Below are 144,179 nucleotides of genomic sequence, written 5' to 3' on the forward strand. Positions count from 1 at the left end.
AAATAAATCAATGCCATTTCAGTCAATTTTCTAATAAATAGCTTTCTAACACTGAGATTCGTCCTTTTCTACTATTTTTATCAATATGACCAGATTAAAATCTTCACATAAAAGTAGATACTTTGGCAAAGAGAAGCTGGTACATGATTATGGAGCCTTCTTGAAGTCATTGCAGTTTTTGTTATAAAGAAATCTTTATAGTATTATTATAGAATAAATGTTTGTATCTTTGTCTATCACCTTCTACTTGAAAGTTCCACCCTAGTAGCAACTGATCGGTAAGCACTTAATGAAAACCCTGACATGATTTTATTTTTAATGCAAAAAAAAGCAGACAAATGTTGAAAAGATTCATCGTACAGCAGCAAACCAATTAATGCTGGGCTTATCAACAGTTTTTTCTTTATAACAAGCTGTACATATAATGTTTAAATTTGTAATTTTATTTTAATGTTGTACATGTCGGTCCAAAAATTATCAATAAATGCACCTTTCAATGATATAAATTTGGAAACACAGAAAAAAAAGAGCTTTCGTTGGATCCGGGTGTGCAGTTTACACTGGATACAATAAATATCCAGAAAAAGATGAGTGGACGTATTGCCCGGCATAAAGTCCCGCCGCCTGTTCAGATGGCATCTGGATATAAACTCTGTCGCCGTGCATCAGCTGAATAACGGCACTTCCAGAAGCTTGGTCCAGGAAGCCTTTCTTGTATTCATCATACGTGTACATCAAGGGCTCATTGTTTTTAAATAGTGCCACCCAGACGTTTCCCCCTTTGCAGTGTATGTGGTAAGCGAAGTAGTAGATCCCAGGGATTTCACAGGTAAAGATACCAGTCTGTGGATTGTAATTCTGCCTGCCGTTATAAAGGAGCTTGTCAAACATCACAGGAACCCTGACCCGCGGAAAAGGAGTGGTGAGCTGAGCCGTGAAAGCCGGCATTTCATAGGTGGCAGCAGCAGCGGCGGCGGCAGCGGCGGCACTGGTTTTGCTTTTCTTCCCCTTATAACTATATGGAGTCTTTATTCCATCAAGGCCTGGCCCTACCTCTGGCAAATACTGTCCCATTGCTGGTGGTGTAGGTTGCATTATTATTGGAGGGCCTGGAGGGCCTGGGGGACCAGGAGGTCCTTGGAGACCTGGCTGTCCGGGAGCACCAATTGATCCAGATTTCCCTGGTGGTCCAGGCATCCCTGAAACGCCAGGTTTCCCCATCCCTGGAAAACCTGGTGGGCCTGGCAAACCCCGTTCACCTTTAGTTCCAGGTAGTCCAGGAGGTCCAAGTGGGCCACTTGGTCCTGCAATACCTGGGATTCCAGTAGGGCCCTGATGGCCTTTAATTCCTGGCTTTCCAGGTTCTCCCTTGGGGCCCATCAGGCCATGAGCACCAGGCAAACCTGGCAAACCTTTGTGACCAGCTTCTCCTTTTGGTCCAATTGGACCGGGCAAGCCTCTTAGACCTGATGGGCCCAGCTCTCCTGGGAAACCAGGTTTACCTGGGAAACCTTGCAAACCAAGGTCACCTTTGGGACCAATAGGTCCTGGAGGTCCAACAGCTCCAAATTCTCCTTTTGGTCCTGGGAATCCCATCACACCTGGCCCCCCCATTAATCCAGGCTTGCCTGGTTGACCTGGTTCCCCTGGAGGCCCGGGTATGCCAGGGGTACCTACGTGACCTTTTTCACCCTTAGGTCCCAGTGGGCCCGGAGCACCACCCATGCCTCGATCACCTTTAAGACCAGGGAAACCTGGCTTTCCAATCCCAGGAGCCCCAGGTAAACCTGGTAAACCTGGCAGGCCTTGTTCCCCCTTCCCACCTGGCATGCCTGACTGTCCTGGGATTCCATCCCGTCCTGGCTTCCCTATACCTGGAAGACCAGGAGGACCTTGAATTCCAGGAGTCCCAGTTAAGCCATGGGGCCCTCGTTCCCCTGGGATTCCTGGCTTGCCTACAGCTCCCTGAGGACCTGGAAACCCTATCAATCCTGGTTTGCCTATTCCAGGAAGTCCAACAGGACCAGGAGGACCTGGTAAACCTGGTGGCCCTTTAAGCCCTGGTAACCCTGGAATCCCCACACCTTTATCTCCTTTTGGACCTTGTGGACCTTGCATCCCAGGTTGCCCTTTCATTCCTGGCTCGCTCTTTGCTCCTGGTTTTCCCGGCAATCCTCTGTCACCTGGTTTTCCTATTCCAGGCAGTCCTTGAGGTCCTGGTGGTCCTTGGGGTCCTGGAATTCCCATAGATCCGCTCTCCCCCTTTGGCCCCATTTCACCTCTCGATCCTGGAGACCCCGTTGCTCCTGGTTTTCCTGGCATTCCAGGCATGCCTGGTTTTCCAATTCCTGGGTATCCTTGTGGTCCTGGTTTTCCTTTCGCTCCTGGTACTCCATGTCCCGGAAGCCCTGGAGATCCTGGAGGCCCTCTTGGTCCAGGCTCTCCGGGAGGACCCTGTTCACCTCTCAAACTGGCTAATGGCAATTCTGCTTTTTGAAAGAGAGAAAGAGAAATAAAGAAAGGAACATTATCATTCACCTTGACAGCTCTAGATGTCGCCAATATGCTTCAAGAAGAATTGATGTATCAGCATCCTGGCTGGATTATTTTCACGGCACAGTTGATGTTCAAAAGGAAGGATGGGTTACCTCTTTTCAAAGAGTGTTAGCAATTTTGTGATCAGTGCTGCTCGCTCCATTTTTTTTGTTTGCTTTTCTAAATTGTTCCTGATGAATTAGACCAGGTGGGGCTTACCACTCCCACCACACCCAGTGTACTGCGGGTGTAGCTTTGTGTCTCCGGCATGCGCACATGCATCTGAGTGAGATTTTGCTTCTGCGCATGTACAGGAAGCACAATATTATGAGGGGATGCTCGTGCATGCAGGATTTTGGCAATTTGTTTTGCTGCCATGCATGCGCAGAAGCAAAAAAAAAATCACTAAAATCTCATGTGCGGGCGCGTCCCCTCACAAGTGTTGTGGTTCAGCCTGAGCCAGATCAAAGACCAGCTGCGTCTCTGCTGGCTCCATGCCCGGGGGAGTCTGAGAGTGGAGAGGAGAGTTGTTTGCAGTCAGACAGTGCAGACAGCAGTCACGAAAGTGAAGGTGATGCAAGGCCTGCGAGCCCTGGGGAAGGGCTATCTCAAGCAAGTAGCTGTGATTCCCTGGAGTCCCTGGATGATGACGCACAAGCTATCATTAGTATGCGGCAGAGACGCATAGCTCAAAGGAGAAATCAACTGCGTAGATATTATCAGTGTTGAATGAGGAACACCAGGGGGCTGGGTGTGGTCCTCATTAGCAGGGAAGGGTTTATAAGGCATGAGAACCATTCAGGAAGCGTGGAGTGTTATCAAAGGGGAGATGGTGTTATCTGCGTTTTCTCTCAGCGTTTTTGTTCCTGGCTCGTGGCCCAGCAGCCTTGAACATTGGTGGGAGGTGTGTGTCTGTTGGCTCAACAGCCTCGTCTGGCATTAAGGATCCTGTGTTTCTGTATGAACAATTGCCTTCGTGTATCTATTTGGAGTTCCAGTGTTTTCCTGATCTGTAACGACATTTTCTGTTGGCTTCTTTTCTCTTTACCATTATAAAACTGTGTTTGGATACAACCGGTGTGTCTGGCTTATCTTTTTGGGTTGGTCATAGCTTCCAGAGTGACCTAGACAGAACAACAAGATTTTGCTTCCTGAGCATGCGCAGAAGCAAAATATTGCTCTAACATGCACGCACGCCGGAGATGTGAAGCTGCATGCATAGCTCAATTTTCCCTACCAGTACGATGACGTAAACTGTACTGGTAGGAACTCACTACTGAATTAGACCCATTGTCAGGTCCAAAGTCATCATGTGAAGTCCAAGGTGGGCCTGACACAGCTTGGGAGTGAGTGAGAGAGAGAGAGAGATGCCACCACACATTCTTTTCTCCAGATGCCATAGTAACAAACACAGGAAGGAATCAGGAATCCTGCATAGGATTGATCATCATGACTGCACTTGTGGGTGTGGGGATGTCAGATGGGGTTTTGACCTGGATGTAATCTAAGGGACTCAGAGTTGGAATGATTCCGGTCGAATCCAGACATGGCCGTTAATAAATCCTACCCGGTGAGAAGCACAGGCTTTGGTGGGCCCCAGGGGAACAGCCTTCTCTGTGGCGGCCCCGGCCCTCGGGAACCAACTCCTCCCGGAGATTAGAACTGTCCCCACCCTTCCTGTCTTTCGTAAACTACTCAAGACTCACTTATACCGCCAGGCATGGGGAAGTTGAGACACCTTTCCCCCAGGCTTTTTAATACTTTGTTTTATGTTTGGTATGAATGTGCTGTTTGGTTTTTTAAATAATGATACGGTTTTATATATATTTTAATATTAGATTTGTTCCATTGCTATATTGTTTTTATTGCTGTTGTGAGCCGCCCCAAGTCTTCGGAGAGGGACGGCGTACAAATCTAATAAATAAAATAAAATAAATAAATAAATAAATTGGTTTTGGTTCACTAACATCAATTCCAACTCTGAGTCCCTTAGATTACATCCGGGTCAAAAACCCATCTCACATCCCTACACCCACAAGTGCAGTCATGAGGGCCAATCGTATGCAGGATTCCTGTTTCCTTCGTCTGTTTGTTACTATGGCAACTGGAGAAAAGAATGTGTGGTGGCATCTCTCTCTCTCTCTCACTCCCAAGCTGTGTCAGGCCCACCTTGGACTTCACATGATGACTTTGGGCCTGACAGGACATCCATATTCAAGTTTATATTTCTATGTGTTCTGATGCTGCAAAATCTGGAAAAGTAAAGAAAAATGACTTTGTTTGAAAAGATCACTTCGTAACTTCTCAGAATCTGCATGAGAAGGATATGAAAATGGGAGTGGACAATATACACTCTCTTGCCACTCTCTGTATTTCATTAAATTTGTACTGGAGCTTAAGTGAAAGTGACAATGTCTTCTATTGCACTAAAGACAACCTGCTTGCCAATGGCTTCTCACAGGATCACACTCGAGAATCTGCCTTCTGAGGCAGCCATCTCACTCTGCTTAAAGCAGGCATGAGAACATTTTGGTAACTAGGACAGAATAAACTTAACATTTGGAAAATGACCAATTTTGGTGGGCAACTAGAAAGAGGGAGTTGAAAAAAAGGGATGTTTAAACATCTGGGCTTGTTGCCAACTCTCTATAAACTTGAGTTCATACCAGCACAAGGGGTCTATTCTACACATTTGGGTAATGTTATTCAATTTATGAAGCTTGCCTTCTCTTCTGTCACTATAGTGCACTACACACCAAGACAATTAGACACAAGAATAGTTTTCCCCCCGAACGCCATCACTCTGCTAAATAAATAATCCCCTCAACACTATCAAACTATTTACTAAGTCTACACTACTATTACTACTATTTTTTCCCTCATCATTCAAATCACCCATCTCCTCCCACTTATGACTGTATGACTGTAACTTTTGCTTGTATCCTTAAGATTTTTATTAATATTGATTGTTTCTTTGTTGCTTATTTGACCCCTATGACAATCATTAAGTGTTTACCTCATGATTGTTGACAAATGTATCTTTTCTTTTATGTACACTGAGAGCCTATGCACCACAGGCAAATTCCTTGTGCGTCCAATCACATTTGGTCAATAAAGAATTCTATTCTATTCTATTTTTCTATTTTTCTATTTTTCTATATTTTTCTATTTTTCTATTCCATCCCATTCTGTATAATGCAACTTCTGGGCAAGGACCATAGAGGGTCATTTTCAACTCCAGCCTCAGCTATGGAACCTCATCAGAAGGCCTTGGTTCAGTCAACCTACTTCACATCTTGCCAATATTGTATTACCTTTCTGTTTCTTTGAAATCCTCTCCTTGCCAAGCATGGGGATCTGTGGAATTTCTTTTATATACTGAGGTATATATTCTTTTCCATATGATAGGTGTGGCCCCTCTTTTGCCATGTGCTGCATTGGCACTCCATCTTTACCCAATGGTATGTGAGGTACTTGTTGCCCAAGGGATTGGTACTGTGGCACTTGAGGAGGCATTGGCTTGATCCCATAATAAGCACCAGCTTGGATGGATCTCAGTAGCCCAAGGTAAATGATTAGCCAGGTAGGTACTATTAACAGAGCCATAATCTGCAAAAACAAATAAATCGTTCTAAAATTAGAAAAACAACAAGAACAAATGTGAGAAGCTTAATTTTGGGCAATGAAAATTATCCCTGGTAAGAAGGTATTTCATTTTGGTAATCTTTTTAGCTTTTCCGCACTAAAGCAAACAGCGCACGTTGTAGGTCTTATGGGTCCCTTTAACATTTCTGACATTTTAGCTTTGGAGACATAAAGATAACTACCAAATAGAACTGCTAAGTTATATTTATAATATTGCTTTGGGCAAAATTTTTCCATTAGATTGCAGAATATTAAAATGATGATTTTTCAGTGGAAATATAATTTGAGTTTGTAAGTGCTTTGTAAGTGCTTTTTAAGAGGTTTTGTTGAAAAAAGAATAAGGGGGAGGCTTTCAAGATTTTTGTAAAAATGTAGTCATTTTGAAGAAAGAGAAAGAAAATACAAATGCCTAGAAATGATAAAATACCGATATTTCATGGAAACGTTTGCACAGTAATATAACAAAACATTAAAAGAAATTGTGAACTAAGGTAAGATAAAAATTAAAAGAAAGTATGAATATACTGACAAATTTGAAATGGCAGTCCCCACTTGTTGAATATTTTAGGGGCTGGGTATATGGCAGGAAGAATCCCTGGTTGTTAAGGACCCCTGTGTTATTTCTGTCCTGGAGAATTCTTCAGAGGAACAACAGTTTCAAGGAATCATAAGATAGAGCGGATGAGTTCAGAACTTTCAGAAATGGTCATTCCAGATCTGATGCCCTACAAGATTGAGAGGCGATGTTTAAGTGAGGGGAAATAAAAACACATCATCGAGGACGGGAGTCACTGCTCACAGTCACTCATGCCCTCATCACCTCGAGGTTCGACTACTGTAATGCTCTCTACATGGGGCTACCTTTGAAAAGTGTTCGGAAACTTCAGATCGTGCAGAATGCAGCTGTGAGAGCAGTCATGGGCTTTCCTAAATATGCCCATGTTACACCAACACTCCGCAGTCTGCATTGGTTGCCGATCAGTTTCCGGTCACAATTCAAAATGTTGGTTATGACCTATAAAGCCCTTCATGGCACCGGACCAGATTATCTCAGGGACCGCCTTCTGCTGCACCAATCCCAGCGACCAGTTAGGTCCCACAGAGTGGGCTTTCTCCGGGTCCCGTCAACTAAACAATGTCGTTTGGCTGGACCCATGGGAAGAGCCTTCTCTGTGGTGGCCCTGGCCCTTTGGAACCAACTCTCCCCAGAGATTAGAATTGCCCCCACCCCCCTTGCCTTTCGTAAGCTTCTTAAAACCCACCTCTGCCGTCAGGCATGGGGGAACTGAGATATTCTTTCCCCCTAGGCCTTACAATTTACGCATGGTATGTTTGTATGTATGTTTGGTTTTATAATAAGGTTTTTTTTAGTTGTTTATTGGATTGTTACATGCTGTTTTTTATCACTGTTGTTAGCCGCCCCGAGTCTGTGGAGAGGGGCGGCATACAAATCAAATAAATAAATAAATAAACAAACAAACAAACAAACAAACCAATCAATCAATCAATCAATCAATCAATCAATCAATCAATCAATCAACCAACCAACCAATCTCAAACACACACTATCTTGTGAGGATGAGTTTTCTCCAATTTATACAAGAATGCCCACAATTGGAGCCTGGAGCCTAAATATAGTAGTACAAAATTTAGCACAAAAGGTCCAGTATATGTTAGAAAAATACCCCAATTCCCTTAAAGTCTGGTTTCCTGTATTAATATTTACAAATTAGGAATGCTCTTTTGATAGAGGACCAAATTTTTCAAAAAAGAAATCCTAAGATTGCTCAAGAAATCTAGCCAGTTTTACAAAGTCACTTTTATGCTATAGAAATACATATTTAATTTTATGGTTTCAGAAAGTGGCATACTATGGTCGTGAACAATTATAGAAATATTTGATTAACTTGCTTTTAAAAAGAGTTGTTCTTATCCTTCATTGGTCTATAAGAATTAGGTTCACTGTGACTTTAAATGGCAACCTTACAAGTTGCTCTCTTCATATTAAACCAATATAATTTAGACAACCAATAATGTGTAATGCTTTGTGTGTCAGTTTTCTTCACGTCTTATACGTATAAGTAGTACAAGGTCTGTCATCATGATATTTGAATGCCAATATTAGAATAATCAGATGGCTTTCTTGTCACAAAACAACACAAATTAGCCCGTGTAATAAATGCTCCTAATCCCCAGTCCCATTAATAGCACTTTTGCTTTTACTGCAAACAAATTGGTGGGTGTTTTGCACTGTTTTTTTTTCTGAAAGAGTTTGTGGGGAAAAAAACAATGTTGAGAGGAAACCTCTGAACATTAGGTATTCAGCATCATGGTTGTTTGTTCAATCTTTGAAAAGCTGGCCTGTTCCTAAGTAAGCATACCAGTCTAATAGGCATGTGACCCTGACATACATTACTAGAATAACTAAAGATGACAATAAGCTTTCAAATATACTTGGAAACTGCTCCAAACCCCCCCCCCCAAGCCAAACCACCAAAGAGACTATGCCAGAAATGAATCTCATAATATGCTTACTTTATTCCCTGTTTGAAACTAATGAAAAAAACCCCCCAGTGATGACCTATTTTTCCTGTTTGAAACTATTTTTTTTATTTTGAAAGCATTCAGAGATTTGCAGATCATCTGTTATAGTGGCAATAAATTAAAGTGTTTGGTCAACATTTTGGTCAACATCAAGAGCTAAGGTGGCACAGTGAGTAGAGTGCAGTACTGCTAGATCTGCATGTCAGCGGTTCAAATCTCATCAACGGCTCAAGGTTGATTCAGCCTTCCATCTTTCCAAGGTGGGTAAAATGAGGACTCAGATTATGGGGGCAATATGCTGGCTCTGTTAAAAAGTACTATTGCTAACACGTTGTAAGCCACCCTGAGTCTCAAGAGAAGGGCGGCATAAACAATTGAAAAATAAAATAAATAAATTTATGCATGGTATGTCTGTATGTATGATTGGTTTCTTAAATTGGGGTTTTTAAATTAACTTAAATATTAGATTTGTTTACATTGTATTATTATTGTTGTTAGCTGCCCCGAGCCTACGGAGAGGGGCGGCATACAAATCTGATATATAAAATGAATGAATGAATGAATGAATAAATAAATGTCCACTTATATTGCTCAAAGATGTTTCAGGAAACCTTTGGTCTTTTGCTCCTGCAGTATTTCAGCAAAAGACTCCCTTATTTTTATTCACCCCTAAACTTGTCTAAATCCTCAGTAAAATTTAAATAAACCCACTTTTGTCGTCAGGCATGGTGGAACTGAAACACCTCCCCCGGGCATGTACAATTTATGCATGGTATGTTTGTGTGTGGGTTTGTTAGTAAAATGGGGTTCTTTTTAAATATTTTAAATTATATTTGGATTTGTTATGAATTGTTGTATCTTGCTGTGAGCCGCCCTGAGTCTGCGGAGAGGGGCGGTATACAAATCTAAATAATAAATAAATAAATAACTTGTGTGTGTTTTAGAAAGACTTTTAGACTGTCTCCTAACTGGCAATATCATAATAAGCTTATTCATGAACAGCTTTCTATATGAAGAACCACCCTTTCCGGCAAGCAGGACTTTAAAACCAGGAATATTTGAGAAACCATTATTTGAAGCTTCATGTCTTTTTAATCTCTCCTAGTGTCTAACTCTTTCCTTAAAATATTCAGGGAAAGTGTACATGGAATTATTTAGTATGATAATAATTTCTATGGATTACGAACCTTTCACAATTCAGGGGCAGCCAAAAATAGAAATTTAGAAGCAATATTGGGAATTGTACACTAGATGGAGTATTTGTTTCAAGATTCTGAAATTCCATTATTTAATTAACATTCATTTCAAAAACAAGATGTGTTTAAAAATGTAAAAATGAAATTGTTATCAACAGCTTGACATTCCAATATCTTCCTTCAAGGTAAATTTCCTTTCCAAGAAAAATCCCATTTTCTCCAGCTTTCAAATTTCAGTATTTGATTATGTGAAATATTGTTCTGCAATTATTATAGTCTCTTAGCTTACAGCTGGATAAGCACAAAGCTTCAAACAAAATAGCTTTACTTCAAATAAATCATATTCTTCAATGAAATATAATGGGCAGGGTACTAAAACCTCAGGAATTTAAAATTCATTTTTGGCACATGTTTTCTTATAAAAGTGAAAGTTAAGAACAAGCAACTTGGGATTTGGAGGCCCACATATATCATATTAAAATAGCTGAGAAGCACATACTGTGCAAATCCATAATTACACCCAGCTTTCATTCTTTGGTTTTAGTCATCAGCTGACAACTATTTAAACTCAATTAAACTGAGAGTTGAATTATTAAGCAAAGGTGGTCAGAAATGGGTGTAAATTTAATCAGAAAATGTCATGAAAATACATTTGATATTTAAATTCCCTATTATTCCTTTATAAACAAGCCATTCTTTGTTACCCAAGTGGATGTAGTATAGTTTTAGCATGAAAGTAGATTGGCATGAAAAACTTATGTTTAAAATTTGCAATAGGACTGACCAGCATTTTGGAGTGTGTTGGGGAAGAAGACAGATAGCCTTTGCAAATCCTTAAAATAGAAGTAGTAGCTTTTCTCAATTTTGCATTGCTACCATGTGGTCTTAGGAAAATATGTTTGATTGAAAGATTTGCAGACAGTGCTACATTTGCAACATTAGACATATTGAAGCACATGTTTGCTTTCAATCCAAAAACCATAAATGCAGAGATCATTAAAAGGGCTATTCATTCATCTGTGCCTAATCTGAAACTCTTTCCAAAACAAATAGACTAATTTAAAGATAATTGGGGAAGTTCACATATTTTATTTTCTTACTCAATGTTTCATTCGCAGGAACTAGGTTGATTTGCATATTAAATATATTCAAATAAATAATTATTGTGAAATGAATGTACCCGAGGAGCAAAAAAGCAAATTCAGAAGATGTGTATACTTGGTAACTTCATGGCACTTAATCCGAATCATATAGTCCACTCTGTTAACTGTAAATAATTTCAAAGCATGTCCTAATACATATTAACATTTTTTGGGAAAATCTATATAAAGCTTATATTTTATTCTTCTCTTTGCACAAAATTCCTTGGGTACCTAGTCACACTTGACCAAATAAAGTATTCAATCCAATCCAATCTAATCTCTCCAACAGCATACTCTTTTTTGTCAATATCACAAACCAAACCAAACCAAACCAAACCAAACCAACAGGGAAATGAAATTCTCTTTTATTTGTAGAAAATCTGAAGTTTCCAGAGTTTAGTCCTTACTTGGAAAAACATTAAATCTTTTCGGGCTTCCCCTAAAAATCTCACCAGTGTTGGAAGTATATTGAAGATAATTTTCATATTCCATTTTGTATTCTATCAAGGAACTCGCCTCCACCCAAATTTATCATAGAAAGAAGTTTTTAAAAACAATGTGTGAGGCTAGATTAGAATTGTTTAATATTAATCATGTTTATGACTCTCTGCTGTAATCCTGTGGTTTTATGGCCTGGTACTTGGTCATAAAAGACTTCTTTCTTTTTTAAAAATATAATTTTCATTGAAATGTTTAAACAAGAAGATAAAAATTAATATAAAGTAAGGAAGACAAAAGAAAAAAAAGAAAAAGGGGGAAGCTTATTTCTCCTTTGAAAATACTTTCTTTTGTAGCTCTTTTTTAAAACTAGCAAAAATGTTATTGGTCTTTCATCTTCTCACTTTGATGCAATGTACACTGTGTTTTCTTACCCTCTGCCACCATGCTGCTTTATGGGCAATTTGTCTTCAAAAACTAAAACTGTCTTAAAGTTTGTATCTTGAGCCTGAGTCTCTGCCATTTACAGTATTTCACACACTGTACTTTGATTATCCTTTCAAAGTGGGAATGCAAAACAATAGCATCTCTTATTTTCTTTGCTTTGTATTAATTTTATAGCTCTTTAGAAACCCAGGATCCCAATCCAAGGGAGATGTTCAAACCATGAAAAATGTTTTTACAATATTTTTTCTTGAAAATGTCTCCTGCAGTTAGACCATTTTCATTGGAAGTGGGGGGGGGGGGTTTCCATTGCAAAGGCAGAATCTTTCTAAATTTTGCGGTGACCAGTGGTAAAACAATAAATAAATTGATTATCTATAAGCTCCTTCCAGTTCTCGAATAATCTATGTCTACCCAAATAAGAAATGAAATGTGATGATTTACTTTGCAGAAAACCACACAGAATAAGAGGTTGTGGTTTGCTATTTTAAAATGTCTTATTTCTCTCTCTCTTCTTCACTTTCTGCAGTCTGAGCTCTCCATATTCACAGAAAAACAACAGAATACCTTATTCTACCATAGAAACATAGAAACTTAGAAGATTGATGGCAGAAAAAGATCTCATGGTCCATCTAGTCTGCCTTTATACTATTTCCTGTATTTTATCTTAGGATGGATATACGTTTATCCCAGGCATCTTTAAATTTAGTTACTGTGGCTTTGCCAACCACGTCTGCTGGAAGTTTGTTCCAAGCAACTGCTACTCTTTCAGTGAAATAATATTTTCTCACGTTGCTTCTGATCTTCCCCCCAACTAACCTCAGATTGTGCCCCCCTGTTCTTGTGTTCACTTTCCTATTAAAAACACTTCCCTCCCGAACCTTATTTAAATGTTTCAATCATGTCCCCCCTTTCTTTTCTGTCCTTCAGACTATACAGCTTGAGTTCATTAAGTCTTTCCTGATAAGTTTTATGCTTAAGATTTTCCATCATTTTTGTAGCCCGTCTATGGATCCGTTCAATTTTATCAATATCTTTTTGTAGGTGAGGTCTCCAGAATTGAAAGACTTGAAATACTGCAATTAGAAAATTTGCAGCTACGTTGTCTTCGATCTGATCTAACTGTAGTTCATAAAATCCTATACCAAAATGTCCTTCCTATTAATGACTACTTCACCTTCAACCTCAGGAATACACTAGTACTTAATAGATTTAAACTAAATGTAAACCACTCTAAACTCAATTGCAGAAAACATGACTATAGTAATAGAGTGATCAATGCCTGGAATGCTCTTCCCCAAACCCCAATATCTTTAACCTTAGATAGTGTACAGTTGACCTCTCCCCATTTCTAAGAGGTCTGTAAGGGACATGCATAAGCGCACCATTGTGCCTACCATCCCTGTCCTACTGTCCTATTGTACTTTTTATCATTTCTTTTTAATTATGTTTATACAAACTACTATCCTATTCATGTTTGATAAACAAACAAAAACAAGGCTGTAGGTTAAGATGGTTGAGGAATAAAGGGAATTAAACCCATATGGCAAGCATTACATTATAGAAAGATGCTCTAAAGCAAAATTCTCTTGCTTGTATCTTAAATCCATGAAACTGAGGTCCATTAAACCAAAGGTTTAATATGCTGCTTGTATGAACATTTTTCATGTATTATTTCAGTTACATAAAAGTTTTCTTGTCCCTGTATCCTTCTTAATTTTAGAATAGCAATATCTTTTGCCCCAGGGATATACAGTATATGGCTACCAAACCCACTACCTGGAGCCTCTCAATGTTGCTAATAATTTGTTGTAGTTCATGTAAATAAAGGTGTAAATCACATAATACACGAGAAATAATAATCTTCTATATTAGGTTATTTCAATTAATTTCATTTAAATTGTAATTCAAGCAAATTCTGTTTCATCCTAGCCTCTTTCACTAAGTTTTCCTGATCCTGCAAATTTTGAAATTCCTAGGATATTGCTCCAAATGTGATGTTTGACTTGAAAAGGTTTTCTCAATCTTTCCTTAATGGCAAAGGAGGCTATGAATGAGTCAAACAGTATCATTCAGAGCGGATCTATAACTGATACTTACTTTCCAAAGAAAACCGGGTGGCGAGGTGGGGGGAAGGAGATGCACAGATGCTATTTATTTATTTATTTATTTATTTATTTATTTATTTATTTATTTATTTATTTATTGGATTTGTATGCCACCCCTCTCCAGAGACTCGGGGCGGCTAACAGTGACAATAAAACAGTGTACAATAGTAATTTGGTATTGATGATTAAAAATCAATTAATATAAAAACCAAACATACATACATACATACATACATACCATGCATAGAATTGTAAAGGCCTAGGGGGAAAGAGGATCTCAATTCCCCCATGCCTGGTGGCAGAGGTGGGTTTTAAGTTGTTTACGAAAGGCAAGGAGGGTGGGGGCCATTCTAATCTCTGGGGGGAGTTGGTTCCAGAGGGCTGGGGCCGCCACAGAGAAGGCTCTTCCCCTGGGTCCCGCCAGGCGACATTGCTTAGTTGATGGGACCCGGAGAAGATCCACTCTGTGGGACCTAACTGGTCGCTGGGATTCATGCAGCAGAAGGCGGTCCCTGAGATAATCTGCTCCGGTGCCATGAAGGGCTTTATAGGTCATAACCAACACTTTGAATTGTGATCGGAAACTGATCGGCAACCAATGCAGACTGCGGAGTGTTGGTGTAACATGGGCATATTTGGGAAAGCCCATGATTGCTCTCGCAGCTGCATTCTGCACGATCTGAAGTTTCTGAACATTTTTCAAAGGTAGCCCCATGTAGAGAGCGGTTCAGTAGTCAAGCCTCGAGGTGATGAGGGCATGAGTGACTGTGAGCAGTGACTCCCGGTCCAAGTAGGGTATACAACCCTACTACTGGACAGAAAGAAGAATAGTGAAAGTGTCCTACATATTTTAAGGCATTCACTGTCCAAAGTCCACAAGGAGTAGGGCGGCTTATAAATTTAATAAATTAAATTAAATTAATTCTGAGTGTTTTTCATTTTTAGAAGATAGAGTTATGAATACCATGTAACTTTACAACTCTATATTTGTTGTGGTTGGCTCTGCCCCAGCTCCTGCCCCAGGAAATGTGGAGGTGGATGCAGGGGAAACTTCAACATGTCATAGGCCTGTGTTATTGCTGACAGAGTCAGTTCAGAGTTTAGTTTCCTCGGACAAAGAAGAAGGTGGGAGTGACTTGGAAGAAGGGGGCTTGGCACACAGCCCAGGCAGTCAACTTCCCTTATCTTCCATTGATTCGAATGAAGACGTTTTGGACCCATGCAAGTGCAGAATTATGCGTAGAGGACACCAAGTAAGGACATATTACAGGAGATAAGAGCAGCCACCTGTGTTTGGGTGGGGCTCCAGTAATTAGGGCTGCTGCTATAAATAGCAGCGTGTGGGTTTGGCCGTTGTGAAAGAGTATCTGATTGCAGTTCATCAGGAATCCTGTGTTGCTGGTTTCTGGACTTTGTTTGTTGATTTTTCACGCCTTTGAAAACAAAGCAGAGCAACGTGTGTGTGTGTGTGTGTGTGTGTGTCTCACTTCGTTGGAAGAAGAAGGGGTGTGAAGTTTCTTCATAGCTGATAGCTAAGTACTTAATCACTGCTTAAGAGAAATTGTACAGACTACCGGGTTGTTTTGGAATGAGTGCTCTTTGCAATACAAAAAGAGTGCTTCGTTTATTTTGAATTTTGGGATAAAGAACATTGTTTTGAATTTTCAAACGTGTGTGTGTCTGAAATTTGTACCCTTGAATTTTCGGGAGGTTCCTACCAGAGAGCCCGGCAGAACAATATTACACTGCTGTTTCCAAGTGTGCTAAAGGAGCCTGTCACAAGTGTTGATGTGAGATCTGTCTACCAATCCAATAGACTTTTGCATGTGGAATGAAAAGCAATGTGATCCTGTCCTTTGTTTCAGGCATCAGCATGTCTTCAGCTCAATGTATAGTCTGAATATATATTTTTATAAGCAGTTGATCACAGTGTGTAGGACTAGTACCTAGGACTGAAAATGTCAAAGCAAACTTTTGTTCACATAATTCATTAAATTATGATAGCAGCCAGATTGTTCCATAACCGAAGAACAGGTTTGGCACTCTAAACAGCATCATTAGTCAAGTACCAACACTATAAATTGTTGAAATTCTTTTATCTGGAATTTCTCCTGCTGTTCTGATAAAGGGGCTTCCAAAATTCCAATGATACACGCAAAAATGAATTTTCTTTTCAAGCACTTTTGCTGTTTTGTAATTGAAAATAAAGTTGAAATGGAATCAGGCACAAATATTTTCCATATATTCTAAGTGGTTTAATAATTAAATGCTTCCTTTGCAAAAACAGTGTAAGTGGAATAAACCAGAATTTAGTCCATATTATAAATTAGCCATAATTACTAAGTACTGTATATTACATTTTGGGTGTTGTCAACAAGAGGTCTCTATTAGCCCAACTCTGCATCTTAAAGTAGATTATGCTGCTTTGAAATGAATTTTCTAATCTTAGGGTAAAGTGTTGGGGGTTTGGGGATGACCACTATGGAGTCCAGTAATGAGTTCCACATTTCGACAACTCGGTTACTGAAGTAATATTTTTTACAGTCAAATTTGGAGGGGTTAATATTAAGTTTAAATCTGTTGTGTGCTCTCGTGTTGTTGTGGTTGAAGCTGAAGTAGTCGCCGGCAGGCAGGACGTTGCAGCATATGATCTTGTGGGCAATACTTAGGTCTTGTTTAAGGTGTCTTAATTCTAGGCTTTCTAGGCCCAGGATTGAAAGTCTAGTCTCATAGAGTATTCTGTTTCGAGTGGAGGAGTGAAGGACTCTTCTGGTGAAGTATCTTTGGACATTTTCAAGGGTGTTAATATCTGAGATGTGATATGGGTTCCAAACGGATGAGCCGTATTCAAGAATGGTTCTGGTGAAAGTTTTGTAAGCCCTGGTAAATAGTGTGAGATTGCCAGAGCAGAAGCTACATAGGATCAGGTTTACAACTCTTGAATCCTTCTTGTCTATGTTGTTGCTGTGGGCTTTGGCACTTAAATCTTTTGTTATTAGTATACTGAGGTCTTTAACCAGTGGGGGATTATCTGTGATAATTTGATTCTTCAGTTATGCAGTTAACATGATATGATTATGCAGTTAACATGATAATCAGATGTGGAAGGCTGGGTAAACATGCACCAATGTTACATTGTAAAGTCCAATACAGTTGATAAGATTAAAGCAACCATCAGACAAGCAGTTAAAACACATATGAAAATTTAAGGAAGCAAATTGGAAACCGAAAAACATTACAGGTAATTGTCATACTGTATTGTCATAGATCAAGGAAATGGAGCACCTCCCTTAAGAGACCAGGTTGTAACGCCTTGGTCTCTTCAGCCTTGAAAGACGGCATTTAAGGGGTGACTTGATTGAAGAGTATAAAATCATGCATGGGATAGAAAAGGTGGATAGAGAAAAATTCTTTTCTCTATCACACAATACTAGGACCAGGGGGCACTCCCTAAAGCTTATAGGTAAGAAAGCGAGGACAAATAAAGGGAAATATTTCTTCACCCAGAGGGTCGTTGGTTTATGGAATTCACACCAAAGGGGTCATGATAGCTGTCAGCCTTGATAGCTTCAAGGCAGGATTAGACAGATTCATGGATGCCAAGTGTATCGGTGGTTATTGAAACAGATGTCCATGTGCCGCCTCTATGTTGGTTGAGGCAAGTAGGATTCCCTTGAGTACCATTTGTTGGGGGTGAAGGGAAAGGGAGGATTTTGCCTTCTCTTTCTACTCAAGATCCCCATGTACAATTGGTGGCCCACTGTGTGACACAGAATGCTGGACTCAATGGGCTTCAGCCTGATTCAGCATGTCTCTTCTTATTCATAATGGCTCACTGCAATTAGAGCACATGTTGCCTCTCTCCATTGAAGTCTCAGAAGAAACACTCCAGATGCAATAAATCAATACAAGTGGGGTTTTTTTGCATCTGAAGAATTCTATAATTCCTTCTCTAGGGCAGCCAAAGGCTGCAAGGAATCTGATATTATTTATTTACTTAATCAAATTTATAGGCCGCCCTTCTCCAGTGGACTCAGGGTGGCGTACAGAAATAAAAAACAAAATACATTATAAAATCCCACAACATTAAATCCCACAACAATCGTCCATTATTCATCCACACCACTGACGCAGAGCAAGGTGTTATCGCTCAACAACCCCACAACTGCCAGCAAAGCTGAGTTTTTAAAGCCTTTTGAAAGGCCAGGAGGGTGGGAGCAGTACGAATCTCTGGGGGGAGTTAATTTCAGAGGGCTAGGGCCACACTCCAAGCAAAAACTAGTCAATATTATAACAAAAATGTTCATTTCAGATTACAGTTCTCATAAAACACATTTTGGGGAGAGAATTGCTTCAGACAAAACGCTATTTATTGGGCAAGGGTTTTCAAGCCCATCCTTGCAAGCTATATAAATACATAAAGGGCTTGGTTTAAGGGAACACTGTTTTTGATTTGATTATGTTAAGAGCTGCCTTGAACATTTTATGAAAATAATACCATTATTTGTTTACCTGATGGATTTGGTTACATTTAAAGTTTTGCACATTTTTAAAATAAACACTACTAAATTACTAAAATAAACTATTTGATTACGTTCTGTGACATATAATCTTGTAAACTGTCTTTTTCAAGCCTAGTGCTAATCTTTTTAAACAACAAGCAATCTTGTTAAAAAGACGTAATCCATTTTGTCAGGTGTATGATTAATCCAAGCATAATTATGTATGATGAGAAAAATGAAACATAAAATGTAGTAGATATTTCTACTGATCTCATATTGGCACAGCCATTATGAACATCAGAAAGAACAAAACAACCAAAGTTAGATATTCCCTCTGTTGGGGACAACAATGTGACAAAAAATAATGCTTTATTATTTGTTTTGCTTTTTAAAATCAGGAAGTTTATTACAAAAAAAATAATCAGGCAACAGGGAAGAAGCAAGGATATCTAAAATTGGGTTGGACATTAAATCCGAAATTCATATTCAATCTAAAAATGGGACTTGCAGAATTTATTTGCTGGTGGCAAATATGACTGTTGTCACTGAACACTCAAAGACCAAGAAATAGTGGCTTCCCTTAAATTTGAAAGCCAAAGACTGTTGCTCCTGTCATATAGACCTGGCTGGAAAAGGATGAAGAAGTGCCATGTTTAGAGATATGTCCAGCTGACATTCATACAGTGTAGGGATGGTGGGGTGATGGTGGTCATCTTAAACTCATGGGAGATATCTGGGAGGTTATGCTCTTCAGATTGCTGGGCTGAAACATTATGTCTTGGGTTCTAAGAAGGGTCAGTTGAGGCTGTTGCTATTGTACCAGACTCTGCTGCCTTACAACCTAGTCTGACCTTCTTGGTCTCATTACCGGGTTGGCTGTGGAGGTCCCCAGGCTTATGTATTAATTGAATTCTATGCCACCCCTATTAAGTCGGAGGCACGGATAGATAATTAACGATGGTTTATTCAATTCGGACATGGAAACAACCAGTACAAGTAATACGCGAACTGAACGTAACCAAAGCTGGTGACAGCTCACTTATACTCCAGCCCATAATAACTCCACCAATTAACATGCAACATTGTTCCTGCCAAGATTTGTCTCTACCCAGTGACAGGAATGCCCAATGGCTGTTCCTCTACCAGTCACTGGGCAGAGACATAACAACCCCTCTCCTAGGACTTATGGTTTTGGGAGAGTAGCTGAGTGCTTTTTTGTCTTTTTGTGCCAGTTATGCCCTTTCCTGAACTGGAAGGCTCTGGTCACTGTCACTTATACCCCCGCGACCTCCTACTTGAACTATTGCAAAGGGCTCTACTGTATATGAGACTATTATCAAGGAGTATTTGGAACCTTCAGATGGTACACAAATGAAGCTGCGTGGATTGTAAATGGTGTTGGCTGTTCACCTTCAGGAACTGCCTTGGCGGAATGTGTTTCTGAACGCAATTGAAAGTGCTGCTTGTCACCTTCATGGTTTGCAACTGGTTTACCCTCTAGTTTTTCCAGTCATCCCATCCAATCTGGTCTGCAGGATGGGCATACTCTGGGTCCCACTAGGGAAGGAATGCTGGATGGTGGGGACAAGGAGTTGTGCCTTTTCTGCTTTAGCACCTCTCCTACCATCCTACAGTAGGATGGTCCTGACCCTGTTGGCCTTTTAGAAGGTCTTGAAGACCTGGTTGTATGCCCAGGCATTGGTACTGAATGTGTGAAGGACTCCACTTCCTGGTTATGCTGACACTGATGGATAATAATGCCTCTATTTTTATTTAATTTCTTTTTATATCATGTTTTAATTGCTTTTATGATTATTTGCCATCCAAAGTTACGGGCTTGAGATAAGTGACTATACATACTGATGAATGAATGAATGAATGAATGAATGAATGAATGAATCAATCAATCAATCAATCAATCAAGGAACAAACAAATGAATAAATATATGAATACATAAATATCTTTTTCACAAAAATTGAAATGGTTTTCTAGTTTATTGCTCCCCATCTCATTCTTTTGATTTATGTTTAAAATTGTTCTGAAAATCTAAATCCAAATTTAGTCCTCCTTTAAACACAAAAATCTGGTGCATTACTTTGGGCCAGGCGTAGGCAAACTTGGCTCTTCTCTGACATGTGGACTTCAACTCCCAGAATTCCTGAACTAGCATGATTGGCTCAGGAATTCTGAGAATTGAAGTCCACAAGTCATAGAACAGCGAACTTTAATTATCCCTGCTTTGGGCCAATCATTTTTTTTTAGTCCTGGCCAAGGAAGCTTTTTTTAAAAAAAATCTATGAACATGAACATGACTAGCATCGTGCATGATGATCCATAACATTCAGCAATGAAGCTTTTATTCTGTGGTGGGTTGAATGAAGCTATTAATAGTTACATATAGTTAACCACAATCAAAACCGTGTGGGTTCTAAGCTTATGAGTAGCTGAGTGCTTTTTGTCCTGTTCATACTTCCCAATTCTAGGACTTCTGAGGTTGAACAGATTTTAATTGTCAAAAAAAATTTCCTTCATTCCTTCCATAAAAGAATTGCCTGTCTACATACAGCAATAGCACACGCCCACACTCTTTCAGCACCCGAGGAGAAAAAGGTTCGCCATCACTGTCCTAGAGTCAACAGACACAGAAGTGTGTAATGTCAACCAAAATTTTCAATGGAATTAAAGTACTGATGCTGATCATAGATGTGAGGAGGTAGAATTGAAAATGGACCATGTGCATGAACTGCAGTTAAAGTTCTTGCCATAACAATCTTTCTAATTAGAGATTGATGGAATGACCTTTCTTTGGGAAAATGCAGAAAACAGAGACACAGGTTTGTTGGATTAACTGTAGGATGGTTTCCTTGTTACAAAACTACTGCACCAATAGGTGGAGGATTCTGCTGGCGCTCTTTCTATTTACTGAATTTCAGAAATTTGATCACTAGATGGTAGCCGTGGTCCACTCCAATTTCACATAAACAGTTTGCTTGAAATGACCTTTAAAATATTGTAATAGAGTTGCCTTGCTCAGTCTAGTACCCTCCAGATGTCTTCATCCAATTCCCATGATGGCTGAGAATTCTGGGAGTTGATGCTCAAAACATCTGGAAGATCCACTTTGGTAAGTCAAATAAATAATTGTTTGAGCCTCCCCTGGCTACATTGTACATCACAAGGTTGCTACACTGAAAACATAACGTGAATGCTATACACAGTGTTCCCTTTAAAAAAAGGGTTTTTTTCCCTTTTAAGTATTGTGTAACGCAGGAAGGACCCTGAAGGCAAAATCACAGGACCATTTTTTAAAGCAATGACTATTGAGTAGAGTAGTCATGACCTCATATTTTTGGCATGGGAATTATCTTTGTTAATGCTCCAAACAGACGTCAACTTTACAGCTGATCACATCCCAGAATACTGTTTTAGAAACATCTCAAGACATTTTTATGACCTTGTAGTTAAACAATTGTGCTACTTAAAATAAATTGAATGTAACAGCCCTCCTGTACTGAATCAATTCAGACTTACAGTCTTTCCATAAGCATGAATCAGGCTGCCCAGGGGAGAGTGCAACCGGAAAATAAAGCTTCATTCTTATTTTAAGTATTTTAAGACCTATGGGAATTTTAAAATCTATGCATTAGTCCTGTTTGAAGCCTGGGTGCTCAATTTTTTGTACCTATGGGCAAATTTGAAGATATTATTAGCATTTTTATGCACGTTAACAGAATAACAGAGCTGGAACTTGGAGGTAATCTATTCTAACCCCCTGCTCACACAGGAAACCTGTACTAGGAATAAGAACCGCAGAACCACCAACTTTTCTGATCTACAAGTCCAACCTCTTGCTTGAACAGGAGACTCTATACCCGTGATGGTGAACCTATGGCATGCGTGCCATAGGTGGCACGTGGAGCCATATTGGAGGGCATGCCGAGGTGGTACAGTGGGTAGAGTGCAGTACTGCAGGCCACTAAAGCTGACTGCTAGATCTGCAGGTCAGCGGTTCAAATCTCATCACCGGCTCAAGGTTGATTCAGCCTTACATTCTTCCGAGGTACAGGATTGTGGGGGCAATATGCTGGCCCTGTTAAAAAGTGCTATTGCTAACATGTTGTAAGCCACCCTGAGTCTAAGGAGAAGGGCAGCATAAAAAATTGAAAAATCAAATAAATAAATGTTAAATGTCCACTTATACTCCTGAAAGATGTTTCAGGAAACCTCTAGTCTTTTTCTCCTGCAGTATTTCAGCAAAAGACTCCGTTATTTTGAATAAATAAATAAATCTATGTTGGATCTCTCTCTGATAATTTCCCATCCATTATCAATTGTCCTACCCTCAGGTGTTTTGAAGAATAGGTCAACCCCCTCTTCTTTGTAATAGCCCCTCAAAATTGGAAGACCGCAATCGTGACATCTTTAATCCTTCTCGTTGTTAGACTAGGTACACCTAATTCCTGCAACTATTCATTATATGGTTTAGAGTTGGAACATCTCTTTTGTGATCAGAACTGGATGCAGTATTCCAAGTCTTAACATGGCACATATGATCAATCAAATAATGCCGGTTTTATCAAATGACAAGGTAGTAAGATTGCTCACTATTAACTTTTCTAGCTTCCTAGGAAACTGTCCACATTTTCAGCTGTCTTTTTTTATGGCAGTTAGACATACTTGCGGGACTATCTTCTACCGCAGAGCTCCAAGCGACTAATAAGGGCCCACAGAATTAGCCTTCTCCAGGTTCTGTTGACTTGGCAGTGTCAGTTGGTGCGGCCGCAAGGGAAGGCCTTCTCTGTGGCAGCACCAGCTTTCTGGAACCAACTACCTCCGGAGATTCATACTTCCTCCACCCTACTGGCCTTCCAAAAGTCTGGCTCTGCTGGCATGCCTGGGGCGATTGAGCAATTGATACATCTTCCAGCTTCTATTTTGCTGTATGCTGCCCGGAGTCCTTCGGGAGTTGGGAAGAATATAAATCAGATAGATAGATAGATGGATGGATGGATGGATGGATGGATGGAGGGAGGGATGGATGGAGGATGGAGGGATGGAGGGATGGATGGACAGACGGATGGATGGATGGACAGATAGATAGGTACTTCCAGATAAGGCTGCAGCATTTCCTTTTCTAAGATAGACGTCCAGAGGCATTACTGGTAGTACCTATGATTCTTAAGGCTAGTCCTCTGATTGCATCATGACAGCATTCCATTTTTCTTCAATGAAAATAATAATAAAAAAACAAAACAAAAGTGGGCAGGAATTGTTAATGCCAGTGAGCATCCATAGTGGCATTGCCATGCATAATAGCACAGGGTCAAGTAGTATGCAAAGAGAAATATCTTTCCCCAATATATTATGTTACCGTATTAAGAACCCATTCCCTTATTATCAACCACATTTAGTGGGAAACTAGGGTTACCAAATTAGGATTACAAAAATCCAAAAAACCATTAGCTGATAGCAAAGGATTACAATTTTTGTATTTTTCAGTTACTGCCCAGCTGTCTAGTTTTTTGCAGTCTAGATTTGGTAGCCCTAAGAAAGCTCACCTTCAGATTAAAAGTAAAAGTTTCCCGTGTCCATTTGTGCCTGACTTTATCTCTGTTACTTAGTCAAGGAAGATTATAGGCTTTATATTCCTTTTAGTTTGCCCCCCTCCCAAGGTGGGTTCCTCCTGGTTTGGACCAGATTGCCCAAACCCAAACATTAATGACCTGCTGGTGATGTAATTTTGGCCTGCGCCTGGGTTAATACTGACCTTTATTTCTTCATCGGAAGCACAACTGAGTAGCTCTTCAGCTGTGTTTTGGCCTTCTGAGCATGTGCAGAAGCGAAATTGAATGAAGGAACATTGCAATGCCATAGTAAATGGAACCCATTCCTGCCTCTGTCCTATTCTCTTGTCTTGGAAATCATACTTGCCAGCCTCATAAATTTTCTCTGAAATATGTACTTTTGCATTTTAAACACATTTAAATCTTTCAGCTGTGGCGAGGGGGGCGTTTGCTAGTTTCGCCTGGTGCACCAGTTGCGGCCCTATCTGCACCGGGACTCACTGCTCACAGTCACTCATGCCCTCATCACCTCGAGGCTCGACTACTGTAATGCTCTCCACATGGGGCTACCTTTGAAGAATGTTCGGAAACTTCAGATCGTGCAGAATGCAGCTGCGAGAGCAATCATGGGCTTCTCTAAGTATGCCCATGTTACTCCAACACTCCGCAGTCTGCACTGGTTGCCGATCAGTTTCCGGTCACAATTCAAAGTGTTGGTTATGACCTATAAAGCCCTACATGTTATCGGACCAGAATATCTCCATGACCGCCTTCTGCCGCACGAATCCCAGCAACCGGTTAGGTCCCACAGAGTGGGCCTTCTCCGGGTCCCGTCGACTGAACAATGTCGTCTGACGGGACCCAGGGGAAGAGCCTTCTCTATGGTGGCTCCGACCCTCTGGAACCAGCTCCCCCAGAGATTAGGATTGCCCCCACCCTCCTTGTCTTTCGTAAACTCCTTAAAACCCACCTCTGCCGTCAGGCATGGGGGTATTGAAACATCTCCCCCTTGCCCATGTAGTTTCTGTGTATGACTCGATTGTGTGCTTGTTTTTTATATATTGGGGTTTCGTTTGGATTTTTTAACCTAAAACTGTAATTTAGATTGCTAAATATTAGATTTGTTACTATGTATTGTTTTTCACCATTGTTGTGAGCCACCCCGAGTCTACGGAGAGGGGCGGCATATAAATCCAATAAATCTAAATCTAAATCACAACAACATTGCCATTATCCTGCATGTTAAATGCATTTGTTACTTTACATCTTTTTAAGAGTCGCTAGAAAGAAGGAAGACATTTTAAACCATTCAAAGTGTCTTTCAAATGACTAAATAAAGTATTGAAATAAAAAGAAATGGTCCCTTGTTATTTCTTTTGATATAATTGTTTGACTGGCTGCCAGGATACAGACCATATAAAAAGACTTTTCATACATCTGTCATCTGCTTTATCCTCCCTATTCTGCCTGAGCTTTGGAGTAGATATATCAGGCTTTAAGTCTGATGCATTCATCTTGATTGAAGAAGGATGCAAAGAATGTATGAATTCCTGATGACTTTTCACTGCAAACTGTGAACTTTGTTCACTACCCATGATGCATACTTAGGCGTCATTACTCAGGCTCTTAGCCAGGATCTTTTCTTGGCCATGACTTATTTAGCGACATTTCTCAAACAAAGTGAAGAATGAAGGAAACTGTTTAAGTAAACTTTGAACTCTTTTTTTTGAAACTGTCACCTCTGAGTTCATGAGCAAGCTCAAGGGAGAACATTGATGTTTGTAATAGAAAGAAAGTGAAATTTGTATCTACCATCCATCTAGGCGGGCACTACTGTTATTGCCTTTTTTGTCCAAAATTCATGTTTCAAGGCACTATTATGCTTCAAATTCTTGACTTTTGAGTCAAACAAAATCTTGGGGTTAAGGAAATAAACTAAGCTTACAAATTTGACATAAATTCAAAGATCACTCCACAGATTGGAAGTTTCAAAGTTTTTTTTTCCAATTTTAAATTTGATGAATACCAGTCTGGAACAATGTTCTATCCTACATCATGAGATTTTACTCAAGTAGAACTGCAGACAACTGAAATACTTGTGTAAATCAGCCATTTATAATTAAATATTCTCATTTCAGGTTGACATGACTCGACTACAGTATATTAACTGAGATTTCTAAACCAACTTTAAGGTTGGTCTAAAGTTAACTTCATGACAGAAATGTTTCCTAAGTTATTTAATATCTATTTGCATATATACATTTAATGAAGTTGGTTTGGAAATTCATTATTGTTTACTTCTATGCAAAAATCTTTTCTACTACTATTTTTTTTTGTTACTGTTGTTTTGGAACTATTAAGTGCATTGAACCCAGGAACTTCTCCATGCAACTATACACTATCACTGAGCTATAGTATGCATCCGAAATTATGACAAAACATCAATAGTTGAAACCCAAACAGACAAATTTGTGTCCTTATTATACCTTAATTAAAACTAATCTGTTCAACAAGTACCCTTGAGTTTCCCATAATTACTTCCCTTCATTTTGTGGTTGAAAAAGGGGTGCACATCACAAATAATTCTTTATTTGTAATATACTGGAAATGTATTTATTTTTCCTCTAGTTTCAATGATTTCTAAAACATGTATTTCCCCACAAAGTACCTTTATAGCCATTTAATAATGTAAAGTAGGGCCAGTTCTACCCTGGATTGCAGCAAAGTAATCCAGGACAGACAGGAAAAATGGAGACTCATACAAGCACATTCTTAAAATATTTCATTGTTCCAGTAGAAAATCTAAATCCTTCACAACTAATATTTTCACATGATAGAGGTTTTATTTAAAACATGTTTTATTTATTTATTTATTTATTTATTTATTTGTTTGTTTGTTTGTTTGTTTGTTTGTTTGTTTATTTATTTATTTATTTATTATTTGGATTTATATGCCGCCCCTCTCCGAAGACTCGGGGCGGCTCACAGCAAGTAGTACAAATCATAAATAATCCAATCAGTTAAAATATTTAAAGCTTTAAAAAAACCCCATATACTAACAGACACACACACAAGCATACCATGTATAAATTAAACATGCCCAGGGGGAGATGATTCAATTCCCCCATGCCTGATGGCAAAGGTGGGTTTTGAGGAGTTTACGGAAGGCAGGAAGAGTAGGGGCAGTTCTAATCTCCGGGGGGAGTTGGTTCCAGAGAGCCGGTGCCGCCACAGAGAAGGCTCTTCCCCTGGGGCCCGCCAACCGACATTGTTTAGTTGACGGGACCCGGAGAAGGCCCACTCTGTGGGACCTAATCGGTCGCTGGGATTTGTGTTAGGCTTTTAACCATCCTAATTTTGCCACACCTACTTGCAGAGAGTACTGCTACTTAATTAATTTTCCCTTGCCTGTCAACTTTCACTGTGCCTTTTACACCTTTCTTTCGCAAAGGTTGGGTTGGAGTTTGGCAGCTCTAATTCTTAAGCCATCTGTTGACAAATGATAAGAGTTTCTGTCCAACACATCTGGAGGGCACTCAATTGGAGATGGGTGTTTTACCACACCCTTGTAATTGTTTATCAAACACAACATAGTAATGTCTGCTTCTGAGGGAAGTTGGTGGGATTTACATGCAGGAAATCCAAAAAGAGCAGTCTCCTGTTTTTGGCAGACAAATCCACTGTTGCTTTTGGTTAAAGATCAGAATTTTGATTGGATACAAATGCGCTTGGCAGAGATTGTTAAGCCAAAACACTAAAAGAACTTTGGAAGATTAGAAGATAGAGCTTGCTTTAGAAGATTTGGTTAGGGGATAAATTCCTATCAACAGCGTGTTCTCAATTTCTTAAGGCTGACTTTAATAGACATATTTTTCCTATTCCAGAGATGTGTCTATGAAGGAATGAGTTTTTGATTCAGGGATTCAAAGTTTATCCTTATTAAATCCTAACAGGGCCTTGAGAGACTTCCTTTGGATTTTTTCTATGGCAGCCTGCCCTGCAGTAGTATAATGTTGAAAATTTCTTTCAAGTAGTTTGTTATGTCGGTTATACTAGTCACTTCATTGCATTGGGTAAATTATCAATTTCTACAATTAGCTTCTACCCTAGTCAAGTGGATATCTCTTCATTTAAATAGTAATACAGTGGTACCTCACCTTACGAACTTAATTCATTCTGTGACCAGGTTCCTAAGTAGAAAAGTTTGTAAGAAGAAGCAATTTTTGCCATAGGAATCAATGTAAAGCAAATAATGTGTGTGATTGGAGAAACCACAGGGAGGGTAGAGGCCCTGTTTCCTCCCAGGAGATTCCTAGAGAGGCCCCACAGAGGCTTCTCCCTGCCTTTTCCGGTTACAGTTTCAGATGCTTGGGTTTGTAAGTAGAAAATGGTTCTTGAAAAGAGGCAAAAAAATCTTGAACACCCGATTCTTATCTAGAAACGTTCATAAATAGAGGCATTCTTAGGTACAGGTACCACGGTATATATGTTTCTGATTTTCCTCATGTTTGAAAAACATTATTTAAAAACAGAATTCCAGAAAATGTTTTGGGTGGGACATATTGGCAACTAGACGCCCAGGTTCAAATCCCAGTAAGATAGATAGATAGATACATGGCTACCTGATGAGGGCAAATAAGCTCAAAATAGATCTATAGTAGTCTCCTTTCCTTTTCATTATCAGCAAAAATATGTCACACACACATGCATGCATGCATGCATCTATCTATCTATCTATCTATCTATCTATCTATCTATCTATCTATCTATCTATCTATCTATCTATCTATCCATCCACCCACCCACCCACCCATTTATTTATCTATCTATCTATCTATCTATCTATCTATCTATCTATCTATCTATCTATCTATCTATCTATCTATCTATCTATCTGAAGTCTATGGTGGGGATAAAATTAAAAAGAATAAATAGCTTTTCAACTGTTTTTTTTAGGAATTAAGAAGAAGCTGTGACAATATAGTAATGCACTTGGAGGAAACCAAATGAATTATTGCAATTAAACTCCTGGAACTCAATTGGTAATCTGTTTCTTGTGCAACATTACAGGAAAATAGCCCAATTTATTGTGCAGTTTTATTGGTTTTACAGTCAATTAAAACAATGTGCCATACGAGCATTTTTATTTATCAGCCAGAACGCAGATTTACCTTTCTATAAATAATGTTTACATTAAATTTATAGACATCTAATAAAACACCAGCACCTTAATTATCTAAGACCTGTCTTGGTTCATTGTATGGAAGTGGAAAGCGTATCTTTTGGAATTTCAGGAAAGTGACAAATGTTGGAGGATCATCCTTTCTATGGGAACAGGATGACTTAGCATGGTCACCACCGGACTTGATATGGTCCTTAGCAATGGTGATATTATTTTGTTTGGCTAATGACATGTTTGCAAGAAAACAACCTAGCTCAAAGAGCACCAAGGACCCTTCATAGTCACTGGAGTTCATTATTTGCCTAAAGTTTATTTTGTTTTGTGTTATTATTTGTAATCTTCATTAGTTTTAATTTGCAAAAGATTGGGTTTTTAATATAAAATATATAGTTCATGTCACTTATTTTGAATAAGGTGCATTGAATTTACTTGGTATTTAGGCCTGACTTCATAAAATTAAGCAGGAAATGCATCTGAAATTAAAATTATCTGTATTTTTCTTTCAACATATTCTAGTTCTCTCTCTCTTTCTGTCTGATACAGAAATTAGGAAGCGTTTTCTTAGCAAAATAAATGTTTCTTCCAAAAGTCTCACTTAGGACCAGACAATAGTCATAGGATTTTTAAAGACTACGGACACTATGAGCTAATGTCTACTTAAAGTTTTCCAATTAAAAGTTTTTTTAAAAAATTACAATTTTTTCATACTGATTCTTCTGTTCTACATAAAAACCACAATGATTCATCAAATCTTGAAAATTATGGCTCATGAAATAAACTTTATTTATAATTCAGAAACATATTTTTTTTAAAGGAGACTTAAATCATATATCTGTGATGGTGAACTTATGGCATGTGTAAGCCAGAGATGGCATGGAGCACCCTTTTTGATGGCACACTATTTATTTATTATTAATTATTTATTAATTATTTTAATTTACAGGCCACCCTTCTCCAATGGATTTAGGGTGGGATACAAAGATAAAACAGAGATAATAATATAAAACCAAAAATATTAAAACGCATTCATCCATCACTGACATGCATGTGAATGTTTTAATTTTAAATGTTTAACTTTTTAAGATAATTTTTAAATTAATTATTTCTATTAATTGGTTTCCAATTGCATTTACACTTTGTATTTTAAAGTTTCCATATACTTACTTTGGAACTTTGGTGAAATGATATGGATCAGTGCACTAGGATTTTCAGAGGTCTAGCTTCTTTTGTTAGATTCTGATAAGCAAGGAAAGGTATTTTTTATCACCACTACCTTAAAAAAAAAGAAATTGAAAGTTAGACATCAAAATTATAGTCAATTTTAAAACATTATAATGTCCAACCAGAAATTGATAATATTATTAAGATAAAGTGGAAAAAATTATCACAACTCTTAAGAAATATAGATATCAGATCACAACATACTAAAATAAACATTTTGTGGAAAATATAACCTCCCCCCCAAAAAACCTCTTCCAAAGCTCAATACAAACCAATATAGAGATTTTGTACTTTAAATGTGTTCTAAAAGGTCAACATTGGGATAGCAAATCTTTGCACTTAAATTGTCACCAGCATTAGCAACCATGATTAGCCTTTGTGTTCAAAATTCTAACATCATTAGCAAACTTCACTTGTTTTCTTTTGCAGGTAAGGCTACATCTGCCAAATAAAAATACAATACCAGAGAAACAGCAACTGCAACCTGCCACCCAGATAAACTTTTAACTTTATCATTGAACTCGTTTTTAAAAGGCCATTAATTTATCAGAGTATCCGGTTCCGGTGGGAGGAGGAGGGTGGAATATAGCTCCACCGGACTACGGCTAAACATCAAAGAAAATATAGGAACCCCCCCGTTGAGTCAGCAACTGCTTTGAAGTTCTGGGGAGGCGAAGTGTCCCCGTTTCCAGAAATCCTAGATTCGGCGGTGTTCGTGGCGGTGGCGAGCAGTTTGGCCACGAACACGCCTGGAGTCGGGTTGGCGGAGACACGGAGGAATGGCGGCCGCTATTTACAACTATTTACAACTATTTACAACTATTTACAACTGAGCCGCGCTGCCGAGAGTGAGTCGGGTGAGTCGGAGAAGGGAAGAGTGGAGGACCGTGACGGCCAGGGAGAGGGAGAGGGAGCAAACCAAGAAACAACTGGCTTGGACGACCCAGACTCCGGGGGAAGTCTTTTTTGGAGGAGGTCTCCTGAAGCTGATGGTCCCCTGGAGGGGTCTCGAGTGTGCAAGGAAGGACAGCTGACGGGAGGAGAGAGCGTGCACCGAGAGGAAAGGAGAGAGGGGAGAAAGAGGGGCGACGTCTGAAATTGCCCTCCCCCCACTGCATAGACCCGAGACGCCAAGGAGCTGTATGGTGGGAGCACCCGGCGCCGGAGGGACTATGGAGGAATGAACTAGTGGGAGGAAGGAGAGGAAAGAAAGAGGAAAGAAAGAGGAAGGAGGAAAGAGGAACTGAGACTGAGGCTGTGCCTGAAGCTCGCCCCACTGAGCCCACATGGAGTTTCTATTAAGACCTCATAAGACTGCAGAGGGTCTGGAGACCTGGAAGCATTGTAAGAGCAGAGGAGAGGAAGTGACTGAGAACCCAGAGAAAGACCTGAGAGTGCCAGCCAGTGGCAGTGGCTGGCACCAAAAACTTAACAACAATATGCCAAGATTTCTCCCTCAACAACATTTTTCCCCTGATCAATTCTTTTCCCCCCCAGAACTCACCTTTAAGAACTGGTGTCAGTATTGCTGGCTTGATGGATAGTTGATTTTTAATTATTCCTATATTTTTAGCACTTTAGAACTTTGCACTTTACCAACTTTAATTAATAGCTAAGCTCTGATTTTATATTATTAACTATTAATCTATGAACTTTTTATTCCTATTTTATATTGTGATATATATTATTAGTATTTTAATTATTACTAATTTAATTCATTTTAATATCACTAGGGGGTTTTGTAATTAATGGATGATTGGGGTAAATATGGGACGAATGATTGGTATGAATGCAATGGTTGGGGCGGGTGGGATTATGGTATGAATGTGATAAATGGAAGCAGTATGAATGATAGACTTTGCCCACCTGACGCCGGAGAGGCGGGAGGGGAGGGGGCACTAATCTCTGGGGAGACAGAGGGTCAGAATATTCCTGTGTTGCTGGGGAGAGGCAGATATGGCGGGGGCCGCGGAGTTAGCCGTTCCAGGGGAACGAGGGACCGTTGCTTAATAACGATCCCTTGTTCTGGCTCCGTGAGCCCAATCTTGGGTACTGGTGATGAGTGTAACTCTGGCCCTGGGCTCAGGTTGCTGCTGCTTAATGCCAGGTCGGTGGTAAATAAAGCTCTCCTCATCCGGGATCTGATCCTGGATGAGGAGGCCGACCTGGCATGTATTACTGAAACCTGGCTGGGCCCAGAGGGAGGTGTTCCTCTCTCTGAAATCTGCCCAGCTGGGTTTCAGATATGGCATCAACCTCGACCCCAGGGAAGGGGGGGAGGAGTGGCTATTATAGCCAGGGAGAGCCTTTGCCTACGTGGACTCATTGCTCCGGAAATTGCGGGTTGCGAGTCACTCTTGATGAAGTTGGACTTAGGGGTTCAGGTGGGCTTATTTCTCACGTACCTGCCTCCCAGCTGCGTGTCAAAAGCCCTGCCTGTGCTACTCGAGGAGGTAGCCGGGTTGGCGGTGGAGTTCCCAAGACTTATTGTCTTGGGGGACTTCAACCTGCCGTCACTCGGCGAAACCTCTGGGCTGGCACAGGAGTTAATGGCCACCATGACAGCCATGGACCTGACTCAAGTAGTACAGGGTCCGACTCATGAAGGGGGGCACGCACCCGACATGGTATTCCTTTCCGAGCAATTGAGTAATGGTCTGAGACTAAGGGGCTTAGAAGCAGTGCCTTTGTCATGGTCAGACCATTTTCTACTACGGCTTGACTTCCTGGCTCCAATCCTTCCCCGCAGGGAGGCGGAACCAATTAAGATGTTCCGCCCCAGACGCCTGATGGACCCAGAGGGCTTTCAGACGGCGCTTGGGGTTATTCCAGAGGCACTTGTCCACAGTTCGGCAGAGTCTCTTGCGAAAGCCTGGAACGAGGCTGCAGCAGAGGCTCTTGACCGGATTGCACCTTTGCGACCTCTCCGTGGCGCTAGACCCCGTAGAGCTCCATGGTTCAACGAGGAGCTCCGGGAGTTGAAACGCCAGAAGAGACGTCTAGAGAAGCGATGGAGGAAGAGTAGGTCTGAATCTGATCGAACACTTGTAAGAGCTTTTATTAAGACTTACAAAGTGGCGCTCAAGGCGGCAAGATGCGCGTACCATGCCGCCTTGATTGCATCAGCGGAATCCCGCCCGGCCGCTCTGTTTAGGGTGACCCGCTCCCTTCTTAATCAGGGGGGAGTTGGGGAGCCCTTGCAGAGTAGTGCCGAGGACTTTAACACGTTTTTCGCTGATAAAGTCGCTCGGATTCGGGCCGACCTCGACTCCAATTGTAAAACAGAGTCGACTGACAACGAGTCAGTCGAGGTGACTGGGGCACGTACTTGTCCACCTGTCTGGGAGGAGTTTGATCTGGTGACACCTGATGAAGTGGACAAGGCCATTGGAGCTGTGAGTTCCGCCACCTGTTTACTGGATCCGTGTCCCTCCTGGTTGGTTTCGGCCAGCAGGGAGGTGACACGGAGCTGGGCCCAGGAGATTACCAACGCTTCCTTGGGGAGGGGAGTTTTTCCATCACTCTATAAAGAAGCGCTTGTGCGCCCCCTCCTCAAGAAGCCCTCCCTGGACCCAGCCGTACTTAACAACTATCGTCCAGTCTCCAACCTTCCCTTTATGGGGAAGGTTGTCGAGAAGGTGGTGGCACTCCAGCTCCAGCGGTCCTTGGAAGAAGCCGATTATCTAGGTCCCCAGCAGTCGGGTTTCAGGGCCGGTTACAGCACGGAAACCGCTTTGGTCGCGTTGATGGATGATCTCTGGCGGGCCCGGGACAGGGGTTTATCCTCTGTCCTGGTGCTCCTTGACCTCTCAGCGGCTTTCGATACCATCGACCATGGTATCCTTCTGCACCGGCTGGAGGGGTTGGGAGTGGGAGGCACTGTCCTTCAGTGGTTCTCCTCCTACCTCTCTGGCCGGTCGCAGTCGGTGTTAGTGGGGGGCCAGAGGTCGACTCCTAGGTTTCTCCCTTGTGGGGTGCCTCAGGGGTCGGTCCTCTCCCCCCTGCTATTCAACATCTACATGAAACCGCTGGGCGAGATCATCCAAGGACATGGGGTGAGGTATCATCAATATGCGGATGATACCCAGCTTTACATCTCCACCCCATGCCCAGTCAACGAAGCGGTGGAAGTGATGTGCCGGTGCCTGGAGGCTGTTGGGGCCTGGATGGGTGTCAACAGACTCAAGCTCAACCCGGATAAGACGGAGTGGCTGTGGGTTCTGCCTCCCAAGGACAATCCCATCTGTCCATCCATCACCCTGGGGGGGGAATTATTGACCCCCTCAGAGAGGGTCCGCAACTTGGGCGTCCTCCTCGATCCACAGCTCACATTAGAACAACATCTTTCAGCTGTGGCGAGGGGGGCGTTTGCCCAGGTTCGCCTGGTGCACCAGTTGCGGCCCTATCTGGACCGGGACTCATTGCTCACAGTCACTCATGCCCTCATCACCTCGAGGTTCGACTACTGTAATGCTCTCTACATGGGGCTACCTTTGAAAAGTGTTCGGAAACTTCAGATCGTGCAAAATGCAGCTGCGAGAGCAGTCATGGGCCTACCTAGGTATGCCCATGTTTCACCATCACTCCGCAGTCTGCATTGGTTGCCGATCAATTTCCGGTCACAATTCAAAGTGTTGGTTATGACCTTTAAAGCCCTTCATGGCATCGGACCAGAATATCTCCGAGACCGCCTCCTGCCGCACGAATCCCAGCGACCGATTAGGTCCCACAGAGTGGGCCTTCTCCGGGTACCGTCAACTAAACAATGTCGGTTGGCGGGCCCCAGGGGAAGAGCCTTCTCTGTGGCGGCCCCGGCCCTCTGGAACCAACTCCCCCCGGAGATTAGAACTGCCCCTACTCTTCCTGCCTTCCGTAAACTCCTTAAAACCCACCTTTGCCGTCAGGCATGGGGGAACTGAAACATCTCCCCCTGGGCACGTTTAATTTATGCATGGTATGTCTGTGTGTGTGACTGTTAGCATATGGGGTTTTTTAAATATTTAAATATTTTAAATTTGTCTGATTGCTTATGATTTGTTTTTACATGTTGTGAGCCGCCCCGAGTCTTCGGAGAGAGGCGGCATACAAATCTAAGTAATAAATAAATAATAAATAAATTAGTTAGACTGGCAGGCATGCAGTTGAGTGCAGTCTCCTCACTACCCATTTATTTAACTTGCTATTCCCATCTCACCCACCTAGTCCAGACCAAGATCAATTATCCACTTGACTCTTTCTGCGAAGTTGGTAAAATAAGCAAGAACGAAACAAAGCAGTGAGGTTGGATCTCATCTTGAATCAAAACTCTTGACCTGCCCGTACTTTGTTTCTAAGCTAGAGGTATAACAAGCAGGAAGAGGGAGATTGTGATCCCCTTATATAGAGCGCTGGTGAGACCACATTTGGAATACTGTGTTCAGTTCTGGAGACTTCACCTACAAAAAGATATTGACAAAATTGAACAGGTCCAAAGACGGGCTACAAGAATGGTGGAAGGTCTTAAGCATAAAACGTATCAGGAAAGACTTAATGAACTCAATCTGTATAGTCTGGAGGACAGAAGGAAAAGGGGGGACATGATCGAAACATTTAAATATGTTAAAGGGTTAAATAAGGTTCAGGAGGGAAGTGTTTTTAATAGGAAAGTGAACACAAGAACAAGGGGACACAATCTGAAGTTAGTTGGGGGAAGATCAAAAGCAACATGAGAAAATATTATTTTACTGAAAGAATAGTAGATCCTTGGAACAAACTTCCAGCAGACGTGGTTGGTAAATCCACAGTAACTGAATTTAAACATGCCTGGGATAAACATATATCCATTGTAAGATAAAATACAGGAAATAGTATAAGGGCAGACTAGATGGACCATGAGGTCTTTTTCTGCCGTCAGTCTTCTATGTTTCTATGTTTTATTCCTAGAAAAAACATGGGACTGTTCCAGTGGTGAAATCCAATTTTTCTTACTACCTGTTCTGTGGGTATGGCTTGGTGGCCATGGTGTGGCTTGGTGGACGTGGCAGGGGAAGGATACTGCCAAATCTCCATTCCCTCCCTATTCCTGGGGGAAGGATATTGCCAAATATTCATTCCCTCATCACTCCTAGGGGAAAGATATTGCCAAATCCCTATTCCCTCCCTACTCTTGGGGGAAGGATATTGAAAAATCTGCATTCCCACCCCTCTCCTGGGGAAGGATACTGCAAAATCCTCATTCTCTCTCCACTCCTGGGGGAAGGGTATTGCAAAATATCTCTCCCTACTCCTGAGGGGAAGAAAATTGCAAAATCCCTATTCCCTTGCCATTCCTTGGGGAAGGCCATTGCAAAATCTCCATTCCCACTCTACTCTGAGGTCAGTTCTCTGAACTACACAAAATTTCTGCTAATGGTTCTCCAGAACCTGTCAGAACCTGCTGGACTGTTCTGAGGAAAAGATGTTGGAAGGCAAATGTAACAGTCAGAAGAAGGAATCCCTCAGATGAAGAACTGTTTTAGTAAGTATAGTAGCTGGCTGTCAAAAAGATAATACAACTGTGCAGCTAAATGTGAAATGATTTGTGCACAGTTTCAATTTGAACAGCATAATAGCATGCACAAATTAAATTAAATTAAATAAGGCCCATGTCAGTGTCATTTAAAATAATTTATTATTCCTTTACATCCAACAGCATCCAAATTGATGGCAAAGCAGCATGGCAGTTCTGACAATGCGAAGTCTTTTAACCAGTATTGATATCAAAAGCATGTATTAAAGGACAGGTCTTCATTTGCACTCCTACAATTGGTATCTTGTCTCTTACAGCCCCCTAAGTGCAGATGCTGAAGGATGTTAAAGAATACATCAATTTTTTTTGGCTTTTTAAGATTTAAAAAAATATTGTTAAATGACATTTTCCCTATATATATTCTTGTGGTTAGCTCTGGCCCAGCTCCTGCCCCAAGGAATGTGCAGGTGCATGTGAGGGAAACATCCACATGCCACAGGCCTGTTTTGCTCCCGATGGAATCTGACGACGAAGCCTCCTCTGACCAAGGAAGCATGAGTGACAGGGAAGAGGGGAGTTTGGCAGACAGCCCAGGAGGAGATCAATCATCTGTATCATCCTTGGATTCTGAAGAAGAATTAATGACACATCCATGCATGTGTAGAGTGATGCATAGGAGACAACAACTGAAGGATTATTACAAGAGAAAATGAGGCCACCTGTGGTTGGGTAGGGCTGCTGTAATTAGTGCTACAGATAAAAGTGCAACCTGGTGTTTTAGCCTCATGGCAGTTTATCTAATTCATTGTTTCGTCAAGATAGTGGTTTTTGTGCTGTTCAAGATTGTGTATGGACTCTCTGGACTTTAGAATTGGACTCAATTTTCCAGTTATTGGGTGAGTAATTGGATTGCATTTAACCTGTGCCTTGCGTATACCAGAAAATCCCTTTGACATTTAAAAAGGGAGCTGTTTCTGTTTTTCTGTTTATAAAAACTTTTGGGTTTTTCTTTTATCGTGTGGTGTGTGTCTTCCTGGACTAATTACCCTGTAATTACGGGCGGTTGAAACACGCTGGCAGAACATATATACTGTATTTTTGGGAGTAAATGCACCTTAGTTTGGGGGGAGGAAAATGGAGGTGGGGTGGGGGAAAATCTGCCTACCAGGTATTCATTTGGCTAGTGTCCTTAGTCTGGTCAGTTTCACCACATTATTTTATCCCCTGGTTAGGGCTGGAAAAAACATTGTTTGGAGAGAATAGAAATAAAAATAAGCCTACAAGCCATTAGCACCTTATTAGAATTAGGGGGGGGAAAGCTTCAAAAAAGCTACATTCAGAATATAAGACGCACTCAAATTTTCAGCCTCTTTTGGAGGGGGGAAAGGGGCATCTTATACTCCGAAAAATATGGTAGTTTTTATGCACGCCCAGCATACTCTGCTGTTGTCAACTTATATAATATACTATTTTATAATGCACTCAATAATGTAGTCTTTTATAAATATTCACTTTTTGATATACCCTATTTTATTTGAATTGTTGAAACAAGATTGATGGATGGCTGCACATTCTATGTATTACTAATTTTAGACTTTTGTTGATGTCCAAAATGGCATCATTTTGCAGGAGAAAAAACTGGTCAGATTTTGAACTTAAAGAATTATCTTTTGCTTTCTGCAAAAGAAAAGCAGTAGGCATAGAGAAGTAGTAGATAGAGATTTACAGAAGGAACTGTATATCAAATTTGCATATAAAAACTGTTGTAAAAATGGCTATGAGTATATTATCTTCAAAATAGAAAGAAACAAATTCTATTGAATGTAATTACACTAACACGCTTATGTATAAAGGGCAGGAGTCTTAAGTACTATCTAAAAAGAAAAAAGTGAGCTAAAATTATTACATAAATGTATTTTGAAAAAAACTGTTAGGAAGGCTTCATATCTTATAGAAAGCCCAACATTCAGTCAAATTAGATGATTGTCTTGAACAGTCCGTATTTCCTCTTGCATTTATCATTTACATCTTGATGATAGGTATCCTTCCAAGAAGTAATGAAGGGACATCTTAGAAGCATATGGAGTTATTGAAATGGCCTCCAGGATTCAGAAGCTGTTGTAAGAGATCCTGATGTTTCCTAGAGCCCAGGAAGAATTGTATCACATAACCCTGAGAATACACGGCACTCTATCTCCTCAGAGTTGGTATATTTCTGGTTATGTTCTATAGTTTATACACAATTGTGGAATATTGTAACAGTAAAAGGGACAGATATACCAGAAAGATTGTGATGTTTTATTGTTTATAGTACTGTAATGAAATATTATTCTGGCCACTACTATGCATGTGTGAGGTTTTCTTAAAAAAACATTTGCAATTGTGCATTCTGTCTGATAAAAGACCTTATTTATAATAAATTTAGAATATTAGTGATATACTGATAGGAAGAATATCAAGCAGGATTATTTAATCCTGAAGAGCCGGGGTGCTGAATTGGTTAGAGTGCAGCACTACAAGATACTTGTACTGCTAGATATAGTTCAGCAGTTCAGATCTCACCACCGGCTCAAGATTGACTCAGCTTTCCATCCTTCCACAGTGGGTAAAATGAGGACCCAGATTAGTGGGGGCAATATGCTAATTCTGTAAACATAGAACTGCTTAGAGAGCCTTTAAAGAAGGCTGTAAAAGCACCATGAAGCAGTATATAAGTCTAAATGCTAATGGTAATGCTATTAATTGGAATCCTGTCTATTATTTCACATACTGTAACTTATATAAAAGTTTTAGCCAGTCAGAAAACAAAGCATTTTATTTTGTTAATTATTTACTTCACTTCTTTAGTTCAACTTTACTTAGCTGTAAACTGTGATTTATAAAACACACACAAATCCAAAGACAAACCCAAACAAATTACACCATAATGATTTAATGTGACTGTGTACTTTGCAGCTGGTGGGACAGCCAGTTAAGCCAGTCTCCATTCACAATTGTATTGTGTACAAATAATATAAACAGATTTTAGTCATTTCTCCTCAGAAGTGAATCCCACTGAGATTCATAAGTTTGGCCTCTTACTTGCAGTATTAAATACATCAACTACATCAAACGACATTTTTTATAGGTCAAAGAATATCATGGGGCAATAAATACAAGGAGATCATTGCAACTCCTAACATCATCATTATTTCTTTAAAAACCAATTTATTAGGTTAACTAACTTGGTAAATGTTCTGCCCGTGTGTTTCAACCGCCTGTAATTACAGGGTAATTAATCCAGGAAGACACACACCACACGATAAAAGGAAAACCCAAAAGTTTTTACAAACAGAAAAACAGAAACAGCTCCCTTTTTAAATGTCAAAGGGATTTTTCTGGTACACACAAGGCACAGGTTAACTGCAGTCCAATTGCTCACCCAATAACTGGGAAATTGAGTCCAATTCTAAAGTCCAGAGAGTCCACACACACAATCCTGAACAGCACAAAAACCACAATCTTGACGAAACAATGAATCAGATAAACTGCCATGAGGCTAAAACACCAGGTTGCACTTTTATCTGTAGCACTAATTACATCAGCCCCACCCAACCACAAGTTGTCTCATTTTCTCTTGTAATAATCCTTCAGTTGTTGTCTCCTATGCATCACTCTACGCATAATTCTTGTTCAGAATCCAAGGATGATACAGATGATTGATCTCCTCCTGGGCTGTCTGCCAAACTCCCCTCTTCTCTGTCACTCACGCTTCCTTGGTCAGAGGAGGCTTCGTCGGCAGATTCCATTGGGAGCAAAACAGGCCTGCGGCATGTGGATGTTTTCCCCACATCCACCTGCACATTCCTTGGGGCAGGAGCTGGGCCAGAGCTAACCACAACAGTAAATATATTCCGCCTGAAAGTAGTATGTCTTGTTTACTTTGATTTCAATGGGATCTAAGTAGAAATACTCTGGAAACAATTCGGCATGGTCAAGGAAGCGTTCTATCATTTCTGAATCATCTCTTGACCTGCCTGATCTTTTAGGGAAGGCTTGTTTTATCTTCCTGGTATTAGCTTTCCTTCTTAATTTCATTTCACAGATTCAGGAACATGAGGACACAGTGATTTCTGCAAGTATGAATCGAATTTTGTGCAGCCCAGTAGTCAAAACTATGTCCCATAGCATATAGTCAGACATTACTAGCAACTTTAGAATTGCTGCCTGAGAACACTATGTTCATCAGTTATTCTATAATAAATTGACACAAATAACAGATGGACTGTCTGCAATTATGTAGCTTGTAGATAAAATGACATTCATAGCAGCTTAGCAAACTGTTTAAACTCCGTTGGGTCATATTCACAATTAATAAAATAATCTGGCAATAGAAGATGCTAGCAATTTCTAAAAGTGACGCATTTAATCATTAAAACAGTCATGTTTAATACAACAAAATACAATAGGTTCCTTGCCTAAATTGAACCGTTCCGAGAGAAAACAGTGTTTGCTTGGGATGGAAACTTTGACTGACAATTTTGGAAATAATTCAGGCTATAAAGAGTTAGCAGGACAATCCATTTTTCATGGATAATTGTATAAAAACTGAACTAGAATGCAAAATCTTGAATAACCTGTTTAAAATTACTGCTTAAGATAAGCAGGTGTTTCAAGCCTGTACAATAGTACCCATATTTTGCACTTATTTGGATCAGTGCAATGATTTAAACATTTACAATTTTTCTGGTGAGGGAAACAACCCTGCAATATTTCTTTGGGTAGAGCCCATGCTACTAGGGCAGTGATGGTGAACCTATTTTTCTCGGGTGCTGAAAGCTATGTACCCAAACCCATAATTCAATGCCTGGCGATGTCGAAAATGGCATCCCCCACCCACCCAGAGGCTCTCTGGAGGCCTGAAACAGCCAATTTCCCAACCTTTGGTGGGCCAGTAGGCCCGTTTTTTGCCCTGTCCAGGCTCCAGAGGCATTTATGAAGCCTGGGGAGGTCATAAATGACCTCCTCCATCCCCCTGGAGACTCTCTGGAAGCTGAACATGCCCTCCCAGTGCCTCCACGTGAACCAAAAACCAGTTGGCTGGTACGCCCATGCACATTGGAGCTGAGCTAGGGTAACAGCTTGCGTGCCAGCAGATATGGCTCCGCGTACCACCTGTGGCATCCGTGCCCTAGATTCGCCATCACTGTTGTAGGACATCCTGCCTTTTTTCTTGCTCTTTCTTTTGAAAGTTTATTTAAGTGTGTGTATTTAAATGTATTGATTTATTAAACATATTTTTTAAGTATGACAGATCAGAATAGCAGAATTATAAGGGACTTGGGAGGTCTTCTAGTCCATACTGGGTAATTTACAACAACCTTCTCTAAAACCAAATTAGATATAACTCCTAACCCAAATAACAATATTGTTTATCTCATCAGAATGCCACAATATATCATTGACACTACATGTACATTCTTCACTTCCACAGTCCAATGCCTGGGTTGAAGAGCCTAGCTTTCATAACCTCCTGGAAACCAATAGGGTTGGGGCCCTCTGAATCTCAGGGTACAGGCTGTTCAAAAGAGCTGGGGCATCCATAGAAAAGGCTGTCTTCAAGGTCCCAACACATTTAATGAAAGGGATATGGAGCACAAACATCCTCTATCATTTGGTAGCATTGGTCGATAACCTCAGAGAGCAGCAGTCCCTGAAGTAACCTGGCCCCATGTCATTTAGAGATAATCAGAATTTTGAATTGAGCCCATAAATCAATTACATACAGTATTCTATAAGTAATACCAATTCTTAATGTTTCAAACAGATAGTTTTCTGCAACAGTTCTTTTAATTCATTTCAATAATGTTTTAATTCAATTCATAAAGTCCATTCCTATTTACCAATTGCTAATTATGTGCTAATTATCCTTCCATATGCAATCAAAAGTTTTGTACAGTGATACCTCGTCTTACAAATGCCTTGTCATACAAACTTTTTGAGATACAAACCTGGGGTTTAAGATTTTTTTGCCTCTTCTTACAAAATATTTTCACCTTACAAACCCACCGCCGCCGCTGGGATGCCCCGCCTCCTGACTTCCGTTGCCAGCGAAGCACCCATTTTTATGTTGCTGGGATTCCCCTGAGGCTCCCCTCCATGGGAAACCCCACCTCCAGACTTCCATGTTTTTGTGATGCTACAGGGGAATCCCAACAGTGCAAAAATGGGAGCTACGCTGGCAACAGAAGTCTGGAGGTGGGGTTTCCCAGCAAGGGGAGCCTCAGTGAAATCACAGCATCGCAAAAACACACACGTCCGGAGGTGGGGTTTCGAGGACTTCGGTGTTTTTGCGATGCTGCGATTTCACTGATGCTCCCTTCACTGGGAAACCCCACCTCTGGACTTCTGTTGCCAGCAAAGCACTCATTTTTGTGATGTTGGGATTCCCCTGCAGCATTGCAAAAACACAGAAATCCGGAGGTGGGGTTTCCCATGGAGGGGAGCCTCAGGGGAATCCCAGCAGCGCAAAAATGGGCGCTTCGGCTGGCAAAAGGAGTGAAGTTTTGGCTTGCACGCATTAATCACTTTTCCATTGATTCCTATGGGAAATATTGTTTTGTCTTACAAACTTTTCACCTTAAGAACCTCGTCCCGGAACCAATTAAGTTTGTAAGACAAGGTATCATTGTATTTGCAAGCAGTAATAATAATAATAATAATAATAATAATAATTATTATTATTATTATTATTATTATTACTATTATTACTATTATTATTATTATTATTATTATTATTATTTATTAGATTTGTATGCCACCCCTCTCCGAAGACTCGGGGTGGCTCACAACAACAACAGTAATCTTAGCCTCAAGCTTTCACACCTTATTTTTGCATATTATTTATTCAGCATTCATAATTTATACATACATCACACTGCAAAATGTTACGATATTAGGAGCCAACATGAGTGTGAATGGCTGCCTCAAAAGGTTCAGATCTAGGGAATTGTAGCAAATAATTGCTAGAATTATCCATTCCATACCCTGTTTTCCTGAAAATAAGACCTAGGATATTTTTAATGTGTGTGCCTATTATAATCCTGCAGCCATAAGGCAAGGCAAGTGTGGAGCAATGGATGGCCTATCTCTGGGGGCCCTGAGGTAAACTGGTGCAGGGCATGTGGGACAGCTGCACCATTCTCAAAAACTCTTCTCATCCTGCTTACAATGTTTTTGAACTGTTGCCTTCTGGCAGAAGATACAGAACAACTAGAACATTTCCTGAATAGTTTTTATCCCAGAGCTATACTCGCACTTAACAACGAACTAAAGGGTCACCATTGGTGAACTGTTGGACAATATTACTCGGTTTGTCATGTGGATGGTTGAGTGATTCAGGGTGGGGAATTTGTAATGGGTGGCACATTTTATTCTATTTTTTTTATTCTATTCTTTATTCTATTTTTAAATTTACCTATTCTGATTTTATGTATGGTGGGACTGGTCTCTGGGTGTCATACGACTTTTGTTGCCAATGACAATTCGTTGCTTTGACAATGGCAATAAATTTATTATAATTATAATTATAATTATTTATAATTATAATTATAAAATAAATAAATAAATAATTATAAAATTATAAAATAAAATTATAAAATAAATAAATAAATAATTATAATATAATTATAATATAATTATAATATAATTATAATATAATTATAATATAATTATAATAATAATAATAATTATTATTATTATTATTATTATTATTATTATTAATAGCAGTTAACATTTGTTTGTTCCATATTTCCATATTCCATATTTCAATTGCATCTGTTGTCATGGTATAAACTATTTGTAAAGATAGCACCTAGCCCACCATGGTTGATCTTCAAGTACTAGACAGAATTGGATTACAGTATATGCACATTCCGTTTTTATCAGCTTACCCTTCCAACAAGCACTGGCACCCTGCTAGAAAACAATATGGATGGATCAATGTAATCACATGTAATGGTGCTTGGCTTTTGGAGATTTACATTACATAGCATGGACAACCTGAAAGAGAGAAAAAAGGAGAGAAAGAGTTTTGATGCACTACTTGTTTATTATTTGTATTTATTATTAAATCATTTACAGAATATTAATTTCCATTATTAGTTTGCACTATATGCATGTAGATACATACATATACATTATTAAAGTCGTATTACTAAATAGGACTTTAGTAACTGAGTAATTGATCCATGGAACTCACTACCAGACTGCGTAGTATCATCACCTAACTCCCAAAACTTTACCCTTAGACTATCCACTGTTGACCTCTCCCGATTCCTAAGAGATTAGTAAGGGGCATGCATAGGTGCACCAGAGTGCCTTCCGTCCACTGTCCTAATGTTTCTCTTTTACTAGTACAGTAGTACCTCTAGATACGAGTTTAATTCGTTCCAGAAAGGAGCTTGTATGTCGAACAACTTGTATCTGGAACAAATGGCTTTAGACGTTGTTTTTCCCCTCCGAGATAACCAGAAGCAAGGATTCTTGCGCCACCTAGTGGACGCTCGGCTCGTATCCCAAATTTGAGCTTGGGTCTGGAACAGAAATTTTTCTCCCCTCGTGGCTCGTAACTTGGAATACTCGCATGTGGAGCAGCTCGTATGTAGAGGTACTACTGTATATATGTTTGATAGACACTTTGATGTAAAAGCATTAGATTAAACCTGGGAGTTGTGAGTCCTCTTTTAGACACAAAGGCAGCAGGGTGTCGTAGATTGTTCTGAGTTCGGGTTTTGCCCTGTGTAATATTTTGCATGTCTATGCGACATTTCGGTGAAATCACATTCACCATCATCAGGCTGAAGTTCCAAGCTTCAACAACACGAAGCTTGGAACTTCAGCCTGATGATGGTGAATGTGATTTCACCGAAATGTCGCATAGACATGCAAAATATTACACAGGGCAAAACCCGAACTCAGAACAATCTATATATATATATATATATTTGTTTTCGTAGATTTTCACGGGTATATGTATGTAGATTGTTCTGAGTTCGGGTTTTGCCCCGTGTAATATTTTGAGTGTCTATGCGACGTTTCGGTGAAATCACATTCACCATCATCAGGCTGAAGTTTTAAGCTTCGTCCATATTTACAGCTGCACGAAGCTTAAAACTTCAGCCTGATGATGGTAAATGTGATTTCACCGAAACGTCGCATAGACACTCAAAATATTACACGGGGCAAAACCCGAACTCAGAACAATCTACACACACACACACACACACACACACACACACACACATATATATATATTTCTGTTCTACCATAGTCAGTTGTTTTATATATATACAGTGGTACCTCGAGATACGAGTTTAATTCGTTCCGGACCTGGGCTCTTAAGTCGAGCAGCTCTTATCTCGAACGACTTTTCCCCATAGGAATTAATGTAAATAATTTTAATTGGTTCCAGCCCTCAAAAAACTCACAAAGTTAGTCTAAATTATGCAGAAAGACATGTTTTTAATGAAGAAATGTACATGTACATATAAATGAATAATGAAGTTTCTTTCACTTAACTTGTAAACTTTCTTAAACTTTTAAATTTACATATGTTCAACTTCTCTGCCACCCAATCCTGTAGGACAGAGGTCCCCAACCCTTTTTGCACCAGGGACCGGCTTTAAGCGATCAAGAGAGGAATGGGTGAATGAATGGACGGAGGGTGGGAAGGAAGGAAGGAAAGAGGGAAGGGACAGGAACAGAGGAAGGAAGCAAGGAAACTTATGAAAGGGGAGAGTAAGAGAGGAATGAGTGAAGGGAGGGAGGGAGGGAAGAAGGTGGGAAGGAGAAAGAAAAGAAGAAATAGAGGAAGGGAAGGTAAAAGAGAGAAAGAAAAAGAGCAAGAAAGAAAGAAAGAAAGAAAGGGGGAAGGGACAGGAACAGAGGAAGGAAGCAAGGAAACTTATGAAAGGGGAGAGTAAGAGAGGAATGAGTGAAAGGAGGGAGGGAGGGAAGAAGGTGGGAAGGAGAAAGAAAAGAAGAAATAGAGGAAGGGAAGGTAAAAGAGAGAAAGAAAAAGAGCAAGAAAGAAAGCTGCAAGCACCCCCCCGAGCCCCCCAGGCCGGCTGCAACCTTTTAAAACATGCGCGCCGCTTCGCAGCTGTCTCCTGAAGCCGAACGCGGAAGTTAGCGTTTGGCTTCAGGAGACAGCTCCTTGGCGCTTGTATCTCGAATTTGGGCTTGTAAGTAGAACAAAAATATCTCTCCCCTCCCAGCTCTTATCTCGAGTTGCTCTTAAGTAGAGCAGCTCTTATGTCGGGGTTCCACTGTATACACATACACACCAATTTATTCCTTTATTTTCCATTCAGTTTTAAATTATCTAAAAGTTAAAAATCTGTTATTCTAAAAAAAAATTGCTTAGTTAAATATTTAAATATAGGGACAGCAGCCACGTTTGCTGAAAAGTATTCTCATTAGCTACACCCAAAATGCACTGATCCTCTGAAATAGCCATAACAATCTTTGTTTATGCCGAAACCTGGCAAAAGAGGAGGAACCATATTTTATTTCTTCACATTTTAATCCAAGATGCTGGATTCATCAATCATACTTTACAAATTAAAAAAAATCATGGCTTCTATGAAGATGCACAATATTTCATATTATAGTACATCCTTCAATTTGCCTTTCCCCTGGCTTAAAGTATTCAATTTTTGTAAGAACCCAGGCATCCTATTTTGATATTCTATCCCTTAAAGAAAGACATGCTTATTAATAATAGAGGTTTTTTTTCTATCTTGAAAATCCAGCAGTAAATATTTTATGAATTCTAGAATTATTTTTTATACAATTTCCTATCTAACATTACATTTGATAAATGTTCTTTGTTTACAGAATAAAGAAAACAGGATAGTAAAGTTTGATAACTTTATTTTCAGAATTTAAGAATACACAGATACACATTTTCTAGTATCATGAATTTCCCAAAACCTTTATAATGGCATTTGTACAGATCAAATAAGTGGGAAAACAGAAGTCACATTTGGAATGATTCAAATCGTGACTTCATTCTTTAATGATTCCATCTCATTCATAGAATGGCACGGTCAATTCAATTCATTTTTGAAATGATTACAGTAATAGTGTATTTTTTTTGCTTCCATTTTGCATGTCACTTTCCCCCCATCAATAAAACAAAGCAAAAACAAAAACAAAAATACCCTGCTATGAAGAGAGATAGTAATTGCACAATTTCTTTCAGTCTCAAAGTCTCCAAAGTTACAGAAAATATTGTATTCTTCGGATCAGGGGTGGGTTCCAAATTTTTTTACTACCATTCTGTGGCCATGGCTTATTTTGTGGGTCTTGGATTGATAGTCATGTGATGGTGGGTGTGGCTTTGTGGTCATGTGATTAGGTGGGAGTGGCTTTGTGGTCATGTGACTTGGTTGGGAGGTTGCTAGGTAGTCATGTGACTGGGTGGTCATGTGACTGACTGGGTGGTCATGGTCAACTTGATGTCACCCACATCAAGAGTTAGGGTTAGGGTGCCTGCACACAAAAATATACATTATCTACTATATATACTGAATGTGTATATGCCCACGCACAGAGAGAGAGAGAGAGAGAGAGAGAGAGAGAGAGAGAGAGAGAGAGAGAGAGAGCTCTTCTAAAACTAAACATTCAACCTTACTTACTGCATTTGGAAAAGCACGCCCAGAGTCCACTTTCTGCCACACATTTAACCATGACTTCTGTACATTAGACTATTACACATGCCTTCAGATGTTCAACCCTAGCTTAAACATCACTGTTAGAGCCAGTAAACGTCATGGATTGAGTAAATTGTGGTGAAACTCACTTAGCAATGCTCTTGCTTCGTGACCAACATTTTGGGCTCAATTGTGGTCGTAAGTCAAGGACTATCTCTGCCTTCCTCTGCATGGCAGTCTTGTTCTAGTATAACGTCTTCTCCTTTCTGTTAGAAGCATGAAAATTTTCCAGACAATGTTTCTTGATGCAGCAGGGTGTTGTACTAGATGAGATATCTACCAGCCCTAAATTGCTGTGCTGTTTCAAAGTGTCTTCTGAAGCCACATCTAGTGGCAGCATTCGTGGTGATTCCTTACTCTTCTCTTTCTCTCTCTCTCCCTCCCTCCCTCTCCTCCACCCACCCTCCCTCCCTTTCTCCCTTCCTGTGAAGAACCCCAGAAGGGATTTGGTAGCAGGAAAAAAAGCCAGACATTTTGAAACTGAGAACATGCCCACTGATCATCTGGCATTCTTAGACCTCCATTGTTGATTAGCTTAGTCTGAGAATAGCTTAGCAGCCACTTATAATAAGTTCTCAACTCAAACTCCGTGTGGATGGGGATCTCCAAACAGTGAGATATTGACAAAATTGAACGGGTCCAAAGACGGGCTACAAGAATGGTGGAAGGTCTTAAGCAAAAAACATATCAGGAAAGACTTAATAAACTCAATCTGTATAGTCTGGAGGACAGAAGGGAAAGGGGGGACATAATCCAAACATTTAAATATGTCAAAGGGTTAAATAATGTTCAGGAGGGAAGTGTTTTTAATAGGAAAGTGTTCTGTTGGGCTCTCTGGTAGAATCCTCCCAAAAATTCACAGGTACAAATTTCAGACACACAAACATTTGAAAATTCAAAACAATGTTCTTTATAATGAAAATTCACTTAAACCAAGCCCTCTTTTGGTATAGCAAAGAGCACTCGTCTCCAAACAAACTGGTAATTTGTACAAGTCCCTTATCAGTTCTGTGATACTTAGCTTGCAGCTGTGCGGCAATTCACAGTCCTTCTTCTTTCACAAAGTGAAACACACTTTGCCTTGGTTTAGTTTCAAAGTGGGGAAAAATCAGCACACGAAAGGTCAAAGTCAGTAAAGCAGTCACGAAACACAACGATCAGATAATCCTCTACAATGGCCAAACCCACAGGCTGCTATTTATAGCAGCCTCACTAATTATCACAGCCCCACCCAACCACAGGTGGCCTCATTTTCTTTGATAATAATCTCTCAGTTGTTGTTGACTATGCATCACTCTCCACATGCGTGGCTGTATCATTAACTCTTGTTCTGAATCCAAGGAGGAGCTAGATACTTGATCTCCTTCTGAGCTGTCTGCCCCACTCTCCTCCTCCCTGTCACTCAGGTCTTCTTGGTCAGAGGAGCCTTCATCAGCAGATTCCACCGGGGGCAAAACAGGCCTGCAGCATGTGGATGTCTCCCCCACATCCACAGTCCTTGGGGCAGGAGCTGGGCCAGAGCTAACCACAACAGAAAGTGAACACAAGAACAAGGGGACACAATCTGAAGTTAGTTGGGGGAAAGATCAAAACAACATGAGAAAATATTATTTTACTGAAAGAGTAGTAGATCCTTGGAACAAACTTCCAGCAGGTGTGGTTGATAAATCCACAGTAACTGAATTTAAACATGCCTGGGATTAACATAGATCCATCCTAAGATAAATACAAAAAATAGAATAAGGGCAGACTAGATGGACCATGAGGTCTTTTTCTGCCGTCAGTCTTGTATGTTTCTATGTTTCTTTCTCCCTTGAAGCCCTCCACCCCACCTTTTGGACCTAGCAAGTCTCCCTACAGCCTCCCTGGGAGTCGAAAGGGAGCGGGGGAGACCCTGGAAGCAGGGGTGGGTTCTAACGTACCTCGCTACTGGTTCATTTCCTCCCATGCCATGTGTCAAAAAATAAATAAAATTAAAAAACAGATGGTGACCACATGCAGAGTTGCCAGAACTCAGCTTCTGTGCATGGTCAGAAGGAAAAAAAAAATATTTTTTAAATGATGGCGACGCCCACAGACTGGCACCAACCAATCCAGGTCTGTGTGATATCAATGTGATGTCACCAAAGGGATACTACCAATTTGGGCAAACTGCTCCAAACTGGGAGAAAGCCACCCCTGCTTCAGATGATGAATTAAGGGGAGTTCCTGATATTGGATGCGTATAAGCCTCCCTGAATTAGAATATTTGGATAAAGATAAACCAACTCCCCCAACTAGATGCTTTGCTTCAAAGAACTGTAGTGAGAGATGAATACAATTTCTATCAAAATGAATCCGCACAGTTGGCTACAGGCAAGGAATAAGAAACTAAAATAGTTGAACTTTAAATCATTGACCTACAGTGCTCTTAGAATGAATGCCACTTTTGTTATATTAGTAATATAAATGATTAAAGAGCCAAGAATTATGACAGCTAGAGAAGCAGGGAAGCACAAGTTCTTATACAATTTGGCAACTGAACTGATATTGCAGCCATTAGATTGTAGCTATTCATACATTCATAGGGCTATGGATTTAGATACATACAATTTTTACCAGTATTTTGTTGCCAAAGATCACTTCTTACTAATGAAAGCCATGGATATCATAAAGAATGTCATAGCAGATTAAAACATGCTCTCTGTGACCACATAGTTAAAGGATACAAAATAATGGATTTAAATTGCAGGATGGCTACAGGTAGTTCACAACTTACAATCATCTGTTTTGCAACCTGTTTGAAGTTACAAGGCACTGAAAAAGTGTCTTATGGCTGTTGTGGTTAGCTCTGGCCCAGCTCCTGCCCCAAGGAATGTGCAGGTGGATGTGGGGAAAATATCCACATGCCGCAGGCCTGTTTTGCTTCTGATGGAATCTGCCGACGAAGCCTCCTCTGACCAAGGAAGCGTGAGTGACAGGGAAGAGGGGAGTTTGGCAGAGAGCCCAGGAGGAGATCAATCATCTGTATCATCGCTGGATTCTGAACAAGAATTAATGACACATCCACGCATGCGTAGAGTGATGCATAGGAGACAACAACTGAAGGATTATTACAAGAGAAAATGAGGCCATCTGTGGTTGGGTGGGGCTGCTGTAATTAGTGCTACAGATAAAAGTGCAGGTTGGTGTTTTAGCCTCATGGCAGTTTATCTGATTCATTGTTTCATCAAGATCGTGGTTTTTGTGCTGTTCAAGATTGTGTGTGGACTCTCTGGACTTTAGAATTGGACTCAATTTCCCAGTTATTGGGGGAGCAATTGGATTGCATTTAACCTGTGCCTTGTATGTACCAGAAAATCCCTTTGACATTTTAAAAAGGAGCTGTTTCTGTTTTTCTGTTTATAAAAACGTTTGGGTTTTCCTTTTATTGTGTGGTGTGTGTCTTCCTGGACTAATTACCCTGTAATTATGGGCGGATGAAACACACCGGCAGAGCAATGGCTAATTCTTGCCTTTATAACCATTGCAGGAACTCCATTGGTCAAATGATCAAAATTTGAGAGTTTGACAACAGATGTATATTTACAATGGTTGCAGCACCTGGGGATCATGTGATCCCCATTTGTGACATTCCCAACTGGCTTCCGACAAGCAAAGTCAATGGGGAAATGTAGGATTTGTTTAATAACAATATGATTTGTTTAACAACTGCAGCGATTCACTTAAAAGTGGTGGCAAAATGGACATAAAATTGTGTGTAACTCACTTAACTTTCTCGCTTAGCAATAGAAATCCTGGTTCCAACTGTGGCAATAAGCTGAGGACTATATATACATTCAGGATGTTGGGGCAGGGAAACATTCATAATAGGGAGATCAGTATGAAAATGGCATCAATTATTCAGGGAGAAGATGGATTCTCTTTTATCATAAGTGTTCCATCAGAGGTTCAGCAGCCATCTTTTGGGGCTGTTCAAGATAGGAAGATTGGACATTGTTCTGTCGGGCTCTCTGATAAGAGCCTCCCGAAAATTCAGGGATACAAATTTCAGACACACACACGTTTGAAAATTCAAAACAATGTTCTTTATCACAAAAGTCAAAATAAACTAAGCACTCTTTTTGTATTGCAAAGAGCACTCTTCCCAAAACAACCAGGTAGTCTGTACAATTTCCCTTAAGCAGTCATTAAGTACTTAGCCCGCAGCTGGGGAGAAACTTCACACCCCTTCTTCCTCCAACAAAGGGAGACACACACACACACACACACACACACACACTGCTCTGCTTTGGTTTCAAAGGCGTGAAAAAGCAACAAAGTCCAGCACACAAGATTCCTGACAAAACTGCAACAGATATTCTTCCACAATGGCCAAACCCACATGCTGCTATTTATAGCAGCAGCCCTAATTACTGGAGCCCCACCCAAACACAGGTGGCCTCCCTTATTTCCTGTAATATGTTCTTACTTGGTCTCTTCTATGCATAATTCTGCGCTTGCGTGGGTCCAAAATGTCATCATCTGAAGCTATAGAAGATAAGGAAGATTGACTGCCTTGGCTGTGTGCCAAGCCCTCCTCTGCCGAGTCACTCCCACTTTCTTCTTCGTCCGAGGAAACTAAACTCTGATCTAATTCTGTTGGCAATAACACAGGCCTGTGACATGTAGAATTTCCCCCTGCATCCACCTCCCCATTCCCTGGGACAGGAGCTGGGCCAGAACCCACCACAACAGGTATGATATTCATGTGTGCAGATTTGTTCCTCTTTGCATGGGTTCTTGCAAGTCCTGAATACTACTAAGGTGAATATTGAGTGGCTGGCTCTTTTAAACATGCATGGATAAGACATAACTTAGGAAACCTCTGGGAGACAGTGAACACCGCTAAAGAAGTAAACAAGTTGCCATTTTATTCCCTACCACTTCCCAACGTGGATTAACAGCAAAGTTAACCAATTGGCAAGGCATAAATAGTTGAAAATTAGAAAGGAAAACTCCTGTGATGCTTGGAAAGGAGAGTTGAAACTAGCAGGTGATGAAAAAGTTGTAAATTCAGATGAAGGGGATAGATACAGTCATCAAAAACTTCCCCACACCATAATATGTGGCAAAGATTTAATTTGGAATTAGAAAGAAAGAACATTTGGAGAATGTTAGGATGATGATCATTAACAGACTATGTGTCTGTCTCTGTCTCTATTCTGTTTAGATATACAGTGATACCTTGTCTTACAAACTTAATTGGTTCGAGGTTCTTAAGGTGAAAAGTTTGTAAGACGAAACAATGTTTCCCATAGGAATCTATGGAAAAGCGATTAATGCGTGCAAGCCCAAAATTCACCTCTTTTGCCAGCCGAAGCGCCCATTTTTGTGCTGCTGGGATTCCTCTGAGGCTCCCCTCCATGGGAAACCCCACCTCCGGACCTCTGTGTTTTTGCAATGCTGCGATTTCACTGAGGCTCCCCTCGCTGGGAAACCCCACCTACGGACTTCCGTTGCCAGTGAAGCGCTTGTTTTTGTGATGCTGGGATTCCCCTGCTGGGATTCCGCTGCAGCATCGCAAAAACACAGAAGTCCAGAGGTGGGGTTTCCCATGGAGGGGAGCCTCAGGGGAATCCCAGCAGCACAAAAATGGGTGCTTCGCTGGCAACGGAAGTCCGGATGTGGGGCATCCCAGCGGCAGCAGTGGGTTTGTAAGGTGAAAATAGTTTGTAAGAAGAGGCAAAAAAATCTTGAACCCCAGGTTTGTATCTCGAAAAGTTTGTATGACGAGGCGTTTGTAAGACGAGGTATCACTGTACTATATAACAGATGGTTTGATCTAATTGTTAAGGCACCAGATTAGAAAAAAGGAAACTCTGAGTTCTAGTCCCGCGTTAGACATGAAAACCAGCTGGGTGATTTTCGGCTAGTCACCCTCCTCTAAGACCAATCCATCCCATATGGTTGTGGGGAAAATAGGAGGAGGAACTATAAGGATATTCGTCATCTTGAGTTGTTTTTAAAAAATAAAGGCAGGATATAAATTATGTATAAATTTATAATTTCAACATAAGTATACAAAGCTCTGCACAGACATAATCTTGGTAATAATTACATAAAAGTTTATGATTAGTTATTATTAATATATACAAAGTTTACCAATGGTAGTGGGAAATTTTCAGGCCAAACAAATTTTTTTTCAAATGGACATTTCCTTGAGGTCCAGTAAATTATTTTACCTACTATTTGAAATATGCAATATATATATATAATATAAAATATACACAACACCACAGATTTCAAAATGTGTGTGTGCGTGTATGTACATGCGTATGTTTGTATATATAAATGTTAAATTTTTCTAATTACTATTTTGCATTTTCAACTGATAATTCTAATTTATATTCATGTAAAACAAAATATTTTAGCAAGCATGCAATAAAAATATACAACAAATAAAATTGTATTTTATTTAGAAATTTCTGTGGGCTTAATCTTGTTTTTCTACATCTGTATATTTGTCAATCTATATTCTTGAATTCTAGGAGACAGTAATGAGGGGGAAATGTAGCATTTGTTCTATGTAATCTTAATACAAACCTTGGCTATGAGAAAAATAAATAAAAATAATTTGACTTGTTGAAATATGAATATACCCCAGCTTATCTATTTTCCATTAAAACCACTGATTAAACTTTCAAGAATTTCATTATGAGTAAGTCAGGAGTCAGGAAAGGATTGAACAACCTATGTTCAAATGACTTAAATGTTTGTTGGCAAGATTTGAGGCATTTGGAAAGGTACTTAATAAAGTAATTGTGTCAGTTAATATCATGTGGAACTAAACTACATGGTTAACCATCATTTATTGACTTAATCAGGATATAGATGTAGACTGGTTCTATAGCCAATTCTTTTATTTTTCCTCAGAGAATTCTAACAATTGCAGTTCAGAGAAAGAACAGATACCTTATCTAAGGATCCTGACAAAAGTCTTCCCATTATCTCTATGATTCTTGGATTCTTATAGCTATTTGTGACATTTAATGTGACATAGTACATTTGTCTTGCAAATACAGCCACTGTAGTGGCTTGGAATGGTCTTTTAAAAAAAGTTGGATCAGCTAACTTAGAAAGCAGCTGGGTTTTATCACATGACTTTACACGAAATGTCAGCATCTCTACTCCAAAGTTTCATGAGTTGAAATCTGAAATACTAAATATTGAATATACTGAATTACAAAATTTTAATCATTCGTGTAAAAAATTTTTAAAAAAAAATTGTCGCTTTTGCAAATGTCATCTATAGGTGTCATGGATTCCCTAATACCTGTTATAATGGCATAGCTAATGCCAGTGTTAATAATAGAAATATAAAAGTAGAAACATAGAAGACTGATGGCAGAAAAAGACCTCATGGTCCATCTAGTCTGCCCTTATACTATTTCCTGTATTTTATCTTACAATGGATATATGTTTATCCCAGGCATATTTAAATTCAGTTACTGTGGATTTACCAACCACGTCTGCTGGAAGTTTGTTCCAAGGATCTACTACTCTTTCAGTAAAATAATATTTTCTCATATTGCCTTTGATCATTCCCCCAACTAACTTCAGGTTGTGTCCCCTTGTTCTTGTGTTCACTTTCCTATTAAAAACACTTCCCTCCTGAACCTTATTTAACCCTTTAAAATATTTAAATGTTTCGATCATGTCCCCCCTTTTCCTTCTGTCCTCCAGACTATACAGATTGAGTTCATTAAGTCTTTCCTGATACATTTAATGCTTAAGACCTTCCACCATTCTTGTAGCACGTCTTTGGACCCGTTCAATTTTGTCAATATCTTTTTGTAGGTGAGGTCTCCAGAACTGAACACAGTACTCCAAATGTGGTCTCACCAGCGCTCTATATAAGGGGATCACAATCTCCCTCTTCCTGCTTGTTATACCTCTAGCTATGCAGCCAAGCATCCTACTTGCTTTTCCTACTGCCCGACCACACCGTTCACCCATTTTGAGACTGTCAGAAATCACTACCCCTAAATCCTTCTCTTCTGAAGTTTTTGCTAACACAGAACTGCCACAGAACTGCCAATGCAATACTCAGATTGAGGATTCCTTTTCCCCAAGTGCATTATTTTACATTTGGAAACATTAAACTGCAGTTTCCATTGCTTTGACCATTTATCTAGTAAAGCTAAATCATTTACCATATTACAGACCCCTCCAGGAATATCAACCCTATTGCACACTTTAGAGTCATCGGCAAATAGGCAAACCTTCCCTACCAAACCTTCCCCTATGTCACTCACAAACATATTAAAAAAATAGGACCCAGAACAGACCCTTGTGGCACACCGCTTGTAACCTGTCTCTGATCAGAATACTTGCCATTAACAATAACTCTCTGATGTCTATGCTTCAGCAAGCTTGAAATCCACTGAACTATCCAGGGATTAAGTCCAATCCCTGTAAAGTAAAGTAAAGTAAAGTATCCTTTGAGCTGAAGTCAACTTCTTGGGATTTCACTTATAATTCGTGATAAGGAAATAGTTTGCTGCATCACTTTTTAATATCCCCCAGTCCATAATTGTTTTCTAAAATTCCAAAATTTCATTTTTAACCATTTAAAAAAAACACCTAACAACAATAATTGTTGAGCAATGTGTCAGTTACCAAGAATGGTTGTGATTCCATTTCTGTTAACTGATTCAAGCAGTGGCTGTGTAACAATTAGACCCAACTTCATGGTTTACATGCCATCTTATTATTGTATAAGTTTGCAACACAAATATACTGTAATTAAAAATTACAGTTGCAAAATGCTATTTGTTTTCAACTGCAATTTTAAAATTTTAATTATGTTTTTCATTGTCATATTGCTCATAGTTCTTGGCATACATCTTCTCAGTTATATAGTGGCTCTATTCTTGTTGTTCAGTGCTAGGACAACTATGCCGGTAAGTGTTCTGCCGGCGTGTTTCAACCGCCTGTAATTACAGGGTAATTAGTCCAAGAAGACACACACCACACGATAAAAGAAAAACCCAAAAGTTTTTATAAACAGAAAACCAGAAACAGCTCCCTTTTTAAATGTCAAAGGGATTTTCTGTTACACACAAGGCACAGGTTAAATGCAATCCAATTGCTCACCCAATAACTGGGAAATTGAGTCCAATTCTAAAGTCCAGAGAGTTCACACACACAATCCTGAACAGCAAAAAAACATGATCTTGACGAAACAATGAATCAGATAAACTGCCATGAGGCTAACACACCAGGCTGCACTTTTATCTGTAGCACTAATTACAGCAGCCCCATCCAACCACAGGTGGCCTCATTTTCTCTTGTAATAATCCTTCAGTTGTTGTCTCCTATGCATCACTCTACGCATGCGTGGATGTGTCATTAATTCTTGTTCAGAATCCAGGGATGATACAGATGATTGATCTCCTCCTGGGCTGTCTGCCAAACTCCCCTCTTCCCTGTCACTCACGCTTCCTTGGTCAGAGGAGACAGATTCTACTGGAAGCAAAACAGGCCTGCGGCATGTGGATGTTTCCCCCACATCCACCTGCACATTCCTTGGGGCATGAGCTGGGCCAGAGGTAACCACAACAGTAAGAGTAGTAATTGCTCTCCTTTTGTTGTTCTTGCTCTTTATTAAAGGATCACTCTGATGTCCTAAACCCCATATAACTCTAGCTCAAAAATATAGAAGCATCTGAATTAGACATATACAGACATATACAATGTAGATATAATTAGACATATACAGTGTATAGTGTGCCTTAGATTTTATGCTAAAGACTAACAAAATCTAATATAAAGCAATGTCTCAATCTCAGAAATTCTAAGATGTGCGGACTTGAGTCCCAGAATTTCCCATCCAGCACAAAATCCACATATTTTAAAGTTGTTGAGCTTGAGAAACACGGCTCTACAGTCGTAAAGAAATGCTTTAAACCAGGGGTGTCAAACTCACATTGTCATGGCGGTGGAGCAAACAATATCAATAGCATTTAGACTTATATATTGTTTCATAGTGCTTTTACAGACTCCTCTAAATGGTTTATAGAATCAGCATATTGCTCCCAACAATGTAGGTCCTCGTTTTACCCACTTCGGAAGGATGGAAGGCTAAGTCAACTTTGAGTGATGAGATTTGAACTGCTGAACTACAGCTAGCGGTTAGCTGCAGTAGCCTGCAGTGCTGTACTCTAACCACTGCGCCATCCTGGCTCATGACATATCAGGACTTTTTTTCCCCTTCACTAAACCGGGCATGGGTAGGGCCAGTACATGACACATTCATCCTACAAGCCAGGAGTTTGACAGCCCTGTTTTAGACAATTTTTTTTCCTCTTGATTGTTGGAAATCGAATATAATTTCACTCCATGAATAGTGTATTAAAAATGATTTATGTTCCTAGAATTTATTTCAGTGACTAAAGCCTTTGCCCTTTTATGTGCCTTCTCCAGGTCCTGTCGACTAAACAATGTCGCTTGGCGGGCCCCAAGGGAAGAGCCTTCTCTGTGGCAGCCCCAGAGATTAGAACTGCCCCCACCCTCCCTGTCTTTCGTAAACTACTCAAGACTCACTTATACCGCCAGGCATGGGGGAGTTGAGAAACCTTTCCCCCAGGCTTTTTTATATTTTGTTTTATGTTTGGTATGAATGTGCTTTTTAAAAAAAAATATGATAGGGTTTTATATGTTTTTTAATATTAGATTTGTTCTACTATAATATTGTTTTTATTATTGTTGTGAGCCGCCCCGAGTCTTTGGAGAGGGGCGGCATACAAATCTAATAAATTGTTATTGTTATTGTTATTGTTATTGTGTCCTTTAGAATTATTCCATTTATAGTAAAATTGCAATAAGTAATCAAAATACAAGAATAACACATCTCCACCTTGAACTCCATTCATTAGGAATAAAACTATTAAGAAAGCCTTAATAGACTACCTCTTGTTGACTTTAGCTATGATTCACACTATATTTGGAAATTATTCATTTGCTATCACTATTTTCTATTATTTATAAGTTGTTTCCTAGGGAAGCCCTCCCTCCTCCCAAGTTTTAATACTGTGCCATTGATTGCTTTATTGATGTGAGGTCACCTCAGTTGGTTTGGCAAGGTTTATATTTTTTGCTCCAGCTTGGATCTAGACCAGATTGGGAACCTGGAATGGACAATACTTTTGCAGATGTGCATGACAAAAATCCTGGGGTTTTTGTTTTAAATAATCAGCTTTCTTTTGGAAGCAGAAAAGTGGGGAGCGGACCCCAGAGCATTTTAAATCCCTTTTGTTGGGTATTGCTCCATTCAGTTCTTCCTGCCTCATATAACAGAAGAGACTTCTCACTCGTTTATGTTTTATTGTACAGTGATACCTTGGCTTACAAACTTAATTGGTTCCGAGACAAGGTTCTTAAGGTGAAAAGTTTGTAAGACGAAACAATGTTTTCCATAGGAATCAATGGAAAAGCGATTAATGCGTACAAGCCCAAAATTCACTCCTTTTGCCAGCCGAAGCCCCCGCTTTTGCGCTGCTGGGATTCCCCTGAGGCTCCCCTCCATGGGAAACCCCACCTCCAGACTTCTGTCTCTTTGCAATGCTGCAGGGGAATCCCAGCATCGCAAAAATGAGCGCTTCACTGGCAACGGAAGTCCAGAGGTGAGGTTACCCAGCGAAGGGAGCATCAGTGAAATCGCAGCATTGCAAAAATACTGAAGTCCTCAAAACCCCACCTCCGGACCTCTGTATTTTTGCAATGCTCTTATTTCACTGAGGCAACTTCCATTGCCAGCGACGCGCCCATTTTTGCGCTGCTGGGATTCCCCTGCAGCATCACAAAAACACGGAAGTCCGGAGGTGGGGTTTCCTATGGAGTGGAACCTCAGGGGAATCCCAGCAGCGTAAAAACGGGTGCTTCACTGGCAACGGAAGTCCGGATGCGGGGCATCCCAGCGGCGGCGGTGGGTTTGTAAGGTGAAAATAGTTTGTAAGAAGAGACAAAAAAATCTTTAACCCCGGGTTTGTATCTCGAAAAGTTTGTATGACGAGGCGTTTGTAAGATGAGGTATCACTGTATATGTATTCAAGCATTTCCCAACATTGGGTATCTAAATTAGGCCTATTGGGTATCTAAATTAGGCTATTTTTGCCTTCCCATCTTACCTTTCTAACTGCCATTTTAATTTCAGTGTGTCAATGGTGCATATAAGATTCGAAAGGGGCAAATAGAGACGGCCATTCCTGCTATTCAAAATCCAATTACCCTACATTAGCAATTTAGAAGGAGATACTTAGTCCAAGGATTTCTGGAAAAAAAACAACTCAGATTCTTATAAGTATTAGCTATATTTCTTAAATAAAATTCTTGTTCCTGAACTGTTTGCATATATTGTAGGAAATACTCCTTCCTATTATTACAAATGATATTACAGTAAATAATTTAATATAATTGGATCAAGTCCAATGAATTATAGCAAGTCATGTCCAAGATTTGAAACGGTAGATAAGAAGATATCCTCCTATTTCTACATGTCTTTAGTTTTTTTATGACAGTTTTGCTTATTTAATATTCTTTGTGTGGTAAGTATTTTTTCTCATCAAATCTGAAATGTACACCTTCTCTTTTCATCTATGATAAAAGCAGTGAAGGGCTACCAAACATTTACTGCAACACTGTGGGCCTGGCTTATGCAGGACGCCCTGCATTTTCTTTCAACATCTTTCAGTGCAAATTGGATGCTCTGGGGTGGAGCTCCATTTTCGCTACCCCACTGAATTCCCCCTTCTGGGCAGTAGCCCAGGAAGTATATGTTGCAGTGCTAAATTAAAGGTAACATAACAAATCACTAAAATGATGATGTGGAAAGGTTCTAACCCAGCTAACATTTGTAAATATATCCATATCTCCAATTCTGTTTATCAACAAAATAATACAATACCAAGTACAGTATATGTATAACAATTCTGGCTGGCAGGACCTAGGGGAAGAGCCTTCTCTGTGGGGGCCCCGGCCCTCTGGAATCAGCTCCCCCCAGAGATTCGCAGTGTCCCTACCCTCCTCACCTTCCAAAAGAGTTTAAAAACCCATCTTTGCCACCAGGCCTGGGGTTTTTAGATCTTCCCCTCTGACCTATGAATGTTTTTTTAGTATGATTGTCGAATGAATTTTAAATGATAAGGATTTTTTTTAAAAAAATCAGAATTTTAAGGATCGTTATAATGTATTATTAATTGGATTGTTTTCTGTTTTCTGTATATGCTGTAAGCCGTCCCAAGTCCTCGGAGAGGGGCGGCATACAAATCCAAATAAATCTAAATCTAAATCTATATGACTATACTGAGTATAGTTGGATCCCCATGTATACAATCTGGAATACTCATCATAATTCTTTTGAAAATTAAATGATGCTACCTTCCCCAAGACACATGCAATGTATTTATCCTATAGCAGTTAATGTTTAGAATCCCAAAAATGTTTTTTTAAAAAAATGTGTTTAAATTTAACACATAGGAGAAAAATAATAATAATTCCATAAAGGTAATAAGTGTTTGTTTCTGTTGGTATTTAAATTGCTGCACTAACATTGAGACAGTGTCCCAATTTTGTCCCTCCTTCTTTCTTTAGGATACCATCCAAAGTTCCTAGGTTCCTGTTTCTAGTGATTTTTTTTCAAAAAATCCAGAAACAAAGAAGAGTTCCATTAAATGAGCAGATCATTTTGGTTCTCTTGTTCTTTAGACTTTGGAATCTGCCGTTCATTTTAGTCACAAAACATCTCTGATATCATTTGTTCCTATATGACCTTCATAACAAAGTTGCATTTTTGTCCCTACATGTCAGTATAGATTTACTTTGCTGGCTCCCTTTGCACTTGGAAAAGCTTTGCACAAAATAAATCCAATACCATTTTAACACCTGGCTTCCATTTGAATACTTACACTCTGATGTTGTGTGGAAAACTTTGAAAACACCATAGTTAAAGAAAAGGAGCTGCGAACAAGACATAGTTGTTCAGCATGCATTTGGCTAAGTATAATGGTTTCATGGTAGAAGAAAAATAAATGAGCATATAAAAATATAATAACTAAACAAAGGGCACCTGAGTTTTGACATTCAAAATTAGTCCTAGATCAAAGCTCTGTGTAGGTAATTTCAGGATTCAATGTTTTTGTATCACTGAAGTTAATTATAGTACAGTGGTCCCTTGATTTTTGTGGGTTCGAACTTCGTGAAACGTCTATATCATGGTTTTTCAAAAATATTAATTAAAAAATACTTTGCATTTTTTTCCCTATACCACGGTTTTTCCTACCCGATGACATCATATGTCATCGCCAAACTTTTGTCCACCTTTAATAACTATTTTTAAAATAAACTTTAATAAATAAACATGGTGAGTAATAATCTAAATGGTTGCTAAGGGAATGGGAAATTGGAATTTAGGTGTTTAAAGTGTTAAGGGAAGGCTTGTGATACTGTTCGTAGCCAAAAATAGTGTATTTACTTCCACATCTCTACTTTGCGGAAATTCAACTTTCGCGGGCGGTCTCGGAACGCATCCCCCGCAAAAATTTAGGGAACACTGTATACTATATATGGCGCCTACAACAAAGTAAACGTAGGGGAAAGATATAGTTTCCTTAGAAATTCTGGGTAATCACAGTCTAAACCAAAATGCAGTATTCAGTATGGTCACAAAAACTGAGATTTTCAGAATGGAATAATAGGTTAAGAAATATTAAAATAGGCCCATCCAAGTTAACCCAAATAGGTCACAGCAGCGGTTCTCTTTGTCCCAAATATTTCCTTTCCATTATATCAAAGATATAATGAACATCAGAAAAGCCCTGAAAGATCAAGTACATAACTTAAAGTGTTGTACACTGCTCAAAAAAAAAATAAAGGGAATACTTAAATAACACAATATAACTCCAAGTTAATCAAACTTCTGTGAAATCAAACTGTCCACTTAGGAAGCAACACTGTTTGACAAACAATTTCACGTGCTGTTGTGCACATTCAACTTTGTACAAAACAAAGTATTCCATGAGAATATTTCATTCATTCAGATCTAGGATGTGTTATTTGATTGTTCCCTTTATTTTTTTTGAGCAGTATATATAACTATTTATGAATTTATTTAGCTGCCTTTTAAAATCATCCAATTTTGTAACTGTCGCCAATATTAGATGGCAAAAAAATCTATAGTCTGACTAGGCATTTTGTAAATAAAGTGTTCTGCCGGGCTCTCTGGTAGGAGCCTCCCGAAAATTCAAGGGTACAAATTGCAGACACACACACATTTGAAAATTCAAAACAATGTTCTTTATCACAAAATTCAAAATAAACTAAGCACTCTTTTTGTATTGCAAAGAGCACTCATCCCAAAACAACCGGGTAGTCTGTACAATTTCCCTTAAGCAGTCATTAAGTACTTAGCTAGCAGCTGTGAAGAAACTTCACACCCCTTCTTCCTCCAATGAAGTGAGACACACACACACACACACACACACAAACGTTGCTCTGCTGTGGTTTCAAAGGCGTAAAAAATCAACAAAGTCCAGAAAACAGCAACACACGATTCCTGAAGAACTGCGATCAGATAATCTTTCACAACGGCCAAACCCACACACTGCTATTTATAGCAGCAGCCCTAATTACTGGAGCCCCACCCAACCACAGGTGGCCTCATTTTCTCTTGTAATAGTCCTTCAGTTGTTGTCTCCTATGCATCACTCTACGCATGCGTGGATGTGTCATTAATTCTTGTTCAGAAGGATGATACAGATGATTGACCTCCTCCTGGGCTGTCTGCTAAACTCCCCTCTTTCCTGTCACTCATGCTTCCTTGGTCAGAGGAGGCTTCATCATCAGATTCCATCGGGAGCAAAACAGGCCTGCGGCATGTGGATGTCTCCCCCACATCCACCTGCACAATCCTTGGGGCAGGAGCTGGGTCAGAGCTAACCACAACAAAAAGGCAGCCTTTTATTAGTCTAAACTGGCTCTCCTTTTCATCTCAATAAATCTGAAATCTTATTTTGTAATTTTATATGCTTTCAGCACTAGCTAGGTGTTAAAAACAGGGGTGGGCTGCTACCCGGACAGTGGGGCAACACAATGGGATAGCAAAAATGGAGCACCCAATTTGCACTGAAGGATGTTGAAAGAAAATGCAGGGTTTATTCTGCATAAGCTATGCCCACAGTGTGGTAGTAAAAAATTGGGTAGCCCTTCACTGATTAAAAGCCATCACTGGCTGTAGCTTTTCCTATAGCAAACCACTCCAAATAAAATTGCTTTTTTTTCTTCATGTTTCAAGCTGCATAGTATCCTTGTATAAAAAATATTGTGCCTAAAACTCTGTACAATAATCTAGAGGTGGGGTTAATTTTCAGGACTGAGAAGAAAGGAAAGTATAAATTGCCAATATTACTGACTTGGAACACGATCACCTTCACGCACAAAAATTTCTTCTAAAGCTTTGGTTCAAGGGTGATTTTCACAAATATGTGGGATGTCATGTGACACATTACTTCACACATAACTATTTTATACATACATGTGAAAAGAATATGCCCAGAAACCTTTTTCAGGAGCATCTGGTTTTCACAAGTCATGAATGTGATATACTGTATACATCAATATAAAATTTCACACAAGTTTGAAAGCAAATGCCCACCCCAGGCCCAGTCAACGAAGCGGTGGAAGTGATGTGCCGGTGCCTGGAGGCTGTTGGGGCCTGGATGGGTGTCAACAGACTCAAGCTCAACCCGGATAAGACGGAGTGGCTGTGGGTTCTGCCTCCCAAGGACAATCCCATCTGTCCGTCCATTATCCTGGGGGGGGAATTATTGACCCCCTCAGAGAGGGTCCGCAACTTGGGCGTCCTCCTCGATCCACAGCTCACATTAGAAAAACATCTCTCAGCTGTGGCGAGGGGGGCGTTTGCCCAGGTTCGCCTGGTGCACCAGTTGCGGCCCTATCTGGACCGGGACTCATTGCTCACAGTCACTCATGCCCTCATCACCTCGAGGTTCGACTACTGTAATGCTCTCTACATGGGGCTACCTTTGAAAAGTGTTCGGAAACTTCAGATCGTGCAGAATGCAGCTGCGAGAGCAGTCATGGGCCTACCTAGGTATGCCCATGTTTCACCATCACTCCGCAGTCTGCATTGGTTGCCGATCAACTTCCGGTCACAATTCAAAGTGTTGGTTATGACCTTTAAAGCCCTTCATGGCACTGGACCAGAATATCTCCGAGACCGCCTCCTGCCGCACGAATCCCAGCGACCGATTAGGTCCCACAGAGTGGGCCTTCTCCAGGTCCCGTCAACTAAACAATGTCGGTTGGCGGGCCCCAGGGGAAGAGCCTTCTCTGTGGTGGCCCCGACCCTCTGGAACCAACTCCCCCCGGAGATTAGAACTGCCCCTACTCTCCTTGCCTTTCGTAAACTCCTTAAGACCCACCTGTGTCGTCAGGCATGGGGGAACTGAGACATCTCCCCCGGGCATATACAATTTATGAATGGTATGTGTGTATGTATGTGTGCTTAGAAAATGGGGTTTTTAAAATGTTTTTAGTAGAAATTTAGATTTGCTGAAATTGTCTTCTGTTATTCTGTTGTGAGCCGCCCCGAGTCTGCGGAGAGGGGCGGCATACAAATCTAAATAAATGAAATGAAATGAAATGAAATGTGTATGTATAAAAGAAAACTACAGTATGGACAATATCCTGAAGGGTCTGCTATTTCCTATCCCACCAGGATCAGGTAGTACATGGGGGGTGATTATCTGACTGCTTGCATATTTTTGGAGTGCAACAGCAGCTTTTCAAGGAATTGTCACTCTTAAGTTGTATACACTCTTATAACTAAAATGTCTTTCTTATTTCCTAAAGGGTGGGAAAGAATTTCAGTTGGGAATGGAGCAAGAAAGATGTTGAAACTTGACTGTAAAAAATATGACTTCAGCAACCAAGTTGTCGAAGCGTGGAACTCATTACCTGACTCAGTAGTGTCAACCCCTAACCCCCAACATTTTTCCCTTAGATTATCCACGATTGACCTCTCCAGGTTCCTTAGAGGTCAGTAAGGGGTGTGCATAAGTGCACCAGTGTGCCTTCCGTCCCCTGTCCAATTGTCTCTCCTTATCTCATTTATCTTTTCTTCCTTTCAAACATGTTCACCTATACAGTGATACCTTGTCTTACGAACTTAATTGGTTCCAGGACAAGGTTCGTAAGGTGAAAGGTTCGTAAGACGAAACAATGTTTCCTATAGGAATCAATGTAAAAGCAAATAATGCGTGCAAATCCTTCAGGAAAATCCCAAACTTTAGAAGGGAGGCTAACAGAGGGCAGGGAGGAGCAGCTAAAGGGGGCAGGTGGAAGAAGCAAGGCTAGACTAAAGTGTGAGTGGGAAGGAAGAAAGGCAAGGGGGGCACCCCTCCCTTTTCTTTCTTCAAAAGACACCCTTTCAGTGCCTTTGCAAGCACGCTGTTCTCCTACTTTTGTTAATGCAAACTCTTTCCCCCTCCAAGCCACCCCTCCCTTTTCTTTCTTCAAAAAAGGGGAAAAAAATAAATCCCTTCATCCCAGCAGCAGTGGCTTGGGTTCGTAACGTGAAAATAGTTCGGAAGAGGAGGCAAAAAAATCTTAAACACCGGGTTCGTATCTTGAAAAGTTTGTTAGAAGAGGCGTTCGTAAGACGAGGTACCACTGTACTTTTATATCTTTTCTTCTATTCTTTTCTTTATTTATATTATTACATATCTATTCTCTTCAATGTGTATTATGTATTGGACAAAATAAATAATAAATAAATAAATAAATAAAATAAATGTCCTCAAATGACTCCTCCCCCACTGTGCTATGGATTCATTTTAAGAAAAGTAGCTCTTTATACTAGTTACATCTTATACAGGTTATGTTCCCGCTCCGTTACTTTATGATCTACTTTGGGGTTCATAGAAGAAAAATGAGATTTCCCTTCAGCAAAGACTAGTTTTTAGTTTTTCGACTGTACATATTTAAATCATGCACATTGGAGAATTCTGTTGTGGCTGTTTAATTATCTTATTCACATTAACAAATATGCTTTGCCGAGAGGCTTCCCATGAGGCAATCCTAGAGGATAAGCGCCTATTTCAGGGTTCAAAAAGCTATAAGACAGGGTCTTATTTTTGGGGAAACACATTAATACCATGAAAGTGGTTGAATGCAAGATTAATAGGCTGCTGTGCTTTCTTTCAGGCCAGATCTCTTTGGGGCCAGATATGATGAAGCAGTCTAGTCTGTGTAACAACTGGTAACATATGTTGGCATATAAGGCCCTAAAAAACAAACTCATATTTTTAATCATAAAAACTTAACAACCAGGACCCACGAAAAGGTTCATCTGTGGACACAGAGATGCTGTTCTGAGTGCCAGTTAGACACTCATTCCACTAGATTATTTTATGACTTTTTCAAATTCCCCTCATCCAATGATATTTTGTAAGCATTAAGAATTTTATTTTATTTATTTATTTATTTTGTCCAACACACAATACATATTGAAGAGGATAGACATGAAGTATTATATATAAAGAAAAGATATAAAAGTAGAGGAGAAGATATATGGAAGGAAGAGAAGATATATGATAAATGAGATAAGGAGAGACAATTGAACAGGGGACGAAAGGCAGGCTAGTGCACTTATGTACTTACTGGCCTCTTAGGAACCTGGAGAGGTCAATCGTGGATAGTCTAAGGGAGAAATGTTGGAGGTTAGGGGTTGACACTACCGAGTCCGGTAATGAGTTCCACGCTTCGACAACTCGATTGCTAAAGTCATATTTTTTACAGTCAAGCTTGGAGCGATTAATATTAAGTTTGAATTTGTTGCGTGCTCTTGTGTTGTTGCGGTTGAAGCTGAAGTAGTCATTGACAGGCAGGACGTTGCAGCATATGATTTTGTGGGCAATACTCAGCCTTGTTTAGAAGATTATTATATTTTTTTGGAAAGATTTTTTAAAAGTTTGTTTCTACAAAACTTTAGAATTCTTTATCTTATTTAGGAATCCAATATAAATTAATTCTTTATATTATTTAGGATTCTTTATATTATTAGGCCAATCCAGAGACGGGCCTAGAGAGAAACAGATGGTACTGGGTACATAATTCTTGCTTTAAAATGTACATAGTGTTTGAAAGGAACCAGATTGCTCATTTTTAATAGGATTTTGCTTTTTAAAAAATCCAACACGACTTAATGTAACTTTTGTAGATTTTGTATGCATGTCTTTCTCCAAAATGTGACTCATTTGAATGCTTACTTCATTTTTATGATTAGCTCCAAATCAGAAACAGAATCTGTCTGGATTTTAGTTATAATCCTCAGGCTATAAAAATTCAGTGGGAGCACTGAATCTTTGAAAGTGTATGATAACATTGGCACAACACTGGGCTATGTGTTTATTGCTTTTAATAAATTGAATTTTTACATTAACAGTAGATTACGGAATGTACTCGCCAACAATTTTTCTGCAATTAACTTGCCACTTGTTACGCTTTCCCGTATCTTAGGCTTCCAGGCCTTGAGGGACAAATTTGTTACAACATCCTGCATACTTTTCTTCAAAATACAAATAGCAGAACTTCCTTGCAATCCGGACCTTAATTGGACAATACACTCCCTTGTAGAATATTGTAGAATATTTCAAATTCATCCAGCATCTTTGGGGAATAAAAGTTTCTTAAGCTAACTGCATTTTCATAACTGATTCTACCATCAGACAGAAGGAAGCTGATGACTCTGGCACAAACAGGGGTCTGTCTGGGGCATGTCAAGGGTAAGATTTCAAGGGTAAGATGTCAAGGGTAAGATTTAAGCAAGAGAAGCTCCTGATCCTATTTTACTGTTACGTTTACTGAATGAGGTTAGCATTCCATAGCTCTGATCATGTGGAGCAATTTTCCTCCCTAACAGGGCAGATGGCTAGAGCCCCTCATTAGACAAAGTAAAGCAAGGTAGTAGCAGCCTCAGTTCCTCAAATATTAGAAACATAGAAACATAGAAGACTGACGGCAGAAAAAGACCTCATGGTCCATCTAGTCTGCCCTTATACTATTTCCTGTATTTTATCTTACAATGGATATATGTTTATCCCAGGCATGTTTACATTCAGTTACTGTGGTTTTACCAACCACGTCTGCTGGAAGTTTGTTCCAAGGATCTACTACTCTTTCAGTAAAATAATATTTTCTCATGTTGCTTTTGATCTTTCCCCCAACTAACTTCATATTGTGTCCCCTTGTTCTTGTGTTCACTTTCCTATTAAAAACACTTCCCTCCTGAACCTTATTTAACCCTTTAACATATTTAAATGTTTCAATCATGTCCCCCCTTTTCCTTCTGTCCTCCAGACTATACAGATTGAGTTCATTAAGTCTTTCCTGATACGTTTAATGCTTAAGACCTTCCACCATTCTTGTAGCACGTCTTTGGACCCGTTCAATTTTGTCAATATCTTTTTGTAGGTGAGGTCTCCAGAACTGAACACAGTAGTATTCAAAATATGGTCCCACCAGCGCTCTATATAAGGGGATCACAATCTCCCTCTTCCTGCTTGTTATACCTCTAGCTATGCATCCAAGCATCCTACTTGCTTTTCCTACCACCCGACAAACACTGCTCACCCATTTTGAGACTGTGAGAAATCACTACCTCTAAATCCCTCTCTTCTGAAGTTTTTGCTAACACGGAACTGCCAATGCAATACTCAGATTGAGGATTCCTTTCCCCCAAATATTCCTATTTTTTGGAGACAGAAATTAGGATGTTACCCTGCCCGCCCATCTACATTTCCCAAGCCATCTGTAACAAGACCTAATCCATTGTACTGAAGTACCGTTACTGAAGTATCATTAATGGAACCTTACGGTTATATGCAAATAAGAGCAACTAAGATGATGAAGGGCCTAGATACAAAAACATATGAAGAATGATTTCAGGAATTGGGTATGGCCAATCTAGGGAAAAGAAGGACTAGAAGGGACATCATAGCAGTATTCCAGTATTTGAGGGGTTGCCACAAAGGAAAGGGGTACATATTTATGTCAACTTATTTTCTGAAATACCAGAAGGCAAGACAAGAAACAATGAATGTGTTCTGCCGCCGTATTTCAACCGCCCGTAATTACAGGGCAATTAGTCCAGGAAGACACACACCACATGATAAAAGGAAAACCCAAACGTTTTTCTAAACAGAAAAACAGAAACAGCTCCCTTTTTAAATGTGAAAGGGATTTTCTGGTACACACAAGGCACAGGTTAAATGCAGTCCAATTGCTCACCCAATAACTGGGAAATTGAGTCCAATTCTAAAGTCCCGAGAGTCCACACACACAATCTTGAACAGCACAAAAACCACGATCTTGATGAAACAATGAATCAGATAAACTGCCATAAGGCTAAAACACCAGGCTGCACTTTTATCTGTAGCACTAATTACAGCAGCCCCACCCAACTACAGGTGGCCTCATTTTCTCTTGTAATAATCCTTCAGTTGTTGTCTCCTATGCATCACTCTACGCATGCGTGGATGTGTCATTAATTCTTGTTCAGAATCCAGGAATGATACAGATGATTGATCTCCTTCTGGGCTGTCTGCCAAACTCCCCTCTTCCCTGTCACTCACGCTTCATTGGTCAGAGGAGACTTCGTCGGCAGATTCTGCTAGGAGCAAAACAGGCCTGCGGCATGTGGATGTTTCCCCAACATCCACCTCCACATTCCTTGGGGCAGGAGCTGGGCCAGAGCTAACCACAACAGAATGGAAACTACTCGAGGAGAAAAGCAACCTAGAATTAAGGACAACTTCCTAATAGTGAGGACGATTAACCTATTAACCTTGCTTTCAGAAGTTGTATGTGCTTCATTACTGGAGGTTTTTAGGAAAAAACTGGACAAGGGGTTGGATTAAAAGACTTCCGAGCTCTCTTCTAAATCTATTCTGATTGTTTGATACCGTGTTTCCCCGATAGTAAGGCAGTGTCTTACTATCTTTTTACCCCCAAAAGCCCCACTGTGTCTTACTTTGGGGGTATGTCTTACATCTCCCCGCGCGCCTTCGCCTTCCAAGCTCCCCGCGCGCATTGCTTCCAAGCTCCCCGCGCGCCTTCGCATTCTCCCCGCGCGCCTTCGCCTTCCAAGCTCCCCGCGCGCATTGCTTCCAAGCTCCCCGCGCGCCTTCGCTCGCCTTCGCTCGCCACCGCCTCTTCCCCTGCCGAAGCTCAGCTGCAAGCGGCCAGCGAGGCCGATCGGATCCGAGGCGAGCGGCCGGAGCTGCGCCCTCCTTCGCCCGCCTCCTTTCCGCTCGCCTCGGAGCCGAGCGGCCTCGCTGGCCGCTTGCAGCTGAGCCTCGGCAGGGGAAGAGGCGGTGGCGCCGCGGCGAGCGAAGGCGAGGGGCGCGCAGGGAGCTGCCGGAAAGGAGGGCGCAGCTCCCTGCGCGCCCCTCGCCTTCGCTCGCCGCGGCGCCACCGCCTCTTCCCCTGCCGAGGCTCAGCTGCAAGCGGCCAGCGAGGCCGCTCGGCTCCGAGGCGAGCGGAAAGGAGGCGGGCGAAGGAGGGCGCAGCTCCGGCCGCTCGCCTCGGATCCGATCGGCCTCGCTGGCCGCTTGCAGCTGAGCTTCGGCAGGGGAAGAGGCGGTGGAAGAGGCCGCGGCGAGCGAAGGCGAGGGGCGCGCGGGGAGCTTGGAAGCAATGTCATCGCCCCCCCCCCCGCAATACCGTTTATACCGTGTTTCCCCGAAAGTAAGACATATGTCTTACTTTCGGGGTATGGCTTATATAAGCCGACCCCCCTGAAACCCCCCCTATGTCTTACAATCGGGGGGGTCTTACTATCGGGGAAACACGGTAGTAGTTGTGGTGCTGATTTTGCAATGGTAACCCCAAGTCAAGTCCATTCTCAGTCTCAAAAAGTCAATAAGTAAGCAAGCAGATTCTCTCAGCCTGATCTACTTCACAAGCTTGTTATTTGGAGGAAATGAGAGGAGACAGTGCTATTTATATTACCTTAAATTCATGTAAATCTAATAAACCTTTGATTCCATCAGAAAAATGTCTTGAGCTACTCTGACTTATTGATGATGCTTGCTCTGGTCTTCTTCAAGTCTAGCTTAATTCCCCATAGTTCTCCTTATGCATCTTTAGTGCAAGCAATGAGAAAAGCTTGTTTTGATCCAACATAGTGATTGCAGAATGGCTTTTGAGGATATTTTGTCCAAACTCTTTTCCACTTGGAGCTGACCCCATTTAAGCAACAACACGAGCCTGATATAGCAATTTCAGATAGACAATGACTAGTGAGCAGTTGTGTACGTAGTGATGTATAGGAATTCATGCATTTGTTTTCTCTTCCTTTCTACTTTAAAAAAAAAACCTGACTGAAGCTGTCGAATCCTGAAGGGAGGATTATTTATTTAGCATATTTACATTGCTGCCGATCTGACAATCAAATTATTCTGGGAAGCACACAAAATTAAAAACAAAAGGATAGATGGAACTTTTCAGTCATCCAAGTTTGTTAGTTTGTTAGTTTGTTAGTTTGTTAGTTTGTTAGTTTGCTAGTTTGCTAGTTTGCTAGTTTGCTAGTTTGCTAGTTTGCTAGTTTGTTAGTTTGTTAGTTTGTTAGTTTGTTAGTTTGTTAGTTTGTTAGTTTGTTAGTTTGTTAGTTTGTTAGTTTGTTAGTTTGTTAGTTTGTTAGTTTGTTTATTTGCCCTCTCCAAGGACTCGGGGTGACTTATATAAAGAAAACAATATAATACAATGTCCTTAATCCAATTAATCTAAAATCCCCAATTATTAAAAATCAGGTATTCCCACTCAGATCAAAAACGTACATAGCATTCATCAGCCGGGGGGCTAGAGTCTAATAACCCCAAGCCTGGTGGCATAGAAGAGTCTTCAGGCTCTTATGGAAGGCAAGGAGGGTGTGGACAGTATGGAGCTGATTCCAGAGGGCCGGAAACCCACAGAGAAGGCCCTTCCCCTAGGCCCCGCCAAACAACATTGCCTAGTTGACAGGACCTGGAGAAGGTCAACTCTGTGAGACCTAACCAGTCACTGGGACTCATGTGGCAGGAGGTGGTCCCATAGGTAATCTGGTCCGATGCCATGTAGGGTTTTATAGGTCATATTGTTGTGGTTAGCTATGGCCCAGCTCCTGCCCCAAGGAATGTGGAGGTGGGTGTGGGGCAGATATCCACATGCCGCAGGCCTGTTTTGCTCCCAGTAGAATCTGCCGATGAAGTCTCCTCTGACCATGGAAGCGTGAGTGACAAGGAAGAGGGGAGTTTGGCAGACAGCCCAGGAGGAGATCAGTCATCTGTATCATCCTGGATTCTGAACAAGAATTAATGACACATCCACGCATGCGTATAGTGATGCATAGGAGACAACAACTGAAGGATTATTACAAGAGAAAATGAGGCCACCTGTGGTTGGGTGGGGCTCCAGTAATTAGTGCTACAGATAAAAGTGCAGCCTGGTGTTTTAGCCTCATGGCAGTTTATCTGATTCATTGTTTCGTCAAGATCATGGTTTTTGCTGTTCAAGATTGTGTGTGTGGACTCTCTGGACTTTAGAATTGCACTCAATGTCCCAGTTATTGGGTGAGCAATTGGACTACATTTAACCTGTGCCTTGTGTGTACCAGAAAATCCCTTTGACATTTAAAAAGGGAGCTGTTTCTGTTTTTCTGTTTATAAAAACTTTTGGGTTTTTCTTTTATCGTGTGGTGTGTGTCTTCCTGGACTAATTACCCTGTAATTATGGGCGATTGAAACACGCCAGCAGAACAATAACCAACACTTTGAATTATGTCCAGAAACTAGCCAGCAACCAATGCATTCTGTGGATTGCTGGAGAAACATGGGCATGCCTAGGTAGGCCCATGACTGTTCACACGGCTGTATTTTGCATGATTTTCAGTTTCTGAACACTCTTCAAAAGTAGCCCCATGTAGAGAGCTTGTGTCAAAGGTGCTTTTATCAAAACGTAACTGGATTTTTTTCCCTTGAGGAAGAAAAATAAGATGAAAAGGAAACATCAAACTGGTGGGATCATAAGCCTGAAAAAGTGGTTGAAAACGAGCAAGCAAAACTACTGTGGGACTTCCGACTGACCGAACTGTACACCAGACACCAGACATCCTGATTGTGGATAAAAAGAAAGTATGGACCATCGACATCGCAATCCCAGAAGAAAGCAGGATTGAGGAGAAGCAGCTAGAGAAATTTGAGAATTACAAAGATCTGAAAATTGAGCTACAAAGACTCTGGCATAAGCCAGTGAAAGTGGTTCCAGTGGTCCTTGGCACTCTGGGCACAGTGCCAAAGGATCTCAGTGAACATTGACAAAATCTCCATCTGTCAATTGCAAAAGGCCACTTTACTGGGATAGGCACACCTAATTTGCCACTACATCATGTTGTCCTAGGTGCTTGGGAAGCACCAGACTGATGATGAAATACGAAATCCAGCATAGTGATCTCGTTTGCTGTGTTGTATTGTTGATATAACAGCAGCAACAACAATTATATTACTTCAGCTGAGTCCCAAGGACCTCTTTGGCTCATTAAGGCTAAGATCCTAGTGAAGCCTAGTGATTCTGGCAGTAAACACTTGATCAATATTTGGCAGCAAGGTTATGGCACGAGAAAGATTATTTAATGCCAGCCTCCCACACTCAAGGTGGATAGCACTCCTTTACAAAATGCTACCATGTGGTTCTTGGCTTCTCATCACAATATCACAAGTTGAACACTTCCCAAGCATCTAGGACTGTGTGATGTATTATAATAATGTTAATGATAATGATAACAATAACAACAACAACAACAACAACAAATATATTACTTCAGCTGAGTCCTAAGGACCTCTTTGGCTCATTACGGCTAAGACCCTAGTGAAGCCTAGTGATTCTGGCAGTAAACATCTGGTCAATATTGATAGAGGTGCTTTCTCATTATTCTGGAAAAAACACCTTCTGATTATTTTCTTCTGGAGACTAGAAACTAATTGGAATGAATGCAAGAGCCACTGATTCATAGCTGAGAGGAAGTATTTTTTTTTCCTTTAAAAAAGGCGGCTTTCCTTGGCAAGGTTATGGCATGAGAAAGATTGCTTAATGGAAGCCTCCCACATTCAAGGTGGATTGCACTCCTTTGCAAAATGCTACCATGTGGTTCTTGGCGTCTGGAATAGGATATATTGCAAGCCATCTGGCTGCCCAATGTGGTTTTGCTCTGGCTAGAATGAGGATTGAACTCCTTTGCAATCTGATTCTGCTCTACGCCTTTTCAAGACAATTAGATTATTTCATCCTCCACCTTCAGTAATGCTGATTAGAAACAGACCAGGGAACTATTTTAACTATTGAAAACAGTTAGAAAACATCAGTATGGAATAAAATGTTTAGTGTACGGGGGTTGTTGTTCGGGATTCCTGCCTTGCTATACTGTCATTTATATGCTCCCTGCAACAGATAGTATTCCAAGGTCACTGAATATGCTGCATTTTTATGGAGTTATTGTTTGTTTTTGTGATTTTCTCCAAAGTTTATGTTCAGCGTGATGACATTCTTTTATTCTATTTATTTATTGCAAGGTTTGTGTACTGCCCCCATTACAGGACTTCTTATGTGTGAATGTTGCAGTTTTGGCTAGTGATGCCATGGCACTTATAGTCTAAACATTGGAAGAGAGGCATACACACCCACCCACAGACAGGAGAATGTTGCTAATTGGGAGAAAAACATCGGAAGAACAATGTGGTTCTCAGGATGTCAACTAAATGTCTTAGGAGAATGAAGGAAGAATCTAACAAGAAACAGACTTCTGCTGACCGATGTAGGGATCATGATCGGAATTACAGTATACAGTGATACCTCGATTAGCACGGTCTCGATTAGTGCGAAACGCTACAACACGGTTTTTCACAAAATATTAATTAAAAAATACTCCACGGTTTTTTTGCTATACCACGGTTTTTCCCACCCGATGACGTCATACGTCATCACCAAGAGTCACTTCTCTGTCTCTTTCTCTTTCTTTCCTGTCACTATGCTTCAATCATTTTCTCATTTCTCTTTTTTCTCCCCTTTTTTCTATCATTTCTCTCTCTCTTTCTTCCTCTCTCACACTCTCTTCCTCCCTTCTCTCCCCCCCCCTCCACTTGCCCACGAGAAGAAAAAAAGCAACCTCTGCCGGGCAGCTCCCCTTGTGCCCCCGCTTTGTGCCTGCCTCTTTTGGGGATTTTTTTTTCTTTTCTTTTTTGCACTGGCGGCGGGAGCTGTTGGGGAGGGCTCTGCCGGGAAGGCCTCTCAGCTGCAGAGCCGAATGGGGGCGGAGGCAACAGCGGAGCCCGGCGCTGGGGCCATGCGAGGCTGTTCATCCAGGGGGGCGTGGACTGGCAAGTCGCCCTCCTTTCTCTCTCTTTCTCAAGATCGCTTGCCGCTTGCCTATTGCAGCGAAGGAGGCGAAGCAAGGCTCCAAGCTGCAAAGCGGCAAGCGGCAAGCGATCTTGGGGTTTCCCCTTTGCCTGGGCAGCGGGAAGACCAAGGGAAGGTTCCTTCAGCCGCCCAACACCTGATCCGCTCCGCAGCGCAGCAGCAGCGAGGAGCCGAAGATGGGGTTTCCCCTTTGCCTTTACCCCATCTTCGGCTCCTCGCTGCTTCCGCGCTGCGGAGCAGATAAGCTGTTGGGCGGCTGAAGGAACCTTCCCTTGGTCTTCCCCGCCGCCCACACGCAAACTCCACCATCTGCGCATGTGCGGCCATGAAAAAAATGGCGCACATGCGCAGATGGTGGTTTTTACTTCCGCATCCAGTATAACGCGGAAATCGGTTAGCGCGGGAGGTCTTGGAACGTAACCCCCGCGCTAACCGAGAGATCACTGTATAACAAATGCCAAGCTATCACTTAAGTAAGAAATTGTAATTATGAAGAATTGTAATTAATTTTTTTCTGTGTCTTTTTACAACTATAGAGTATTAGTTCATATGTCCATGGCCCAAATATGATAGCTCTAATTAATCAAATAATTTCAGTAGATTTAATACATTATCATATTTTTCAGAGTATAAGATGCACCTGAGTATAAGACACACCTTAGTTTTTGGGAAAGGAAATAGGGAAAATAATCTGCTTACCAGACATTCATCTGGCTAGCTTCCTTAGTCTGGTCAATTTCATTCCCTGGTTAGGGTTTTAAAAAAAACCTTATTTGGAGAGCTTGCAAGCAGTAAGAGCTGGGAACATTGTTAGAACATGGTTAGGTCTGGAAAGAAAAATTCGGAGCAAGTAGAGCAATGGGAAAAAAACCTGCAACGACTTAGGGCTTGGAAAACATTTTTCACTGAGAATAACAATGAAAGAGCTTGCAAGCGCGTAAGAGCTGGGAACATAACTAGCACCAGGTTAAGGCGGGAAAGAAACATTTGGAGCAAGTTAGAGCAATGAAAAAAACACAAAGACAGGGATTGGAAAAAATTCTTAGCATAGAGTAACAATGAAAGAGCTTGCAAGCGGTGAGAACTGGGAACATCGTTAGCACCTGGTTAGGGCTGGAAAGAAACTTATTTGGAGCAAGCTAGAGTAATGAAAAAAACTCTACAAAGACTTGGGGCTTGGAAAACATTCTTTGCAGACATTAAAAGTGAAAGATCATTAGGGAAAAAAAGCTTTGAAGAAAGCTGCATTCGGAGTATAAGACGCACCTGAATTTTCAGACTCTTTTAGGGAGGAAAAAGGTGTGTCTTATACTCCGAAAAATAGGGTAATATCTTAGATCTGTGTTGAACTGCCTATACATAAAACAGTATTTTTAAAGGATAAAGACTTACTTACCTACTTATTTACCTACCAGCCTACCTACTATCCATCTATCTATCTATCTATCTATCTATCTATCTATCTATCTATCTATCTATCTATCTATCTATCTATCTAGCTATCTAGCTATCTAGCTATCTAGCTATCTATCTAGCTATCTATCTATCTATGCCTTTAAATCTCAGTTACTGTATTTCCAAAATGTCCCACAGCAACTGTAGCAACAACAGTAACAAAACAATTACAAAGTCTTGTAACATCTTAAACTTTTTTGAATGGCATATACTTTTGTTGTCTAAAAGCTATAAAACCTATGGTTTTTCTTAACTTCAAGAAAGAACCTTTCTTGTAATCTTGAAACACATATACCAATCCATTTTGAACTCAGGCCAAGTGCATAAAGTTGTAAATTGGCAAGAGACAACAATAGTACTAAAGCAGTAATTCTCAGCAATCATCATAAACTTTACTGTGTTTGCTCAGAAATAAGTGTTATACATTCCATCCACTTTAATTTCTGGTATATGTGCCTATACCACACAATATAGTTCTATGTGTGTTGAGTTTTTTAAAAGTCCATAGAATTCAGAATTTCTTCTTACTTCATTGTGCCTATTGTGTTTTCTACTATAAGCAGATCATAGTTATTTGAAAATAACTGCTTTTAACCAAGGAACTTCTCTTTGAATAAGTCTACATAGAAACAGACAGGAAAAAATATAAATAATTAAATGATGCTATTGTGTTGTATATTTTATTAAGAATTTCATTTTTTTAAACTGGAAAGGAAGTTTTGTAAGATTTAATACACAATAACAAATCAATTGCTTAACCAATTTTGTCTTACATAAATCACAATTGGCCCTAATCAATTTTTGTGCTAATTTTAAAAATAGAAACATAGAAACATAGATTGACAGCAGAAAAAGACCTCATGTTCCATTTAGTCTGCCCTTATCTATTTCCTGTATTTTATCTTAGGATGGATATATGTTTATCCCAGGCATGTTTAAATTCAGTTACTGTGGATTTACCAACCACGTCTTTCAATAGCCGGGTTCACAATATGTGTTAACAATTTGTTTGTTAACCAAACAAATCAAAGTATGGTTTAATGCATTGCTTTGAAGACAGCCTAAATAACCATCTGGTTCAGTGATAAAACTTTGACAATCAAATCATCCATCTGTCAGACAGCCTCCTAATCATGGCTATTTCTTAATCCTTGGGATTAAATATGAAAAGATTAATTGTTATATGGAAACAGTTTTCAAATTCCTTTGCTGATATATTTTTCTTTCATCTATGTAATGATGACAAGTGTTCTATTTAGGAAAAATATGTCATAGATTAAAAATAAGAGTATCTCTAGATTTTTCCAGCCTTACATATCAAAACTAAATGTTAATTAATGATGACAACAAACATATTTTTAAAATTGTGAAAAAAGTTGATTGAGAGGAAAAATATATAGGAAGGTAACAAGAATAAGAAAAGTACAGTGATAACTCATCTTACAAACCCCTCTTCATACAAACTTTTCATGATGCGAACCCGGTGCTTAAGATTTTTTTGCCTCTTCTTCTGAACTATTTTCACCTTACGAACCCAAGCCGCCGCCGCTGGGATGCCCCGCCTTCGGGCTTCCGTTGCCAGCTGAAGCACTGGGATTCTCCTGAGCCTCCCCTCACTGGGATTCAAAGCAGCGCTGACAAAAATGAAGGGAATCCCAGTGAGGGGATCCTCAGGGAAATCCCAGCAATGCAAGAACGGGTGCTTCGGCTGGCAACAGAAGTCCAGAGGTGGGGTTTCCCAGCGAGGGGAGCCTCCGGGAAATCCCAGCACTTCGGCTGGCAATAGAAGTCTTGGGGTGGGTTTGCATGCATTATTTGCTTTCACATTGAATCCTAGGGGGGAATTGCTTCGTCTTATGAACTTTTCATCGTACGAACCTGGTCACGGAATGAATTAAGTTCGTAAGACAAGGTATCACTGTACTGTGAATGAGAAACTGACGGTCTAACTAAAGTTCAACACACAATTGTTTTAAAAATTCTAAAATGACACATTTTTTTTGTTAAATTTAATAACTTTTATCCCATAGACGTGCACAATAATGTTTTTGTCTGTCATTATGACTCTTTCTTCATATCTTCCTATAGCTGCAAATATAGGTAGTCCTTGATTTACAACAGCTGATTAATAACCGTTCAAAGTTACAATGACTGTTCCACACTTACAACCCTCGCAGTATCCCAATGGTCACATGATCGAAATTCAGACACTTGGTATTTAACTCATATTTTGTGACCTTCTGACAAGCAAAGTCAATGGGGAAACCAGATTTATTTAACAACCGTGTTACCAATTTAACAACTAAAATGATTCAGTTAACAACTGTAGCAACAAAGGTTGTAAAATGGGACAAAATTAATTTAACAACTGTCCTGCTTAACAATAGAAATTTTGGCTCAGTTATGTTCATAAGTCAAGGACTATCTGAAGAGCAGTGCAATTGAAATACAGACAACTGAGGATGATAACAATCAATTTCAGCATAGTTTTCTGCTAGCTGAAGAGTAGGTAGATAACACAGTACTAGGGAAACACTCCTAGTGGTGAACACTGTTAAACCAAGTTGTTTTTAAAATGGAATTAAAGTAAATTATAGAATTAATTGGTATAATTCATTATGAAATATATCTCAGCCAATGTTTGATAAAATAATTTATACATATAAATATGCATATACATATAATAATTTATTTTAGATTTAACTAACAGGTATTGGTAGCTAGATATAGATTATCAGTGTTGGAAGGAATCTTGTAGGCAGTGATGAGCTCCTATGGGTATGGTCAGGAATGCAGAACCTGTAGAAAAATTTTCATTTTTTTTCTTTTTTCCCCTTCTGAGCTCTGGGTATGTTTTTCCTACTGCAGTAAATGAGGTTGAAAGTATATAATTCTAGAAGAGCTCTCTCTCTCTCTCTCTCTCTCTCTCTCTCTCTCTCTCTCTCTCTCTCTCTCTCTCTCTCTCTCTATATATATATATATATATATATATATATATATATATAAACATTTGACATATCTATATCTATTTCATCAATATCTATAGATATAGATATAGATATAGATATAGATATAGATACACACACACACATACAGTTTATATGGTAGGTAATGTATATTTTTTGTGCCTGTCTGTAATATGTATGTACACATATGGCACATATATGCATAGAATTAAATAGTATATTTTGGATGTTCAGTAATAATAAATAGATAGATAGATAGGGAAAATGTATCTCTTTGAGGCGAGGAGAGGCCAGGCACCCTAACCCTAACCCAAACCTTTGACATGAGTAACATCAAGTTGGCCACCTTTAAGCCAATCACATGACCTTTAAGCCACCCCGGTAACATGATCGTCAAGCCACTCCCACCTGGTCACATGGCTTGCAAGCCACACCCACAAGATAAGCCACGTCCACAGTGTGATAGTAAAAAATTTTTAGCCCTTCACTGCTTGTAGATCATCTAGTCCAGGAGTCTCCAACCTTGGCAACTTTAAGCCTGGATGACTTCAATTCCCAGAATTCTCTAGGCAGTCTGAGGAATTCTGGGAGTTGAAGTCCACTAGGCTTAAAGTTGCCAAGGTTGGAGCCCCCGATCTAGTTCAACCCCTCACTCAAGCTGACCCTAGACCATTTTTGACAGTTGTCAGTCCAGTCTCTGCTTGACAGTTTCCTGTGATGAAGCTCCTACAACTTCTGCAGGCAAGCTGTTTCATTGGTTGATTGATCTCACTGACATAAAATTTCTCCTTATTTATTATAGATTAGTGGTTCTCAACCTTTCTAATGCTGCGACCCCTTAATACAGTTCCTCATGTTGTGGTGACCCCCAACCATAAGTCTAGCAACAACTCTCCCAACAGAGCTTTAAGCTGATTGGCAGGAAAGTCAGAGGGACACGCCCACTATAAACACATGATTGGTTGGATTGTAAAAATATGTTCCAATGCTCCAGAATAGAAGCTTTAGTTCCTAACACCATTGGAAAATTGTCTTTTTCCATGGTCTTAAGTGACCCCTATGAAACAGTCATTCGACTCCCAAAGGGGTCCCGACCCCCAGGTTGAGAACCACTGTTATAGATACATTTGTGGTCACTTTTATGTATGTAATTCTATTTGGATGGAAAGAAAAAGACATTGTTTATCAGTGGGCATACTAAAAGATGGTTTGAATGAAATATTAGACTAAGTGCCAGTGAAAAGTCCCTGGATGGTTTTAGGCTGTGGAATTGTCTTCCAAAGGAAGTGAGAATCTTTCTCCATTTCTTAGGACTCATAAAATTTAGCACCAGAAAACGTACTGCAAGGAACAATGTATCTCTGGCAGAAAGAGGTGATATGATCTCATGTGCCTTTTCCATCTTTCAGCTTCACAGTTCATGAGCAAATTTGACCTCACTAATAATTTCTCCTGGACAGATTTCTGAGAAGAAAATGACTAGGAATTTGTCATGGCTCCGTCTAAAAACAAATTCCATATAAAGGAAAGGGGGTGTGGAGGGCAGCTGTGTGAGCTGGGAGATCTTTTCTCCATGTTTTATACAAGGAGCTAGGAAGGAGAAGGAAAAATAAAAAGGAATCTTTATTCTTTCTGCCTAGAATTGTCGAAGTTTGAGTTTAATATTCTTATTATACTGTATTTTTTGGAGTAGAAGATGTACCTTTTCCCCCCTAAAAGCAACTGAAAATTTGGCTGCACCTTATACTTGAATGTAGCTTTTTTGAAGCTTTTTTCCCCCAGCCCTAACAAGGCACGAACTATTTTCCCCGTTCTTTCCAGCTTGCAGGCTTTTTCATTGCTACTCTCTCCAAATGTGGTTTTTTCCCCAGCCCTAAGTCTTTGCAGGCTTTTTTCATTGCTACTCGAACCGAATAAGTTTTTTTAAAGCCCTAACTGGTGTTGTGGTTAGCTCTGGCCCAGCTCCTGCCCCAAGGACTGTGGATGTGGGGAAGACATCCCCACATCCACAGTTTTCCCCTCTTTGAAACTAAACCAGAGCAAAGTGTGTTTCACTTTGTGAAAGAAGAAGGACTGTGAATTGCCGCACAGCTGCAAGCTAAGTATCACAGAACTGATAAGGGACTTGTACAAATTACCAGTTTGTTTGGAGACGAGTGCTCTTGGCTATACCAAAAGAAGGCTTAGTTTAAGTGAATTTTCATTATAAAGAACTTTGTTTTGAATTTCCAAACGTGTGTGTGTGTCTGAAATTTGTACCTGTGAATTTTTGGGAGGAGTCTACCAGAGATCCCGACAGAACAACTGGGGATAAAATAATGTGCTAAAGCTGACCAGACTGAGACACTAGCCAAATGAATACAGGCAGGCAGATTTCCCCACAAAAAACTAAGGTGCATCTTATACTTCGGTGCATCTTATACTCCAAAAAACATGGTAGTTATATTTTGCAACAAATCCAACAGCAGTAAATTCATTTTCATCTTATTATTTATCACACACATATACACATATCCAAGTGAATTTAGGATATTGTTCTTCATACTTTGTTTCATCATTTCTTGGGATATTGGTTAAACTGAGAAATGGTTACTAGTCACTAAGCAACTAGGAAAGTTCATGTCTAAATAAAATTTGAATTTTCCCAGATGGAAATTCTACCCTTTCTTTCTCCAATCGGATGCTTTTCTGATGTGCTGGACTGTAACTCCTATAATTTCTATGAAATATGCTTAATAAACATGTAGAGTAGTTTTTGTTTTTGTTTTATTTTATCTCCAATTTTTTTTAAAAATACTAACCAGTGTTTACAGACATACCTATCTTTGTAATCCTATGCAAAGAAATGAGGAGAAAGGGCTGTCTTGTGACTTTTTTTTAGCAGTTGAGGGGCTGATATCTGTTCTCTGTCACCTCAAAGAATATGGCAGAGGCTAGTGGTCTTGTTGAATGCTAAGAAAAAAAATCCCAATAGAAATATTAAACATTAGGGAATAAGTAGCTCCATTCCCCACATGTGTTTGAGCAGAGGCTATGCAGCATCTGGTGGGAATGTTTTAATTTGGCACTGAGATAGAATAAGATCTGATGGACTAAAAATGACCCTTTCTAATTTTATGTTTGCTTATTTATTTATTTATTTATTTACTTATTTACTTACTTACTTACTTACTTACTTACTTACTTACTTACTTACTTACTTACTTACTTACTTACTTACTTATATGCCGCCCTTCTCCTTAGACTCAGGGCGGCTTACAACATGTTAGCAATAGCATTTTTTAACAGAGCCAGCATATTGTCCCCCCAATCCGGGTCTTCATTTTACCCACCTTGGAAGATGGAAGGCTGAGTCAACCTAATTATTTGTAGGGATTGATGAGCATCCAGCTTCCAATAACTTAGAGTAGGATAACCAGTTTAATTTCTTTTAAGTTTGTGGGCTCCATGTTCAGAGGCTTTAAATTTTCTGATACATAACTTTAGAAATAAGTCAACTGCATAAGAAATTATTTCTGAGCAAAAGCAACCCTTATTCTCCAAAAAGATCAAGAAATAATGCATCTAAGAACAAAAACAAACCTATATCTCATACTTCCAGATACAAACTATGTAATATTTATAATCAGGACCCACACAAGATTTTGCCCTTCCTTCCTTTTCTGGTCTGCTATCAATTATGAGATATATAAATTTATACACGGAAACAAAGTTAATATCTAGATTCGTTTTATTATTTGGTCTCAATTAGACCAAATATTGAAAACCAACATTCCCAACATATTGAACACAGAATCTTCAGTGACTTCTGTTAAAAACTTCACTGCTAAAGTATTGTTAGATTAGTACAATAGTATGTCACCCCCCCAAAAAAAATGCTCTCTTGGAATTTGGAATCTGCTGAAAGAACCACTTTAAGTTGTTTGGGGAAATGCTGTTTAGAAATCAATTTATAGAGTTATAGCTCAATTCATCAAAAAGCAGCGGGTTTGAAATATGCTAATAAATAATTATATAAATAGTTTACTGTTTAACTCTTCTCCACTGACTATGAGAAGAGTCTTTTTTTAGGGTAATTATCAGTTTTTAAGCAAACAAAAGAAGAGGCATCATGATGTTCTGAATTTCCAAACAAATAAAACTAAACATCTGGTCCTGCAGAGATTGGCCTTTGAAGATCGTAGAAAGAGAAAAACTAAGGGAAATTTTTTTTATGTGTCTACATGCTGTGTTATAAACTTCTAAACAGTGAGTTTATTAATAAATCCCATTAGGGTATCTATATAGTTAACATTTTGGGAAGTGAACCTGGATATTATACCAATTTAATTGTTTGATACAGCAGGCCATAAAGCTTGTATTTCAATTTCAATTTAGAACAAGTAAACGCTTCCCCTCTTTTGAAATGTTTAAACACAGTTCACTAGGAGCTGCATGTAGAAATGCTTCTTGTTGTGTAATTCTCTGAGAGAAAAAGGATGTGGGCAGACTAGAGGTAGTTGAGCTACCCAACTACCAAAGAATAGAAAAGGATAGAACAGAACAGAGCAGAACAGAACAGAACAAAATTTTATTGGCCAAGTGTGATTGGACATTACAAGGAATTCATCTTGTTGCACCTGCTCTCAGTGTATGTAAAAGAAGTATTAAGTTAATGCAGCACAAGGAATAAATTAACACTTTCCTAGGATGCTTCCAGTTTTTTCTGCTGTGTATTTACATGCCAAACTAGAAAGATGAACAGCAAGATCAAACAGCTATTCTATATGGGTTGATTTGACGAAAAGAAACAGAAAATGAACGTTAATTACAACAATACAAGTTGGAAGTATTCCAGGATGACTTGCATTTCTGGCTGAGGATGAAATCTACTTTTTGAAACATAAATGAATGAAACCCAGATTTTTAAAAAAATCCATATTCACAGTTTTAACATATAGAGCAAAAAGCTGGAATAGATACGTGTGCTTAAATTTAAAGGATGCATTTGAATTGATTGATTGATTGATTGGATTGATTTGATTTCATTTCTGTGCTGGCTTACAACATATTAGAAATATGTTGTAATATTCACTCCTCCACTCGAAACAGAATACCCTACGAGACTAGACTTTCAATCCTGGGCCTAGAAAGTTTAGAACTAAGACGCCGTAAACAAGATCTAAGTACAGTGAACCCTCGATCATCGCGAGGGTTCCGTTCCAGGACCCCACGCGATGATCGATTTTTAGCGAAGTAGCGGTGCGGAAGTAAAAACACCATCTGCGCGTGCGCAGATGGTGTTTTTGCTTCCACTGCCGCCCGCCCTTCGCCCGCCCACCCCGTTGCTCGCGCCTGGGGTGCGCGCGCGTTTGGGGACTCCCTAGATCCGCTCCCCAGCTGGGGAGCGGATCTAGGGAGTCCCCACCGCGCGCGCGTTGCTGGGGAAAGCGCGCACGTTGCTGGGGAAAGCGCGCGCGTTTGGGGACTCCCTAGATCCGCTCCCCAGCTGGGGAGCGGATCTAGGGAGTCCCCACCGCGCGCGCGTTGCTGGGGAAAGCGCGCGCGTTTGGGGACTCCCTAGATCCGCTCCCCAGCTGGGGAGCGGATCTAGGGAGTCCCCACCGCGCGCGCGTTGCTGGGGAAAGCGCGCGCGTTTGGGGACTCCCTAGATCCGCTCCCCAGCTGGGGAGCGGATCTAGGGAGTCCCCAAACGCGCGCGCGTTGCTGGGGAAAGCGCGCACGTTTGGGGACTCCCTATATCCGCTCCCCAGCTGGGGAGCGGATCTAGGGAGTCCCCAAACGCGCGCGCTTTCCCCAGCTGGGGAGCGGAGCTGGGATGTCCCCAAGCGCGTGCCGCCCGCCCGCCCGCCCACGCCGTTGCTCGCGCCGCTGCTGGGGTCTTACGGGGGCAAGAGGGGGAAGACCCAGGGAAGCCTCTGCCCGGCGGGGAAACTCCACCATCTATGCATGCGTGGAAGGGCACGCATGCGCAGATGGTGGAGTTTACTTCGTGGTTGAAAACTCGCGAAATAGCCCTTTCGCGATACTTGAACACGCGAAACTCGAGGGTTCACTGTATTGCACACAAGATCATATGCTGCAATGTCCTGCCTGTCGGCGACTACTTCAGCTTCAACCACAACAACACAATAGCACACAACAGATTTAAACTTAATATTAACCGCTCCAAACTTGACTGTAAAAAATATGACTTCAGTAACCGAGTTGTCGAAGCGTGGAACTCATTACCGGACTCCATAGTGTCGTCCCCAAACCCCCAACACTTTACCCTTAGATTATCTACGATTGACCTATCCAGATTCCTAAGAGGTCAGTAAGGGGCGAGTACAAGTGCACTAGAGTGCCTTCCGTCCCCTGTCCTATTGCTCTCCTATATCTCCTATACCTTTCTTCTATTCCTATATCTCTTCTATTCTTTCATTGATATGTTCTATTACTATACGTTCTTTTCTATTATTTCTTAGATATATTTTACTATGAGTATCTCCTCTATAACCTTCATCATGTATTTTACTATGTGTATATAGATATATACAGTACTCACTAAAACCCTAATTGTGTATTGGACTAAATAAATAAATAATAAATAAATAAATAAATAAATAAATAAATAAAAAATAAATAAGTTAGTTAGTTAGTTTGTTTATTGATTGATTGATTGATTGATTGATTAATTAAACAAACAAACAAACAAACAAACAAACAAATAAACAAATAAATAAATAAAAATCTACATAAAACTGTATTATAAAAGACCCACAGGTAAATAATAATAATTATTATTATTAATAATAATAATAATAATTTATTAGATTTGTATGTCGCCCCTCTCCGAAGACTATACAAACAGGTCTACACATCATACATCCAACATTTATTTATGGCTTCTGATCATTCAGGTTATACAGTAATATAGGAGATGGATATTTAAAAGTGTTATATCCTAACAGTTTTTAATCTTCTGTTCAATTGTGGCTGTTCATGCAAATCCCTGCAATTTACTTGGCTAGAATTCTCAGAAGTGATTTGTTCTTATCTTCTTAGGGCTGAGATCAAAATCACCCAGCTGGCTTTGTGCCTAAAAATGGGACTAGAATTCATGGCTCCTGGTCTCTAACACAATGCTTTGGATATTACAAATATGATACAAATCCTCTCTTTGTCATTTATCTGTTTTTTTCTCTGATTAGAAGACAGATGCTCAGTGTTTATTTTATTTATTTATTTGTCAAATATGCATAGGATATTAGTTTGTATAAACATAACATAAGTAAAAAGTAATGATAAAAAACGACAGTAGGACAGGGATAGTAGGCACAATGGTGCGCTTATGCAGGCCCCTTACAGACCTGTTAGAAATGGGGAGAGGTTAACTGTAGACCAGGAGTCCCCAAACTTGGCAACTTGAAGACTTGTGGACTTCAACTCCCAGAATTCTCCAGCCAGCACAAGTCTTCAAGTCCACAAGCCTTCAAGTTGCCAAGTTTGAAGACCTCTGCTGTAGACAATCTAAGGTTAAAGTTTTTGGGATTTGGGGAAGTGTTCATTCTTTCTCCTTGTGAGGATAGATATTCAATGATGAATACATTCTATCAAATCATGCAATATCAATTAAATATCTATCTCCAAATAATCTAAATATTCTTGGTTCTATTTGGATATATATTCTTTATTTAACATAGGATACTGGGAACAAACAGCAGGATCACAGCCAGGGTTTCTTCACAATTTTTTGTCTACTGGAACAAAACTATAGTCATTGCCTCTTTTTCTTGGGTACGTAATTAAAACCTCCCAATTCATCAGAATAGTTTGCAGAATGATCAACTGAGTATTAGTTCCTTGCAATGATTTTAACTGAGGTTGGGATACAGCAACTGCATCATAATCAGGTTTAAATTTTGATCTAAGGGAAATGTTTTCATCGGAATATATACTGTACTTTGCAAACAGAATAACACTTTATTGGTGAGCTATGCTATAATTTTTATACTGAAATTTTGAAATTGTTCACTGCAACAGTATAGATTCTAGTACTTCTGGTATCAACATCAAAAAACAAGAATGGAAATAAAATGTGCAAAATCTATGCCTGAGCATAATTTTTTTTGGTAGAACTGAATTAGAGAACAATATTATATTGGGTAGAGTTTACACTTAGCTCAGAGTTTACACTTAGCTCAGACTAAGATAAGTTTAATTCCTTTTCAATCATGAAGCTCTTTAGCCGAATTACTGGATCTCAGTTTAATCTGAGCATCGATATGAAGCTAAATGGAACAAAGAAAGAATACTAAAGAAAGAATGGAATTAAATGCTATTAATATTTTAAATATATAGTATGGATTTTTCCAGTGGAAAATTGGCAGCAATTTCTTAATCTTGAACATATCAACTCTATCAAATGTTTTGCCCATAATATTTCAAACTGAAATATTAAAAGTGACAGTGAATTTTCATGCACCAAATCTAAACAAAAAGAATAGAAATGGATTTCTAAGCATATATAATAAGCCAGTTCTGACAATGATTATTTGGAGTTGGGAATAGTTTTAGAGTGAAAACTATTTATTTTCAATCCTTTCCTTCATAAACATACATTCGTCTCATCTTTTCAGAAATATTGACCAAAATGAAAAGTAAAAAAATTAAACGAGAGTGAAATGTTATTACAAATTTAAATCAATTTTTCTAGGGGAAAAAATTCTGATAGTTTTAAGGTTACTTTTCCAGAGTCAGTTTCTCTCTCATTCTGTTTGTTTATTTTATTCCTCCCTCTATCCCTTTTCTAATAACTCTTGATGGCTTGCAGATTATACAATAAACAAAACATCATAGCATGATTAAAAGTAACAATAACAACACCTCCAACAAAGACAGAAAAAGCCACAAAGCAAGAACAGCGAAAAAGATGGTAATATGTTTAATTTAAGATGATTTCAGTTTTTGTTGTTTCCTAAAAGCCATTAGGGAAAGAGAAATACGTATTCAATTCTTTATATTAATCCAGAAGAATTTTGTTCAAGAATTTTGTTATGTTCTGCTGGCTTCACTGCCTCTCTCTTTGCAGAAACATGCTTTCAATCATTCGTTAAACACTTGATTTAAACCAAAAACTTGAAAAAGTCCAGTTATGTGTTGTCCCTTTTTTGTAAAATGCCTACACAAAACAGTACTCAAAACTACAACATAATTTTCACTGTAGAAGTATGGTGGCATCATAGAACCGGACAAGAAATTCTTAGAAAGCATGTGAGTGCCAAATACAACTTCAACAGCAATTTACTTCTGGATGGTCCAGATGATGACATATACTGTACCTCATTTAGGAAATAACTTTCAAGAATAATGGAAGTGTAGATAAATCCCGCAAAAATTGCATACAAATGAAGCTTTCCTAAAAACATCTCTACAGATATTATGCCAATCTCTGTATAAGTATCCAGAGATAAATATCACTCATCCAAATTCCATTGTTGAATTATTTTGTAAGTTTACTTTTCCTGTATTTCTCTACTAAATGTTTGGGTTTTAATAAGTAGAATTCCTCAAAATTAGAATAGATGTTAACGGTATCTCCATATTCATAATGCATAAACAATGGCATAACAACAAAAACCATGCAATTTATGTTCTTAAATCAATCATATATTTACTTCAAGATTCTTATTTTCTGCAGTAATGGGAGATAAATGTTCTTTCTTTTTTACAATGTTCTTTATTGGCTCTTCAATTCTGGTTCTTTTTGGAAGGGAATAGAAGAGCAAATTTCTGGGGTGTTTCTCAAAACATTTTTATTTCTTTATGGAAATTTTAAAAACCTGAAACTGAAATTTTAGATAAAATGGCTAGAACTAAAACAGAACAAAAATGGTTATTGAATATGGCTTGGTGATTTTGGGAAAGACAAGTGATAACTGGTCTTCCTGATCTGGAACAGACAGTGTTTGAAATGCTAATCAAATGCAAACCAAAGTTGAACCTAGTGCAAAGACATTGGAGACTACAAGAGGATGAAGAAACTAAACAAACAATAATGAATCAGTGCAGAGACACGGATAGATGTTGAAATATACTGCTCAAAAAAATAAAGGGAACACTCAAAGAATACATCCTAGATCTGAACGAATGAAATATTCTCATTGAATACTTTGTTCTGTACAAAGTTAAATGTGCACAACAGCATGTGAAATTGATTGTCAATCAGTGTTGCTAAGTGGTCAGTTTGATTCCACAGAAGTTTGATTTACTTGGAGTTACATTGTGTTGTTTAAGTGTTCCCTTTATTTATTTTTTAAGCAGTGTATCACATAAGGAAAAAAAATCAAAGGCTTTATTAATAGGGAAAAGAAGCTACCTGCTAGTTTGACTAAGGACAAGAAAATTGCTGGCGTTATCTCTAACTCCTTCCTGAAATCAGAACTTTTGATCTATAGATCATCTACAGTATAAGATATTAGCCCATTAAGGCTTAATCTGACCTTAGATTAGATTAGATTAGATTTATTGGATTTATATGCCACCCCTCTCCGTAGACTCGGGGTGGCTCACAACAATGGTAAAAAACAATACATAGTAACAAATCTAATATTTAGCAATCTAAATTACAGTTTTAGGTTAAAAATCCAAAAGAAACCCCAATACAGTATATAAAAAACAAGCACACAGTCGAATCATACACAGAAACTATATGGGCAAGGGGGAGATGTTTCAATTTCCCCATGCCTGACGGCAGAGGTGGGTTTTAAGAAGTTTCTGAAAGGCAAGGAGGGTGGGGGCAATCCTAATCTCTGGGGGGAGCTGGTTCCAGAGGGTCAGAGCCACCACAGAGAAGGCCCTTCCCCTGGGTCCCACCAGACAACATTGTTTAGTCAACGGGACCTGGAGAAGGCCCACTCTGTGGGACCTAACCGGTTGCTGGGATTCGTGCGGCAGAAGGCGGTCCCGGAGATATTCTGGAACCTTGAGAGAACATGGTCCAAATGGGGAGAAAAAGAAGGCCAGGGCAATTTAATTAACTCTCCAAGTAGAAGATAAATTTAATAACACCCATGAACAGATCCCCACCATTTTGGAAACTTTTCTGCCGCTCTTTCAATACAACAAGGAAGTTGACCTAGTAGTATGTCACCAAATCCATTATCAGTTGTTCTGTTCTAAGTTGACAGATCTTCAGATTTTTCCAGAAGAATCATTTTTGTATACTATTTAAATACAGCGTATATTCAAAAAATCCTACTGAAATCAAATATTAAAACTGAATATCTTACTACAGTATTGCATGAGAATTTGGTAGTTTGGGCTTCTGTATTTAGATATTATCCTCACACTGATTGGTAAGATCATGTATCTAATGGTGATTAAGGATACTAAGTTTGAAACTGCTACTCTAACTGCTACTGCTGCTCTAACAACTAGTTAATCAACTAAAATGTAAAACTAAACAAGACAGCCAAATGACAAGAGAAAGAAAGACATTTATATACTTACTGATATGACCCAAGTTACCCTGCAATCAGATGTAAATGCCAGAAAGCAAACCAGATTTGAAAAAATAAAATAAAATTAGTAACTTATACGCTAATTCATTTGGAAAAGATATTTACACACATGGTATATTTCTTCTTTATTTATCTGGCATTTCTCTATCAATTTCAAGAAAATTACTATGCATATAAATCTTATAAAGAAGAGATTTTAAGTAATTTCATTTGAACCCAAGCTGGATGGAAGATAAAACAAGTAAAGAGAAAATTTATAAAAGCATCAAAATAAAGTTTTGGCCAGATCCAAGATATCAGACAAAATGTACAATTCCTCTGTTCTTTTCTGGAATTTCCTTTGTTCCTAATAGTATGTTGGCTGTGTATACTTCTTATAACACATGTTTTGTCTTCAGTAAAAGAAGACAGCATGAGTACTTCTTGAAGTCCAGTAGTAACACTTAAGCAACAAATTATATTTTGGATTAACCCAGATTTTAATTTTATAAAAAATGTAACCTAATGATGACAGTAGAGATATGTTCAATGACAAAAAGCATTTTTAAAATTCTTAAGCCCACTCAGTGTAATGGTTCTCATCGTTCTCTTTTTACAAAAACATGTTGTACTGGTCTATGAAAGATGAGGAAGGGTTAGCAGGATGTGCTATCAGAAAAAAATAGTTTAAGGATTACAGAGGGAAGTAATTTTGACCTAACAGACCTATATTTGTTTAAGGTTAAATTAATCTTAAATTTCTGAGATTGAAGTGAGAAGGAGCTTACAAAAATTGGCATTTCTAGGCAACTTTTCTCTGTTATAATTTCAATACTCTCATATACTCTTTGGTAATCACAACAGGTTGGATGTAAAATGGGGAGTTCATAAGTCATCTTTCAGGAGGTCCTACCCTAAACAAATGTTTTTTTTAAAAAAAAAAATCTGGCACATGCTGCCAAGCTATGTCAACCAATTAGGACTCTGTAATTTCCCGCCCAAGGATAAGGGGCGGGTAACACTAGACTGTCGTCTGGACACAACAATTAAAATATATTGATGATGATAGAAACATAGAAACATAGAAGACTGACGGCAGAAAAAGACCTCATGATCCATCTAGTCTGCCCTTATACTATTTTCTGTATTTTATCTTAGGATGGATATATGTTTATCCCAGGCATGTTTAAATTCAGCTACTGTGGAATTATCAACCACGTCTGCTGGAAGTTTGTTCCAAGGATCTACTACTCTTTCAGTCAAATAATATTTTCTCATGTTGCTTTTGATCTTTCCCCCAACTAACTTCAGATTGTGTCCCCTTGTTCTTGTGTTCACTTTCCTATTAAAACCACTTCCCTCCTGGACCTTATTTAACCCTTTAACATATTTAAATGTTTCGATCATGTCCCCCCTTTTCCTTCAGTCCTCCAGACTATACAGATTGAGTTCATTAAGTCTTTCCTGATACGTTTTACGCTTAAGACCTTCCACCATTCTTGTAGCCCGTCTTTGGACCCGTTCAATTTTGTCAATATCTTTTTGTAGGTGAGGTCTCCAGAACTGAACACAGTATTTCAAATGTGGTCTCACCAGCGCTCTATATAGCGGGATCATAATCTCCCTCTTCCTGCTTGTTATACCTCTAGCTATGCAGCCAAGCATCCTACTTGCTTTCCCTACCGCTTGACTGCACTTTTCACCCATTTTGAGACTGTCAGAAATTACTACCCCTAAATCCTTCTCTTCTGAAGTTTTTGCTAACACAGAACTGCCAATAAAATACTCAGATTGAGGATTCCTTTTCCCCAAGTGCATTATTTTACATTTGGAAACATTAAACTGCAGTTTCCATTGCTTTGACCATTTATCTAGTAAAGCTAAATCGTTTACCATATTTACAGACCCCTCCAGGAATATCAACCCTATTGCACACTTTAGAATCATTGGCAAATAGGCAAACCTTCCCTACCAAATCTTCCCCTATGTCACTCACAAACATATTAAAAAGAATAGGACCCAGAACAGACCCTTGTGGCACACCGCTTGTAACCTGTCTCTGCTCAGAATACTTGCCATTAACAATAACTCTCTGATATCTACGCTTCAGCCAGCTGCAAATCCATTGAACTATCCAGGGATTAAGTCCAATCTTCACTAATTTATCTATCAGCTCTTTATGTGGAACCGTATCAAAGGCTTTGCTGAAGTCCAGATAGGAGATGGATGATGGAGACAAAAAGATAGACAGACATCTACCAAACATCAGTCAGGACCTTCAAAGTTTAGGGAAGGATTTTTCATTGAGTCACATTATGTTAAAATGATCAGTGCCTAAATAGTTAATGTTCTGCACCAGAAGTTCTTCATCTCAGTAGTAATAGCAGACAATTAGTCTGTGACATTTTGCTTCCCAAAGTCAAAGGGAAGTTTATAACTCCCGTCAATGTCACCTTGCTATTGAATCTATAGCGATAGAATAGAATTATAAATTAGGTTAAAGAGTATGACAATTTATTTAAATTAAAAATATAGCTTAGTCATGCATTTAATAATGTAATAATTTTCCTGTTCTTTTATTGAAGAATATACCATGAAAACAACTGGAACAAAACAGTTTTTAGAGGCTCACACATTTATATAAAAATGAGTCATAACTCGGTGCCAAATGGTGCTCAACAATCCCTTGCACAGATGTCTTGAAAATATCATTTGTGATGCATGGAAGTGCTACAAAAATGCAATTCAAAGACAGTGGTAAGGTGTGGAAAACCACCAATCAAGCATGAAAGAGCATATTAAGAAATTCTGGGAAATGACAATGCTTACTGCAGGACATGAGAATATTTAGCTTAAGTTGAAGTAACTCAATTTCTGCTGATTTGAATCTATTTTTTCATTGCAAAACAACAATATTAACTTAGCTATCGAAAGCTGTGATAAGACAAGGTCCAGCTGAACATGTAGAGTAACATAGCCAACTTCTATGTCTCTGGAAACTGATTTGTAAACATTTTTACTCAGATGTAATTACATCACTTTTTGAATGATTTCAGTAATGATACATTTAACAGTTTTGGTACTACTGAACAGCAATGCAGTGAAGAAGGTAAAACGGCCTAGATGCTTTGCTTTATACAATATTAGGCAGGTTCCACATTAAAATCCAACTATATAGCCTATATCGGCTAGAATTGAAAATATTGTTTCAAGTTTATCAGAAAACAATTTTAAGAGAATCTTCCCATCTGAAATTTGAGCTTCAGGTCCTAGTGCAGTGATGACGAACCTGTTGAATCCTATGTAAATAGTTGCTCCTATGTAAAAAATGCTGTCTCTATGCAAGCTGTGTAAAAATAGAAGTCGCGCCTGATTGGCTCAGACGCTGACAGTTCTCTTTTGGCGGGAGCCGCAAAAGTATAAAAGGAGCGCTTGTTCTCTGTTAAAGTCAGACGCGTTCCAGCTGAATGTCACTTGTCTTAAAGAGCTGAATAAAGGAACCGTCTTGTTAGCCTCCTGTCTCTGGACTCTTCAGAACCTATGACACGGGTGCCAGAGGTGACACCCAGAGCCATATCTGTTGGACGTGAGCAATTGCCCTAGTTCAGATCCGACGTGCATTTGTGTGCTAGACAACTGATTTTTTTGGCTCATATAGAGGCTCTAGGAAGGTGTTTTTGGTTTCTAGAGAGCCTCTGGGAGGATGGGGTGGGTGTTTTTACCCTCCTCCTGCTCCAGGGAAGCCTTGGAGCCTGGGGAGGGCAGCACACAAGCCTACTGGGCCCACCATAAATTGGGAAACAGGCCATTTCCAGCCTCCAAAAGGCCTCCAGGGGGTGGGGGAAGCTGTTTTTGCCCTACCCAGGCATTGAATTGTGGGTGTGGGCACTCATGCATACGCAATAGCATGTGCCCACGCTCTTTTGGCATCTGAGAAAAAAAAGTTCTCCATCACTTTCCCAGTGTGTATGTTAATGAAGATTTGTAACTCAGATTGCACTATGCACTATTCTTAATCCTAGTTTGAAACTATCACAATAGGCTAAATTCAATCAATATGGCTTACAGATTATAATTGGTGGGCTCAAAGCAGGGGTGGGCTGCTGCCCAGATTGGGGGGAATGCAGTGGGGTAGCGAAAATGGAATTCCACCCTAGAGCACCCAATTTACACTGAAAGATGTTGAAAGGAAATGCATAAGCCATGCCCACAGTGTGGTAGTAAAAGTTTTGGTAGTCCATCACTGGCTTAAAGGCTATCAAAGTCAAACAAAACACATTAGGCCTCTGCTTTAAGAGACAAATTCAGCTTTCTTGAGTTTGAAAGTGTTGCATTTACTGAAAACTTACTGAGGTTTTTAAATCTGTGTAAAAGGCTAGCGGTGGGTTGTAGACATTTCCATGGATCTTCATTGCCGAATCACACATTTTGCATATGCAAATAATGTCCTAAAGATGTGACACAAAACTTCTATAACAGACACGCTAGTTGTAGCAATATTATTCCTATACTGATTTCCATGCAGCATTTGTAAAGTAGATAATATCAATTTCATTCTCTTTGCAAGTTTTAAGAAATTAAAAAACCAGGCTATATGTATTGCTCCACATAAAAAAGGATGCATAGAGTCCAGACAAGAACTTATTATCCAACCATCCTAAAGTACCACAAAATGCTGCAAGAGTTGTTATTGAAGGGTTCTATCAATTTATAGGGCTATGTTTCTTCACCATACAGAATTCGTGCATCCAGGATATAAATTATTAATAAAGAACTGATAAAAAGGCATTTTAAATAATGAAAAGCTTGTTTTCTTTTTTTAATTCAAGAGTTTTGAATGTGTATAAGAAGCTCAACTTCAGTCTACAGAATGTATCTAGGATACAAGACACTAGTAAAATTACATCATCAAGGGATAAAAGATTTTTGTGGCTATTGTGGCTTATTCAGATAGATTACAAAATGGAACAGAACAGGCAAAGAAATATAAAAGTTATACTAATAGTATTTCTTATAAAGAAATACCAAAGTTAAAAATGATGCCAAATATAGTAATATTTTAATATTTGGTCACTAAATATTTAATTGTAATATTTAGACACATTCTCTTTGCTGCTCCTATTCTACAACTAACTATCAGTAATTTAGAAGCATAACATTTCTGTTGGATTATTCTAGTTTTACATTTTGCTCACCACAAGGGCCAGCTAACTGCATCTGCACTGCCTCTTTAACCTCAGGAAGAGCAATGGAGCAGAAAAGGTGTTTGATGCACTGGTGCCCCACCAATGGCCTCATCTCCAACAAGGATGTTCATGTAAGTGTTCATTGACACTTATATTTCCACCCATCACTACATCTGTGCTGGTCTATGATGACCATAATAAAGATGGTTTACAGTTACAGCCACAGGGAAGACAACTATGAGCCTAGCTAGCAAAATTCTAGAAAGTATATAACTGAACATAATCTTCCTTTCTTTTGCTCTTCTACAAGATTAATTCAATTCAATTCAATTTATTAGATTTGTTTGCTGCCCCTCTCCGAAGACTCGGGGCGGCTATCAAAACCTATTGCATAAAGAAGTAATGTTATGGTTCTCAATGGCTGAGTTACATTCATTTCAAGCTTCACCAAAAAATACTTAAGGTGAAATTTTATTAAAAATAAAATTTAACTTGGAATGCCAATATCTTTATTATTTTAAGCATTTTTTACCTATTGGTCCTAACAGATATAGAGGCAAATTACATCATAGTCTGCAATAGATATAAATATTTTGATTTTTAAAATGTTGATTTGTTATTTCCAGAATTTGTTATGGTATTTTGAATATCTTAGATGATGAAATCATTGTTGAAATAGATTATACTACCTAATCAGATGACTAATCCAATTTAAATGCCTATGCATTACATCTTATCCTAAAATGAAATCAGTAAAATTCCAGCATGCTAATAAATATTTAATACCAGGAATCAAAAACTATTAGTATATTATTTTCATTCTTGTTACTGTAGTTCAAATAAGAAAAGTCTGTTTTCAATTCATTTTTTGTTTAACCATCTGTCTGCCTGTGTCCTTCCCTGTTTTCCAACTGTTGTTCCAATACATCCTTAGCATTGCTTGATCTTTTCTCTTGCCACTGAAGGGCTAAAATATTTCAAATAGAGCTATAGATATTGACCTGATTGCAAAATACATTGCTTAAAATTATTCTTGTTTTCACTAAGTACTATACTTTAAATTATTGCATTTAGGTCTGTCATATTTAGCCCTTTCATGATTTGCTAAAGATGGATTCACTTCTACTGTTGCTTTAGAAATCCATCTCTCAGCTATTCTCCTTCTTAAAATTATTCTAGTTAAGCAGAACAGAAAAGAAGATATAATATGCAGCTAAGAGTTTTTGTGTAGCAAATGAAAGCAGACAGGAGGGAGGGAGGGAGGAAAGAAGATAAGAGATTGATTTATAATTTTCGTATGCTACAAATTATAAAAATTTAAAGAGAAATCAAGCACATTTGAATAGTTCAAAATACTCTGGGACCTGCATTCAATCTATTGTCCAATTGATATTGCTGAGTAATGGGAAGCTTGAAGGTCTTGCTATATTTTTACATGGCTCTTCACTTTAAAGGGAGTGCAAACTGGACCCACCTGCACGAATCCCAGCGACCAATTAGGTCCCACAGAGTGGGCCTCCTCCGGGTCCCGTCAACTAAACAATGTCGGTTGGCGGGCCCCAGGGGGAGAGCCTTCTCTGTGGCGGCACCGACTCTCTGGAACCAACTCCCCCCGGAGATCAGAACTGCCCCTACTCTTCCTGCCTTCCGTAAACTCCTCAAAACCCACCTTTGCCGTCAGGCATGGGGGAACTAAACATCTCCCCCTGGGCACATTTAATTTATACATGGTATGCCTGTGTGTGTGTCTGTTAGTATATGGGGTTTTTTAAATCTTTAAATATTTTAATTAATTGAATTATTTATGATTTGTTTTACACTTGTTGTGAGCCCCCCGAGTCTTCGGAGAGGGGCGGCATACAAATCCAAATAATAAATAAATAAATAAATAAATAAACCTGTGTGGGTTTTTTAACCTAAATAAATAGGCAGGCCAGCAATGCACCCTGTCCCAGGTTTTTTTAGACTGAGAAATAGAAGCGCTCTCAAAAGAAATCATGAAGAAGACTTATCAATATATACATATCTACCTGTTTTTAAATTCCTCAGGCATGAAAGCATTTGAATTTTAGAGGGGATTAGAAAAATTGGAAAAATATGAACTAGTATTTGGTTTTAGATGATCCAAAAACTGTAGACCAATTGCTTGCATTTTAAAATGTATATTTTATTAAAGCTTTTCTCAACTTGGTGCCTTCCAGATGTGTTGAAGGCTGTCTCCCAGAATTCCCAGGCATCATAGCTATCCAATACATCTGGAAGACTCCCGATGTGCTTGGGGAAGCCTGGTTTGTTGCTAGGATACTGAGCACAAAAAAGGCACAGACTGAAGCAACTTGAAAATAACACAGTATTTTTAGTCATTGTACTGACTTCCCTACATGCATCTGAACTTTTTCTTGGCTTACTTAAATATCTGTATTTAATCAGAAATTTGCTTTTTGCCCGTGCCTTTCCACTTGTTTCCAGGAAAAAGTATAGCCTTAAAATACCAAGAGACAATTTAACTGGTGATATTTGTGTCTGTGAAGCCTGTAGCTTTTTATACTTCTTACTCAAGTCCTAAGGACCAATTCCTTTTGTGAATACAGTACAGTTCTTTCTTTATTCTTCCTTTTGTGAATAAAGTTCTGGTAGTAGAGGTACATACAGCCTACTCCCTGCCATTCTCTCTAGTTTCTCAATACATTTTATAAGAAAACAATCAGGTCTGTGCTGCACAACTCCTGATGGCTGTTATGTCAGGCTCTTTGGTAGACTCCTCCCAAAAATTCACAGGTACAAATTTCAGACACACACACATTTGAAAATTCAAAACAATGTTCTTTATAATGAAAATCCACGTAACCTAAGCCCTCTTTTGGTATAGCAAAGAGCACTCGTCTCAAAACAAACTGGTAATTTGTACAAGTCCCTTATCAGTTCTGAGATACTTAGCTTGCAGCTGTGAGGCAATTCACAGTCCTTCTTCTTCCTCACAAAGTGAAACACACTTTGCTCTGGTTTAGTTTCAAAGCAGGGAAAAATCAGCACACAAAAAGTCAAAGTCAGTAAAGCAGTCATGAAACACAACAATCAGATAATCCTCCACAATGGCCAAACCCATAGGCTGCTATTTATAGCAGCCTCACTAATTACCACAGCGCCACCCAACCACAGGTGGCTTCATTTTCTTTGATAATAATCTCTCAGTTGTTGTTGCCTATGCATCGCTCTCCGCATGCGTGGCTGTATCATTAACTCTTGTTCTGAATCCAAGGAGGAGCTAGATAATTGATCTCCTTCTGAGCTGTCTGCCACTCTCCTCCTCCCTGTCACTCATGTCTTCTTGGTCAGAGAAGCCTTCATCAGCAGATTCCACTGGGGGCAAAACAGGCCTGCAGCATGTGGATGTCTCCCCCACATCCACAGTCCTTGGGGCAGGAGCTGGGCCAGAGCTAACCACAACAATGGCCACTAGATGGAAACGATTAGTTTGGAATAACAGGCAGAGACGTTGTAGCTGAGAATCCTTTTTAATGAGGACCTAGCTGGAACAGTCCAGTAACTCACAACAAAACGTACAGAACAACAACAAAGAAGAATGGAAAATCCCAGTGCCTTTTAAACCCTTTTGCCGGGAGGCGCAGCATTTTGAATTTGCTAGTCGTGCTTTAACCAATCGGCTATCGGTTTGCAAATGGACTGGCATCCTCCCATACACAACAGAAACAATAACTGAGAATTTTCTGGATCTCTTTTCTCTCATCTGCTGGACATCTGGAATTTTACAGGCCAGGTCAGGTAGCCCTACTCCAAATAAACTTTAGCTATCTTCACTAATCACTTTTTTAAAGGTATGCTTATGGGGTATAACTGTGTGAGGCATGAAAGCTTCCCATTTATATACTTTAGTTATACAAATGTTTTTATAGATGGGTGCAGCTAGAAAGCTGGCAGGGGACCATGGGCAATCGCCATCAACAAAGCAACCACGTAAACGCTTGGGCCCATCTGTCTCAACATGCATTTTTCTTGCTTTTGCAAACACAGGATTTAATCTAGATACACAAACATTCCAGAGACCAACCTTGAATTCAGGTTTCTATGAAATTAAATTTGTCCAACACATTGGTCTACATTATATCCACAGACAAATCAGAAGCAGCTAGTTTTCCAACTAACATGTTTTGTTTAGAATACACAAACTTCCATAAGCTACAGGCCACTTCATCAGTTGCATGGAATGGCTAAACTGATGCAGGGTTTAAACTGGGACGAGTTGAAAATCATGTGCGGGTATATATTACATCCGAGCGATATTACAATATAGGAAACTGTAGTATAAGCAAAGCTTTAATCTTATAACCTTTAAAACAAATGAAATTTATTTATTTATTTATTGGATTTGTATGCCGCCCCTCTCCGGAGACTCGGAGCAGCTAACAGCAACAATAAAACAGTGTACAATAGTAATCTAATACTAAAAACGATTAAAAACCCATTAATATAAAAACCAAACATACATACATACATACCATGCATAGAATTGTAAAGGCCTAGGGGGAAAGAGGATCTCAATTCCCCCATGCCTGACGGCAGAGGTGGGTTTTAAGTAGTTTACGAAAGGCAAGGAGGGTGGGGGCAATTCTAATCTCTGGGGGGAGTTGGTTCCAGAGGGCCAGGGCCGCCACAGAGAAGGCTCTTCCCCTGGGTCCTGCCAAGCGACATTGTTTAGTTGACGGGACCCGGAGAAGATCCACTCTGTGGGACCTAACTGGTCGCTGGGATTCGTGCAGCAGAAGGCGGTCCCTGAGATAATCTGGTCCGGTGCCATGAAATACTACTTCCACACCACAGGCTCCAAGTATGCATTTAAAAATGGGAAAATTTTAGTACGATTGATTTATTTGTTTCACATATGATGTTGTTACATTAGCCAGGAGGTACAGACATTCATTCTTCTCAAGTTACACAATAGGAGGGTGTGCTAGTTTCACACCAGAAAGACAAGTGGCTTTTCCTGTAACAGCATCCAATGCCCTATTCCTCATATCACAAATGTGTATTGTGACTGGGAAGGTTCAGTGGCAGCAGGATTCTAGCCACTGCCTAAAGCCACAGGTTGTTACCCACCAAAGTTTTCCTATGTATCTATTTGCATAGAGCAGTGTTTCCCAACCTTGGCCACTTGGAGATATCTGGACTTCAACTCCCAGAATTCCCCAGCCAGCATTTGCTGGCTGGGGAATTCTGGGAGTTGAAGTCCAAATATCTTCAAGTGGCCAAGGTTGGGAAACACTGGCATAGAGCATGCTTTCGAACTGCAAGGTGATCAGAAGTTGAGTTGAGTGACAGGAGCTCACCCTGCCATGCAGTGCTAGGACTTGGAACAGCTAGAGCAGAGATTGTTTCCAATGTCATTAGGCCACGGAGCCACTGCCCCTCTAGTAGTATGATGAAACGAATATGGAAAAAAAGAGAACATCCTGGTTTAATACAGCCTTATTCATTTTGCATTGTTGCCCCTGGAACCCCCTGTCCAAAACTAATTGTGGCTCTCAACTCTCCAATATAAATATTTCTTTCCATTCTAGTCTAAATAATCTTGAGTATTGCACACATTTTGATTCTATCAGAAACTCAATCAATCCTCGTCATGAGAAGAAGAAAAAAACAGTGTTATACTTCTGCATTAAACTTTGGGTGAGTAAGAGGTGCAGTTTTTAAGGGGATCAGATTGTAAAGTGGGTGATGATATACCACATATGCAGGCAAGGCTAGACTGGAGGCATCTTTTTTTGAAAACATAAATAGAATTGAATAGAATTTTATTGTCCAAGTTTGATTGGACACACAAGGAATTTGTCTTGGTGCATATGCTCCCAGTGTACCTAAAAGAAAATATAGATTGTCAAGAATAATGTGGTACAACACTTAATGATTGTCATAGGGGTCAAATAACCAATGAAGAAACAATCAATATTAATAAAAATCTTAAGGATACAAGCAACAAGTTACAATCATACTCTCATAAGTGGGAGGAAATAGGTGATAGGAATGATGAGAAAAAAATAGTAGTAATAATAGTGCAGACTTAGTAAACAGTTAGACAGTGTTGAGGGAATTATTTGTATAGTTGTCTTGGTGTGCAGTGCTCTGTAGCGATTTTTTGAGGGTAGGAGTTGAAACAGTTTGTGTCCAGGATGCGAGGGAATAATAATAATATTAATGATAATAATAATAATAATAATAATAATAATAATAAATCTGTGAAGAAACAGATGAAACAATCTATCACATACTCAGCTGCTGCAAAAAGATCGCACAGACTGACTACAAGCATAGACATGATGCTGTGGCACAGATGATCCACTGGAACTTGTGCCGGAACTACCATTTACCAGTGGCAAAGAACTGGTGGGATCATAAGCCCGAAAAAGTGGCCGAAAATGAGCAAGCAAAACTACTGTGGGACTTCCGACTTCAGACTGACCGAATTCTGAAGCATAACACACCAGATATCCTGATTGTGAAGAAAAAGAAAGTATGGATCATCGACATCACAATCCCAGGAGACAGCAGAATTGAGGAGAAGCAGCTAGAGAAATTAGTGAAATACGAAGATCTAAAAATCGAGCTGCAACGACTCTGGCATAAGCCCGTGAAAGTGGTCCCAGTGGTACTTGGCACGCTGGGCGCAGTACCAAAGGATCTCAGCAGACATTTGAAAACCATTGGAATTGACAAAATCTCCATCTGTCAATTGCAAAAGGCTGCTTTACTGGGATCGGCAAACATAATTCGCCGCTACATCACGCAGTCCTAGGTGCTTGGGAAGTGCCCGACTGGTGATGAAATACGAAATCCAGCATAGTGATCTCGTTTGCTGTGTTCTACTGAAATAATAATAATAATAATAATAATAATAATAATAATAATAATAGTAATAGTAGTAGTAGTAGTTGTAGTAATAATAATAATAATAACAATAATAACAACAACAACAACAATAATAATAATAATAATAATAATAATAATAATAATAATAATAAATAGATTTGTATGCCGCCCCCTCCAAAGACTAGGGGCGGCTCACAACATAATGACTGTAATATTCCTACTGTACAATTTCCATCTGTTTTCTACTCATGGCATGGGGAAAATCAAATTAGGAAAAACTCGAGGGCTTCAAAAAGGGAGGTTAGATGCTATAGATTTTCTATGCCTATCAGGTGCATCCGTTGATTGGTTTATTATTTAATAGATAATGAGCTTGCTCACAATAGCTTAATGAGGCTAACATGAGCAGTGAAGAAAATCCTTTTTCAGGTTGACATTGTGTACAGGGCTGGCAACATGCCATATGACTTGATCAAAGTTCATCCGGGAATGAGATGGAGATGGAGATGGAGAAATTCATACCTTCTCTGACCATAGCTTCTAATTCAGACCATTCTTCAAGGGTGAGAAACTTTCTTGTATTTTTTTTCAGCAAGGCTAGACAAAGCTGGAACATTTAATGAAGAACTTAAACTTATTTGATATCCCAAATATTTCTTTTGTGATTGGAGCCATAGTCTCTTTGAAGCTACAGATACAATTTATTACTTATGAAAAGTCGAAGAATCAATTTTGGTCCAAGTTGCTTTGGAAAACTTATGTTAAAATATTGCATGAGCTTTTATTTCCAACATTGACAAATATTAGTATATCTGGAACATCTAACATTTGAAAGATGTATGCCTAAAAGTTCAAATTAACATTTTCTGCAACCAACAACAAGAATGCTTAGATGATATCTTTTATCCCTTGGCCAAGTGGAAATGAGCAATGAATTATTTCTTTCCTCTTTTAAAGAATATGTTTTGTAAGAGTTGGATGGCAATGGAAGGGATTGGCTAACTGTTAACTGTTTTAAAGTAGAGTAGAAAGAAATGTAGCCAAAAACCCGTCTGAAACAACTTATAACATTTTCAATAAAATTATTCTACTTGAAACTCATCTAAGTACTAAATGTAAATCAACTGAAAGATTTGTGGCTAAGGCTGTCTAAGTAAAGCATGGGTAATTGATATTTAATACAAAAGCTTTAAATTCCCTGGTATGGATGACAATTTAGGAAACAAATAAGCTTAATTTTGCCAATATGTGAAGATATGCCACCACGCAAAGCAGTGAAGTCAAAGCACGGGTGGGGATTTGATGGTTCTCCAGATGTTGCTGAACTATAGCTCTCAGCATACCTTCCCATTGGCCATGCTGACTGAGGCATGCTGAATAGCAGTTAAGCAACATCTGGAAGGCCTTATGTTTCCCATCTTTTCATTAAAAGAACTGGCAATATGAGCTGCTTTCATTGCCTTGTCATTTTTTTGAGTTCTACCCTTGATATCCACTTTTACATACATTGAGATAGAGCAACTTCTAGAATTTATCTAGGACTTCTATAGTATGTAAGGTTTAAGATCACCCTTGGCTTATTTATTTCAGTGACATCCCCTGAGTTCCATGCAAAACATCGACTACAATATTTTTGCATATTTTCCAGCTGAGGCAAAAAGCCAGCTTCTGTTCTTCTGTCTGAACATAACATCACATGGAACTTGAGTGCTGACATAAATTCAAGATTATGAGAACAGGAGAACAAAAATTTTGAATCAAATTTGTGGCAATGAAACAAAGGTTTTTTTGTTTCAGTAGAATATGAAAATATTTAGACAGATAACTGTTGGAGTCACCACCAAAGTATGTCATCTTAAGCTTAATCAAGAAAAATTAATGAAGAAAAAAAATCTGAGATAAAACTAGAAATGTTTTCATTATTTTTAATAAGAAAAAAATCAGAAATAATTTTCAACAATTCAGTAAATCAAAGATTTTCATTATGGCATCGAGGAATAGGAAGAAAAAGAAAGGAATTTGGTAATTTAGAAATGCTACCGTGTTTCCCCGAAAGTAACACAGTGTCTTACTTTCTTTTTATCCCCAAAAGCCCCACTATGTCTTACTTTCGGGGTATGTCTTATATTGGAAAAAAATTGTCGATTTTTTTGTTTTAACCATAAAATTAACATTTATTAACAACCTGAACAGACGGAGGCGGCAGACGCGGTGACGTATGGAGGGGGGGCGGCGCAGGCGTGGGCAGGAGGCGGCGCGCAGCTAGATGAGAGGGAGGCGGCAATACCCCCGTGTTTCCCCAAAAGTAAGACTTTTGTCTTACTTTCAGGGTACGGCTTATATTAGCCGACCCCCCTGAAACCACCGATACATCTTACAATCGGGGGTGTCTTACTATCGGGGAAACAGGGTAGATGGAATTTGAATTTGATGAATTAACACCATTTATTACTGATTATTAATTAGTGATTAATTATTAATAACTAGTTAACCAGATTAACCCATGTCTTTAAATTAACATGCCGAAGAGAGGCTGCTTGGACAAGCTTGTTCTTCAATTTATTCTTATAAATTAATCTTTGTGAGATAACAAACTAACTCCAGTTAAATAATTATTAACTTATTTTGTCTTAGCTAGTTGCCCAGTATCCATCTATACACATAATCCACATTATTATGTAAACTTCCCTTGATGATGCTCAAACTAAGCCATTTGGGATTGGGAAGTGGGGGAAGGTTCGCCCAATGAAACCAATCCTTTTGGTTGCATGAAATCTCTTCCCTACAGCTTTGGATCACTGCAGGACTTGTAGAAAGAGTCTCTGTAAATACCGGATATTCATTAATAAATTATTCTTAATAACTATAATTTTTCACTTTCTGTTCAACCTCTTTTGATATTTTTCTTGAAAATTGCTTGAAAGTTTGTACTAATAAGCACAAATTTGCTGAGGTCTCTCCAAATCTAATTAAATAATAATAATAACAACAGTAACTGAGCTGGAAGGGACCTTAGAGATCATCTATTCCAACCCCCACAAGAGACCTATACTAGGGATTTAAACCATCGAACTGCTGACTTTCCTGATTGACAAGCTCAGTGTCTTAGCCATTGAGCCAAGGCATGCTTGGGGTTCTGCCATTTAGTATCAGGCTCCAAAACCAAGAAAGAACATAGAATTACTTATTGTTCCTTATCTATAATCAAAAATCTTGCTAAACCAAAGCAACTATTTTCATCATTAAAGATACAGTATACTCTAGGAATTGTGAAAGAGGAGCCATCTTAACTCTCTTTTTCCCAATCAAACTAAATTTCACAGTTTCTTGGAAAGGCATCAAAATATAAAATCCAAGGTAGAAGACATGATAAAATATTAACAAACACAACAGGCATAGTAGAAATAAATTCATTGTGATATAATAAATCATTTTACAGTGGATTCCTGGAGGTGGCAAAAAAGCTCAACAATATGAATTTCATTCTATAAAAATTGAAACAAATAAATAAATTAAGAGAAGTTTGATTGACTACAAGATGGTCAAGGCCTGTCAAATGAGCTGAAGGCTTCTGAACCCCAGAAATCCCATATAAAAAAGAAGATGTTTGATTACCTTTGTATTGTTATAGGCAAGACTTTGTGAAGAAGTCAAAGAAAAACAAAATATCCAACAGTTTTCTGGTTACTTGATTAGGATTCCAAACTATTGGCTACTAGGATAATAAAGGAGACATGACTGGAAATTGTGACCCAAAGTAAAGACTCTTAGAGTCATTAACATCACTCACTATTGCTTGTTGGAAAATATAACTGAATAACTTTGGAGGAGATTGAAGAATTCTTCATATTATGCCATCAAGACAGTTAAATTGCTCTGGCTCCAAACAGTAACAACCTCACTCACTTTAGATAAACTAAATTATGTCTGGCCTAACCATTCGATTTCTATTTTTCCCACATTAATTTTCATGCAATGATTTGGCCCTAGAATTCTGCTGTCTAGCAAGGAATTTTAGTAGCATCACAAGTATGTTCTGATTAATGATCCTCATTTGAACCAAGCAATCATTCACGAAATTTGGGCCAAATGCACAAGTTTTTTTTAAATGACCAAAGACTTCAGCAAGCATTTAGTTTTATATTAAAAACATATATCTCTTTGTGAGTGTGGGTGTATGTGCGTTTAATTATTTAATTTGGATAGAGTCTAACTTGATAATAAATTCTAATATTTCATTGGTTCAGATTTAGGAAGACGTGAAGGATAAGAATATATTTCTTTTTCTGAAAATATATACGGTTCCTTGGTGTAAACCACAAAAGTTAAACTATTTAAAATTTCACGATTTATTTAAACAGGGCTTGGAAAACAGAATTCCACCACAAAATATAGGAGAGCAATACATGTATAATGAACGTCAAAATGTTGGATGTATTCAGAGGATTTTAAAGATTAATATACCAGAATTTTTAGTTTGGATTGATGGATAAAAAGTTTGGGGGGAAAAGTCATGGAACTTCGGTTTTGCATATGATAACTCTAGCAAGATTATTGTATGCACAAAGATGGAAAGATTTGGTTGGTGAAGATGATGGAATGTACCGAGATGGCTAAATTGATTTTTTTGATCAGAAAAAACAAATGTCAACATTTATTGCTGACTGAAAATCCTTAATGAGCTTTTTGCATACAACAGATAAAATACTAACTTAAGATTTATGGTGTGATGATTACACATGGTATACAGAAAAAAGAGAGTTATGCTGCAATCATAGAGTAAGAATTAACTTTATCATTATAGTTATAACTGCTGTAAAGAAGATTGGAAGCTACTTCGTATTTTTTTTCTTATCTATTTTCTATTTCTCCAAACCCAACAGTCCAATTGGGAGTTCGGAAATGAACTTCCAATTGGGCCGTTGGGTCTTTTTTCACCATTCACAGGCTCCAGAGACTTTTCTGAAGCCTGGAGAAGGTGAAGCAACTGTATCCCGTCCTCTGGAAGGCCAAAAATAAGCTAGAATCTGTTTTTTGCCATCCAAAGTCTCTGGAAACTTCAGTGAGCCCTGTGTGCATGTGTGGGAGGCAACACAGGGTGTTGTGTGTGCATAATTGGGGAGAGGGCTTTGCATTATAGATGTGGGCATGGACGCATGCCCTATTACATACACGGGCATCCTTTTGGCATCCCAGCAAAAAAAGGTTCACCATCACTGTTGTAGAGACAGACAGACAGAGACAGACAGACAGTATTTCGGCTTACATTCCAATTCCAATGTTTTAAATACCAGCTAAGAACTCATCTTCTATTGAAGAATTGGCAGCTATAAGAATTGGCATTGTTCATGTATTAATTAAATGCTTTATGTCCAATGCATGTGAAGATGAGAAAAATATTTTCTATTCCATTAAATGAATTTAGCTTAAAATAATTAATCTTTACAGAAGAACTTTAACTTTAGCATTCATCTTTACAGAAGACGTAAAGTTCATCTTTACAGAAGAACTTTAACATTCCAGAAACAGTGGAGAGGAAACATTCCATTATGGCATTTTTAAGCATATATATGATGTGGGTTTTTTTTTGTTTAGACGTTTGTTTTAAATATATTTTGTTTTGACTTGCTGCAAAAAATGTTTTGAGTCATTGGCTTAAAATAGTACATGCTTTAGGAATATCTTCAGCTAGAGACACCATTATCAATGCATCACCAAAGTTTTCAAGGGTTAGGGGAATCTGATTCAATCTAAGGCTTAAAGACTGGAGCCCAAACTAGGCTTAAATAATAGAAGAAATATGAGACTTTTAATGCCTACCGCTGGTTTCTCCTCCCCATCTCACATACATAGACAAATATTGCAAAAATAATTCTACTTTTTAGAGTAACTGTTGACTTTCAATCCTGAAGAAATAGAAACACATTTATTTTGTTGTCACAAAGTAAAAATTAAAATATCTTCAAGCACATGTGATACCAATATAGATATCTCTGGTTCCAGGTAAGAAAGGGTTACATCAAGAGTCTCCAAACGTAGCAGCTTTAAGACTTGTGGACTTCAATTCCTAGAATTATCCAGCCAGCTGGTTGGAGAATTCTGGGAATTGAAGTCTACAAGTCTTAAAGTTGTCAAGTTTGAAGACCTCTAGGTCACATAGACCTTTCTTCTCTTCTCTCACCATCATAAATATTAGGTGTAATTTTAGTGGAGATTGGCCAAGAGAAGTAGATTCCAAATATGTGGAATTGTCTATGTCTGTGATTACGCTGTTGTCATTTTTACTGTGTACAAATCAAAGGCAGGTATTCATAGTTCCAAATCAGAAATTCACATTTTCCAACCAAAAATTTCATGTAGATTTTCAATGGCGTAGTTGAAGAAGTATGCAGAGTTATTATAGCCGCCACATGTGATTTAATTTTAGCTGAAATTAAATCCCTTGTTTTTCTGTATTTTGCTTTGTATTACTTTAATCATCAATTTGGCAGTTACTCCCTGAAAGGCTCCACATCAAACGTTTTTCGGGTTGCACTATGTCCCTTTCTAGTTTGCAAACTCCAGTCATCAAGAAACTAATAAGCCTGCAAATAAATGATATTGTGTAATATAGATAGTTCACCCAAGAATGTTCATTCCTGTATTTGATTTTAACTATCAAATGAGATATCCCATCCTACATGTATTAATTTTAATTATTGTCTGGAAACCAACAGAGCTAGCTTCAAAACCAATTAACATGGTTAATTCATTTATTAACAATTCATGAATCCCAAACATAGCAAATAGAAAATTATCCTTTAATGTCTAGTATAACTGAACAGTACAATTGATGCTATGTGGTTTGTGCAAAAAATCCCCCCCCCATTTATAAAATGTTCTCTTAACACGAAAAAACATAGACCTGTATTTCCATGAGGATTAATAATAGTGCATTTACTTGCTAAAAAGGACCAATCCTGTGAACAAAATCACCTTTGCCCTTGAAGATGAATCATGTACAAATGAATCATGTGCAAATCATTTCAGTTCTGTTTCAAGAAGCTTTTGCTCCCTTTATGAAGTTTATAGTGGACTCATTTGTAAAAGAAAACCAGCTGAACATTGTACATGTGTTCTAGTCACCCTGCATTCAATTCGTATTTCAGACAACTGAAATATAAACTTAAACATGCACTTACATGATGCATGGTCATTAGAATTTCATGTACAGTAGTATTTCATTGGGGAGGGTGAAGTTGCTAATACAGTGTTCCCTCGATTTTCGCGGGCTCGAACTTCGCGAAAAGTCTATACCACGGTTTTTCAAAATTATTAATTAAAAAATAATTTGCGGTTTCCCCCCCTATACCATGGCTTTTCCTGCCCGATGACGTCATATGTCATCACCAAACTTTCGTCCACTTTTAATAAATATTTTTTTAAATAAACTTTACTAAAGAAACGTGGTGAGTAATAATCTAAATGGTTGCTAAGGGAATGGGAAATTGCAATTTAGGGGTTTAAAGTGTTAAGGGAAGGCTTGTGATACTGTTCATAGCCAAAAATAGTGTATTTACTTCCGCATCTCTACTTCGCGGAAATTCAACTTTCGCAGGCGGTCTCGGAACGCATCCCCTGCGAAAATCAAGGGAACACTGTATCTCCCAACCTCTCTCCCTCTCCATAAAAGGAATAGCTATTTTAAGTTGTCTGGTTTGAAGCTTGAGACTGAGCTATGGCAAAATTCAGAGGCACAAAAATGAGCCATGTTTCAATACCTTTTGCCACTTTTTATTCAATTCAGTGCCATAAATTGAAAGGGAAATTTAGGCTGGGAAGATTATGTCCCTGTGAGACAAACAATGCTACAGTATAGATTAGATTTATTGGATTTATATGCCGCCCCTCTCTGCAAACTCGGGGCAGCTCACAACAGTATGTTCCTGTTCACATGAAGCTGGGCTTTCAAAATTATCACAGGTGGCCAAAAGTAGCCTTCAGATGCAAAATGCCTAGCACATCTGCATTAGCTAACAACAGATCAGAATAATCAGTTGTTTATCTGGAGGCAGATTATAATTTCCCCACTACTAGTTAGGGATGGAAAAGAATGAATTTTGGGGGGGGGGGGAAATCACCAGATGGCAGATGACTAGATGTTGTCTTTCCTCTTACTTACCTTAAGGAAAAACTACATGACTTTCTTCTCCCCCTCCCTTGTTGAAAACTACTATAAGTAAAGTGTAAGAGAAAAACAAGAAATGATATATTGTTGTTTACATGTGTATTTATCTTAGAAATGCATGGCCCTAAATGACCAACCATTACAACTCTTGGTTCTAAAACAGTTGCCTGCCCTGTGAATGTAGTGTTACAATTGTAAGAATTCAGGTTTAAGTCTATCTTCTTCTATGGAAAATCAGTGAGTGAGTGACTTTTGGCTAGCCACTTTCAGTCAGTCTATATATTACTGGTTATGTGAGTAATATAGACTGGAAGAAAGCAGTAGGTTATGTGAGTGGAGAAATAGAAGAGGGGGTGCTCCTAGAGAAATGATGGAATATGAATCTAAGGGAAGAATTAATAAATGCTTTAGCTCAGGTAAAGTATTTATTAATTCTTCCCTTAGATTCATATTCCATCATTTCTCTAGGAGCACCCCCTCTTCTATTTCTCCACTCACATAACCTACTGCTTTCTTCCAGTCTATATGTTATGTTGTATTATATTATATTATATTATATTATATTATATTATATTATATTATATTATATTATATTATATTATATTATATTATATTATATTATATTATATTATATTATATTATATTATATTAATTATATTATATTATATTATATTATATTATATTATATTATATTATATTATATTATATTATATTATTATACTATACTATACTATACTATACTATACTATACTATACTATACTATAGCATAGCATAGCATAGCATAGCATAGCATAGCATAGCATAGCATAGCATAGCATTACATTATCCAGTTTGGTGTAGTGGTTAAAGAATCAGGCTAAAACGAGGTGACTGTGAGTTCAAGTCCAGCTTAGGCATGAAAGCCAGTTGTGTAACTTTGGGCCAGTCACTCCCACTCATCCCAATATTCCTCACACTGTTGTTGTTGTTGTGTAGACAACAGATTAAGAAATATTCACTGCTTTGCATTATTTATATAATAAAGAGATAATTGTGGAATAAGTATTAAATAACTAAATAACTGGCAGTTATTCTGGGTGAAACATTTCTGTCTTTATATTCCATATTAGTTTTTGGATAAGCTTTATGAATGGCAAGGATATATTTGTAATATATAAAGGACAAGTCATTTTACAAAACAAATATAGAATGATGGAATACAATATAGTGGGAAATATTTTAAACAATTTCAGACTATCAAATATTATCAGATTATACCCACAGCTATGAATTAAGGACATTAATTTCCTGACCAAAGTTTTGTCTTTTGACTGTGGATTGTCGGTGTGCAGAATATGAAATACTGCTTTTTCAGAACAAAACTTTTCTGCAGGAAATATTTAGAACAAGACTTTTCCTGCTAAACTGTAAAACCACTCAGTCATTCCCTTACTTCAAGCGTTTCTCTTAATTGTCTTTAAAACCTGATGAAAAATGCCAATATCCCAAGACATATACTGTAACTAATTTTGTTTGAAACTTCATGAGTTTTTATACAGAATCTCAAAAGATTCTGAAAATTTGAAGTAGGAGGTATCCCAGGCTATTTTTCAAGAATATGTACATATTGTTTTCTAGGGAACCAAAATTTATCTTTCCCTAAAATCCTATTGAAAAATAAATTGATAGTGCAGGAATATTACTTCTTCTTGCTTCATGCCCTTTGTGGATCTAGGCTGTAATTCATTTGTCTTCTTTTTCCTACTTTATTGAACTTGCTGCCATCATATTTCTCAAGGGAGGTTTATCATCTGTTAGGGAAGTAAGGTCTTAAAATGAAGCTATTATTCACAATGCATATTTTGTTGTTCTAAAGATCTAATTGTGATGAATCAGGGCAACTTCACCTGGCCTGTACAGTATTATCATTCTTGCCTTCCTCTTATAGGCAAGTCACAGTGTTATACAACATTGTGTTTCCCAGATACAAACATGTAAAGAACATCCTAAACATGTGTCAGCCAAGGTCACTGAATAATATTAGTGATGGATGGGTTGGAGATGTCAAGGCGCTGCAATATGTATTGAAGATTAAAGTCTAAAGTGATTCCAACTGTCATGAATATAAAATGACTGTTTACTAATATTATAGAGTGGCTCTCTGTTAAGTTAAAACACATACATGCTGCTTTCATAGGTAATATCTGCCAAAAAATAAAAAGTCAGTCAATCTTGCAGAAGCAACGTAATCACAACTTATTTAGCCAATTCCTAGTTTGTTTTTTCCATTTCATCTGCCAGTATTGAAAAGAATGGAGAAAGCATAAAACTTGGACTGGCCTATAGTTAAATAAGATCCCAAGTCAGGCTTAAAAATCAACAGTTCCAAATTATTAAAAAAAAAAAACCTTCTAAAAACAAAAGGTTTCTTTCATGGAATAAATTTTCATATTCCAACAAACTCATTATAATGTTGTATTATGTTTTGATTCTGCCATAGACACAGTCCATTCCCAAATCCAGAGTCAAACCAGTAAAATTCTAAAAATTTATTGAATATTTGGTGCTTTTTTTGTTTTGTTTTTTGCAGCATGAAAAATCTCATTAGAATCATAGAAAATGTACAGAGTAGCTGTCAAGGATTTAAATATAACAACTTTTCAAGTTACAAAAAAAAGAATAAGTCACACAGGGCACCAAATTCTTTACTATTTATTTGTTTGATTCTTTGTTGTTTTATTTGTCAAGTACGTATCTGATAATCTACATTATTTGAATACATAAAATGGGTACAAATAAAAGGGAACATTCGGGCAGGAACGGTAGATATGCTGTGCTTATGAATGCCCCTTACAGACCTCTTAGGAATGGGGTGAGGTTGACAGTAGCTGTATTAGTAGTAGTAGTAGTAGTAGTAGTAGTAGTAGTAGTAGTAGCTATTATTTGTTGTAGGGAGATAATGCAACACTGTCACTAAAATGTCTATGACTGAGATTTCTGAAGCATTAAGTAACATCAACCTTTTTCTTTGCAGTTTAATTTACTACTGAAAAATCAGTGGGAAGTAGCATTTAAAATGTTTTCCTAACCTTTAAAAAATTGTAAATCACTGGTTATAAGCTCTCCTCCAGATGTCTTCAGATTACCCTTCAATTGAATGACTAAGAATTCTGGGAGTTGGAGTCCAAAATTATATAGAGGATATCAGATCTGGGGAAACTCTTACATGTATATTCCCATATAACTGTGGGAATAGGTTTTTAACAAGAATAGTTACATTACACACATCCAAAATGTTAAATTCCTTCTGTTGGTGAGCTGAATTTTAGGCAGTGTTAAGCAACATTATTTTCTTCACCTAATACTTTCAGAAAGTTAATATTAATAAACACATATAATAGACAAACAACATCATTTAATGAATTACTTTAAATTGAATACAGTATTGTACAACATTGCACAGCTGTGATTGAGAAATTTTAATATTCCAATTCTTTAGTCAACTACCGTATAACCTAAGAGTTACAATATTGAAACTGGGAAGAATCCAGTTCAAATTGTCATTTTGTCAAATTGTCAAATTGTCACTGAAATATAAAACTCAATATATTATATAATCATTATGATTATAATATATAATCATTATAAGATTGATGAAGCCATGTCCATAGATGGCATGGAAGGCTATGGTTGGATACAGCCAAAAAATCAGTTGATTTAAAAAGCACACATATACTCTAGTCAATTGATCTGTAAAGCGTTATAAGGGTCAGTTTTTAGCTTGAGCAAAGTGCAGGCTTGGATAACAAACAGCACTTCAGCAGAAAAGATTTTTATCTTCCCTATTATTTATTTATTTATTTATTTATTGGATTTGTATGCCACCCCTCTCCGAGGACTCACAACATATCAGAACAACATAACAAGACATCTAAAAATCCAATTAATGTAGCTAAAAAGACTTTAAAACTCTAATATTTTTTTAAAAACATTGAAATTACTTCTAATTACCTAAATAAGAAGGTCCTATTGGCAAATTAACTTTATTTCCATTCTAAAGCCTTTCACTGCACAACTAACAGGTTAAGGAAGTAAAGCCAAAATAAAAGAATTCTTCCAGACAAATATCACTGAAGAAAAAATTAACTTAGGAAAGCAAATATTACTAAAAGCAATAAACCACCCTTCTTACCTAGATTAGATTAGATTAGATTTATATGCCGCCCCTCTCCGCAAACTCGGGGCGGCTCACAACAATAATAAAAACAGTACATAATAACAAATCCAATGCCCACCAATCTAATTACAGTTTAAAATTAATAAATTCATAAAACAATCCCAAAGTATATAAAAACAGACACATACCTAGATACCTAGTGAATATTCCTTACTATAAACATTCAGACTCCTCTCCTTCACAAATCTTACTCATTTACTTCTCCCCAGGTGAAAAATATGATCATAATACAGTACCTCTATGTCTGAATTATAAAGACACTGTATATAGTTTGATTCAGTACAGAATAATGATTTAGAATTCTATGCATAAGTCAAATGTATTTTGTTATCTGCTGTTACTACAAGGAGATACAGAAACATTTGTACCGTTAACCAGCCATCATTTATCATTTAATCTGAATCTTCAGATGAGCCCTAATCTTAATTATGATTTAAGAAAACAAGCCAGTTTCGTACACCAATTTGAAGTTGGCTTGCTTCAAAACACATAGTTTCAGAATCTTTTTCTACTTTTGAATAAAAATAAATTGCAGTCGTGAAAACATCTGATCCCTTTGAAACTATTCTAATAGTCAATGAGCCCATCATTCAATGTTTTCCTAAACCATGGTTTAGATCTTGGCATATATAAATGAAGCCGTGGACAAGCCAAATCATTTTTCTCAATCAAGCTGAACGGATTTTTTTTTTTTTTTGCTTACAGCAATTAATTATAGTAACGTTATTGGAATAACTACTGAGCAAAAGTAATGACCATTATTGTATTATTTTTCTGATACTTGATTTTCCACCTGTCAGTAGCATTCATATTCTGGTATTCAAAATCTTATACTAGAACACAAGAGGGCGCATAACAAATAAGAAATCTGCAATTTTTCTATTAATTTGGTTGTGGAGTCATCTTTCCACTTTCAGCTAACAATTCACATGGCACAATGAAATAAAACAAAATACTAACTTTTCATGACTGAATTCTTACAAAAAAGATTGGTAACTATCAAATGCATCCTATTATGATATCCAGAGAACATAAGAGATTAAAAAAAAGATATTGCCTTAAGGCTGATGTCTAAAATGCAAGACACTAAAATTTTGTTTCTTTGTATATAGTATATAGAAGCATAATATAATAGAATAAGAAAATATCCTTCCTCTTGAATAACTGAAAGTGCTCATCCTTGATCCAATTCCATTTATCTATTCCATCATCTTCCAAATTAAAGTGCCTCCAGACAAGAAATAAAAATGCTACATATAGGAAGAAGAAAAGTTAGCAGCATCTACAGAAAAAGCCAAAAGCCTTGGCTTGTAGAAGTGGTAGAATATTCTATTAAGCCAATATTTAACTTTTAGAACAGCCCAATTTTATTAGAAATTACTAAAGCCATACTCATGTATGTTTTTTTATTTTGTTATAGCTGGTTGCTACAAAAGCTGCAGCCATTGCATGATTACTATTTATTGTAGATAAATAATAGAAACTGTCTGGTTTTACTTTTACCTGATTAGTATTATCAAATATTTGATTGAACTTGTGACCTGTTTCATTAGGAAAGAAGATTAATCTGCAGAAAAATTAATACTATGTTGAAAAGCTGAAATTATGATTAGTTTTTACAATCCAAATTTATTTAACTTTCAGTTTTGATATACATACTTATTCTGTTTTAAGTACATTTTGCTAATGGTTGTTTTTTTTTTTTTAAGTAATGGTTGACACATTTTCAAAAGTATTTGGTTAAAAAGAACTTGCACAATAAGTGGAATTTCACAGTTGAATCTTATTTTATTCTGAACTCTTCAGGCAGTGCATTCCTTAAATTACAACCACTTAACTATGGTAGACAAATGAGTGGGTGGTATTAATAACTATAATTTGATAAATGATATTTGCAAAGGAAATACTAGTTGAGTGCAAAACATACAAGGTTTTCTTGATCCAAAAACTACATGCAGCATTTGTTTTTCAACAAAGGGATCAGATTTTCTCCAAGTTTCTTTAAAAAGTACAAGTCTTAGCAAAATGTTCTCTACTTTAATAGCAATTTCAGACACATCAGACATTTATATAACTTCTGGTTAAATTTTTTTCCTGCTATTACTACTGAAATATAGTTTCAGATACTTATTAACATGTTTACTTTATTGAAAACTGACTAAAGGAACAGTAATTTTTTGACAACTCAAACTTAATTTTATGATTATGTTTTTTTATTTAAACAAACTGAATATTAATATTTGATGTGTATAAATTTAATGTTTATGTTAATAACTATTATTAAGCATGCAATATTTGTTATTAAGAATAAAACATTTCAAAATAAATGAATGGCATAAGTGTGTCTTAGGCAGTATAATGCTATGCAGCACCACAATTAACAGTGACTTTTTGTACTGCACTAATTCCCGATTGCTTGCATTTCAGAACTTTATACAGGCATTCCTGGATTAAGATTTGCATTCCTTTTAAAAGTGGACTTTGTGGTTAAATGCCATGGGACAAATTGATTGAATGCACTGACATAAAAAACAATGTATTCTGGTAAACAGAAGACAAGAGTCGTGTATTATTTTCCTTTTAATATCTCTGATTTTATGAAAGCACTCTTAATATTGAGTCTGTCATTTATAAACATAACAGTCTTCTGGTTAGCACAGAATTCTAGAATATTGTAAAATGGATAAGATTGAAGGGGTAACGTGTATAACATTCTTGTTTTTCCAAAAGTCACAAACAGCTTTTCGAACACAGGCTCAAGGTGTTCAGTTCAACCCACTTGATCTCACTGCCAAACCTCTATCTAATAAGGGTGCTTTGTGTGACACATCAAAACAATCCTGTCTTGCAAAGCAACACAATGCAGAAAGTTGTTCTTTCTCAAACTTATAATGAATATTTCAGGAAACATTCAATAAAGCCCTTTCTGATGTAAAGGGGGAAATAATAATGTCCTTTATGGTACACATGTTTTGTGACTTTTCCTAGGTGTATTCTTGCTCTGATTAAACTATAAGCAAAATTGAAAATGTTAAACAACAATTTCTGGATTTCTTTTCCACCCCCTCCTTTTTTTCTCTTACTACTGAAAGGAAAAACAGCTTTTTGTAGCCACAGATGTTACATATTTTCCAGTAAATTAAGCAATCCTCTTTCATTGTTAAAACAACAGCTTGCTACTTGCCATTGAAAAAAACCCCATCAAATGAACAGTACCTCAAAACTTAGCAGCAGATGAGGATGGCTGTTTGGGCACTCTTGGCATGTAATTGAAGGATATGAGAGGGTAACTGAGAGAGAGAGATTTCTTACCTTGAGCATGCAAGATCCAGAGAGAGAAGAGATCAGTAGAAAAGGAAGAAAGTGCTCTGATCAGCTGCCGGTAGCATGCCGTTGACTTTTATGGTCAGGAGGGAGGAGCTGCTGTTCATTGTTGGTGAGTAGGCAGACAGTAGCCAGAGGCCACTAGGACAAGCAGATGCTGCTGTCTTTCAGAACATGGCAATGGAAAATGCATGAATGCAAGGGAACCCTGCTTTGGGTCCCTTGCAATGCAACAGTTCCCCTTCTGGGCACTGAAGTCCACAGTTCAGATTCTGCAGGATATTGGGAGAACTGTGCTCAGTTTTTTATTTTATTTTATTTATTTATTTTATTTATTTTATTTTTTATTTTTTATTTTTTTTATTTTTTTTTATTATTTTTTATTTTATTTTTTTTATTTTTTATTTTTTATTTTTTATTTTTATTTTTTTATTTTTTATTTTTTTTTATTTTTTTTAATTTTATTTATTTTTTATTTTTATTTGTTTGTTTGTTTGTTTGTTTGTTCATTCATTCATTCATTCATTCATTCATTCATTCATTCATTCATTTATTTATTTATTTATTTATTTATTTATTTATTTATTTATTTATTTATTTATTTATTTATTTATTTATTTATTTATTTATTTATTTGCATGTCGCCCCTCTCCGTAGACTCGGGGCGGCTCACAGCAATAATAAACAATATATAACAAATCTAATAATTTAAGAGAAACACTAAAAAACCCCATTATTAAAAGCAAGCATACACACAAACATACCATACATAAACTGTATAGGCCATGCCTGATGGCAGAGGTGGGTTTTAAGGAGTTTACAAAAGGCAAGGAGGGTGGGGGCAGTTCTAATCTCTGGGGGGGAGCTGATTCCAGAGGGTCGGGGCCACCACAGAGAAGGCTCTTCCCCTGGGTCCCGCCAAACAGCATTGTTTAGTTGATGGTACTCGGAGAAGGTCAACTCTGTGGGACCTAACTGGTCGCTGAGATTTGTGAGGCAGAAGGCGGTCCCGGAGATATTCTAGCCTGATGCCATGAAGGGCTTTATAGGTCATAACCAACACTTTGAATTGTGATCAAAAACTGATCAGCGACTAATGCAGACTGCGGAGTGTTGGTGTAATGTGGGCATACCTAGGGAAGCCCATGATTGCTCTCGCAGCTGCATTCTGCACGATCTGAAGTTTCCGAACACTTTTCAAAGGTAGCCCCATGTAGAGAGCATTTTTGTTTTGAAATGAGTACACTGTATCGTTCCAATGATATCAAGTCTCCATTTGTTGTATTTAAGGGCACTTATCGCTGGATAATATTTAAAGATGCTCAAAGCAGGTTGTTTTTGTTCGTGGCTTTTCATTACAGTCTCTGATTTACCAGACACAGTACTGGCTGTGTTTTTATGTAACACTAAATTATAATGTTGGCTTGGCTTAGTATTATAAAGTATAGTCCCTGCAACTGTAATGAACCAAGATGCACAGCTCAGATGACTGAGAATCAAGCCACTATGGTTTGTTCAATGAAATGCAACCAAAGAAAAATTAAATGATAGAAGGACTCAAACATATTCCCTGCCAGATAAATTAGAATATTTTCCAAAAGTATGGAAAAGGGAGACTGAGAAGGTAATAGAATTATGCCCGGCATGGATAAATTAAGGAAACATAGAAACATAGAAACATAGAAGTCTGACAGCAGAAAAAGACCTCCTGGTCCATCTAGTCTGCCCTTATACTATTTTCTGTATTTTATCTTAGGATGGATATATGTTTATCCCAGGCGTGTTTAAATTCAGTTATTGTGGATTTATCTACCATGTCTGCTGGAAGTTTGTTCCAAGGATCTACTACTCTTTCAGTAAAATAATATTTTCTCATGTTGCTTTTGATCTTTCCCCCAACTAACTTCAGATTGTGTCCCCTTGTTCTTGTGTTCACTTTCCTTTTAAAAACACTTCCCTCCTGGACCTTATTTAACCCTTTAATATATTTAAATGTTTCGATCATGTCCCCCCTTTTCCTTCTGTCCTCCAGACTATACAGATTGAGTTCATTAAGTCTTTCCTGATACGTTTTATGCTTAAGACCTTCCACCATTCTTGTAGCCCGTCTTTGCACCCTTTCAATTTTGTCAATATATTTTTGTAGGTGAGGTCTCCAGAACTGAACACAGTATTCCAAATGTGGTCTCACCAGCGCTCTATATAGCCGGATCATAATCTCCCTCTTCCTGCTTGTTATACCTCTAGCTATGCAGCCAAGCAAAGAAGTCTTCCTTTCTCAAATTACTTGTCAAAGGCTGATGAATGAAGTTAACTGGAAGGAGATTTAAAACTGACACCACCCCCGCCAAAAAACTCTTCACACAGAATTAACCTGTGTGAACTGTCACAAAGAACAATGTGGCTCATTCCACAAGATTCATTACCATATTACCATCATTTTGACTTGGTTTTAAAGGGCAGTAGTTCAATTTCTGGAGGACATGTCTTACAGGGCTATTGAAAACAAAATGTTATTGCTGAATTGAGCAAATCGGTAGATAACAGTTTCAAGAAACATTGTTTTCAGAAGCGTATGGCCTTTTCCTCCTACATGTGAATTTCCCATTATGTGAATTATAATCACAATTTATTTAAATTCATAAATCATAAATCAAAGCAATACTGTTCAAAGTGCAACTTGTGGTTTACAAAAGAAAAATAGGAATAGGAAATTGTATTGGAGCTTCACTGGAAGAGGGAGAGAGAACCTAAATATGAAATTAATTCTCTTAATTTTAAATTATATAGCTAAGCATTTTCCAGACCATCTGGAAACTTGCAACTCCCCTTATATAACTTTTATTATTGGTTATATTCGTGATGTGAAGTTACTTCTATTATACAGAAAAGTTAAACCCATGTCAAAATGGGTAATTGAGCCACTTCGGAAATCCTAGGAGAGATACTGCCTAACAACAACAGCAACAACAACCACATTGGAAGGGACTTTGGACGTCTTCTAGACCAAACCTCCACTTAGGCAGGAAATTTTACACCATGTGAGATTACTATTTTTCTAATATATTTTCCTAGAATGCAAAAGTAATAAGTGACTGTGGCTGTGAAAAAGGATAGACAGACAGACACAGTAGAAGTGATAACTAGCAGAGTTAGAACTGATAGCAAAAAGCATTCTGATAAGTTGCTACTTTGGTATTTCCTACATGGCAATCATGTTATGAATGGCAACCTTCTAAGCTGCCATTTTGTAGGAGTGCCCCAGCTCATTCTTCACAGTCCAAATGCTTTCATTGGTCCAAAAAGTTTGTGTTATCCAATTTGTGAATATTATGAAAACTAACAAAGAATGGAGTAGACAATTGAGCTATTTAGTCTAGTCATTTAGGAACTTTCTGTTCTGCCGGTATGTCCCAACCGCCCGTAATTACAGGGTAACTAGTCCAAAAAGACACACACCACACAATAGAAGGAAAACCAAAAGTCTTTATCAACAGAAAAGCAGAAAAAACTCCCTTTTTAAATGTCAAAGGGATTTTCTGGTACACACAAGGCACAGGTTAAATGCAATCCAATTTCTCACCCAGTAAATGGGAAATTGAGTCCAATTCCAAAGTCCAGAAAGGCCACACACAGTCTTGAACAGGGAAACAGCAAAACCACGATCTTGATGAAACAATGAATCAGATAAACTTCCACAAGGCTAAGCCAGCATGCTGCTCTTTTTATCTGTAGCACTAATTACAGCAGCCCCACCCAACCACAGGTGGCCTCACTTATCTCCTGTAATAATCCTTCAGTTGTTCTCTCCTATGCATCACTCTACGGTTGCATGGGTCCATCATACGTTCTTGTTTAGAATCCAGGGATGATAAGGATAATTGATCTCCTCCTGGGCTGTCTGCCAAACTCCCCTCTTCCCTGCTACTCATGCTTTCTTCGTCAGAGGAGCCTTCGTCGGGAGATTCTATCGGGAGCAAAACAGGCCTGTGGCATGTGGATGTTTCCCCCACATCCACCTCCACATTCCTTGGGGCAGGAGCTGGGCCACAGCCAACCACAACACTCTCCAAGGACTCAAACAGAAAAACATTCCTAGACCAGTTGTGAGAAATCCTTTCACTAGAGATGTTAAGGATGGAAGATGAATACTTTGTTGTGCGTCTGAGACTCTAGAAAGAGTGCAGAGAAGAACAACAAAGATGATTAGGGGACTGGAAGCTAAAATATATGATAAACTTTTGCAGGAACTGGATATGTCTAGTTTAATGAAAAGAAGGACTAGGGGAGACATGATAGCAATGTTTCAATATCTCAGGGGTTGTCACAAAGAAGAGGAAGTCAAACTATTTTGTCTACGGAGAGGGGCGGCATACAAATCTAATAAATAAATAAAATAAATTAAAAAATAAATTTTCCAAAGCTGAGGTTAGAACAAGAAGCAATGGGTGGAAATTTAACAAGGAGAGAAGCAACTTAGAACTAAGAAGAATTTTTTTAAAGAAAATTGTTCTTAAGTTTTTAAGATGTTGGATAGAGCAGCCTTCTCCAACTAATAGTTTGCTTTCAACTTATCATAAATAAAATAATAAATATTAACACTAAAATTCCATTGTATCCCAGATCAGAGAGCGGGGGTGGGGCAAAATCTTTACTTCTTCCTAAGGGGGTGTAATAGAAAATAATTGAGAAGCACTGCAGTAGAGAAAGTTGCATTTATTTCTTAAATGTATGGTTTTAATGGAGAGTTACAGCTATGTTTCATTAACTTTTAAAAATCCAGTGTGCGTACAAAACAGCAAGAACTCTAGTGCTTTTTCAGAAATTGCCAGGAAAGAAACCACTATTAATTCTCTCTCCATCCCACCCAAGATTGTATGGTGAAATTTTTAAAGTATATAACTGAGTTATGAACATTTATAGATTGTAAAACTGCTCCCAAAACAGGAAAATGAGAAAATATCTGGAATTAAGGAACAATTTTAGGTACGTGTTTTCAAAATTCATTTTTTAAAAAATCAACAGAAAGGTTATTTTTCTCCTTAGCAGGAATGACATTCCAGAGATCTGTTGTAATTTCAGAGAGTCTTCATGAATTGCAAAATGTTCTAAAGTTAAATGAGTAAACCATGCAGGCCAAGCCATAGCATCTTTAAACTAACAATCCTGGGCCTAGAAAGCCTAGAACTACGGCGCCTAAAACACGATTTGAGTATTGCCCACAAGATCATATGCTGCAAAGTCCTACCGGTCAATGACTACTTCAGCTTCAACCGCAATAACGCAAGAGTATGCAACAGATTCAAACTTAATATGAATCACTCCAAACTTGACTGTAAAAAATATGATTTCAACAATCGAGTTATCGAAGCATGGAACTCATTACCGGACTCAATTGTGTCAACCCCTAACCCCCAACATTTCTCCCTTAAACTCTCCACGATTGACTTCTCCAGGTTCCTAAGAGGCCAGTAAGGGGCGTACATAAGTGCACTGGTATGCCTTTCATCCCCTGTCCAATTGTCTTTCCTTTCTTTCACCTATCATATATATTCTCTTCCTTTCATATATCTTCTCCTCTAAGTTCACTTTTACCCTCATATATATGTATTACCACATGTCTATTTTTCTTCCTATGTATTTGTGTATTGGACAAATGAATAAATAAAAATAAAATAAAATAAACAGTCCTACCATCACTCTCCGAATAATAAGATTCTCTCTATTGAGGAAAAAAGTAGTCAAAACATTGAGAGAAATGCACAAGGATAATGAATTCATTTGGAACTCTATAAAACAGAAACTAATTAAGACAATTGTTTTAGAAGGATTTTTCCTACACATATTTGATTAATTAATCTGAATGGTTTCATGAGATTTTCCCATTGCAGTTCCATAAATATTGGGATTACAAAATAAAAGTCTTAACTGTTATGTTGCACCTGGTGAATTTGATCCTATCTGTTAAACTGGATTCTGATTTTCTTCACCTCAAAAGGAACTGATTCTTTGATTGACTTCTGGCCTGCTACCCAGGCCCTGGATATGAAAATTCCAGTTAGCCCTTGTCTCTTATTCCTCGGTTTGAATTGAAAACATTAATGTGAGAAACTGTTATTTCACACGAAGTGATTTCTATTTTGCCAAAAGGAAATGTCATGCAGTGACTCTGGCTTCTATGATTAATGTGATCACTCAGCACTTGGTCTGACATAGAGATGCGGCAGTTGAAAATACAGCCTCCGTGTTTCCTGTCCTGGGAACTTGCCATTGTGAACACGTTTCATGCTTTGGCTATGTTTTGTCACATGCAAGAAATGTTGAATTCTCACTTGAGCCCAACTAATGAATTTTACTGTTTATATTGAATTGTTAACAAAAGAAATAAAGGTCAGTTTTCTCTACTCTAAAATATATAGAACACATTCAAGGAGTTACTAGATGAACTTTCTTCATGTTACATGAAAGGATAGCCTAAAATATGCATTTTCAAAACCAAACAAAAGCATTCACTTTTAATCCCCTTGCCTTAAGTTCATGCCATAGCCAGTTTGCATTGTTACACTATTCACAGTGGTCACCAGTGATGGGCCCCACCCAGCACTGCTTCACGACCAATGGCAGACAGTGGGGGAGAGGAATCAGACGGAGAGATGGGTGCAGCCAGCCCATCAATCAGTGCTCCAATGAGTGAGACGTCAGAGTCAGAGGAGGATCCACTTGTGGATGCCCGGGTGCGCAAGCTCATGGCAAGAAGGGACCAGCTGCGCAGGCATCACAGAAGATAAGGGAGAACACCTGTTTCAGAGGCAATTAGGTTAATGTGTTTGGGGATAAATTACGGGCATTGGGGAGTGAGCGTGTGGGCGTTTATCCATTGGAGAAAGACCATTGCTGTTGTTTGAATTATTCCAGGACTTCTACTGACTTTTGGACACTTCACAGTTAAATAACTCTTGTGGACTCATTGACATGGGTGGCTGTGAAAGTTTCACAGTGGCCTTATCTGCTTGTTTGTTTTGCTTTTTGCCACATTTAAGGATTCTTTCCAGCTGAGAGACATTTGGCTCTTTTTAGAGTGTGTGCTCACAAAAACAGTTTGGATAAACTTACTTTCTTTTTCTCTGTGACGGTGTGAGTTTGAATTGCATTCCAAACTCACTGGGGGGCTACTAGGGAAGGGCCCGGCATAACAGGATCAGTGATCTGTTAGCAATTTTTTGATGGGTTCTGGAAGCCGGCCTGGCCGCGCCCACCCCCCAACATGTGTGTGCATGCCTCTGCATGAGATTTTGCTTCTGTGCATGCGCCCAAAGCTAAATCTTGCACGATGACACTTGCATGGGTGAAATTTCAACAATTTTTTCCCTTGTTGAAAATGCTGGGCAAAAATTGCTGAAATCTCACCCGCGCGAGCATCATTGCATGAGATATCATTTTGGGCACATGCACAGAAGCGAAATCTCTCACAGGGGTGTGGACACATATGTCGGGTACGTACAAATGAGCATGCCCCAGTCTTAGGATCCCATACCGGTAGGAAAAAGTAAGTGCAGCACTTTGCTTGTGGTCATCCATCCGTCCAACCCCCAAATTACAAGAAGCCTCACATCTCCCAAAAGATTATTTCCTTTTTTATTAAATATGCTTATGAAAAGTTGTGCAAAGTCATAAGGTAACTGACTTACAAACACCTAATTTTCTAAAGGCAAACTTTATGCAATGACTCCTCATATGCTGTAGAAATAATAGGGATTTTTTTTACAGCCTGTAGCGGTGATGGTGAACCTTTACAGCACCGAGCGCCCAAACCAGAACACGCATGCATATGAGTGTTATGCGCGCATGCTGGAGTGCCAGAAACCCTAAGACCAGCTGGCCGCCTTGTGCATGCCTGTTTTTAGGGGGGGGGGGTTAGCTGTTTTTAGGCCATTCTTGGGAAAAAATGGCTGGAAGATGGCCTGAAACATGGCCTGGGTTTTGGTCATTCTTTGGGCCATTTTCAGACTGATTTTCAGGTCGTTTTCAGGCTATTTTCTGGTGCTCCTTTGTTTCTTCCTCTCTTTATTTATTTTTATTTATTTATTTATTTTGTCCAATACACAATAATACACAATGAAGGTTATAGAGGATATAGTAGAGAAGAAATACGAGATATAGGAGAGACTATAGGACAGGGGACGGAAGGCACTCTAGTGCACTTATGTACGCCCCTTACTGACCTCTTAGGAATCTGGAGAGGTCAACAGTGGATAGTCTAAGGGTAAAATGTTGGGGGTTAAGGGATGATACTACGGAGTCTGGTAATGAGTTCCACGCTTCAACAACCCGATTACTAAAGTCGGATTTTTTACAGTCAAGTTTGGAGCGGTTAATATTAAGCTTGAATCTGTTGTGTGCTCTTGTGGTGTTGTGATTGAAGCTGAAATAGTCTTTGACAGGCAGGACATTGCAACATATGATCTTGTGGGCAATACTTAGATCTCCCTCTGTGGCTCTGTTATCCAGAAAGAGACATGTTGTTTCTCCTCTGTCTCTCCTTCACCCGTGTTATGTGTTCTGACTGTTTGAAATTTCAAATCCACTAGAGTCAGCCATTCCAGGCTTTTATGCATTCTTTAACTTAGCAGATTTGAGATACCTTGATTCGAAAACTGTTACAGTGTAATGCACCAGAAGCCTGAGCAATCTCCACCTATATGCCAGTCTCCCCATCCATTTTGCTTGTGGGAAGCTGGCAGGGAGCATAGAAAATCATGATCACATGACCATGAAGATGCAAAACAGCCAGAACTTTGCAAATAAAAGGGGTGAGGACATAGTGGAAATTTCAATTCCACAAGAGTAATGATTCCAGATTTTTAATGCATTTTTAGGTCAGCAGATTTGAGGTACCTTGATTTAAAAATTGTTCTGGTATAATAATAACTATTTGGTACAGTTGGCGAACTGGGAGTGGGGTGAGTTTTAGTACTATTGTATATAGATTAATCTTCAAGAATGGGAATATTTGGCTGATTTTCACTGAAGTAGTCTTGAATCCAATTGCTTGTTCTGACTGGACCTGAAAAAGTTAATATTAATAAAGCATTATAATCTAATATGATATAGTATTCAATCCCCTAGTACCGAACGTGGGGCCCATGCCTCACAGGGGGGGCATGGGCCCCATAGGTCCCACAGAGTGGGCCTTCTTTCGGTCCCGTCAACTAAACAATGTCATTTGGCAGGGCCCAGAGGAAGAGCCTTCTCTGTGGCGGCCCCAGCCCTCTGGAACCAACTTCCCCCGGAGATTAGAATTGCCCCCACCCTCCTCACCTTTCGCAAGCTCTGCCGTCAGGCATGGGGGAACTGAGATACTCTTTCCCCCTAGGCCTTTACAATTTATGCATGATATGTTTGTTTGTATGTATGATTAGTTTTACAATAGGGGTTTTTTAGTTGTTTTACTATTGGATTTACATGCTGTTTTTTGTTATTTTTGTTAGCCGCCCTGAGTCTGCGGAGAGAGGCAGCATACAAATCCAATAAATAAATAAATTTGATTTTTAATAGGGGCAGTTGGAACCTTGTTTAAACCAAGTTAATGGCCTTTTTTGGCTTCCTCCACATGAGTAGATGTTCACTGTTTGAATAGTAAGATTTATATGTCACAGGGGGTGGAGGGCATGAGTATTTTAGAGATGCTTAGGTGGGGCATGGGCAAAAAATGGCTGGGAACACTGATCTAATCCATTTAAAAAAAATAATGCAGAGTATGATTATAGACTACAGAACTAAAAGTCAATAATATCGATATTACACGTCAAAATGAAGTAGAAATATTCAAAATTATATGTAAGACACATGCAAAATCGATTTCCTTCATGCCTTTTATCATATGGTTTTATAGTGAAAATATTGGAATTTATGCATTAGAAGGACATATCAGTGGATTTGAGGAAATCCCAAGCTTTTTAAAAAAATGTTTGGTTAATGATCATTGGGTAGGGTCAACAAAATAATTAAATGAGAGGAATAATTCTAATATAGGAGATACGGTTCAAAATTTCTACGTTTCCAAGGACTAGGAAGGCCAGTTTATGTCAATAATTATTACCTAGCACTAAGCCTGAAAAATAAAAGTTGGAATGGTGAAAAAAACCAAAAACCTACACACAAAATTTAAATTTTAGTTAGTGGGCAAAAGAAGAAAGTTCATTTTCATGTTGATAGTGGTTATCTACTTTAAATGGTTTCATTCTAATATACAATAAGCATTCTTATATTTTCATATCATTTTGAGTATCTTCTGGCATCTTTTGGAAGCTGCGAATGTGACACTTAGGTGGCTCATTCGTAGCAGTAAATCTTGTTGATGTGCTTCGTTCTCACTCAACACATGGTCCAATTAATCTTTCTGACATAATGTTCTCCTAAATTGTGGATTTTGTTTCCTTGAGTGATTTTTCCCAGGGTCTTCTAGGAAATCTTGGCTTCCATAGTATTCTTTAGAATGCTACGGAACTGGGGAACAGCCATTACATTTGTTGGACATTGCTTAAAGAAGATGCAACCACTGTAGTTAAGAAATATGAATAAATCATGCCAGAAGCTTGTTGTTAAATATTGTGAAATTAAAAGATTGAGAAACTTATTAAATCTGACTCTCTGATGAGATTGGCTTGTATCCTCTTCTTTTGTCAAGAACAAAAGAAGAGCATAAGAAATACAATGTATCCATGAATCTCTTTGCCCCAAAGATTTGTGCACAAGATAGAGATCAGTTTCTTTTAAGAATTGCCCAAAATGTTTAAATCGTGCAGACAGAAAACTGAACGAAAGCAAACAGCAATAACTGGAATCTAAGAAAGATTTTTGCTGCCAAAATAAATTGCTTTTCTAGCACCTCTTACTTAACCCATTTTCCAATGTGTGTAAATTATATTCATGGTCTAACTCAGTGGATTTTTTTTTTTTTTGCAGAGCTGTTTATCAGATCCCAGCTGAGTAACAATTGGAAAATTAGTAGCATTATTGTGTTTCACACATGAAAGATATTCCAGTGGAGATCCCATCTTTTGTCCTTAAGATTCAGAATCATAAATGTTTTCAAATAGTAGAACAGGTGTTGGCACTGACATAATTCAAAACCGTCTATATCAATACGGAGCTTGGTTACAAGGGCTGTTGAAGTTGAAACTATAATGGAAAGATTTTCACTAATTATAAAGTAGCTTACACAAGTTTGCCTTTTGCCTTTTTTCCTTTCCCTTTTTCTCCCTAGTGTACTTGTCCAGGCATATGCAGGCTGTCCTTTTGGCTTCAGTGGCTTCAAACCAATCTCTTTGTATATCCAAAGGCTCCATTGTTTGGTTATTTGAAAAGAAGGCTCTTATGTCACAATGAACAAGACTAATAGTTTGGCATGGCAGCACCTTATCCCCTTGCTGCTTAAATCCTATTCCTCGGGCAGAAAAACAAGCCCAGAAAAGTCATCCTTTCTCCCAGGCTAACTCATAACATTCAGTTGTAGAGATAATCTATGAGAAATGTCAAACTTCTTCAGATCTCAGATGTACTCTAGTTTTAAAAGGGGTGATTTGATAATGCTCTATTAAACTCTCTGCCCTTTAGGAATATAACCCCGAATTCTGAAAATGTTCCTTTCAAAAGATGAAGGAAAAAATACCTCCATTAATGCAATTCAATGATAGCCCTTTTTTTTTTTAAAGGCAAGAATGAATTAAGCAATATTTCTGTCTATTAAAGAGTGCCCACTAGCAGAGTCTTTTCTACTGTGATGGCTCCCATTGTTTTATCCAGCGATGGCAAACCTTTTTTTCCCTCGAGTGCCGAAAGAGTGTGGGTGTGTACTATTGTGCATGCATAAGTGCCCACACCCATAATTCAATGCCTGGGGATTCAATAGCTTTCCCCGCCCCGGAGGCCCTCTGGAGACCAGAAACAACCTGTTTCCCAACTTCTGGTGGGCCTAGCAGTGGGCTCGTGATTCACCCTTCCGGGCTCCAAAGGCTTTCCTGGAACCGAAGGAGGGTAAAAACCCTCTCTCTCCACCTCCTCCGGAGGCTTTCTGGAAGCCAAAAATGCCCTCCTAGAGCCTCTGTGTAAGCCAAAAATCAGCTGGCCTGCAAACACATGCACATTGGAGTTGAGCTAGGGCAACTGCTAGCATGCCAGCAGATATGGCTCCGCGTGCCACCTGTGGCACTTGTGTCATAGGTTCACCATCACAGTTCTACTGGTGGAGGTTAGATTTCACCCAACCTTGGTAGTCTATCAGAGAGCTTTAAAAACCTGGTTATGTCCCCAAGCCTGAGGGTTCCAAATATGTGATAGAATCCTTGAGACAGTTGTTTCACTAGGTTTTTTACAAGAATGCCAATTTGTATTTATGGTAATATTGTTATTTGATATCTACCTGCCATATTCCTGAGGTTGAGGTAGACAGCCATGTGAAATGCGTGGAAGACAGCTTAGTCTTGCCTTCAGACAAGCATAATACATTTCTGATTGTCAATGAAGTAAGAGTTATCATTGAAAACTCATGTAATGTTAGTCATTCTCTTCTTATCTAATATCTAACAATATTACCTTTTGGTAAATGTATACCTAATTAGTCAATTTGTATATTTTGACAGCTATTATGAATTGTCTTATTTCGTGCGACAGGAATACTGACGGAAAAAATAAAAATTTATTGATCAGAATGAATCAATAAATTGTTTTTCACTGCCTTTTTCAATGCCTCGAACATTGCTACTTAACAAGTTTAAGCTGCAGGAGTTTCAGCCAATTTCTTCCTTTGAAAGTGCTGAAGTGCCCAAGCGGGATGACTTTTGCAGAGTAAGAGTAAAAGTTTGTGCAGAGTAAGCATAAGAGTTTGTGCAGGTGATAGAGCAGCAGAAAGCAACCATACCTTGGGTATATTCTGCAGAATTCAAAGCTTTTGCTTTGCTCTACCGTATCAGCAAAGGATTTAGGATTTTTACTATGATTATAGTAAGATTTAGAATGCTGTATAAGAAAACATTCCATAACAGGCAAGTTTAGGACTTAATAACTCTTTATGAAACTCTAATGACTATATGAATTTAAATCAAATGCAGATCCAGCAATTAGACAGCATCCTCCACGATCCATGAATCAAAGTGAGCTGTAAATATGTGTGGGGTGACAAAGTATAATTTATTGCATGTTTATTTACAATATTACTATGTAAGTGAGCCTGAGGTTCTGATAGCAAAATATATTAATCATTCCTATTTTGATAGGCACATGCTACCACTTCCCAGCAATTTCCCACAAATGCTGCATGAACCATGAATCTCCTAATTTGGACATCAGCATCCATCTCCACTTTAACAAAGCACCCCATGTGTAAATCAAGCAAGGTACTAATGTTAACTGTACAGATACTATAATAGGATTAAGAGAAGTTACAAACGAGAAGGACAATACAAGAAACCAAAAAGACGGCGGGCATATTGCTTGAGATTGATAAGAATTAGAGAAAACTAGACCATATTTTTTCCACCAAAGGACAAGTTTATAATCAGAAGATAGTTTATTGTACTATTTACATAGCTGGATATTCACCTACCGTGTTTCCCCGATAGTAAGACAGTGTCTTACTTTCTTTTTACCCCCAAAAGCCCCCCTATGTCTTACTATCGGGGTATGTCTTACATTGGAAAAAAATTGAAAGGGTCCTTTTAGCGGCAAAGGATTTCCCTCGGTGCACGCGTGGAGCCGCAGACGCGTGTCGGGGAAGCGTGTGTCTGGAGGGGAGGAGCCGCTCTGCACAGTTGGGCAGCCCCACCTGCCTAACTGGACCGACGAACGCTGAACGTGGTGCAATAACAGCCCAGCTACTCTAACCTCCCGCAACTAGCGCATCAAAGTTTTGCATCTCTACTTTGGGTCGCGTGCTTATGCTTGTGTTTAAAGGGAAAGAATGTAGTATTGCTATCGGAATTCTCTCGACGGGGAAGGAGGCTGAACCGCAGATATAACGTTGGGAAGAAGGTGCAAGGAATCGCGTGGGGGGGGGGGAATAGCGGCGGTGGTTTGGATTAAGCTATCGTAATCCCCCAAAAGGATGAACTCCAGCCTCGGAAGGCCGATGGCTACGAAATTAAGGCTTTTCTTTGAGAGAGAGAGAGAGTGGGGGATAGTCGTCGTCGGAGCGCTAAAGACCAGGGCAGAGAAAGCGCGAGCTGCATGCGGGAGAAGCGGAGGAGGAATCAGGCAAGCCGAATGGGAATCCCTCCCCTGCCCTCCCTCGCTCCATTCCCCGCCAGCAACTCCTCCGCAAACCCACCTCTACATCCTCGCTCTGCAAGTGCCGAGACAGGCGGACCACATTGCAAAGGGCTGCCTCTCCTGCCGCCGCTGCTATTGCTAATGCCCAGGGCTGTAAGCAAAACCCGGACCGGACTCACACAGAACAGGCTCCCATTCGGCTTGCCTGATTCCTCTTCCGCTTCTCCCGCATGCAGCTCGCGCTTTCTCTGCCCTGGTCTTTAGCGCTCCGACGACGACTATCCCCCACTCTCTCTCTCGAGGGAAATCCTTTGTGCCTTGCCGCCGAGCTCTCCCACCTGCTCGGTGGGTCATCGGGCTCCCCCCCCCCGCAATACCCCCGTGTTTCCCCGAAAGTAAGACATATGTCTTACTTTCGGGGTATGGCTTATATTAGCCGACCCCCCTGAAACCCCCCATATGTCTTACAATCGGGGGGGTCTTACTATCGGGGAAACACGGTAGCAGGAAAGCTAAGGCTCTTGTGCATAGCAGTGACTGGACAAGATGTCTTAAAACAATGATGGCGAAACTTTTTTTGGCTTGCATGCCAAAAAGGGGAGGGGGGGAGTCACATGGATATATGACACACAAACACACCATTCCTGGCACACAATGGCACACCTGTTTTTTGCTCTCCCCAGGCTTCAGAGCCTTTGTATGAGCCTGGAGAGGGCAAAAACAGCCTTCCCCACCCCTTCCCCCGGAGGCCTCTGGAAGCCAGAAATGGCCCATTTCTGGTCTCTAGAGGGCCTCCTGATGGTGGTGAAGGCTATTTTTTCTCTCCCAAGGCTCATAGAAAGGCTCTGAAGCCTAGGGGTGCAAAAAACTGGAACTTCCGGTTCAACCAAAAGTGGGCAAATGAAGTGTTTCCAGCCTCTGGAGGACCTCTGGGGGTGGAGCATTTTCACCCTCTCCAGACTCCTTGAAACCTTCGCTATGCTGCTGCAATCTTTCGCTTGGTTCTCATAGAGACGGGGTGGGTTAGATAAGAAGGGGGGGTTGGAAGAGCACAGGAGGAGAGTTAAGTTTCGTTTTCCTAGGTACCAGGAGGAGTCCGTTAGATGGAAAATTCCTGAAGAGTGACGTGAGGGGCAACATGTGCCACCTGATGATTCTGGACAATGAAGATTGGACAAAATCGCAAAAGGGGGTGGAAAGGGGTTTTTGATATATGCTTGTATCGCACCATTTTCTCAGACTTTTCTTTTCTTTTGATGCTTCAAGTTCTGATTTTGATACATTCACTTTTGCACCTTTATAAAAGGACTCTGAGTTTTATTTGTATGAATTCTGACTGGCAGCTTGACAGCTCTGGAGCTTGGGGAGCGCAACAAACGGGCCTTTCCCACCCTCTCCAGAGGCTGAAAACAGGTTGTTTCCTAATTCCTAGTGGGCCCATAAGGCCCAAAAATCAGCTGGCCAGTGTGTGTATGCGTGCAAGACCTGAGCTTGTGTGCCCACTGATATGGCTCCACATGCCACTTGTGGCACCTGTACCATAGATTAACCAACATAGTCTTAAAAGGTCTCTTCCAGTACTGAATTGTTATCACTCTTTGTTACTGGAATGCAACTAATCAGATGGTAAGATTATTTTTTAAAACTTGTTACCATACATCTGCAACAAATTATAATTCTAGGAAAGTAGTTGATATTTAGTATATGAGCAAATGTTAACATTATATTTAATGACCTGGGTCACTACCTAGTTATGGAGGTAGGAACAGATGATGCTATGCCCTGTTCAGTCTCAGCCCACTATACATGCAATTTTCAATTGTGTTTTTCTGTTCCATGTTGAAAAAAGTGTTTCTCAACTTCTAGTGTCTCAAATATTGCTGGTATGTCTGCCACATTTTACTTTATTCTAGGACAGGGGTGTCGATTTCAAGGCCCATGGGCTGGATGTGGCCCATGGAGTTCTTAGATCTGGCCCGTGGCCCAGCCCACAAATATTAAAGGACTGACCCACAAGGCCTCTGTTGGCCAAAATGAGACATTTTGAGCCAGAGTGCTTCAGGAAGACGTGGAGCTGAAAACGGGGCACAGGAGGAGCACGATGCCCCCCCATGCCCTGTTTTGGCTGGCAGGATACTGCAGGAGATGTCCCTTTCATCTCCCTCCCCTCCCCTGGCTGGTCAATGGAGAAATACAATGCTGATCCAACCCTTGAAGAAATCCAGTTTGACACCCCTAGGCAATCGCTTGCACCCAAAATTGCAAACTGTTGTATTCAAAAGTCCCTCTGTGTGTAACTATAGTCTGAGATTCTGCTGTGGCTGCAGGCAATTGCTGTTACACTTATGCCAGGTCAGGTTTTATGAAGATTTTCCCATTGCCCAGATAATGTAATTAATGCTGCACAATGGGCACGGGGTAGGCATTTGGCTGCAGGTCTTTATTTAGGGTCCCTTTATAGTCCAAACACACCTTAATCAAATCATCTGGCTTGAGGTGATGATGGATGGTTTCCCATGTGACATGGTTAACTGGTTCAGGACCCTTTGGACTATTAATTTGTCCAGTTGCTTGTTCACTTTAGGTCGGAGCACAAATGGGACTCTGTGGGGCTTGAGTCTAATGTGGTTGACACTGGGATCTAGGTTAAACAATATGGGCTTACCCTTATATTTACCTAGACTCCCATAGTCTGTCCCCTTGGATAAGATTCAGCCTGGTAATGCCAGTGCCGAGGGGCTTGAGCCATTCCACTCCCAGCAGAGTCAGTCTGTGTCCATCAATGACTGTTAATGGCAGCTTCCCTCTGAAATCTTTGAAACTGATTGGAACCTCTGTTCAGCGGAGCACACAAATGGGATTGCCCTAGAAGTCATAGAGCCATATGTTTTATGGCTTCAGCTGCTGCCTTGTGATGGAGGGCATGAGCTGCTTCAGTGTTCCCCAGGCCATAATGGTGAAGGCAGAGCCAGTGGTCTATCTCCATGTCACATGTAAGTCCCTCTATGGCCACGGTTATGTGGAATTTCTCCCCTTGTCCAGCGTTGGAGTTACCCACTGTGTGATAGTGTCCCTTGGCAACTTGGTAATTCATCCAGATAATTACGCTGTCTCCCAGATCAGTTCTGACCATGTCTCCCTACTCTTATGGGTGGTCTGGAGGAGAATGGGGTGCTCTGCTATATGGTTCCGCGTTTGGCAGCAGCGACAGATGGCTTCTTTAAATTTGCAGGTTGCCCTGGTGCAGGTTGCCCTAGGCACCTGGAACAACAGGATCAAAGTCTCTGGGGCCCACTTTCCTTTCTTGTTGAGTGCAGTGCATGTGGTCATCATCATTGTCATATTCCTCCTCTTCTTCTGGGACATCAGTCCTCCAGTCGGTCTGCCGATGGGTGCAATGGAATCTGCTGGTTCTATGATGTTGACTGCAAAGGTGTCCGATTATGCAGTGGCTCTTGCTTCATTGGCCACATCTTTGAACGTGGCTCCCCTCCGAATTAGCATTTTCTTCTGAAGGTTGAAGTCCCTCATTCCTAATATGATTCTGTCTTTTGTTATCTCCTCTGGGTTTTGTGTCCCACAATAGATTAGGAAGAGATCTCTCTTCCTGTTGTCCAGTAAATCCTAGAAATTGTTTGCTTTCAGGAATATTCAGAAATGAGATATGTAGGTTCGCCATTCTTCCATCTTTGGATCGAAGAAGGCTGGAGCTGGCGAAGTTTGGTTTGCCATCCTTTGGTTTGGCCGGAGCAGGTCGGTGCTTGCTTCCGAGATGGTTGTGGATGCCACAAAATACCTTTGTTGTGCTGTCCTTCTTCAACCACCTTCATCACTAGTGTTGGATTCATGCGAGAATAAAAATCGAGATGTAGGAACTGTTCAGCACATTTATTGTCTATTAGCTAGAAGTAATACGGACTGCTGGCAAGCTGCAGGGAAGCTGCTTTTAAGGACTTTCCTGAAGCCTACTAGTCATTGACAGCAATATATTTTTTATGCTGTCAGATTAGCCAATTAGCAGCAGCTAGGCAAATCCATACTTCGTATGTCAGAACGTAACAGGGGTAATAGGTATAGTTTCTAATATTTACAGTATACATGTTCCTAGAAAATTCACTTTTCACTATTTTCTTGACTGGTTGGAGTTTTGTGGTATCAAAACACAACATGATAAGACTGCATAAATTATGGTCTGTTGGAGACAAGATAAAATCAGCATCATAGAAACTGATTGTAAAGTGCAGCTTTCCAGACCATCCTATATTCATCATAAATAACAAATGAACAAAGACTTTGTGTTTTCGTTTAAAAAGAAAATGAGATTAAGAAAAGCAATACTTTTATCTAAAGAGTTAACTTTTAGAGGAAAGAAAATTAAAATCAATAATTATAAAATACAATAAATAATCAAGGGAGGTTTAAAATTACCTCCATGGATATTATTTCTAAAAAAATTCTAGTACCTAGTTGTAATAATTCATACTTCTAATGGAGAAAAACTCAGTCATCAACTTTGGTTATGGTCATGTTAGAATGTGACAAAATATTTCTTCAAATAATTGTTTCATTTGTTTTTCATTTGGAAGAATACCGTAGGACTAAGCACACTAGTCTATTCAGGATACTGCAATTACTTCTATTCTGAAGTAATTGCAGATAGTCTATATGTAATGTAATATAGTAATCTATATGGGGGAAAGAGGTATGTGGGCAAAGTGGTTGGATGCAAACAATAAACATAAATGATGGTTTGTTTAATCATGCACCATTGAATAAACCATAATTAGATGATTTTGCAGAACACTCCAAGCAAGTTTCAAGCCAACCACATAAAACAGAGACTATTATGTCCACCAGGATATTTATTTGCTCAGGAAATGTCTTAGTGGTATAGAAGCTGTAAATTAAAGGCTAAAAGCCACATCTCCTCCTGCAGATCTCTTTTTTCACTAAAAGTGCTGAACTGGATGAATTGAATATAGCATTTCTTTTAATTAGACAGCCCCTTGCCCGCAGAAATAATTTCATAAGACTGTTAGAATTCACTGATTTATGTTGGAAAAGAACAGCAAATATATAGTATCTGCTTTCAATTTGACGGAAGTATGATCAATATCTGCATACAAATGACAGTTACCAGAAAATGAACCTGTTCTACATATTATGGTGTAAGTATCCAATTTGTCCTGCAAAAGGTTCAGAAATTGCTACTCATTATTAATTTGCAACTCATGGATTTAAGTTGTTTTTATTTTTAATATACGGTATGTATTACATTTAGTTCAAAAACTTTAAGACAATGAGCTCTATCAATATTGCCCACAAGATCATATGCTGCAACGTTCTACCTGTCAATGACTACTTCAGCTTCAACCACAACAACACAAGAGCACGCAACAGATTCAAACTTAATATTAACCTGTTGTGATTCAGCCTGAGGCTCCTCAGGGACCGGCTGGATGTCTGCCGGATCCATGCCCAGAGGAGGAGGACAGTGAACAGGAGGGGGAGGACCAGGCAGACGGGGGAGAGGAACGTCAGGAAGAGGAGGAGGGAGAGCAGCCTGAGACCCTCCAGCTAGTAGCCTGGATTCATTGGATGAAGACGCACAGGCTATAATAGACATGAGGCAGCGAAGAGCAGCTCAAAGACGGGGCCAATTAGAAAGGTATTTCCATCCCTGAATTGGCAACAGCTGGGCTTGGGTGTGGTTCTCCTCAGCAGGGTTGAAAAGGCAGGCCCGCCCTTACAGTCTTGTGGAGAGTTATCAATTGGGAGTCCTGTGACCTTGCTTCGATTCTTGGCGTCTCTGATCTTGGCTTGTGGCCTAGAAGTCTGGAAGACTTGGGGGAGGCGTGGGTTTTATTATCTCCAGCGTTGTTTTTGCCAGCAAGAATCCTGTTTTATTGCCTGGCCTTTGTGAAACCTCTGTGAAGCTTCATAGTGTTCCTGTCTGTAAGAACAGTTTTTGTTACCTGTGTTTGCTTTGAATTATATAAACTGCCTTTGCTTTTTACCAGTGTGTCTGGCTACTCTTTCTGGTTGGTGTTGGTGTCTGGGGGGACCCAGACAGAACATTAACCACTCCAAACTTGACTGTAAAATATATGACTTCAGCAACCGAGTTGTCGAAGCGTGGAACTCATTACCTGACTCAGTAGTGTCAACCCCTAACCCCCAACATTTTTCCCTTAGACTATCCACGATTGACCTCTCCAGGTTCCTTAGAGGTCAGTAAGGGGCGTGCATAAGTGCACCAGTGTGCCTTCCGTCCCCTGTCCAATTGTCTCTCCTTATCTCATTTATCTTTTCTTCCTTTCAAATATGTTCACCTATACTTTTATACCTTTTCTTCTATTCTTTTCTTTACTTACATTATTACATATCTATTCTCTTCAATGTGTATTATGTATTGGACAAAATAAATAAATAAATAAAACATAAAATAAAAAATAAAATAAATATGCCATTTAATTTCAGAGAAATTCCATCTTTTTCTAGAGTAACTCTACCCAGTGCCAAAAGCTCTTATAATTTGTGGATCCTTGAGGCCCTCAGCATTTATTCATGGAACAGTTTGCAGCTATGCCTGAAATGAGCTTTTGCAGAACTCCATCTGCTGTTCCAGTTTTGACTCCTTCTGGAATGTCAGGTGGCTAATGCCTTAGTCATCTCCTGATTGGATATAATGCTATTGTTGAACCGCATTCAGAAGCTACAAATGAGGCAGAATACTAAGTTCATGCTCTTTGTTGTACCCATATAAAACACTAAAGAATATTTTCTTAAATCTGACCAACACATTATTTATTCTGTTAACCTGTTAACAATCCCCGATAAATATTTCTGGGATTCATTTCTCTATGCTCTCCAAATAGTTAATCAACTTTGTGATACTTTCACCATTGGAGACTTAAACCTGAAAAAGATGACCTGAGGAACTATTACAGGTTGCAGATTTATAGACAGCTCTGATTGGGAAGATACAGGATTTAATTTGAGACCTTTCCATAGTTTTCAGAAAGAAAAAGAACCTCACAGATAATTTGTATAGCTGGGTAGATTATATTGCTAAATATTTATAGCAACATAAATATATACTGCTCAAAAAAATAAAGGGAACACTCAAATATCACATCCTAGATCTGAATGAATGAAATATTCTCGTTGAATATTTCATTTGCACAACTATTCCATTTGCACAACAGCATGTGAAATTGATTGTCAATCAGTGTTGCTTCCTATGTGGACAGTTTGATTTCACAGAAGTTTGATTTACTTGAAGTTATATTCTGTTTTTTAAGTGTTCCCTTTTTTTTTGAGCAATATATATTTGTTTAAACTGGGTAGATTATATTGCTAAATGGTATCAGAGTTTTACGGTGAGTAGTAGATACTGTACTTTATGGGGAAATGTGGACATATTTTGACCACAACCATAACTAAGTTGTACCATAATTGAGATAGCTAATATATTTCAAAACATTGCTTGCCTCACTTTCGCAAGAAAATGCACAGGTATCGAAGGCTGTACCTCACTCAATAGTAGTAACTGTGAGAAGGATCTTGGAGTCCTAGCAGACCATTTCTTAAATATGAGCCACCAGTGTGCTACAGCTGCCAAAAAAAACCCAACACCGTTGTATGTTGCATTAACAGAAGAGTAGAATCAGAATGTGAAATGTTAATTCCACTTTATAATGTCTTTGTAAAGTCACACTTGGAATACTGTTTTGGTCACCATGAGGTAAACATGATGTAGACACTCTAGAAAGAGTTCAGAAAAGAACAACAAAGATGGATTAAAGGAATGGAGGCTAGAACATATGAAGAACAGTTGCTGGAATTGAGTATGTTTTGTTTAATGAAAAGGACTAGCGGTGACATGATAGCAGTATTCCAATATCTCAGGGGTTGCCACAAAAAGAGGCACTCAAACTATTCTCCAAAGATATTCCTGGGACATATACAGTGGTACCTCTACTTAAGAACTTTTCTAGATAAGAACCGGGTGTTCAAGATATTTTTTGCCTCTTCTTAAGAACCATTTTCTACTTAAGAACCTGAGCCCAGAAAAATTTCCCAGGAAATTTGAGAGTGGCACAAAGGCCCGGCCAGTTTCCTGCCATTCCCCCTGGGTTTCTCTCTCTGGCGCAGTGTATGGGAGGCAGCCTCACACTGGGTGTATGGGAGGGGCGTGCTCCTCCTCACTGCCTCAGAGTCCCTCTTTTTTTTTTAAGCCTCAAAGTTTTGATTTTTTTTTATTCCCCTCACCTTACCTTCTTTTTGATTTCCCTCACCTCACTTTCTTCCTTCAGCAGCGACTGTCCTCCTCCTCTTCTTCCTCCTCCTCCTCCTCCCACCCAAATTCTGAGCTTTTATTTCTTTCCTAATGGGTTTGCATGCATTATTTGCTTTTACATTGATTCCTATGGGAAAAATTGCTTCTACTTACAAACTTTTCTACTTAAGTATCTGGTCACAGAACAAATTAAGTTTTTAAGTAGAGGTACCACTGTATATTTACCCCTTTATATGTAATATAAAGTTTGCCATAATGTATCTTTCTCATTTTTCCTTAAACAGTCAGCAACTTCAGATAAACATTACTCATTTTTATACAACAGCTAAAAATTACATGATTTCTCAGATTTACATGTGGAAGTAATTGTATTGTAAATTATTGTAAAATCAATATTTTAGATCCAGGCAAAGAGGCTGCTTGTAAAATCTAATCTCTTGGTGTTAAATCAATCAGTAATGTATTCAAGTAAGACTGAGTAAAATTTCTTCTCAGTAAGCTATGAAAATAGATGAAAGAAGTAAAATTAATACTCCAATCCAGCCTGCGTGGCATGTGAAACAAACAGTAATTTTTTTCTCAAAGGAATTTGAATATGTCACAGAGATATTATCATTTTCTTGAAAAGAGACAAATATGGATATTTTTTAAAATATCAGTGATTCCTTTCTGGAAAAGTTTA

At 39.0% G+C, this 144,179-nt stretch overlaps 1 protein-coding gene across 2 annotated transcripts; it reads right to left on the reverse strand.

Annotated features, from left to right (window-relative positions):
• Positions 1 to 290: 290 nt before the first annotated feature.
• Positions 291 to 120,980, reverse strand: COL8A1 (collagen type VIII alpha 1 chain). Of its 2 annotated transcripts, none has more exons than XM_070750044.1 (5): positions 120,919 to 120,980; positions 44,941 to 45,049; positions 30,466 to 30,570; positions 5,850 to 6,144; positions 291 to 2,486 (listed from the first exon to the last, which is right to left on the reverse strand). In XM_070750044.1, exons 4-5 carry the CDS (start codon positions 6,139 to 6,141, stop codon positions 556 to 558), a joined length of 2,223 nt encoding a protein of 740 aa, XP_070606145.1. In that variant the 5' UTR covers positions 6,142 to 6,144; positions 30,466 to 30,570; positions 44,941 to 45,049; positions 120,919 to 120,980; the 3' UTR covers positions 291 to 555. The 2 variants fall into 2 exon arrangements, with proteins under 2 accessions (XP_070606145.1, XP_070606144.1); XM_070750043.1 differs by having other exon boundaries at positions 30,466 to 30,574.
• Positions 120,981 to 144,179: the final 23,199 nt, after the last annotated feature.

This window comes from Erythrolamprus reginae, chromosome 4 (assembly GCF_031021105.1).
Source record: "Erythrolamprus reginae isolate rEryReg1 chromosome 4, rEryReg1.hap1, whole genome shotgun sequence".
NCBI classification, from domain to species: domain Eukaryota; kingdom Metazoa; phylum Chordata; class Lepidosauria; order Squamata; family Dipsadidae; genus Erythrolamprus; species Erythrolamprus reginae.

Bases quoted from the DNA above. Each gene is read 5' to 3' on its own strand.
- COL8A1 (XM_070750044.1), bottom strand. From the start codon at position 6,141: ATGGCTCTGTTAATAGTACCTACCTGGCTAATCATTTACCTTGGGCTA. The intron at 2,487-5,849 runs GTAATACAATAT...TTCAAAAAGCAG, and splicing joins GATTTCAAAGAAACAGAAAG to AATTGCCATTAGCCAGTTTG.